Raw genomic sequence first — 111,732 nt, 5'->3', positions numbered from 1 at the left:
ACAGGGCCTGAGAAGAAGACCTTGCAAGGCTGGAGGGTGAGGGCACCAGGGGGGACATCAGAGGGAAAGAGGACCCAGGGGCCCGCCTGAGGACCTAAGGACTAGGGGTCAGCAGCTCAGGCCTGGAGCGCTATGGCTTGCCCATGCTCCCTGGGGTGTGAGGAGACAGTGGCCTGGGGCCGTGAAGCTGGGCATCTGCACCAGGACCGGCCAGGCCACCTCCTCCCTTCCTCTGACTTGGGGAGGCAAACCACTCACCATTTTCTCAACACTGTCACCAGCTGTCTTTTACATGAGTGTAAATATGACCCCAACTTGTACCATAGGTAAATATGGCCATGAAATGGCGGGGGTGGGGGGGGCGTGGATTTTATAGAACTGGTGCAGAGTGAAACCATCAGAAGAAAGGCGGAAGTCGGAAAGCACAGGTGCCCTGGTGTGCAGTGACAGGGTGGTGGGCGTGGCCACTGACCCTAGGGAGCAGGAAAGGCCTGAGGCCTAATCTGGAGAGCAAGCCCTGAGCAGGGAGAGCAGGAGTGGCGGGAAGCGCAGGAGGAAGGCAGTTGGGTCAGAGGGGACAGTGAGTGTTCTCTCTCTCTCTTTCTTTTAGAATTGTTATTGTTGTTAGATTCATTTTTAATGGACACATAATAATGGCACATGTCTATGGGGAGCAATGTGGTGCTTTGGTGCCTCTGACTGTTCAGTGCCCTGAGGCCTCAGTGCCCCATCCTGGTTAGAAGATGGACAGCAGCCCAGGTTGACCCAGCGGTGTTATTCCACCTCTGGCCGCAGTGACTGGCCACAGTGACTGGTCGCAGTGTGGCCCAGCCAGGACAATCGCAATCTGCACCCAAATGTGTCCCGAGTAGCCTGGTCTCTCCTTCCTGGTTGGTGGCTGGATTTCTTGGCCGTGGGCCCAAGATGGTCTGAGGGTGCTGCCTGATGGCCTCAGTGGGAGTCCACCTGCAGGAGTTGGCCTCCAGTACAAGCGTCGTCGTTGGGGATGGGAGGTAGCTGGGAGGTGAGTGACGGGGTTGAGGGTATGAGGGGTGCGGCTGCCTCGCCCAGAGCCCCAGGCAGGGCAGCAACAGTGCTGGGAGGGCAGCGGGGTGAGGTACCAGCCCCTTCAAGCCTTGCTAATCACAGCCCTGGGTGGGCAGCTGGACAAGAAGGTGCACAGACTGTGCAGACCTAGGGCAGCGGAGCCTCTCATGAGAAAGGGCTCACATGACATGTGGAGACCAAAGTCAGCTGTGAACTCGGCCAGCCTCCGACAGCCTCTGAGAGCCTCGACTCAGAGCCCGCTAAGATGAAGAGGTGGGCCAGGCTGGGGTGATAGAGCACAGGCCACTCCAGGAAAAGGAAAGGAAGGGAGGACCCAAGAGAGACCAGAGAGGCTGGGAAAGGCCTCCACCTCAATCTGTCCCGTTACCCCTATGAAATGCCAGTTTTTAGGTAAAAAAGTGTCCAATAGCAGTCATTTCTTATGGCCCTCCTAACATAGGCTGGGTCTTCTATGTCAGATGGGACGCCAGATCCTTCTGAGACACTAAATATCCATTACAGTTCAGCTACAGTTCATCTGGAGGACGGCCATCTTTCTTCACGACAGCTGCAGTGCCCGCTTCCTCACGCCTGCCCCCCCACACCTGCCCCCTCATGCCTGCCCCCCAACACCTGCCCCCCAACACGTCTGCCCTCTGCCCCACACCTGCCCCCCCGATGCCTGCTCCCCCATGCCTGCCCCCCAACGCCTGCCCTCCACCCCATGCCAGCCCCCCAACACCTGACCCCCACGCCTGCTCCCAACACCTGCCCCCCCACACCTGCCCCCCAACGCCTGCTCCCCAACGCCTGCCCCCCGACCTGCACCTGCCCCCCATGCCCACTCAGCACACTCTTGGGGTGAGCAGTGGTCTAGCTGTCGGGTCCCATTATCTGCTGAAATCCTGACCCCCAAGTGGGTGGTATGATGGGATGGGACCTTTGGAAGTGGTCAGGTTATGAGGACAGAGCCCTCATTAATAGGGTTAGTGTCCACAAAAATCGAGGCCAGAGAGACCCCCTGGACACCTGACCTGCCAGCACATGACCCTGGACTTCCCACTCTGGATGTCTGACAGACATGTTTTTGCTGTTTTCAGTTCACCCTGTTCTGGTACTTTGCTATCAGCCCACACAGGCCAAGGCAAGGTGCACGTCTCTAAGCCAGTCCCAACCTCATAGTGGTATTAGTCAGCTTTCTGCCTCTGTGACAAAACATCAGAGCTGGGTGTTGTGGGGAGGCCCTGGGGAGGCAAAGGTGAGAGGGTGCTGGGGTGTCTGGGGGGGAGGCACGGGTGAGAGGGAGCTGGGGTGACTATGGAGGCCTTGGGGAGGTACAGGTTTCCCCATATTCCCCTCCTGGATACCCTCTGTCAGATTGGGCAAGTTTAGTGAGTAGGAGAAGGTCATTAGACTTGCTGTTAAGACACTTCACCTCAGAGCAGAGAAAGAATTCTTGTCAAGGCCAAGACCAACTTCTTTGTTTTTATCTTTATTTGTTTATTCACTGGTTCCTTAATTTACATTTTGGTACCAGATGCTAACCCAGCTGTGCTTAACCTCCGAGCCACCTCCACGTCCCTTTCTATGTTTATTTTTTATTTTGAGACAGTGTCTCTCTGAGTTGGTTAGGGCCTCCTTAAGTAGCCAAGGCTGGCCTTGAACTTGTGGATCTTCCTGCCTCAGCCTCCCTCCTGAGTGGCTGGGATTACAAGCATGTTACCTTTTAGGCTATTCTTTTTTTTAAGTGACAGAGATCTGAAGATGTTTAGCTGACAGAGATTAAGATTGAACCAGTGGGACAGTATATGGAAGGACACCTGGAGCCGGGAGCTGAGGATGGGATTCCCATCAGATGGAGAGTGGACCGGTGGAAGGCCCCCTTGACACCTGAGACAGGAGGAAGGACACAGATCCCAGTAGAAAGTGGAGCCCCTCCGTTGGTGGGCACCATCCAGCTGGTGACATGGGTAGAAACAGAAGCCTTTACAACTTGGGCACATGTGCATTGCCAGGCACTCTTACCATTGGTCACTAAGATAGTTTCTAGTTCTTCAATATTTTAAGCAATGACAAGTTATATTTTTTAAAAAATCTAGCCTTTATTTATTTGTTGTTGGTTTGTTTTTTATGTGGTGCTGAGGATCGAACCCAGGGCCTTACCTGTCCTAGGCAGGCAGTCTACCACTGAGCCACAGCGCAGCCAAGAAAGTGATTTTTTTAATCAGCTTTTTTTCTTTAAAAAAGTTTCAAAAGCTCTGCTGACCCAGGTGAGTGCCCAACCCACCCCTGCTCCTTTCAGGTCGGGGGTCCTGGGGTAGCAGTTGTGCATCGTCTAGGGAGGGAAGCCAGGGGTGGGACCGCCTAAGGTCAGCTTGTCAGAGGAGCCTGCACAGATGCCAAGGCGGGTGACCAGGGCGTGGAGTGGCCGCTCCCAGGCACCATAGCTGAGACAGGTGACATCACAGGAAGTTTCTCGGGTGACCTGGGGCAATGATTAATTTCTATACAGGTCCACGAATCAACAATGTCACCAACAAATGTCAAAGCACCACGTTGGTAAGGTTGGTAAGTAAGCAGAATTTTTTTTTTTTCTGTGAGAAGAGCTGCCCCAAACAAACGAAGACCAAGCTGTCCCTGTGGTGGCCCCTTGCCTGTGGGGCCTTGCTCCAAGTCCCCACTGGACATCTGAACGGGGCTGAGCTGGACGTTCTTTCCCTTGGCAGATGGTAAAGGTGGACTTGCACACCAGTCACAGCAACGGGGACAACCAGGACTAATAGTGAAACAGAATGACCACAGCCCTCTACCGCAGGAAAGCCTGTGTGAATGCATCTTCCTCCCAGAGCATGGGGCACTGCACCCACCGCTCCTCTTGTGGCCAAGTGAGGTGCCACCGTGCCACAGAGGGGGGTGAGGAGTATACCCTCCTTTATTAGGTAAATAAATTTATTAGGTAAATAAATTTCAATATTATCAATAATATTGGGTCACCAAACATGAGCATTCCCTGCCAGTCAGCTGCTAAGTGACTCAGGGCAGCAGGCAGGTGACAAGGGATGGTTCCCATCTGGGCAGGGTTGAGCAGGACTGTGTGCGTGAGGTCACATCACGTTAGTCACAACGGTGCTCAGTAAAACTGACAGGTTATTTATTTCTGGAAGTTTCCATTTCACATTTTTGGGCAGAAGTGGATTGTGGTTAACTGCAGCTGCACTGAGCGAAGTCTGGCCGAAGCCTTCATGTCCGGGGTTGGGGAGGCCTGGCTCGGTGACCCCAGCCTTTGTCCTGAGGCCAGCGAGACGTGCTCACAGGGCTGCCTTCCATGGGGGGGCGGGTGTTGACCCTGTCAGAGAATAAATCTGGAAGTCAGGATGAAGTCAGGCCAACTTCACTACATAGGAGATCCGCCCAGAATGTTGTAAACCGTGCAGACACATGGACACACTTTTTCTGTTACAAACAGAAATGCGGTGGCTTGGCAGAGGAGCTGGGGCTGGAAACATGGGTCCCCAGACCCGGGAAATGTGTGGACTTCAAGAGGCAAAGTTCTGGGGTTTGAAGAATTGGAACCTTCGATAAGTTACATGTGAGGGAGGAGGGTGACCCTCAAAGACGCGCTGATGAGAACCCTGGGGCAGTGCCCAGGCTGCCTTCCCTTGCCCACAGCAGAGCAAAGGGCTGGTTCAGCACTCAGAGCTCGAGCTGCCTGGGCACACAGTTCAGGAGAGGGGGTTGGAGCTGCAGGCCGCTCCCTTGGCCAAGCAGAGCCTTACCAGGCCACCCTGGACAAGCCCTGGGTGTCCTCGAACAGGAAACTCAGGCTCCTGCTGTTCCCGGGAAGAAACATGCATGTTTTGCTCACTTTTTCCAACTCCCTAAGTGTGTGAGCCTTTATCTTATTGAAGGAGAAGTTGTCTGTGTCACTTGAAGATGAGCTGTGTGCCATGTGACCACCGCACAGTCACAGGAGGCAGCAGAGAGGAACACTGTGTTTCCTTCAAAGGTAAGACTTTTTTTGTTTTGGTACTGGGGATTGAATTCAGGGTGCTTTACCACCAAGCCCCATCCTCAACTCTCTTTTGTATTTAATTTAGAGACAGGGTCTCACTGAGTTGCTTAGGGCCTTGCCAAATTGCTGAGGCCGACTTTGAACTGGTGATCCTCTTACCTCAGCCTCCCGGGATTACAGGCGTGTACCAACATGCCTGGACAAGCAACACTTCCAATCCTCTTGTACAGACTACAAAGAGAGACCAAGAGAGTAATATGGCTTTATAATACTTTTGTAACCTCTAGGTCTGTATGTGGGCACCTGATCAAGACTGCAGTAAGGAATGTTTTGATGTTTTCTTGAATAAAATGGTCTTTGACCAAACTTTTATTGGTATTGTTTAGCTTAGAGTTTTAGTAGCTTTTATTTTCAATATTATCAATAAATGCTCATGTTTTTGATATCATTAAGGTCAGTCTACAAGTTTTGTATAAATTAAGTCTATTTCTGCTACCTTTAAAGAAATGAAACCTCATTTTGTCTTAAGCCTGTGATTAACAAAAACGTACTATATTTACCACAGGAGTTTAAAATTTTTATGAAAAGGCACCAAGGACATTTATTTCAGGAAAGATAAGCTAATCTTAACCAAAGAGCAGATGGTCAAAAAGCCATTTTAATTTTAAATGAGGTAAATAACTACAGCTGCACACGGCACCTACCGCCCATCGGCCTCATTAGACTCCCAGTTGGTAGGAATCTGTAATAAGAGTTTGGGATCTGCCTGGATAAGGTAACAAAGCAAGAAGGGATAAAAAATTAATACCTTTTGTTGGGAGGAAGAACCAATAAAATGGTAAGATAATAAGTCAGCAACAAACAACAAATCCTCAGAGAAGTATGGGATCGCCACTCAGGCGACTGGTTGGACTGCACACGGCCTACAGCTTATTGTTCATGCTCATGTATCATGAGCTGCAAATAAAGTGATCTGTGTACAGCAGTCCCTGAGACCTGGAGATCCTTTCAAGAATTCTTCCAGGGGAGAAAGATGTGCAAGGGATCTTTCATGTGGGGCTGAGGAACTGCATGGTGTCCCCACCCCAGGCCAAGTGCTGCCAAGGGCCTGTCCCTCACAGTTCTTTTTAAAACATAGAACTGAGCATTTGCGACACCCTGTAGAAATGCAACGCAGGTCGAGCACCCCTAACCTGGAAGTCCAAAGTTCCAAATGTTTCAAAACCCAAAGACTTTCGAGCACCAATATGATGCCATAAATGGGAAATTCCGCACCTGACTTGAGTGGGCTGCAATCAGAACACTGGTGCCTGGCTGGGGCTGGGCTCGGTGGCAGAGCGCTTGCCTGGCCCCTGTGAAGCATCAGGCTCCATCCTTAGCGCCATGTAAAAACCAAACACAATAAAGGCATGCTGTCCACGTACTACTGCAAATATAGCAAAATGAGGAGCAACACAGGGCACAACATACATGTCCTTCAGCATCCCCCAGGGAGGAAGTCCTCCTCGTTCCTACAGCTGCAGCAGGAAACTTCACTTCACGTGCAAAATTACTGAAGGTGTATAAAGTCACCTTCAGTGTGTGTTGATAAGGTGTGTGTGAGATATGAGTGAATCTCATGTTTAGACGTGAATCCCATCCCCAAGAAGCAAGCTCACGAAAACATTCCAAAGTCGTCCAGCATGTGCACACACCCCAAACCTAACACCCCGCGCTGCTATCTGGGTCTGCGGTGGTCCCCAAAGGCCCATGTTTAGAGGCTTGGTTCCAGCCCGTAGGTCCTTCCTAGGTGGGCTCCGGGGAGGCTTGGGTCACTGGGGGCATGCCCTTGGGGGTACTGGGCCAGCCCCTTCTTCTGTCACTTCCTGCGGTTGTGGGGTGAGCAGTCTCCTCTGCTACATGCTCCCATCGCATACCCCAGACCCAAGAACAGGCCCAAGTGACCACAGAACCTCCAGCCAAAATAAGCCTTTCTGTTGAGAGTCACAGCCGAAGGGACCCCAGCAAACTTCCTGCTGCCAGCTGATTGGCTCCTCTGCGGTGATGCTCATTGGGCTGTTTCCCTGCCCTTTCAGACCACGGAGCTGCTCATTGGGGGACTTTTTTGGCTCCGCCCACACGACCCAGCCAATCAGCCTCAAGAGCAGGAGGATGGGGGCGGGGGTGAGAGGCTTGTGGGAAGCCGGTGGTGGCAGTTGGGCTCTGAGGGAATTCCTGAAGAGCTCTGGTGGTGTGGTGTGTGTGTGTGTGTGTGTGTGTGTGTGTGTGTGTGTGTGTGTGTGTTCTAAAAATAATGTTCGTTTCTGCTTGATAAGTGGCTCGTGAATTGTGCCCAGCCAGACTGTGGCACCTTTCCTCCTTCAAGTTAACTTTCTGAGGTATTTTGTGCCACTGCTGAGCTAACACAATCTGAAACCCAAAACTCCTTTGGTCACAAGCATTTCAATAAGGGAAACCACCTGAACGTCAGAATATACAAGAAGTTTCAAAAAAAGGTGTGTGTGGCTGGGGCTGGGGATCAGCAGTAGAGCACTTGCCTAGCATGTGTGATACACTGGGTTGGAACCTCAGCACCACATAAAGCTAAATAAACAAAATAAAGGTGTTGAGTCCATCTACAACTAAAAAAAATTTTTTTAAAAAGGTGTGTGACAGTATCAGTCTGTAAATATTAACAAGCTTAATTTCTTGACTCATCTTTATTGTAAATTGTATATTATATATTAAATCAGTCACTTCTTAAATCAGTCCTTCTGGACCCCAAGAGACCATTCTGCATATCTTCCAGGGTGCATATAGCCACTTTGGAAGTTACTGTTTTGGTCATGGAATTCTACCACCACGTCACCAGCAAATGATGTCATTTGATTTCCACTGATTGATCACTCTAGCCAGCAATATCAGAATGTAGTTTTAGGTAGCCGTGGAAACCTTTGTCAAAATATGCTATGTTTGGGGTCAATAGCAGGGGGTCAGTAAGGTAAAGTGAGTTCAGGTCATATGAAGGATGCCTTCTGATCACCACTGAGTTGAACTAGCAATGCTGAGACATCTGTGGGAATCTCAAACATTTGGGAACCAAGTAACTAAGGTGTTGAAGAAGGAATCAAGGAGAGGTTGGAAAATATTCTTCACTGAATGGAAAGGAAAACACGACGTCTCAGTCTGTCTGGGGTGTCCCTGGAGCAGTGTGGAAGAGCAGGTCTACCACACGGGACACCTGTCCTAGAACCAGAACACCTTCACGCCAGTAGTTCAGCTCAAGGAGCGGGGGAAAAAAAAGATTAAGCCCAAATTGCGCAGAAGAAAGGAAGGAGATAATAAAACCCAGCGCAAAAAGGAATGAAACAAAATCAGAAAAACAGTCAAGAAAATCCGTAAACCCAAAATCGGTTTCTTTGAGAAAATTAATTAAATAGATCTCTAGCTAAAGCAATCAGGAAACAAAGGAAATAAGCTAATTAACATTACCAGTGATGTGAGCGGTGATAACGTGGCAAGTTATACAGACATTAAAAGATAATAATTCAATATTGTGTACAAGAGACTTGAAATTACAATGGAACAAGACATTCTGGGGAAACGTAGTGGTCACGCAAAATTAAGTGTACTACTTGTTTGTAGTTGCCTATGATATAGAATTACAATACATAATATGTAAAAAATGCAATAAAAAGAATCATCTATTTTCCAGAATCTGATCCAGTGTCATTTACCATGTCATCACATCTGGATTCCTGAATGTCCAAAACTGTGAAATAGTGTTTTCCACTTTAAGCCGCTGAGTTTTGGGATTATTTGTTGCGTGGCAATAGATGATTAATACAGCAGCCCTGCCACCCAACTCCTCTGGGTCCAGAGGGCTGGGTGACAGGAGAGGAAGGCCAGGCTAATACAGTGTTTCTGTTCCTGGGAGCCGATGGATCCATGCTGTGTCCCTTCTTTTCTAGGAGTTTATTGAGTCATGAGCTTTAGGCACTTGATTATAAAGAGAGAATGAGACTCTCATCACAGAAGAAAATGAGTTTGTTGAAGTACTTTTCTTTGTGTATGTGTATAAGTATACTGTGTTGAGAAATTAGCAGTTTAACCATCTTGAACCTTCACCAACAGATATTAAATGTCATTTATTTAATTACTAATCATTCATTGGCCTTATAATTAAAATTTTCATTTTCAATAGATAAATGGATATGAGTAGGGCTAATATTAATGGTAAACAATAGGTTTTCCATAACAGTCAGTGAACTGATACATTCTAATGTTTGAATTATAGAACAGAATTTTAATTCAGTACTACTATACTATTTAAATACTAGTGCTAAATTGAGAGAGGTGCAAAGAAGAGAAAATTATATAGAAACTTATAATTTGGTTATTGAGTATGATAAAACCTGTCGTTTTTCTGTTCCCCAACAAGGATGCTGTCACTTTATATTTAGTATAAATCAACCACACACACACACACACACACACACACACATGCACACTTGTGCCTGACAGTCAAAAAAAGCTGGTGATAGTTGTTAAATTAGCAACTCAGGCCAGCAAATAAAAATTACCAAAACTACAGCCATGGGAGAGTAAAATTAAGTTGAATTTTTCTCAGTGGTTAAATGCTGAATTCTAATTAAGTTGAATTTTTCTCAGTGGTTGAATGCTGTATTCTATTCACTGGAAAATATGCAAGAATTTTTTTCTCCTGATTATGAAATAGTGACTTATATATTTAATATGGAAAAATGACCAGAGAAAAAAGTGCAAGGAGTTGAAAAGTCATGTGACAAGGAAGAGTGGGAAAAAAACAAACAAAAAAACCCAAACCTATTGTGTCACAATTTCATTCAGAATCATGAATATTTCTACTTCTGAGCCTCAAGAGTAGTCATATAAAACTCTTGCCAGCAAAGTAGTAAACTTGAAATTTTAGACTATGTAAAAACAGCAAATTTTGAAAATTTCAGAGTTTTGGAAATAATTAAGAAACCATAGAAAAGAACTTGTCTGTGTCCTACAGTGTGTCCCCACACATGCGTGTCCCCATGCACGCACCCACAGATGCTTGCTCTACAGAGGTACTGCCTGTAGGTGGCTGTCTAATTGGAAGTGATTTTAACTGTTTCTCTATTATGTTTTGGAACTTGTGTTTTGAAGAAAGATCAGGCAGAAACCTACCATTTGATTCAGGAAAAGTGTTCTTAGCTCCTGTGCCCTTCGTGCTGAGAATGTGTGGCACCACTTGGTGACATGGCACAGCAATTGCAGGACTCACTCCCCTTTCATGGCCTTCTTAATCTCCAAAGCTCTGAACTTGCAAAACAAATACCCTGAGGTGCCAGCTTTGGGGTGGATGCACATTCAGAAGGTTTAACTGAACAGAGAGTATTTGGTTAAAAATCAAAATAAGTAGTGACAATTTAATCAACAAGAAAAATCCAGAGTGGGGAGGCTTTGAGTGGAGAAACATGATTTAAGTCATGTTTCTAAGCTCAGAGGAGTGGGATCAGATTTCAGCGGTGGGGAGGAAGGCATTCAGTTAGCAGAGGGCTGGGGCAGAAGCAAGCAGAGAAAATTAGGAGATCCGTTTAGATCAGGACTGAAGGCTGACCAGGAAGCAGTTTCCAGAACAATGGGGTCAGGAATAGAGGGATGGGAAGATAATTGGATCTAACAAGTCAGAGCGCAAGAGAGCCCTGGAAGTACTGTTCAGGAATAGCCTCGGAACTTCCAGTATAATTCAAGCCTAAACATGTAATGTTGTCTCAAAGTCCCAGTTTTAAAAAGAAAAAAAAAAAAAGTTCAGGCTCAATGGCCTGGGAACCAGAAAAATGGACTTTTGTCATTGTGCCACCAAAATACAGCTAGTCATCCACCCAGGATGGGTTCACTCCTGTGAATTCAACATAGAGGATGTACAGGAAGACACGTCCATAGGTACAGACAGGTACCACCTTTCCCCTTGCCATTTCCCCTAACACAGACTAACAACTGTCTACGTAGCATTGGTGTTGTAAGTCGTCCAGCGATCACCTGAAGTGTACAGAGCATCTGTGTGGGTCCCCTGCGACACCACGCCAGTGCATGCAAGGACTGGAACAGCACAGACCTCAGGGCTTGGTGTCCTGTGGGCTCCCGCAACCAACCCCCAGGATCCTGAGGGGTGGCTGCTCCCCTTGAACTCGGCTCTGCAGTGACAAGACTGCTGTGGACCCCAGCCAGAGGCTCCTCGGCAACACTGTGGGTGGTGTGCTTCTGTCTATGTCTAGGGAAAGGTGTGTCCTGGAGAGGAGGGTCAGAGAGCAAGGGGCACAGGGCGGGGCACACAGCTGCTCTGCCTTCCACGTGGCCGGGGATAGCTGCAGGCGTAGGGTCCCTGCTCCCTGCCATCATGAGTCCCCATTGGTTGCACCTCGTTAGGCAGCCGTGACAAGGAGTTGATTTGGGAAAAGGAGGTTAGATCATCCACATTTCTTGGTGTCCCAGACCCACTGTAAACAGAATTACACAGTTGAAATTATTTGAAATTTAAGATGCAAAAGTAGGTTTTACGTTCTAATCTCTTGGGGTATCTTCAACTCAAGTCAAACATGGAAGTGAAATTAAAAAGTAATTAATAGTTAAATGTTGTCATCATAAATATCAGAAAATTAAAAAAAATAACATCTAAGGAAAATCTTATTTTTTAAGGGTTAATTTACTTTTTTAAAAAATAACTTTATTTTATTTATTTATGTGGTGCTGAGGCTCAAACCCAGTGCCTCACACATGCCAGGTACATATTCCACCACTGGACTACAACCCCAGCTCTAAGGAAAGTCTTATTCTTTGCGTTTTGATTTATAGCATTTTATTCACATATCTGGGCATGGAGGTGCATGCCTGTAATCCCAGTAGCTTGGGAGGTTAAGGCAGGAGGATTGCAAGTTCAAAACCAGCCTCAGCAACTTAATCAGGTCCTAAGCAACTTAGTGAGAGCTGTATTAAAATATAAAAAGGGCTGGGGATGTGGCTCGATGGTTAGGCACCCCTGGATCATTGGGGTTCAATCCCTAGTACAAAAAAAAAAAGTCATATAGTTTAAGTGTTACTGACATAAGATTCTGTACTTTTCCTTCATAATGAAGAAAAACATTACCCTTTCCCTTTTGTTCAAATGAATAAGAAAAAGTGGCGCTTTATGACTATCATAAGGTTATTTTCTACCTACAGAGCGAGGCACCGCGGGGGCTGAGGGAGGCAGCAGGTGCATGTGGCCTGTGAATGGAACGTGAACCCTCAGTCCAGGAGGCAGAGCTGTGGGCAGCCTCCAGACAGCTCCCAGGGATCCTGCCTCCTCCTGCCCTGGCCCTCGCTCACCTGGATCGTGGCCTGGATCCAGCAACTGGCTTTTAGCAAATACAATGCCATAGGGGTGAATCGCTCTGAGATGGGCTACACGCTGGGTGCCTGCCTGGTGGGCTCATTCCAGGGAAGCCAGCTGCACTCCCTGGCCCCACAGAGGGCTGGGGGTGGCTCTGACCAGCAGCTAGAGAGCAACTGCAGCAAGTCCAACAACCTGTAAGGACACCGTCCTGCCCAAACCACGTGGGTGACCCTGGGTACTCTGCCCCCCAGAGGAGTCTCCAGGTGACCAATGGGCCCAGCAACACCTGACGATGGCCCAGCTGTGGGCTCCCAGATTCCAGGCACACGGCCACTGCAGGAGAGCATCTGTCAAGGCATTAGGCCTCAGAGCAGTTGGGGAATAATCCAGGGGAATAAATAATTCATACTGGTTCAAGTAGTTTATGGTCTAATTACGTCACACAGATAGAATCACAGCTCACACAGAGTGCTTGCTCGGCGTAGGGTGCCTTCCAAGCATTGTACCTGTACAGATGAATCTTTACAACTCCGTGAGGTAAGCACTGTAACTACTGCCATTTTGTAGATGAGGAAATTGGGTCCCAACAAGACATTAAATAACTGGCTCACCATCACACAGCTGAGTTCAAGCTCAGTTTGGTATCACAGTTGTTCTGGTTCTCTTTTTTTTTTTTTCCCCCTGGCGGTAGTAGGGATTGCACCCTGGAATTACAGGCACACACCACTGCACCTCTTGTGTCAAGTTCTGCAGTACCTCTGACCATTTTACATACCGCGATGGAAGTATGCCTGTTCATGTAAGTGGCACAGTCTGGGGATGAGAATAGCCCTGGCATACAGAGACTGGGAAGGTGTGGACACCTGAGCAGGACTGGAGGACGGGGGACGGCAGGCCAGGCAGATGAATGGCAATGTGCGTAGGTCTACGGTACAGACCGCCACTGTCCCTCTCTTTTTTATTATTTTATCATTCCTCCCTAGAGTCTGCAGTCTCTGGCTGTGGTCTTGTGCATATTCTGACCCTTAATTCTGTTGCTCAACACGCCCTCCCGGAACTCTAGTGAGTCATTACTCTTTCTAGAAAGTCATACTTTATTCTGAACCAAGGGTAATGACAGAGGTTCAGAATGAGTTGAACGAAAAAGTCACCTTATTTGTTTTAACACATGAGGTGATTTAGAGGACTAGTAAGGAAGACATTGCAAAAGCACAGTTTATTCGGTGCCTGCAGGCTGTCCGCTCAGGGTGCCTGACAACTTCAATGGAGTCTGCTGCTCTGGGGACAGTGGGGATGATCCCTCTGGAGATCCACAGCAAGTTTCTATATTTAAATGCAACTTTAGTCTCGCATCAGACACAGATATACTATTGATTATTTAACAGGAAAAACAGGGACAACAGAAAAACAGGGAAATTAAGTGTAAAAGAAATTAGTCAGAGCAACACCAAAGACAGAAAGTCTGTAGATAAAATAATTAAGACATAAAAAGAGTGGCTGCCTTTTGCCTTCATTACTACTACCCTCAGAAAGCCATTTAAAACAATTTCTTTAGGCATTTGTATATTTGCGTATAGTTGTAAGAAGTGATGCAGGGGTCTCACACACCCTCCACCGGTGTCCCAGGTGATAGCACCTTGCATAATCACAGCACGACCAGGAACAGACACTGGCACCACCCACTGAGCTTGCTCAGTGTCCTGCGCTCTCATTTGCATTTTGTTTCCATCACATGTACAAGCAAAATATGTAACAGTCCCACCCCAAGGACCCCTCATGCCACGCTCTTTTAGCCCCTTTCCTCCCACCCACCATCCCTAGTCTCTGGCAACCACCAATCCACTCTCCTTGTCTACCATTTTGTCATTTCAAGAATACTATGTAATAGGAAGCCTTAAGGCCAGCTTTTAAACTTAGCATAATGCCCTTGAGATCCGTCTATGTGGTCGTGTTCCATGGCATGGAGGTACCAGATCTGTATGACTGTCCACTCACTGAAGGACATCTGGGTTATTTTCTGTTTGGGGTTATTACAAATAAAGCTTATACAAGCATTTGTATATAAGGTTTTGTGAGAACATAAAATATCATTTCCCTGGGATAAGTGCCTAAGAATATAATCGCCAGGTTGCAGAGTAAGTACGTATTTAGTTTTGTCAAAACACCTGACGTGGGCTGGGGATGTGGCTCAAGCGGCAGCGCGCGCTCGCCTGGCATGTGTGCGGCCTAGGTTCGATCCTCAGCACCACATACAAACAAAGATGTTGTGCCCGCCGATAACTAAAAAATAAATATTAAAAAAAAAAACACCTGACGTGCTCTGTTCCAGAATGGTTGTATTATTTTTCATTCCCACCAGCAATGTACAGGTGACCCCACTTTTTCTGCAGCCTTCACAGTGTCAGTATGTCATGTGTTTAGTTTTAGTCATCCTGATAGGTGTGTAGTAATATCTCGTTGTGGTTCAGTTTGTATTTTGTTAGTAAATAATAATTATTAAGTATCTTTTCATGTGCTACCTGCTTATTCTTTTTAGTTAAATGTATGTTCTTGTCCTTTACCTTCTTTGGATTAGTTTTTTTTTTCCTTTTGCTTTGAGTTTTATGAGTTCTTTATATGTTCTAGATACAAGTTGTCAGATATATGGTTTGCAAATATATTCTCTTAGTACTTCATTTTTCCCAATTCTCTTTTCAATATCTTTTGTAGAAAAAGCTTTTAATTTAGATAATTTTGAGTTTATAAATTTTTCATTTTATAGATTGTCTTTTGGTATCAAATCCAAGAACTCTTTACTTAACTCTAAATCCTAAAAATATTCACTGATTTTTAAAAAAATCTTACATTTTATATTAAATGCTTTCTATTTAAGTCAGTGATACATTTTGAGTTAATTTTTGAAAAAAAGAGTGAGCTGCTGCTTCTTTTTCATATTGGGGATTGAACTCAGGAGCACTTTATAACTGAGCAACATCCCAGCCCTTTTTGAGACAGAGCCTCGCCAAGTTTCTGACGCTGGCCTCACGTTTGCAATCCTCCTGCCTCAGCCTCTGGAGTAGCTGGAATCATAGGCATGCAGATTGTGCCTGTGCTGTGTAGGCCCATTTCTGTAGTCTCTATTCTATCCCATTGATCTCTGTGCCTGAGTCAGTACCACACAGTCTTGGTTGCTGTAGAGGAATATTGAAACTAACATGGTTCTTCTTACTGTATTTTCTTCAGACTTGTCTTAGCTTTCAAGGGATCACATTTCTCTATACAAATTTTACAGTGAGCTTGTCTACGTTATAAAACATCTTCCTTGATACTTCCTTCTGAATTAAACCTACCATAATCAATTTGGGAGAATTGATATTTTCATTATATTGATTCTTCCAACTCAGGAACATGGTATGTTTCTCCATTTATTTACAATAAACTCCACTAGGTTATAGCATATAATTCTTTTTTATATTGCTAGGTTCAATCAACTGTTTTATATATATATATATATATATATATATATATATATATATATATATATATATATATATATTATTTATTTATTTTTAATGCCCAGGATTGGACCCAGGGCCTTGTGCCACTGAGCTATACCCTCATCATTTGTATTTTTGCAACTGAATTCATACAAAATACTGATCTGAAGTTTTCTTTTGGTGTGCTTTGTCTGGTTTTGGTTTTAGGGTAACACCAGCTTCATGCAGTGAGCTGAAAAGTATTCCTCCTCTTCTATTTTCTAGAAGAGATTGTAGAGTCTTGGTTTTAACCCTACTTTAAAGGTCTAGCAGAATTCTCTAGTGAAACCGCAGCAGCCTGGAGGTTTCTTTTCTTTTCTGAGACTTTAAAATCATGAACCCAACGTCCCCGATTTGGGCATCTGCCTTGTGTTCTGTGGCGAGTGACTGTGGTCGTTTGTGTATTTCGGCCCCCAAGGTTCATTTCACCTGTGCTGTGGCTTCATGTGTAGAGCTGCAGAGCATTCCTTTATCGTTCTTTTAATCTCGGCAGGGTCTGCAGTGCTGGCCTGAGTCATGTCTGATAGTGCTGATCTGTGTGTTCTTTTATTTTTGTCCATCTTGCTAGAGGTTTGTTAATCTTGCTTTATTAATCTTCTCTGCTGTTTTTCTGTTTTCAATTTCATTGGTCTCTTTTCATTATTTCCTTCCTTTTGCTTGCTTTGGGTGTTTCTTTTTTCTTGAGGTGAGATTTCTTTTTATTTTTTAGATTTTCTTTGTTCATTTATCCTAATTAGTTATCCCTGACAGCAGAATGCATTTTGACACATTGTACACAATGGAGCACAGCTTCTCCTCCTCTGGCTGCACACAGTGAAGAGTCACTCCAGTGTGTGATCATACATAATAGGGCAATAACGTCTGTCTCATTCTACTGCCCTTCCCATCCCCAACTCCCCTCCTCTCTCCTCACTGCCCGCACCGCCCCCACAACTCCCCACACAATCCAAAGTTCCTTCATTCTTCCTACCTCCTCCCCCACTATGGATCAGCATCCACTTATCAGAGAAAACATTCAGCCTTTGGTTTTTTGGGTTTGGCTTATTTCACTTAGCATGATATTCTCTGGCTCCATCCACTTACCTGCAAATGCCATAATTTCTTCTTTAAGGCTGAATAATATTTCATTGTGTGTATGTATCACATTTTCTTTACCCATTCACCTGTTGAAGGGTATCTAGGTTTGTTGCATAACTTAGCTATGTGAATTGAGCTGCTATAAACATTGATGTGGCTACATCACTATAATATGCTGATTTTAAGTCCTTTGGGTATATACCCAAGAGTGGAATAGCTGGGTCAAATGGTGGTTCCATTTCAAGTTTTCTGAGGAATCTCCATGCCGTTTTCCATACTGGTTGCACCAATTTACAGACCCACCATCAACAAATGTGTGTACCGCTTTCCCCACATCCCACCAACACTTACTGTTGCCTGTATTTTTGATAATTGCCATTCTGATTGGAGTGAAATGAAATCTTACAATAGTTTTGATTTACATTTCTCAAATCGCTAGAGATGATAGATATTTTTTCATGTTTGTTGATTGATTATATTTCTTCTATGAAGTGTCTGTTCAGTTCCTTAGCCCACTTATTGACTGGGTTATTTGTTTTTTTTTTTTTTTGGAGTTAAGTATTTTGAGTTGAGTGAGACTTCTTGATACATGTATTATTATTATTATTTGATACTGGGGATTGAACCCAGGGGTGCTCTACTACTGAACTACACCCCCAACCCTTTTTATCTTTTGAGACAGAGTCTTGCTCAATTGTTCAGCCTGGTCTTGAAATTTCTATCCTCCTGCCTCAGCCTCCCAAATTGCTGGGATCACAGATGTGCAGCATCACAACTGGTTTGACACATGGATTATTTAAGCGTTTTGTTGCCAACGTTTGAAGATTCTCCTGTTAAATTTCTGCCATTTATTTCTAGTTTGATTCCGTTGTGCTCAGAGGACATACTTAGTATCTAATATCAATTCTTTTAAATTTGTTGAGGTTTACGTTCCAGGAGATGATCTATCTCAGTGTATGTTCCATGAGCACCTAATGTGTGTTCTCGGACATCAATTTCCTATGTTCTTATGAGTACACTACCAGTGTGATGTCACAACATGTACAACCACAAAATGGGAAAGTGTGTTCCATGTATGTTGTCTATCAAAATATACTCGATTGTCATGTGTAACTAAGAAGAAGAAAAAAAATTAAAAAGAAAGTGCAGTTTGCTCTATAAATGTTGATTAGATCCTTTGATGATGTTGAGTTCTATTCTTAACTGATTTTCTGTGTAGTTGTTCTATCAATTGTTTTTTTTAACACTATTTTTTAATATTTATTTTTTAGTTGTAGTTGGGCACAATACCTTTATTTTATTTTTATGTGGTGCTGAGGATTGAACCCAGGGCCTTGCACGTGCTAGGTGAGCACTCTACTGTTGAGCCGCAATCCCAGCCCTCAACTGTTTTTTGTAAAACAAACTGCAAAATGGTATTTATTTACATTAAAACATGAATTACCTGTACACACACATATTTAAGAGGCACAATCTGTTTTGCACAATACTATAATGTTCAGCACACATTACACAGTTATCTGTTGATAAGTTGGTGGTTTGATGAAAACACAGTACTGAAACATTCCAGATACAAAATAAATTACTCACATACTGTAATTATAAGACATTTAGAATTTTGTTATGTACTTGAAAAAAACACCAGTCAAATAAAAAGTTTGTTTCATGAAAAACAACTTCAGATTGTTATTAATAAATGACCCTTTTCAGGATGCATTCTTATCTTTTAAATAAACTACATTGGGCGCTGGGGATGTGGCTCAAGTGGTAGCACTCGCCTAGCATGTGTGAGGCACTAGATTCGATTCTCTGCACCATATAAAAATAAAAAGAAAGATATTGTGTTCATCTAAAACTGAAAAACAAATATTAAAAAATAATTAAAATAAATAATTACATTAATGTCAAGATTATGTATATATTGAGAGCCCTACAATATGACTGAAGACAGACATTCCTTCATTTTATTTTAAAGGTATAATTATACTAGAGAATATGCTAAACTACTGCCCCAAAATTCCAACACTGCTATTCTATTTTTCAAAGAGTCAAATTATTAAAATTCCAATTTTATTGTGTGATTAGCTGCCCTGTTTTGCTCATTACTTCCTTTAAAAAAAAAGTTAACAGGTTAACAGATTGTTAAGAACAATATCAGTTATCTGAGAAATTCAAGTTTTTTAATCTTAAAATATTTTAGGTCAAAACTAATACCCTATGGAGACTGAACACTTTTCCCAAAGACTTTCCCAAAGATATTTTTCAATTCTAATCTATTAAGATTTATATAAAGTCCAAGAGAACACTTGAATATTTTCCTAATGCAGTGGTAGATTCATCTTTGGCATTTCTCAATTAGTTCTAAAATAAGAATTTCATATTTTATTTACCTATTACAAATATTTTCTGTACACAAACATATTTAAAATTTGTTTCAAAATCAATTTCACTGCTAAGAAATATTTTCCTTTTTTTTTAAAGAGAGAGAGAGAGAAAGAGAATTTTTTTTTAATATTTATTTTCTAGTTTTCGGCGGACACAACATCTTTGTTTGTATGTGGTGCTGAGGATCGAACCCGGGCCGCACGCATGCCAGGCGAGCGCGCTACTGCTTGAGCCACATCCCCAGCCTATGTTTTCCTTTTTATATCTGAAAAAATATTAACACTATTCAATGTCTTGATATTGTTGAAATATATTTGCTGGGTTCTCACCTTTAGTGATTGGAAACAACATCCTTCGAGTTCAACACCAGAAAAAGAAGATACACTATGCCTTAAAAAAAATGGTGACTAGGATATAAAATTTTTGAATATTAATATTAATGTGAAGTAGGTCTCCACTAAGGAAAGAAACACAAGTATCTTCAAATAACATGGGAATCATAGAAATTAACTGCTATTATTTACTTACTTGGTCTCTGTGGCTTTTCTTAACGGAAATAAATAAAATACAACAAGGGGCTGGGGCTGGGGCTCAGTGGTAGCGCACTTACCTGGCATGTGTGAGGCACTGGTTTCGATTCTCAGCACCACATATAAATACATAAATAAAATAAAGGTCTATCAACAACTAAAAAACATTAAAAATAAAATACAACAAAATACTCAAGTTCTACAATTGCTGATTTCTGGAAAATTTTCCCATATTGCCTTCTATGTTAGAATTATTTCCAGTATTCACAAATTTTATGATCTCATCACACCCCAATTTATGGCTAAAATAATACAAGTATAACTATTTTAAAATAATACAGAATAATAACAGGGCTTTTATAGTTTAATACATTTTTCTCATTTGAAACAAAATATGGGGAAAAAATCTCAATGAAACTGAATCAGGTTAACTTTTGTAGTTCAAATCCATGCTATGTTTTCCAGAGCTCACTGAAAATGTAAATGAAGAAATAAAACAGAAACACAATAGGTAATTAATGCTATTTTGCCGCAGTCCAGCTGGCTGGGCAAAATAACCGGGGGTGGGGGGTGGGGGGGGGGGTGGGGGGGGGGTGACGAACAACTTGTGTACATTGATACAGCAGGAGAGGGAGCCGTTTATTGTAGGACTGGAGCGATATTTATACATTCCACATAGCTTATCTTAATTAGCATAAACCAGATACATCAGTCAACCAATAAGGAATCTCCACACTTCACTTGATCTTAGCCAAAAGGCCGAGAAGCGATGGAATCTCCACACTTAATGGCTTGCTGGTGTTACTTCACAAACCACTCCCTCTGGCATTTTGCCAGGCGCCATCCAGACTTGTTTACAGACTCTAACACTATTTACTAATATCTGCAAATATCTTGGATTACAAAAATGATATAGCAATGACTTTATTGTGACATTAGCACAATTTAAGAATGCAACGAATAATTCCCTATTGTATTCTAGTCAAGCAGAATCATGGAAATCCAAGCAGAAAATGATGCACAGTAGATGAAGGGACTACAATATAAATTGGGTATTTCTCCTAGCTGATACAGAAAAGTTTGAATAAATCTGTACCTATTTTAGAAAGAAAAACTGATTCATGAAATACATTAAAATAATCTGGAAAATGCAGAATATGTGCATATGACACATAACTGGACACTGAATTTGTAAAAGTAAATTTGTATATGGCCATTATTGAATATATATGCAGCTTAATAATCCTACCTTCCAATGTAAATACCTGACATCAACACTGTCATTCAAGTATAGTTCAAATTTATAGTTACATGTGATGACCAAGTAAAGAAATTACCAGCTCCTACTAACACAATTTAGTAAGAACTGGGGAACCTTATAATTGGCACTATTTAATGTTTACAGAATATAATGTTAAGTGCATATGGTTATCTATTTCTAGAATCCAGAAAATATATCCACCTATGCTCCTCCAGTAAGAGTTTTATTTCAACTCGTGTCATTTTAGAAGTATGTACTGAAATGAGACCTCTCAAAAAAAAATGCTATGTAAAATTTTCTTGTGTCTAAATATTGCCTTCTATGTAAATCTGGGAGGTCCTTTAGATAGCGATCTTCTTTTTTGGAGGAGGTGTTCTGATCAAGGGGAAGAGCTTACCAGATAAGATCATATATTTGTATTTGATCACATATCATTCCTCCAGAATTCAACTGAATTTTGTAGATGCTTATTGGGGATGTCTCAAGCACTGACTTGGAGAGGCCACGAGCCTCCATCAATCCCTGCTTGGCCACCCCTGCCACCACGGCCAGGTCAGGGGCTACAGATGGGTTGGGACCCTTTCCCAAGAACTCCTGGTGACTTGGGATCCCAGGACTCGAGGGAGAGCCCCGACTAAAACAGCCTGTCAGCCTAGTTGCGGCCAGGTGGCCTTCTTTTAATGCTTGCTGAATGGGTGTGAGTATTTTCTGGCAGAGATCTTCGTTAAGGCCATCCAAGAGCTTCAGGGATATTTCTGTTTCAAATAAAACCTGACTTTCCACTTTTCTTTCCCAAAAGGCCAGGTCCAAACTGTCTGTTTGCCTGGCCATCTGGGTTAAGTTTGTCCTTTGGCAGTTCAGTGTCATCACTCTGTGCTCCCTTCCCCTCTTTTCCTCCACTGTTGGCAACACTGATCTCTGGGAGGATTGATGCAGTCAGATTTCACTGGACCATTCCCACAGCTTACCTTAGTCTGTGGACTTCCTCTTTCCTAGATGGAGGAAGCCATGTTTGGTACACCAGTTGACACAAGTACTGAAGCAACTGCTGATTGAAGTCCTGTCCTCCAAGTTTATGGTTTTCAGACACCGCTCAAGTTAGAAACACCCCTTCTTGTTTATTCAGTAATGACACCTCTGGAGTTCCCCAGCCCAGGTCGATAACCAAGACCAGGAAGACTTCAGCCTTCTGGAGACCACAGGCCGTCCTGCTGCTGAAGCTCATTTATTACTCGCAGATCTTCAGTCCTGCAAGGTTGGCTGCTCCAATTGTTGAATTTCTTTGTTTTAAGTCAAATCCTGTTTGTACAAAAATGACATATTAGCAACTAGCATTCCAAGATATTCTTCTGCCATTTATTTTAACACTAGTCGAGAGCTAACATATTCTGGGGAAACAGTGATGGTCTCATTACTTGTCACAGAAAACTCAACCAATTCATTTTTGTTTAAAACCTTAAATGGGTATCTGCCAATTTCAGCTTCAAGCTCTTGTAGAGTGAAAATCTTGCCTATGAATGTTTTGGCATCATTGTGTTTTGAGGATTTGAATCTGCCAACTCTCAGCTTCCATAGCCCACACACACATCACCATCAGTAAAAGACACAATGCTAGGTGTGCTGACAGGCCCACTGTCATCTGGAATCACCTTCACTTTTCCTGTGCCAGTAAAAAACACCCCAACAGAACAGTAGGTGATGCCCAGGTCAATGCCAACCACTTTAGGAGTAGGCAATGGTAAATACTGTTGTGCCAAGTAGCCAGCCAATAGGAGAGTTAAACAGCTGAGTCCTAAGATCACCATCTCTCCGGCCATTACAATCCTGCCAAAGGTCTATCAATTGTTAACAGGTGCTGAAGTCTCTTATAAAATTTTGAATTGATCGATTTCTCCTTTACATATTGTTTCAATTTCTTTGTTTTCTTTTTCTTTCACCATATTTTGTAGCTTTCCTGTGTAGAGCATATATATTTTGAATTGCTATGCTTCTTCATGGATTAATTTTTTCTTCATGATATAACCTCCATCTTGATCTCTGGTAATTTTCTTTGCTTGGAAATCTTCACTGTGTGGTAGTAATAGAGCAATTCTTGCTTTCTTTTAATTAATGTTTGCATGATATGTCTTTTTACATTCAACCTGCTCATTTCATTATATTTGCAATGAACCTCTGTAGACCTCATGTAGTTGGGTCATGATTATTGATTTACTCTTCCAATTTTGTATTTTAATTGCTATATTTGTAAAGACACCTTTACACTTTTTACAGCTGTTTTGCATGTTTCATTTGATTTTGTGTATCCAGCTGTTTCTTCCTGTCGCCCGGTGGGCTACTTTTTCAATCATCACCACTATCCATTTCTAGAAACTTTCCATCAGACTGAAAAGATTTTTTTTTCTGTTAAACAATTCCTCTCATTCCCTTATACTTGTAGTGTTTCTGTTTGTTTTGAGACAAAACTTGCTAAGTTGCTTAGGGCCTCACTAAATTGCTGAGGCTGGCTTTGAACTTGGTTCTCCTGCCTCAGCCTCTAGAGATGCTGGGATTACAGGTGTGCACCACCACACCAGGCAATAGTGTTTTTAAAGGTATCTTTTTGTATAGGTTTTTTTTTTTTTTAGTTGGTGCCATAGGTTTTATTATATGTAAATCTATCATCTACTGATGCCATCAATTTGTAAGTTCAAGATGAGTATAGAAATCGGAACTGCCCTTCCTGTTTGTAATCGTTTTATTTCCTCTACACGTATTTAGAACATCAGTGTTACAATTTTTGCTTCTACTGTCAATTTAGAAATTTAAAAATCTCAAGAGAAGGTAAGTCTATTGTGTGTGTGTGTGTATATATGTGTGCGTGTGTGTGTATATATATATATATATATATATACACACACAAAAATATGTACACACACATATACACACACACATTTTTTTTTTTGTATTGGGGATTGAACTCAGGGGCATTCAACCACTGGGCCACATCCGCAGCCCTATTTTGCATTTTATTTAGAGATAAGGGCTCAATGAATTGCTTAGCTCCTCGCTTTTGCTGAGACTGGCTTTGAACTCACGATCCTCCTGTCTCAGCCTCCCGAGCAGCTGGGATTACAGGTGCACACCACTGTGCCTGGCTTTTATTGTTTATATTATTCTTAGCTGTTTTCTTCCTTCCTGTGTTCCAAGGTTCTTTTATCTCCTCTTTCTGCCTAGAAAAGTTCTCTAACCATTTTGTGATAGGTCTGTCGGGGATGAATTCACTTAGATTTCCTTTACCTGAGAGAATTTTTTTCTCTTATCACCGAAGGTTATTTCCACTGGATTCTGGTTTGACAATTCTTTTATTACTTGAAAAAAAATGACAGATTTCTTCCTTCCTACCTCCTTCGTTTGAGGTGCTGTTAATTCAAACTGTCGTTTCACTATTAAGTAATGTATCATTTATTTCTGGTGGCTTTCAATATATTTTTTTATCTTCAGTTTTTACAAGTTTGGTGATCATGTGTTGTGGCAGAGATTTCCTTGAGATTATCCTATTTGGAATTTGTTCAGTTTCTTGAATCTGTAGGATCACATCTTTTCCTAAGGCAGGGGAAATTTTAGCTACTTCTTTACATACTTTTCCTTTATTTTGACCTATCTTATAAATCCCTATGATGCTGCTCATTCCCCACCCCGGGGAATTTCTCCCCTGTAGTTCAGACTAGGGATATTCTATTGGTCTGACTTCAGAGTCACTGATTCTGTCCTATTATGTCACTCTACTATTGAGCCTAAACAGCATGTTTCTCAGTTATTATATTCTTAAATTTCAGTATTTTATCATTTTATTTAGTTCTTCTGATAATTTCTCTTTCTTTTTAGGGACAGGGTATCACTGAGTTTCTTAGGACCTGGCTAAGTTGCTGAGGCTAGCTTTGAACTCGTGATCCTCCTGCCTCTGCGTCCGGAGCCACTGGGAGATAATTTCTATTTCTTTGCTGGATTTTCACTTTGTTTCAAGACTGTAGTACTTTTATGATGGCTATTTTTATATCATTGTTGGACCATTTCAACCTTTGATTCATCTCATAATTGACATCTGTTGATTGCCTTTCTTAAGTTTTGATATTCCTGTTATATATATAAAATTTGTGGGGTTTTTTGGTACTGGGGATTTAAACTCAGGTCCTTTACTGCTGAGCTACATGCCGTCTTTTTTATTTTTTTCTTTTGAGACAGGGTCTCACTAATATGCTGAGGATGGCCTTGAACTTGTGATCCTCCTGCCTCAGCCTTCCCAGTTGCTGGTACTACAGGCGTGCACCATTGCGCCCGGCTCTTGGATAATTTTTTAAATTGTATCCTGGACATTTTGGATAGCATATTATGAAAGTTTGGATACTATCTTCTATTTTTTTCCTAGTAAGCAGTGCCCATGGGCCAGGCTGGCACCATGTTGGTCAAGCTGTAGGACTCACTGACCTTGTTGCAAGTCGTGCAATGGAAGTTCAGTTCTGGCTTTGCTCCAGGGAAAGTGGACACCAGCTTCTGGTCAGGGGTGCCCAGTCTGCTGACAGTACCTGCTGGGCACTGGAACCCTACCTGCCTCCGCCAGGCAGAGATGACAGCTCAGCTCCATAGTCAGCCTGCCCAGCCATCCACAGGGGAACGGAGCTGCCTCCACTCCCACAGGTTGGAGGTGCGTTAAGGTCCATTCTGAGGCTGGTACCACTAGAACTGCTGGGGGATGGAGGGCATGGCCGTCTTTTGTCAGTTTGCTGTTTTATGCCACTCATCCTTCTCTACCGTTCCTCCTTTCTTTATGCACATTTGGTTGTCTGGACTTTAAAACTGTTTTAAAGTTTGGTGAGGGTTCTTGCCCAGGGTTGAAAAGCTGGAATTACAATTTTTGTGAATGTCAGGGCACTTTTTGCAACAAGGCTTCCTGCCATCAGGTCACACTGTCCCACTCCTTGGCAAGGGAACACAGGATTTTGCTGGTTTGTTTGTTTTGATGTATTCTTTCTGTGCCTGTTCATGGAGCTGGGATGGCACTTTCTGTAAGTGCCTGGTTTGGATTTGTGATGAAATAAGTAAACCTGGGGAATTTTCACTGTATCTTCTCTCACCTCTGAAATTCTAGGCAGTTCAACATGCCCCCATCTTTTAAAGTCTTTGTGTGCTTGTTTTGGGGGCATGTCCAGATTTCTTTAAGGGAGGACACGGCCCACTTTGGTGGAGCCAGAAGTCTCAAAAGGCTATTTTAAAACACTTGCTTAGTTTAGTACCTGGAGTCTTCCCCAAGTGGTTAAAAGCCATGACCCCTTTAGCAGTGCACACCCTAGACACCTCCTCTGCAGAGAGGCAACTCTGTGCATAAACAGAGTCAAACGCATACAAAGTCCAAGGAGGCTTCCCATTCCCAGCCTACCACATAAGGAGCCTGGAAGCGATCACTATTCAAACAAGTAAACACCTGAACAAATTGAAAAACATCAGCTCTTGGCAGACTCACTGGAGAAGTGAGGTCAGAGAATTAGCTGTTAGCTCCTGCAGACTGGCAGGCAGGCAGGTCATGATGCTGGAGCAGGCACCTCCCAGGAACCAGGGCTGGAGGAACCTTGAGGATCTGGGTGAATGAGTCTGAGTTAGGAGCTCTACCTGGGCCCAGTCGTGGAGGGCCCCATGTTTCAGTTGTACCTCCAGGCGCTTTACCAAGTTTTCATGGTATATATAAGAGAGAGAAACCCCTTTGTACTTCTGAAAGGGAGGACAAGTCATCATTTCAAAATGATGAGAGCACTCAGAAATTAAGAAAAAAAATTAAAAGGCTGCAAATGGAGCTGGGTGTGGTGGTCCGTGTGGAGGGTGGTGACTTGAACCATGGTTTCTGATTCCCTCATGGCTTGTTGGTATTGAGAACTTCTTGTGCAAAGGTGCAGGTCAAGATGGCCCAATTGTTATGGTGACACCTGGCTGGGGGGCTATGTGCAAAGGCGTGTAGCTGTATCAATTGGAACATTGAGCTCAGGCACCAACTCCCAGGGATAGAGAATTCTGGGCATAACAAGATAACCTCAATGTCTTGCATGTTTCGCTATGTCCTTCAGATTGCCTGCTTTTCTATAACTTTCTCACCAATAGCCTTTTGAAGATAAAGCCTATATAATCAATGTGCTGAGCCAGCTCTGGGTCAGTCTCCATCAGAGGTTGGCTATCCACCTGGCCCCAGCTCCTCTGTCTTTCCTTCATCCCCCATCATCTCTCGCTGGTTTCTGAATTAATGGCTGTGATGGCTGCAGCAGGTCCACACCTTTAATCCCAGCCACTAGAGGCTGAAGCAGAAGGATCACCAGTTTGAGGCCAGCCTATGAAAGTTACCCAGACCCTGTCTCAAAATAAAATTTAAAAAGGGCCAGGGATGTATCTCAGTGGTAGAGCACTTGCCTACCCTGTGCAAGGTCCTGAGTTCCATCCTTAGTATCACACAAGGGGCAAAAGAAAGGCTGCTTTGAGGATTGAGGTAGTCACAATTTTGGAACAGAACGCCCAGCATACTGTAAGCTCTCAGCAAATAGCAACTATTATGAGATAAATAAAGCCCCACCCACTAAAAACAAAATACAAAAAAAAAAAAAAAAATCCCTGTGTTTCTATTATGAGTAGTAATGATTCAGACCACAAGCTTTCAGAAGCAGGAGGGCACATCTGCCCATTCCTGTTTGGCTGCATAGTGCCTCACATTCTACTTAATAAGCACTGTCACCTCTGTAATTTCAGAACTGGAAGGAACTTAAAGGCCATCTATTGCAAGCTTCTCATTTTACAGATAAGGAAACTGATGCTGGGAGGGGCTGGATACATTACTTCCAGGTCACAGTGCTAGCATCTCTCTTCCTCCACCCGGTAAAACACACAAAATGGTGATAAGGAAACAGAAAAACAGAACAGGAAGACAACCAGATTCCAGAGAGATTCCAACAAATAAGGCCTGGAGCAGCAGGTCCATAGTAACCAATGCTCCTGTGGACTGGGTACCACGTATGAGGGCATTGCCCGGGTACCACCTACATGGAGTCTAGAAGTGGGTGACCTAACTGGAGGCTGCCATGTCTGAATTGTCTTTGCCTCTGGAAGTGGTGGAGGCCATGCTGGAGCTTCACTGCTGAGGACAGGCTAACTTTGAGAGGGCAGTACAGTTTGAAGGGGGGTGGGGGTGGACACAGAAGAAACGTGTTATCTTCAACACTGCCCACCAATCTCTGGAAGTGGGGCATGATCTCATTCCACCAGCAGACAGCACCAGTGTGCCCCACCCACCACACAGGACAGAAGAGCAGAAGACATTCAGATCAAGACCTTTTGCCACTGGCTATGATTTCACTCATTCTCCAGTTGGCCTTAGCAGTAACTTCCAAAAATGTCTCAGTCGGAGATTTCAGGTTTCTGAAGAAAATTGATTTTTTAAAACACTGAAAAGGACCGATATTTTCCTAACATATTTTATCAGTTACCTATATTTTTATATCAGCTGTGACTAGAAAAAAGTCAGGAAATTAGTTAAAGTCTTTGTAAACCTTGCTAATTCGTTTTCACAATTGTAATTATAAAGTCTTTCTTACCCTTATCTGAAAGTATATCTTGCAGGAAAGAACATTTTTTTAAAAATTTTTATTGTTGGTTGTTCAAAACATTACATAGTTCTTGATATATCATATTTCACACTTTGATTCAAGTGGGTTATGAACTCCCATTTTTACCCCGTATACAGATTGCAGAATCACATCAGTTACACATCCATTGATTTACATATTGCCATACTAGTGTCTGTTGTATTCTGCTGCCTTTCCTATCCTCTACTATCCCCCCTCCCCTCCCCTCCCCTCCCCTCTTCTCTCTCTACCCCCTCTACTGTCATTCATTTCTCCCCCTTGTATTATTTTTCCCTAGGAAAGAACATTTTTATATCAGTTAAAATTTTTTATAGTTTCTTAAATCTGAAAGAAATGAAAATTTGGCTATTTTTTTCACCATGCCTCTGCCTGGTTTCATATTTATAAGTACAAATCAAAGGAGTTAGGCATTTTTTTTTAATTAGAGAAATGAACGGACAACAAAAGCAACTTATAAAAATCTTTGGTAAAAATACACATATGGGTATATGTATTTGCACAGGAAAAATCTGTAAATTTCAAATGTTAAAGCTGATTTTTCCCCTCCTTGATGTTGAGATTTTATAGGATCTTTATTTCTGGTCATTTTATTTTCTAATTTTCCTACAATTAATATGCATTTTGGTCAGAAGACAAAAGATTTATTTTCCTCCTCCTTTTTCTTTTCTTGCAGGGCTGGATGGAATCCAAAGCCTTGTGTACACATGTGCTTTACCACTGAGTTACATTAAAAAAAAAAATGTTTAGCTACATGTTATAAAGAATCAAATTTAGAGTGGAGGGGAGGACCAAAGCAAAGGACAGAATAATTACAAATGAAAGACTCTCCAGGTTGGACAGGATGTGGAAGCAAGTATCCACATACTGGAGTACTGGAGTGAGTTTTTTGGTGTGTTTTATTTATTTGGTTGCATGGTACAAATAAGTTAAATTTCTAATAAAAATAAATAATAATAATAAAATAATAAAAATTAAAAATAATTTTGCAGTTGCTCTAAAAACTAAATCTGCCCCACCTTGTTTCTAAAGATCCTTCTCTAAGGATAAAGCAATTATGCACTAGGTGGGAAGGCCACTGCAAACTAAAGAGGGAACAGAAAAGTCTCTGCCTATACAAGTACTATTTTTATCTCTTTTCTGAACTAAATTTGAAGCCTAGACTACTCTAATTTGTTTATTCTCTTTCTTTTAGCAAGTACATAAGACTTTTTTCTTCTCTGTTGATTACATCACAAGACAAAAGAGAAGTCAGCCCTGATCTGGGAGCTGGTAATGTAGTTGAATAAACAAGGTACAAACAGGAAAACTAGAAATATGGGGGTGGTATGTACACATGCATCAGACTATCTCATATAGCAAACACAGGGCTGGTGACATTGGTGGGGTTGTGGTTTGGCTCAGCACAGTATCAAACCACAGAGCCATGGAAATGTCATTCTGTGCTGATTAACAAAGTGGCCATCCAGTATTGAAAATGTGGTTAGTACAATTAGGAAGTGAAATTTAACTTCAATTTTAATTTAGATAGCTTCATGTGGCTGATGCCTGTTGTACTGAACAGTGTGGTCCTAGTTCTAGAAGGTGTCAATAGTTAAATAAGGCTTGTCCTGTCACAAGAAAGGGAAGGTCTGAAAGCTGAAAATTGGTATTCCAGGAGAAAAGGCATGACTCAGCGGTACTCACTCGCGGGGTCACTGACTGCTGGTGCCTGGGGAGGACCTGTGCTGGGTTATCACACTGGGCAGACCTTGCACTTGAAGCTGTTGATAAGGAGGAGTCTTGGATTATTTCTGCTCAGCGGACAATAATAGCCCTTTCCTTGTGCCACACATTATGTTGAATGCCTTACATACATTATTTAATCATTGCAAGAACTTTTGAGGGGATGAGACGACTAGGGTGACTTGAGTTTATGGGGGAGATTCTCGGAGGAAAGGGAGGAACAAATAGACTTGCCAGAGCAGTTTGAGAGTGAAAGGACCAAGGAAGAGAAACACAGCTTGAGGAAAGTAGAGTGAAGGGACCCCTACACCTAGGGTCAAACTCTTTCAGCCTGAAAGGGGGAAGAACCTAGTACGAGACGAAGAGTGTGCAAGAGGGAAGTCCTGTTCCTTTAGGTATATGAGAACTTTCACAAAACTGATGGTAGAATTTTTTTTTTTTTTTTCAAAGAGTGGCAAGGTTGTTGGAACTGATGATTTTTTATCTCAGTGAAGCAGGAATAAGGGCCACCTGCCAAGAGAGAGGGGAGAAAACAAAATGGGACACATGGGGTGGAGAAAGATCTGCAACAGCGCCAGTCGGGCTTGTCCTAATAATAACCACCATCGTTCACCCTGTGCCTCCCACCGACCGTCACGTGCACCGCCTGATTCAGTCCAAGAATCCCGTGAACAATTCATTCAAATATTTCCAAATCATAGAAAAGGAAATTAAGGCTCAACAAGTTTACCACCTTGGTTAAAAAAAAAAAAAAAGTCACCGCGGTGACACCAGCACCGTTGTAGTAGGAAGGGGTCTGCCTTCACACTGTAGTTGAAGCCGTGCAGACAAGGCACGAAGAGGAAAGGTGGCACTGCGCAGGCAAAAGCACACCCGGCGGCGGGGGGCACGAGACGGGGGGAGGGGGGGAAGGTACGAGGGCTCCGGCAACCGGAGCTGGGAGCTAAGGAGACGTTCAGGAGTCCTCCCGCTCCAGGCACCGGCGGGTGCACGGGCTCTGAGAGCTGGGCCAGCCCGGAGGTCCCGGGAGTCCAGGACTCGGCGTGCTCGAGCTGCGTGCACCGGGGCTCGGGCCGCGCTGGCGACACCCGGGAAACGTCGGGCAAGGCCTTGCGGTCCGGCCCGCGGTCACCTGGCAGGAGCGCCTCTAGGACGCAGGCTGGGGAGGGCGGCCGAGTGCCGTGTCGCAGGCGCCCGGAAGGCCAGCAGCGGCCCTGCTCACCGTGCCGCTGACCGCCGGCCCGGGACCCCGGCCCGAGACCCCGGGCAGCCGGGCTCGGTTTTCCACCTGCGTTGCTGGTCCTTCAATCAAAACCCCGGAACGTCGGACCCTCTTCCCTCCAGAGCGCCGAGGAGACGAGAGGCACTGCGGATAGAGCAAAGCTACAGAAGCAGCCCTCTGGACGCCTGCTGTGAGGCCCGCGGGGCTTCCCCAAGACGACAGGCTGTCCGGGGCTCTCCCGTCACCCCTCCAACAGCGAGCCCGTTGGTTCGGCCCTCGACCCGGATTGGCTGGGGGCTCACGCCGCGGTCGGCGATTGGAGGACACTGGCTTCCGGCCTCTCCCACGCCCATTGGCTCGTCCCCCGGAGCGCTGGGGCCCCGCCCTTGTTTACGCAGCGCGCAGCCGCCTAGCCCTCCTCGCGCGGGCTTTGAGGCGGTACCCCTGGCGGCTGGGCCAATCGCGGCTCGCGCGCCTCCGCGCCACCCCGCACGCCCGCGTGGTACGGCCCGCGCTCCCCCGCGGCGTGGTACCGCCCTCCGCCCCTCCCCCTCAGGTCGCGGGCCTGGTGCCGCCTGGAGGACCAGGTCGGCGGCGGCTCCCGGAAAACAAAACAATCGCGGCGCCGCGGGGCTGAGCGCGGCGAGCTGGGCCGGGACGCGGCGAAGGGCTGGGCGCCATGGGGCGGGCGCGCGCGGGGCTGCCCCGGCGCCGTGGCTAGCGCGCCGCCTCCGCGCCGGGCCTCCGGGACGCGCGCGGGAGCCTCGCGGCCGGACGCCGCGGACGCCGCCCGGCATGGAGCAGTGCGTGACCGTGGAGCGCGAGCTGGAGAAGGTGCTGCTCAAGTTCTCGGGCTACGCGCAGCTGTGCGAGCGCGGCCTGGAGGAGCTCATCGACTACGCGGGCGGCCTCAAGCGCGAGATCCTGCAGAGCCACGGTAGGGCCCGCGCCCCGCGCCCGCTTCCCCGTCCGCGCTCCGCCGCGGGGCGGCCCAGTGACCTCGGGCCTCCGCCGTCCGGCCTCCCGAGGCCCCGACCTGCCTCCCGCGGCCCCCGGCCTTGTGCGGGTCGCGGCCTTCGGTTGTCCTCGGTCTCCCGAGGTCCCGGGCCGGCCTCCCTCCCGGGCTTTCTGTTGGAAGCCAGCATCGTCCCCAGCTGGTGCTCAGCACGGCCTCCTGCAACTTGGCGACTGCGGGCGGAGCCGCTTTTCTGACTCGTCGCTGGCCGGTCCCTAGCAGACCGCCGAGGCGACCCGCGTCCGCATCCCCGGAGCGGCCTCGGGGGAGCGAGGAGCGAATTGCAGCAGGAATTGCGGTCACTCGCTTTACCCGGCCCAGTCCGTACCTTTTTTCCTTCCAGAAGTCGGGTTTTCCGTAGGAGGCATTTTGCCAAGATCGCTTCGCTGTCGCCCTGCGCCCCGGGACAGCCTTGCCGAGTTGACTTGGGGAGCGTTTGTTGGGGCTTTACAGTAACGAGGAGGCCTGGCTCCTGGTCGGTGTAGCCCTGGAGATGACCCCTTCCAAGCGGCAGTGCAGGACTTTCGTCTGGGGGTTTCTCAGGAGCCCAGGCCCTTCCCCGCCTGTGGGCTCCTGCAACTTGTGAGCATAGAAGCCCCTTGTGAACTTTGAGAAAGAGCTTGGGCTGAAATGCTAACGCCGCAAGACCACCGAGGCAGAACACGGTGCTCGCCCATGGGCAAGCCGACTGGGCTCTGTCAGTGGAAGAAAGGCGGCTGCGTTGGTGTTGAACCTGGCACAGATAGGAAGTAGGGCGTGGGAGGGAAGACGGGTGCGTTTGGTTTGGGACACACGAGAGGGAGGAGAGGATTTAATGAGGATTGTCAGTGGATAGACACAGGTCTAGGGCTGCTTTTCCATGTCATTTCTAATGGGACAACAGGTGATCACTTAAGATGCCTGGAGCCACAGCCTGGGAACCTGCCCCTGGAGGGTGGAAGGCCAAGGCAGAGAGCTCAGAAATGGAAAGGGGCCAGGCTAAGGAGAAGAGAGGTTGCTTTGCTGTCATTGGCTGTTTGGGAGCCCGTGACCCTTGCAGTTTTGTGGAGTTCTTAGAACCAGCTGGATACCTGGGGGTTAAGAAGAAGTTATGGTGGTGGGGGGAAGGGAGCTCAAGGCTGCTCCTGTTCAGTCCTTGAAGCCCCTTCCCCTGGAAATCACCTCTTGTGGAAGGTTCAAAGGAAGGAGCCAGTGATGGAAAAGAATGAATGAAGGGCCCAGATTTGGAGAAGTGGAGGGGATATTTCCTCTTTCCAGATCAGATCAGCAGTGCAGGGTTAGGGTAGGCCGGATTTAAGAGGGAAAGGATGGAAAGTAAAGAACCTTCCATGAGAGAGAAGATGTTGCAGGGGGGATGTGATTATGAGATTTGTTTTAGGGAATTGAGGGCCAGTACCAGGTAAAATTACTGAGGCAGGAATTTGTTTTAGACCTCTCTACTTGGAATAAGAAGTTAATTTCAGAAATTCATTCCAGAGATAAAGATGCCTGGAGATGAAGTAAGTCTTTACATGTTTAATTTGAAGTACCTAAAATTGGACTGTCTGACATTTAAAAACTGAGCCTGCGGCTCCCGTCCTCTATGCAATTCTTCATACACTGTGAGCCTGCTTTCCTTGTGACAGTCCTTGGTCTTGTTTTCTGCCCCAGGACCACTGTTCGTCTGTACCGTCTAGTTTAGCTGTTAAGCATCAACTTTATTGTGCATGCTTGGTTTCATGACACACTGCTCTGGGTCTTTAATGACCTCTCTGGGTCTCAGCGCCCATCTGGGAACCTACCATTCTGTTCTGAAAGGTCAGGATTTGAACATCAGTTGTGTTCTTTCACTTGGCAGATTTACCAGCCATTATTTTACTCCCCAAACTTTTTTTTTTTTTGTTTCCAGGGTATACCACCTCTAGGAAAAAAGCTGGTTCTGCTTGGGCCTTTTTTTCCCCTCTGAGTAGGGATCTTTTGATCAGCTGCTGTGTCCTGGGTGCTCAGGTCACTCTGAGGCAGCCTTAGGCTTCAGTGGGCCACTTATAGTTTATCAGGGACAGAAAGAAATAATCATACTGGGGATTGAAGACTGGGACACTTTACCACTGAGCTACACCCTCTACCCTTTTAAGCAGGTTTTTTTTTTTTTTTTTTTTTTTAATGTTGAGACAGGGTTTCACTAAGTTGCCCAGACTGGCCTTGAACTCATCATCCTCCTTCCTCAGACTCCTGAGGCCCTGGAGTGATGACAGGTGTGTGTAACTACACCTGGCCGGCCTACACTTTTAAGAAGAACCAGCCTGAGAGTCTTAGCCCTTATCTCCTAGATTTCTTAATCCTCTGGAAACTGATAGCAGGGGAATGCACCTTGGGCACTGCTGACCTTGGGCACTGCCTAGGTCAGCACTCCCTGAATGTTAAGTGAGTCTAAATGTCACCATTCCCTCCTTTTGTTTTTGTTTTTGTCTTGACTTTATTTTATTTATTTTAGAGGATTAACACTTTTAAAGGTGTGGGACAACAAAGTTTCCCCCCTTCCTAGCCTTCTTATTGATGCCTGATTTCTTTTGACTTTTTAAAATTTTTCCTTAAAAAACTGCTCTGGATTGAATTGTGGAGTAAAGCCATCTGAAGTCTGAGTTTTCATTTGGGCACCCTTAGAATCATGCTCCCAAATAGATTTTTTTGTTTATCTGCATCAGAACTGCTTTCCATTTTGCTTTTTATTGAATTCTCTCCATTTTGTGAAAGTGGAGTTGTTTTCAGTAACTCAGAGCTAAATGCAGTGTATGTAATATTTATAAACTAAGATATTTTAGTTGTTTTCTGCCTCCAGTATAGTCATAAAAACATTTTGTAGGGTATTTCTGGGGAATCTGACTGTCTGTTTCTACTGGAATAGTCTAGTCCTAGGTGGTGAAGTTGTCAGGCTTTTTACACTGAGTCCCCGTCATGGTCCTGGGTGTCAACAGCACCCACTCGTGCTGGGCCCCGCTGCTGTACAGCTTGCTTTCCAGTGTGCTGGGCTCCTCCCAGGGCCTGGCCCTTGTCGGCCTGCAAGCCCGTGGTCTGGGCTCACAACCTTGTGTCAGTGTAGTTGTTCGTGGCCCTCCCCAAATGTGAAAATAAGGACAGGCAGAAAATTGAAAGAGTAAATACCCAGTAGGAGTTAGGGAGTGAAAGCTGTGCATCCTGAGAACTTCTTCGTAGAATCAGGGGGCCAGAATAGGGAGTGGGTCTTGTCACGCAGTTGAACACCTGCTGTCTTAAGCCTTGTGTTCAGCAGGGAAGAAAATGGGACAAGCAGACGTCCACAATGCAGAACGACATGGAGAGTTACTTTTAAAAACCAAGGGACAATGGGAAGTGTATGATCTTCAGCTTTGTGGCATCCAGACACCCCCTTTTAAAAAAATACCTTTATTTTATTTATTTATTTCTATGTGGTGCTGAGGATAGAACCCAGCACCTTGCATGTGCTAGGCGAGGCTCTTCTACAGCTGAGCCTCAACCCAGCCCTGACGCCCTTGAACATGTTCAGTGTCACGCGCTCCTTAATGACTCAGGATGTCCTTTTATAGGACCGAGTGGTACTGGTGTTGAGGTGTATTTCATTGTCTCTTCGACATACCTTGGGAGGCTTTTCTTTTACAAACAAACTGACTCAAAAGTGAGTTTGAATACAAGCCAGTGGGTTCCAGAGGTGTGTGGGGTGTTATTGAAAGAGGGGGGAAGCTTGGGGTGGGGGAGGGGAGGACCCTTCGTTTGTGTCTTACTTGGAAATTGGTGTATGAGTGTGTGTCCATGCAAAGAATCCTTGGAGTTTTCTACTTGGCGATTCCGTTGGCAGATGGACACAGCACTGTTTCCCATTCCTTTGGTGTTTGGTGTTGGTAGTCGCAGTCTCCAGTGCTGGCCAAGAGTGTGCAGCATATCATTTATTGTTTTTATGTTCATGTGGTAACTAGTTACTGAATGTCCTTGGCCCTGTCCTCCAGGGGCTGACAGAGACTTGAGGTTCTATAGAAATGGGCGTGAGGACACCACCTGGGGCTTCTCACAACGGGTGTGGTCTGTCCATCAGCTCTGGGTTGGTTAGGCAGGTCTTGTGGGATGAGGAAGCTGGCCTTGCCTGCCGAGGTGGGGGTAGCCTTGACTCATCCCAGGTGTCTATCAGGTCAGACCTTGTTCCTGGAACCCAGATTGGCTCCAGGCAGAGGGATGGAGGCAGAGATGCCAAGTCTTTAACCCTGCTATTAGCCATGCTTGGGACCTTTGCAAGCCAAAGCAGAGTCTTAATGCCTTGTCACAGTCCCCCAACCCATGTCTTGTCCATTCCAGTCTGGTTGTGCAGGCTTCGTGGCCAGTGATAATCAGTCTTTGAGTAATGGTTGCTTCAAACGAAAAGGGTCAGATGCTTAGGCTTTAAAGTAGAACTGTCCATGTTAGTTTGAAACAGAATACAAAAGGGAGCCCAAGTCTGAAGACACCCAACTCAGTAAGTCCTGTAGGGGGTTCTCGCTTCTTACGAGGCCTCTGGGTATGGACCACTAAAGAGCACACACTGAAATCAGAAAAGGGAGTCGTTCTCTTGTTTCTGTCTAGATAGAGGGCCCTGGTCTGCCTGGGTCCCTCCTGGAGGTGCTGGTCGGGGGCTCCTAGGGCTGGTGTAGGTGCACGTCCTTAGTAACATTTAGAATGGCCGCGGTCTTTCCCTTCTAACTGTCCATGCGTGACTGCTGTGGGTTGGCTTTTCTTCTACCTCCTATTAGTAAATCTTTGGTCCTGCTGCCCGGCTGGCTCTTCAGGACCACATGGACCAAGACCTCTGTACTGGCCAACAGCTAGCCCACTCCTTCCTGCTGATGAAGCCAGCCGGGACTCCTCAGGGGTTGCTTTCGGGGACTTGGAGGAGCCTCTGCTTCTGCAGCCCTGTCCTCTACCAGGGATGGCCAGGGCCTTGCGGACCACCGGTGGCTTCTTTGGGAAGCAGCAGGGACATTGTCCTGTTCAGTGACTCTCTACTTCGCAGATTGGGCACTGGTTGGCTTCTGTTCTCTGGGGTCCTTGTGTTTCCCTGTATCAGTAGACCAGGTGTCATGGCTCTAAGGATCTTCTCATGGAGGTGTGACCTATTGGCCATGCAGTTCACCTTGTAGAGGAGCTGAGCTGGAGGTTCTGTTGGGTTTGCAGTGTTGTGCCTGCGTGCCGCCTGCGTGCCGCCTGCGTGCCGGTGACCTGGCTCCCCATGCTCGGCACACGGACTGCTCTGCACCCCCCGCCTGCCGTGTCTCTGGGTCAGCCCATGCTGGACGCTCTCCCATAAGAAGAACCACGCTGTACGGGGCATTTATCTCGCTTACCTTAATGGCATGCTCTTGCCCCCCCCCCCCGCGTGTTTCCTACCACTGGCCGCTGTCTGTCCCACACTTGCTGCATGGCCATCCTGTGCGGTTGCCGGTTTGCGTGCAGGGCCCTGGCCACCCGTGCATGAGCCCACTGTTTTCAGTCCCCCAGCCTGAGGGAAGTGGAGCCAGATGGTGACCCCTGGCTTTCTGAGGAGGAGCCTGCCTGCTGTCTCATTTCCTTGGCGACGCCTGGTGTCTTCTCAGTTAAGCCATCCTGTGGGTGTGGAGGAGTACCTGTTTGATTTGCCTAATGATTACTGTCTTCAAGCACCTGTTCACATGCTTATTGGTCATTTATGTGTCTAATTTGGAAAAATGTCTATTCAGATCTTTTGCCCATTTTTAAATTGAATTGATGGTCACATTATGTCAGGTTGTAAGAGGTTTTTACTTTATTCTGGATATGTTAACGTGATTTGCAGGTATCTTTTCTCATTCTGTGAGTTGTCTTTTCACTTAAGTGTGAAGCACAAAGTTTTTATTTTTTGTTTATTTCTTATATACATGGCAATAGCGGAATGCATTGCATTCATAGTTAACCGTTCACAGCATGATTTTTCATAACTCTTTCTATATGTATATACACACACACACACACACACACACACATATATATACATACACAGCAGGAGTTCACAGGGTGAGGTTCATGGAGAGGCTCAGCTCGGTGCGGCCCGCTTAGGCACAGCAAAAGTGAGCAGCCGAGGCAGAGCGGCAGGTCCCTTCTGCCCTGGAGGATGCACTGAGCACCTTTTAGACACGTTTTGAGATTTTCCTGAGGTCCCAGGTCTTCCTTAGCCAAGTTGTGTGACGACAGATTGGAAGTGCCTGATACAGACTGTCCCTGATGTGCCCTGGAGCTCCAGGCTTGCGTGTCCACCTAATCCACTGGGCCCTGCGGACTTTCTAGCTGTTAGTCCTTCCATCCTCATTGCGGACAACACTGTCTTGGCTAAAGATCTTGGGGCCATCTGAGAGCCCCCGACCCTCATAGTCAGTGGGAAACCCTCTGCCAGGTGCTGCAGGTCCCTGAGTTCCACCACGCCTGCGTGTCTCACTGATCTGTTCCTGTGTCCTACACGATGACCGTTCTGGACCTTCACCTCAGCTTTTGTACTTCTCTGCCCAGAACCTTGCAGTGGATCTCCCTTTGGCTTAAAATGAAAGTCAGTCTTTTTTTCTTTTTTAACTTTTTTTTATTCTTTTTAGTCACGACAGTCATGACAGTAGAATGTTTTTGACATATCAAACATACATGGAGTATAACTTCCCATTTTTCATTGTGGTTGTACATGATGTGGAGTTAACTGGTCGTGTTTTCAAATAAGCACATAGGAAGGTGATATTCCATTCGTTCTACTGTCTTTCCTATTCTCATCCCCTCCCTTCCCTTCATGCCCTTTGTGTAATCCATTGAACTATCCCCTCCCCCACCAATGGTGTGTTAGCTTCTGCATATCAGAGACAACATTCAGCCTTTGGTTTTGGGGGATTGGCTTATTTCACTTAGCATGATATTCTCCAGTTCCACCCATATACTGGCAAATGCCATAATCTCATTCTTTATGGCTGAGTAATACTCCATTATGTATACACACCACATTTTCTTCATCCGTTCACCTGTTGACCCCATGGTTTCTCCAGCCACCTCTCTGTTTTCCTTTGCCAGACATTTACTCGAGACACTCTGGTGTCTTTGCTGTTCTTCAGCTGGTCAGGGTTTATTTCTGCCCCTTGTCCTGGGATGCTCTTCCCCAGGGTTGCCATGTGGCACATTCTTCTGCTTCTCCTAAGTCTTCACTCAGATGTCATCGTCTGAGGGGCCTGCTGTCCATTTCCCCTGTTTTTACAGTTGATTGAACTCACACCCTCCCTCTCCCACTCTGGCCCCTCCACCACATGTGTCATTTTTCGATCACTTGTGGTTTGCTTGTCGCGCTGTTTGGTAAGTTCTAGAGCATGGCTATCTGGTTATTTAGTGGGTGTGCACAGTGCATGTTTGTGAAGTGAAGAGACTCCGGGGCTCTGTGTTCTTGGACTTGTTCTTTTTCAGATTCTCGGGCCCTACCTGGTGAGTCAGAAACTTGGGGGGGGTGGGACAGCTGCTTTAACTAGGTCGCTGGGTGACTCTGATGTAAACCAAGTTCAGAACCACGGGGTAGAATGTGGGTCGAGGTCCAGAGCCAGGCCTGGTGCTCTCTGGGGACGTGAGATATGGCGGAGTGATGGTCAAGACTGGATTGGTTTGCTCTGTCTCCCTCCTCCTCCCCTTTTCCTGCCAGAGGAACCACCTGGAGGCAGGGAGCACAGGGCAAGAGGCCATGGCTTTAGTAAGCTTCAGAGACGTGTCGGGGTCCAGCGAGCCAGTGGGAGGACTTGGGGCCAGGTGTAGAGGCACCATGGCTCAGCTCCATCACAGTAGGAGGCTATCGAGCAGAACTGGCAGAGGGGCCAGGAGGGTGCCTCCGGGGTCCTCTCCCAGTGCACCCACTCAGGACATGCTGAACTCCTGCAAAGGACTCCGGGCAAGCTTAGTGCCAGGGTTCATTGAGGGAGGGTCATACATTTGTATGGAATAAAAAGCATTTAAACTAAATCATCTAAGAAATTCAGTGACAACCAAAAGGGTTATTTTATTTTATTTTTTTGTATTGGGATTGAATCCAGGGGCACTCAACCACCGAGCCATATCTCCAGCCCCCTTTTTATATTTTATTTAGAGATACAGTCTTGCTGCGTTGCTTAGGACCTTGCTGAGGTCCTTTGAACTTGCAATTCTCCTGCCTCAGCCTTCTGAGCAGCTGAGATTGTAGGCCTGCCTGACCACAGCCAGCCAAAACCAAAAGGTTTCCAGGATGCCTTGAACATTTTCACTGAGTTGAATAAGTAAATTTATTCACTTAGACATAATTTTCTAAAAAATAATACTGCCTTGGTGGTGGTGTTCAGTTTGTGCTGACGTTTACCAAAGAAGTGGTTTATTTCATATTAAAATTTTCTTATTCCCAGAGAGTGTTTTCGTGGTGTTTACTTGAAACACTAACATCTGTGAATGTGTCCCTCTGCCTGGAAGCAGATCCCGACTTCTCTTTATCTTCCTCCACCTCTGCTGTTTCGAGGGTCTCCTCGAAACCTGCCCTCTATGGGTCTGCTTTGGGGAGTAATCTGCCTTTCTTGTTTTACAGGCCAAGATGCTGAATTATCAGGGACACTGTCACTTGTTTTGACTCAGTGCTGTAAAAGAATAAAGGATACTGTTCAAAAACTGGCCTCAGACCACAAAGACATCCACAGCAGTGTTTCTCGGGTTGGAAAAGCCATCGATAAGGTATGGTACCGAGGGGCACCGGTACTCTTCAGCTTTCTCTCTTGGTACTTGCTACCGTAAGCTTTCCCAGATTGTTTTATGTGATTCCTCTGTCTTTGCTTTTGGTAACTTTGCTGAATAGGTTTTACTGTTGTTCTTACTGAAGGGCCTTGTTGCTGTTATTTTATTTATTTATTTATTTTAGCTGTAGATGGGCACAGACCTTTATTTATTTTTATGTGGTGCTGAGGATGGAACCCAGTGCCTCACATAGGCTAGGTGAGCTCTCTACACTGAGCCCCAGCCCCAGTCCCTGTTGCTGTTACTTTCAAAATGAAAATAAAATCAAAACAAACCCCCCTCCTTTTATGGCTCTGTTGTTTACCGTTTGCCTGTTGGGCAGGGCCTGGATACCAAGGCCGCCTTGTTCTGAGCTACCTTAGCCCAGGGGCCGGGAGGAGCCTCCTGTGGCCAGGGTGCCTGCTCCAGCTTCATCTGCTGTGGGTGATGAGCTGTGTCCTCAGGTCTGTCCTTCCTAGTGCTCCTGACCCTGTGTTCCTGTGGGCATGCTGGTTGCTTTTCTTTAGTGTTGCCTTTTTTTGGGGGTCCTGAGGATTAGACCCAGGGGTGCTTTACCACTGAGCTGTGTTTCAGCCCTGATTTTTTTCTGAGACGGGATTGCTAGCATTCCTGGTGCCTTGATAAGTTGTTGAGGCTGGCCTTGAATTTGCAGTCCTCCTGCCTCCCTCTCCTGGTGCTGGGGTGACAGGCGTGGCCCCCAGGCTGGCTCAGTGTTGCCTTCAGGGGACAGAGGGAGCTGGCCGCCAGCCAGCAGGACTCCTTTTGTTGGGTGGCTTTCTCTGAGGGGCGTCTTGAGTCTGCAGTCTGCACTGAGGGAGGGCTCAGAAGCTGCTGGTGTTCTCAGCACTAGACCAGTCTTCCCTGGGGTTCCCCGTCCTGATGGGGCCTCAGGAGGGTCGTCCAGGGTCACCACCTGGTTCCCATGACCGCTTCAGCACTGGGAGAGCACGACAGGTCATGGGTCCTCCTGTTCACATAGCATGTTGGGAAGATGGGGGGGCGTTCTTCTTAGCAGAGGTATGGTATCTGCTGAGCTGTAGAGTCGCCCAGTCTGTGTGTGCACCAGTGAGAACTGTGACACAGACCTGGGCACTGCGGATCTAGAGACTGGCATCCAGTTGGGGGCCAGCTGTTGGAGTGACCGCCTGCAGCAGTACTGAAAGGCTGGGTTGAGGTGTCTCAGAGCTGTTCTTTACCCGGAGGGTTGGAGGGGTACGATGGGGCTGTGCATGCCTGAGCTCAGGGACTTGCTTTGGCCATGCCTACAGAGGCATCCCTGGCCTGTCAAGAGTACTCTCACCATGGCCATTGTGCGGTAAGGGCTTGGGCTCAGCAGGTTCCAGACACATGGCTGGGTCAGTGATGGCAGTCACTGGCAAGGGCTGGGAAGGCAGTGAGTATCCTCTGCAGCCTTTTTGAGGTTGTGAGGCCTGTTTGGTAACTCCTAGGTGGTGCACACAGCTTTGGCATCAGACCTGCCTGGACTGTGGCGTTGGAATTCTTCGGTTGGTACCTGAAGTGTCTGTTGGTGTGTTAGCATAAGGCTTATGGGAATGAAAGTAAGGCATGTGAGGGTTGGTCTTAAATCATTTGTAGGTCTTAAATCATTTCCAGGGCATTAACTCCTGATGGTGTTAAGAAGCTTCAGATTTTGGTGGCTGATAGTGACCAAGGCATGCTAGTGATTCTGATGGCTCAAAGCACAGAGAAAACCCTAGGAGGTTTCTGGGGACATCTGCGTGACCACCAGGCTGGCTGCTGGACAGCAGAACCAGAAGGCGCCCTTATGGTCAGAAGAGCTGATCCTTCCAAGTAGCCAATCAGAGCTGGTGTCTGGAAAGAGGCCCCTGGTTCTGGAATCAGTGGGGATGATCTCAGGAGCCACACCTGATGTGTGTGGACTTCCAACCCCCAGGACTGGGAATGGCCAGGCAAGTGAGGCTCCAGGTGTGATTCCTGCCGCGGGTGGGGGACCTGTCCTGTCCATTGCCTAGTTCAGGTGTTGTCCTATTGAAATGATCGGAGCCTGGTTGTTCTTACCTGCTTGCGCTGGTACCTCTCTGAGCTATCTTCTGGTCTGTACAACACCCATGAGGTTGTTGGTAGGCAAAGCGTTTAGATGTGCCTGGTGACATTTAGATGTGCCTGGTGACGAGAACGGAAGTCTCTCTCTGTGCACCAGGGGACACATTTGAAGTGGTCGACTGCGTTCCCATTTTTTGAGGGGCGGGTGTTTGAGGCAGTGTTCCTGATTACATAATCTGCTCTTCCTCCTTTGAGAACTTTTTTTTTGCATGTACTTGGAAATTATAAGGACTTTTTCAAGTAGCTGTAATTCTTTTACAGTTCTTTCAGACTTGCTCCATGTTCCTCTAAATGCAACTTCTAGGTGGCCTGGGTTCTTCTCATCTATCACATATCACCTTTTTTCCTTTAATGTCTGTAGTTGCAGATGGACACAATACCTTCAGTATGTATTCTTATGCGGTGCTGAGGATGGAACCCAGTGCCTCACGGTGCCCCCGCCCCAGCCCGCCTGGAACTCTGGATTTAGCGGGTGCTCTCAGGGGCGCTGGGGGGTGGTCCAGACGCGCAAAGGGGGGTCCTGCTCCTCCTTTCAGGGCGCTCTTCCCTGTGTTCCTGATCCTGTCTGGCTTGGCTGAGGGGGAAGTTGTCTCCCTCCTGAAGCTTCTGCATACAGGGGGAATTCTGTGTAGGCCTTGTCACCAGAGACTCCCCGGGCTCTTGCTCAAGCCTGTTAGTTTGTGCAGCTGGGCAGCTGTTGTGAAGGCTGGGTGGACCCTGAATCGGTGATGAGCCGAAGCCATGTGGCCCGAGGCTGGTGGCAGACTGGTCCAGGACCTGCAGACAGGCCAGAGTGCTGTCCAGCAGCTTAGGAGGGCCCCGCCCTCTCCAGATGACAGGCGGCAGGCCGGCGCTCTCCCTGAGCAGGCTGGCCTTTGTTTCTTAAAGCATATTGATAGTAACCAGTCTAAAGTGAAAATCACTCTGTTAAACTCTGCCAGTGGCCAGGAAGTCAGGAAGTATTTCTAGATTTGAAGAGTAGGGACCTGTGACAGCTTAGAGGAGAGAAAGTGGCCCTTGAGAAGGGCTTGGAGCAGCTGTGCATGAGGTGTGCAGGAGCGTGGGGGTGTAAGGGAGGCTCAGGCTGTGGGTCACCTCCGTGCCCATACCAGCCTCCCTGCTCAGGCCGTGGGCTGGAGTGGTGGTCTTGCCTTCTCCGGACTGGCTTCCAAGGCCAGCCCCCTGCCAGAAGCTGCTGTGGTCATGTGGTCTCTGGGCTAGGGCTCTTCTCCGCCTGAGCAGGCTGCTGGGGGAAGGAACTAGGGAGTAATTTTTTGACATGCTAAATGGTAATTTTTTCCTTTAATATTTTAAGGCTTCTTGGGTATTTAAGTTCTCTAGTTCTTCTCCAAATGTAAGCAAAAAAGAAGTCTGTGGTGTTAGCCAAGACATTTTATAGGTTTTAGGTTATCATGAACCTAAAAAATTGTGGGGCTGGGGTTGTGGCTCAGCACTAGGGCACTCGCCTAGCACATGCAAGGCCCTGGGTTCAACCCTCAGCACCACATAAAAATAAACAAGTAAAGGTATTGTGTCCAACTACAACTAAAAAATAAATAAAAATTTTTTTGAAGAGTTCTGCTTTAACATGTTGACTGTTTCATATGCCCGTAGTATGAGCATTATTATAAATAAAGAATATCAGCCCTTGGATACCACGACAATACTTGTAAAAACAATATGTTGGACTGTTTTTAACTGCCTTCCCTGTTTGTAGATAATCTAGAATTCTGTCCTGTTTAGGGCACTTATTCACTGTTTTAAATTTGTCACTGGCTTTTTATTTCCTAAGAAAAGCCAATAAAAATAGTTACTGCTGCAGACTTCCAGGTATGTATTTATGTGATAAAATAATAATACTAGGGTGTCAAAATGTCTAAAATCCGCGGTTTGGTGAAAAGCTAAAGCAGTGTGTCCATGTAGGGTTTCAGGCTGGCCTGGCCGTGTGCACTTGAGTGCTTTTCGCACACACCAGGCACTGGAGAACTCTGAGGGCGCACGGGAAGGAAGGGCTCTTGGGCCGTCTAGGGTCATCTAGGGCTTGTGGAGTGTCCGACTGGGAAGGGGGGGTGTCGTTCAGAGCAGCAGTGGGGGTGACCTTCTTCAGGACTGAGAAGGGACAGAACAGCGCCTAAGCATTCACAGCTTGGCCTGATGGGGGCTGCTCCTACTAGGGGTAGGGACACCTCAGGCTGGGGGACGGCAGATGGTGGAAAGCCCAGCAGGTGTGGGTTTGATCCAACAGGAGACCAGAGGAAAAGAGAGTGAACTGTAAAAGCAGTTGAGGACTGGAAAGAAGGAGTGATCAGCGGCAGGGAGAAGGCGGCCATCACGCCCCAGGGTGGGCCGTGCTGTGCAGGGTGGACCAGGAACTGTCCTCGGGTTGGTTCTTTCCCCATAGTGCTGGTAGGCCATTTCCTCCTCAAATAGGGGAAACCAGGCTCAGGGGTGTGGAATAACATGCCAGGGGTGATGTGCTTGGGAGATGTGCTCACCCAGCTATCCCCTCTGAGCAGTGTGTTTTACTGGAGAATCAGCATGGCCGGGGCAGAGCCGCTCCTGCTGGAGGAGGGAATTAATTATCAAAAAATGCAACTCCATGGTCTGAGCAGTTCTCTGCCGCTAGGTGGAGCAGCTATCTTGTGGAGCATGTGCTGAGGGGTTGAGACTGCAGGGGCAGCCGTGTCTTACTTGAGTCTTAACCTGACCATTTAAGAACATTGTGCCAGACTTTGCTTTGTTTTAAAAATGTGAAAGGAAAAAATATAACAAAACAGAAGATGCTAGTAACAGCAGGTATTCTCAGCGTCAGCCACCTCCTGGCGGGTCTGTGGTGCTGCTGGTTTCCTTAGCAGCCTGGCAGATGAGTCTGGTCACCTAGCAACGATGCAGAACGCGTTGCCCGCCTGACGCCACTCTGGGAGCCTGCGTTTGGAGCAGAAGTGGGAGCTGTGGGCTCTCGGCTTCTTCCAATGATCTTAGCTTCAGTTTTTTTTAATATCTATTTTTTAGTTGTAGTTGGACACAATAACTATATTTATTTATATGTGGTGCTGAGGATCGAACCCAGGGCCTTGCACATGCTAGGCGAGCACTTTACTGCTGAGCCACAGTCCCAGCCTGAGACGAGGATTCTTTTGTCTGATGTGAGCAGAAGCTGTCACAGGAGCTGTCGAGGTCCCGACTTGGTTCATGCTGCCATGTAAAGCTGTCTTAGGAAGGGATTCTTCTGAAGTTGCTTTCTTTCCTGAGGAAAAAGTACTGGACATGTTTGTTGGGGGCTGATGAGGCTGAGGAATAATCGTTAAGTGAGCAGTGGAAACCTGTAGGTTGTGTTTGGGTTGAATCCGTTTAACAAATTAGCAAGGGAGCTTAGTCTCGAGGGTTCTCGTCTGGAGCACTGAGGGAAGAGTCCTGAGTTTACGGTCAGCTCTGCCCTCTTTAGAGACCCAGGCCTGTCCTGTATTCATTGATTGCCTCTTTGTGAGTAAAGCATGAGAGCACATAATAGCACACATTACCCTCTGGGCAGTAGGATCAGGAGGGCCAGAATGTGCAGTGTGTTAGTCATCAGAACAAAGGTAGTCCAACTTGCTTAGAGTATTGATGAACTGTTGTGCGGTCAACTCTTCATCAGGCAGAGTCTGATAAGCAGAAGTGAGACTCCAGCGTCTTACACAAGCCGTGTTTCCAGGTGTTATGGAACAGTTACGTATACACATGGACATCACTGCTTCAGCATCGAGGTACTTGGTAGTATTTCTGTTGTTTAGGTTTGGTATTAGGCCAAGAAAGATGTCTGTAATCAGAGAGAATAAAAATTCAGACTGACAGTAATTTTAGTGATTCTAAAAACAGGGTAGAGAGCTCTTTAGGGAGAAGAAAAATTTGCTAAATTTTGGAGAGGAGCGCTCTTCTGCATTGTGGCGATTATAAACAGTGGGCTGTTTGTGGTGGCATTGCCAGTTACTTCCTACCTGTTCTCATCTGGTCAGCCTGTATTTGAGCATTGTAATTTCACTTACACCTAAACATCTTGTCTAATTGAATTTATGTGCTTTTTTAACAAAGCAAGTTCTAGAGGCTTATTAGGGGGTAATGCCTATGACAAAGGCAACTTTCAGACCATGGTGTAGATTTGCTTCTCCTTCAGAGAGATCAGCTCGCTGTCCTTCTGTCCCACAATGCACTTGAGCAGTTCTTGCAGAACCAGGCTGCCCGCCACAGGCCGGGTTCTCCTTCCCCTGAGAGTGTCTGTCTGTCCTCTTCACTCCTGAAGGCTGCACTTGCTGGTGCAGAACTCTGGGATACTGCTCTGCTCTTCTGGAGTCTGAAAGATGTTGTCTCTCTCCTGGACTCTGGTTTCTGTGGTGGTGCAGAAGTCTGTGATCACTGGAGTCATTCGCTGCTTTCTGTAGCTGCTTGCAGGTTCTGTTGAGTTTTGCTTTTCAGTCCTTACGTTTCAGAGGTGGAATGAGAGGTGTCTGGGTAAGATTTCTGTGAACCTGTCCTCTGGAGTTCTCGGGCCTCTTCATCGGGAGGTTTGGTCTGTGCACTTGGGCTCTTCTCCAGCTCTCCTTTCCACAGCACCGTTTCTCCTCTCCTTTGGCTCAGTGATGACACGACTGTTAGCTCTTGTATTTTCCCACCAGTTGTTGAGGCTGTGTTCATTTTTTTTTTTTAAATCTTGTTTTCTGTTCCGATTGGGTGGTTTCCAATGTCCTTCACTGACATTTTGCGCTGCGATTTTGTTCTATTTGAATCTATCCAGTGAGTTTTTATTCTGTTCACTGTATCTTTAGTTCTTCCGTTTGCCTCAAGAGTGTGGCCCTTATTATTCTTAGACCATTTTTGTAATGGTCTGAAGTCCTGGTGACTCCAGCATCTCTGTCACTTTGGCGTTGGTGTCTGTTGGTCACCTCCTGCTGTATGTGTGGAGATGTTCTTGGCTCTTTGTATGTACACGGTTTCACGTTGTGCCCTGGGTGTGTCAGTCATCGTTCTTTAGTGCTCTGAAGTGGCAGCCAGGCACGGTGATGTGCCTCTGTGATTCCTACGACTCAGGAGGCTGAAGCAGGAGGATCGCAAGCTGGAGGCGGCCTGGGCAACTTAGTGAGACCCTGGCTCAAAATAAAATATAAAAAGGGCTGGGCGTGTGGCTCAGTGGTAGAGTGCACCTAGATTCAATCTCTGGTAACCAAAAAAGGAAAAATGGTGGAGAACTTTGATTTATTAGTGGTTGAGCTGGTTGGGTTCAGGCCACAAGTCCTGATGGGCGTTCTGGGTTGTAGTGTCAGTGTCAGTTTCATTTTGTGTTCACTGAGTATGTGCCTGACAGTCGCCAGTCTGCCTTAGTGTTGTTGTCAGGGTCTCCAGTGTGCTGCTCAGACCTGGGCGTGCGGCGCTGCACAGCAAGCCCTGAAGCTCCAGCTCTTGTCTCCCCGTGCCTTTGCCAGCGGGGGTGTGAATTGTTAGCAGTCCCATGAGAGTGACGGGTGTTAGAAAGAGGCCCAGGAGAGTGCCTTCTGCGGTGGTGTCTAATAAGTTAGGATTGGTACTTACTGGGAAACTTTAGAGGGGAGCGGAGACCATTTTTGGTGGGTGGGTGAATTGGTCAGGACTCATGACCCCCTTTTCTTTTCCCAGAATTTCGATTCTGACATCAGCAGTGTGGGGATCGACGGCTGCTGGCAGGCCGACAGCCAGCGGCTCCTCAATGAGGTCATGGTGGAGCACTTCTTCCGGCAGGGGATGCTGGACGTGGCCGAGGAGCTCTGCCAGGTATCAGCGTGTCTGCGGGGGAGCCCCTGGGTGGTGCTGTTTGCAGAGTGGGGGTCGAGTCTTCTGCAGGCTGTTGATAGATTTTAAAATGAGGCTGGACCTCATTTTACAGGTAAATTTTTTTTTTTTAGTGGTGCCAATCTTAGTCCTAAAACTCAGGGCCTCCATTCTTCCCCCACTCTTGCCCAGAAGGCTGGTCCCAGGCCCTGAGCCAAGGGATCAATAGAGACTGCTTTCCCTAGTCCTCTGTAGCTAGGGAGATTGTGCAGCAGAGAGGCGGCCTGGACAGAAGCATGGCTTGTTTCCTCATCTGGCCCCGCTTAAGGTTGTTTGTTTATCAAACGAATTCCAAAGTAAAGTTTACTTCGGGTGCGTGATGTTTGCCCTTTCTCTTATTAGAGGTGGGCCTTGGCTCTTGGGATGATTCACCAGTGCCCTGCCGTCCCAAGTCCCAGCAGCAGCCGCTGCCCGGGTTGAGGGCTCCTCAGGCCCCGCCCTGCCTTTCCTGCTCTCTGAGCCCCAGGAAGTGGGGACTGTTGTTGGAAGTCTGCAGATGGGGGGCCGGGGTCTGGAGATGGTTGGCCGGGGTCTGCAGATGGGGGGCCAGGGTCTGCAGATGTGGGGGGCGAGGCCTGGAGAAAGAGGGAGCTTGCCCAGGGCGGGACAGGGTCTTGGTGAGGGACTAGAAACTGTGGTAGGCCCCCATGTGTTGTCTCCCTCTGTTTAGAGAAATGAAGGGCCAACAGGACTGAGTAACTTAAAGCCAGTCTACAAACTGAACTATAATCTAAGCCTTTTCTATTTTAAACAATTCAAATAAATGATAACTCGAATCTTTCTCTGAACTTTTTGGGATTTTGTTTGTGTGTCTATAAATTTATTATAGTAAATTATATCATTGAGGATTAAGTTTATTTTCAAATAATAAAGACCCGAACAACAGTGGCTTAGAAAAACATGAAGTTTATTTTCCTTACGCAGAGTGGGAGGCAGTGAGGAGTGCACAGCATGTGCTCCGCCTTCCCTGAAGCTCCCAGGCCTCGTGACCTAGCTGCTTCTCAGTTGTCCTCAGCCCTCGAGGGTGGCAGCTACCCCTCCAGCACTGCTGTCTCACAGCCTCCTTCCTGTGAAGCCACAGGTGCCCCTTGCAGCACGGTGGGCAGAGTGACGGCCACCATTAGTCTCCACCATGGAGACACCTGTCCCAGGAGCTGTCAGCTATCTGTGATCTGGAGTGTACGCACTACGCTGCTTTCATCCTGATTCCTGCTAACAAACACTCTTTCTGTTTTTCAGGAATCTGGTCTTTCTGTAGACCCAAGTCAGAAAGAACCGTTTGTGGAGTTAAATCGGATATTAGAAGCTTTAAAAGTCAGAGTTCTGAGACCTGCCCTGGAGTGAGTTACTGAATTTGCCTTCTTTTGGATACTTTGAAAGAACTGTAAGAAAATTAAATTAGAAAGCACTTTAGACATGTTTAGATGTGTTTGTCTTACCTGGGGTAGACGTCAGAGAGATCTGTGGAGAGTTCTTTGTTTTAACCAGTGAAATACGGGGATATAGAATAGGAATGTGCTCAGCTGGTCTGAACTGTGTGAGAGGTTCCCTGGGTCCTTGGTGCTCCACCCTCTGTGGGACCCCTTCTGACGACCCCCCTTGCTCAAGCTGTGTGACAGGGTGTTTGAGCCCCCACAGGGTGCTGGACTCTGAGCCAGCCTTCTGGGGAGGTGTGTAAGTGGCTCCTGGGACAGAGTGACCGTGGAGAGTGCAGACGTTGGGTCATGGAGCTTTGTTCACAACTACTGTACCTCTTGATGCTCCTTTAAGAACTGGTCACTGACAGGAATTATCTGAGGAGGTTACGGTGCTGTTCTGGAGCAGTGCCGGCAGACTTTTCAATAAAAGGGCCCAATAACTGATGTTGTAGGTGTCGAAGGCTGAGCTTGGCTTCCTGTCACCTGCTCTTCCTTGTTTTATTTTACAGCCCTGTAATTAGAAAGTAGCCAGTGTGATGGCCCTCACCTGTAATCCCAGCAAATTGGGAGGCTGAGGCAGAAGGATCTCTAGTCTGAGGCCAGACTGGGCAACTGAGCGAGACCTTGTCTCAAAATCAAACTTAAAGAGGGCTATAGGTGTAGCTCAGTGGTAGAGTACCCCTGGGTCTGAAAATGACGCCCGCCAGTGCTGCAGGACATGGCCCGACCGGCTGGGGAGTGTGCGTAGCCTGCCTCGGGGCCCTCTAGGCCCCGCAGAGCGGGAGCTGCTCCTTCCTAAGTGGAGCATTTACTTCTACTTTGGGCTGGAGACTTTTAAAAAACAAATTCCAGTCTGACATTCAGGCCACAGTGCCGAAGTCAGTTTCCCTGTTGAGAAGACACCACTGCAGGAATGTTAGAGCGTCACTGCCAGTGACAGATGGCCCAGCTGGCTCAGGTGTCAGCGTGAGCTGACAGTGTTGTGCTACCTGGGGAGGCAGCTAATGCGTGTGACAATGCTGCTTGGAACCTGCACCAGATTCCAGAAGTGGATGTGAAAGGGCGTCGATGGGAGGGGCAAAGCAGGGCCAGGTGGATGAGCTGGCCAGAGGCAGCGCAGGGCGTGGCTGTGAGACGCAGCCTCTGCCTACTGTCCAGTCAACTGTGGCCCAGGAATTGAGGTTAAGAAGTCCCAACATGAGTCCACGGGTACAATTCTGGGGGTTGGGAGGACCGTGACCAGAAAGAGGTAAAAGTGGATCACATCATCCTTAGCTTAGGAAAAACACTTTGCTAGGAAGGGAGAAGCTTAGAAGTCCCTTTGCTTTGCAGACCCCAGTCTTACAAGTATTCAGAAGTAGCACGAAGAAGCCTTTCAGAGTAGTCTGACTTGACCAAGAGGCCAGGGGCTGGGGACGTGGCCAGTGTTGCCCGGTGGTCAGTGTGAGGCCCTGGGTTTATTCCCCAGCACTGGGGAATATGGTGTAGACCTGGTTGTGTGAGTGTTGGGTTTTGTGATGTTGTTTTTGAAATGGGTTTCTATTTAGTTTTCTAAACATTTCTTGAAGAGCAGAGGGAGGATTTAACATTCCCTTTATTCTGATTATTTGTTGGTGACATAATTTGAAAATGTATAAACAAATTCAAATAATAAATTAGGAATTACATTATCTAAATGCCTCAGCAAGTTTCAAAAAAGATTTGCATGTTTATAGCTTGAAAAGCTTGAATTACTTTTAGGAAAAATAGTCTGTAATTACTGTTAGTGAAGAAATCTTACTTAGACAAGAGCTTACCAAGGTACTACTTTCTCAAATGTAAAGGTAACATTTCACTGTAGAGAACTCGGGAGACACCAGCACAGACTGTTCAGGAACCCGTGGTCCTGGGTGGGCCCCGTGCTGGGCTGACAGTGCACATGGCTGTCAGGCCGTACCGCAGCAGTTGATGATAAAGCTGGAAATCCACTGTCCAAGGAACTACTGCTAAAGTTCCTGGTAACGAAAGCCAGGCATGGTGCTGCATGCCTGTAATCCCAGCGGCTAGGGAGGCTGAGGCAGGAGGATCAAAAGTTCAGGGCCGGTCTCAGCAACCTTGGGAGACCTTGTCTCAAATTAAATAATTAAAAAGAAGAGGGGTTGGGGGCGGGTGCAACTCTGTGGTAGACATGTACCTAGGATGTGCAGGTGTGCAGGGCCCTGGGTTCAATCCTTGACACCACAACGCGAGGTGGGGGGGGGGTGCTAGCTAAAAGTTACTTTTTCCTCCTTTAACATGGTATCATGAACATTTTCCTGTGAAAATGAGGTTATTTTCTTTTGTGAACTGCTTATTTATGGGCTTTGCCTTTTTTCTGTTGGCTTTCATTCTTATTAAAATTCGTAGTTGCTATCCAGATCCCTTGCTTGACTTTCTAACCTCCTGCATGTGTAGACCCCAATCAGAGAGAGAGGAGAGGGTGTTCATGCTTGCAGGAGTTGAGGGTGTGGAGTGAGCTTTGGCTGAGTGACCTTATGTGGATGTGGTGCTGTCCTCATCAGGGACAGACAGGAAGGAGGCCACCCCAGCCAGCACACTGGTGCTCGTGCTAGGGGCTAGTGTTCACAGAGGACGGCTGCTGGGAGGGCCAGGTTGGTGCCCAGGATCCTAGAGGTAAGTGAATAGGTACTTCCAAAATCCAGACCGTTAATGCTTAAAACCCAGTTTGACTTTGAAGCCAGAAGCTTTGTGATGTGACTCTGAGATGTGGGTCACCTGTAGGTCACTGAGAAGTGCCTGTGCAGACCTTGGGAAGGGTGGTCTGGGTGGTCCAGTGTGAGTCCTGTCCGCTGACCGTGAAGAACTTGGAACATTGATCTCTGGTGTTTTGTGGAGTTAACACAGATTTTGATTCATACTCAGTTCACATTGCATTGACTGATGAATTGGGTCAGGTGGGGAGTATTTGTCCAGCTGAAAATCAAATCAAAGAATACGATACCGGCCGCTTCTATCCTCGGGTGTGTTTGGGGAGTCAGACTGTGAACAAGCGGCTGGGGTCCTTCTCTGCGTGTGGCCGCCCTGCTGTCATGGTGGTCCCAGTGCAGGGGTTATTTAGGCTGTTTGTGCCTTGAGGTGTAGGTCGCCCCATTGGACAGCTCAGAACTGGGTACTCTTCTTTCCCTTGGTGACACCAGGTCTGCACAGGTCTCTTGGGCATGGGGAAGATCACACTATCTGTGTAGTGTTAGTTCCTAAGGTGTGGGGAGGACCCTGGGGACAAATGCCTGCCTGCTGCTGTTAGTCCCAGGGTGAGTGGCACCGTCTTTAGCTAATGAAAGTGGAAGTTCAGGAGTAAGTGGTTCCTTGGTCTGTCAGCAGGCCATCTTCACAGGGAAAGAGGATCCAGGCATGGAGGGAGGATTTCCTGGGGATCCCTGCTCAGGGCATGGTCCTGCTCACACCCAGATGTCTCTGTGATGATGTGGTCCTTGTCCTGGTGGGAAACTTGCTGTGATTATCCAGCTTAACCTCCTCCTCTGGCCTTTGGTGCGGGTGGTGCTGCCCCAGCCTTCCACCAGGGGGCAGCCAGACACGCTAGCTTTCAGGCAGCTTGGTGGCAGCTCCCCATGTTCCTGACCATCTCGACTCTGCTCTTTCCTCAGGTGGGCAGTGTCAAACCGAGAAATGCTCATAGCGCAGAACAGCTCCCTGGAGTTCAAGCTGCACCGACTGTACTTCATTAGCTTGTTGATGGGTGGAACTACAAATCAGCGAGAGGCATTGCAGTATGCTAAAAATTTTCAGCCATTTGCCCTAAATCATCAAAAAGGTGAGTCTCGAGCCAGGTGTTCTCCGTGTTTGGAACAGGTCTGTTGTCACCACTGGAGCAGAAGGGGTGGTCTCCATGAGGTCTAGTGTATGCATTTGCTAATAAACTAAAAGGATTGCAGATGAGTTACTTCTTCAAAAAAGCTTCAGCTGACTCCAGTGAGACTGAACATTCCACCATCTGTAGGGGCAACTTTGGGAGGCAGGGCAGCTGGGGATCCCTCAGCCTGGTGGGACGGGGAGCACCTGCCCACCTCACCTGGCCTCACTGCCCATGTACAGAGCCGTCGGCAGCCATTGCTCCCTGTGTGTGGCCTGGGAGTTCCGGCTGCCTGTGCCCAGGACATGTGGCGGCTCCTTCACGACGTCGAAGTCACTCTTGGGGAGTGATATTATGCCATGCCTGTGTGGGAGCAGGAGTTGGGCTGCAGGTTGGGCTCTGCGGCCAGGCCCAGCTGTGGGCCTCACGTTGTTTCAGGCGGGGTCAGCTGGGTGGCTGCCCTTGCCTCAGCCTGTTGCCCGCACCTGCAGACTGCAGCACTTTCTCATTTAGACATTCAGGTGTTAATGGGTAGCCTCGTGTACCTGAGACAAGGGATCGAGAACTCGCCATACGTGCACCTGCTTGACGCAAACCAGTGGGCCGACATCTGTGACATCTTCACACGGGACGCCTGCGCCCTCCTGGGGCTCTCTGTGGAGTCCCCTCTCAGCGTCAGGTATGGAGCTATGTGCTGCCCCCCTCAGGCAGCCCCTTCGGCTTGTCGTGTTGACTGGAGCCAAGGGGCTGAGCCATTTGACAGGGGTGTGGCTTTAGGCAGCAGTTTCCAGAATGGAGTGGGAACCTTGGGGGTCTCTTCCACTGCTGAGGTTTGCGCAGATCATGCAGAAACGGTGGTGGGTTACCTGGGGACAGTCTAGCCATGCACAGGCTGAGAGGTGCTGGCCATACTTAGTGCACTTGACCACACGTTAAGGGTGGTCCGCCTAACTCAGTCCCGACTTTGAGCGCACGTCTGCTCAGTGTTCTGGGTGGTGGACTGGGAAGGTGGCATAAAGCACTTGAGCTTCCTGCCTCCCTGTGTGCAGTTGGAGTTAGAGAACCACTGACCGCCAGGGCCAGGGCTGTGGCTCACTGTACCGCTCTTGCCTGGCACTGGGTTTGATGCCCAGCACCGCATAAAAATAACAACAACAACAGAAAAAGAATCCTTTAAAAGAAAAAAGAATCCCTGACAACCACTGTTCCTTACACTCTCCAAGTGAGTGCAGGAGGCCCGTGTGTCCAAGATAACAGCAAACAGTGTCTTTGCCATGATGTAAAGTTGAGGACTTGAAGCTGGATTAGAAAGTCTCCAATACTAGTGCCCTTGGCGTGAGGTCGCCAGCTCCCCAGCACAGAGGCTGTTGGGGTGCTGGTGGTGTTAACAAGAGTTTGGGGACATTATGTAATGGAGCGAGGCATTGGGAAGGTCGTAATTAGCATGATGTTAGGAAAATCACACACAGGTAGGAGCGTCATTCAGAGTGTGAAGGACCAGTAGATTTCAGGGCAGCAGAGTACAGAACCCTCAGGGGTCAGCTTCCAGATTCCACTTTGCAGCCACCCTGAGAAGCCTGCTGAGCTTTCATATTGTGCTTAAGAGTAGCCAGGTATCTAGAAGGCAGTCAGGTGCTGTATATTGGGACTTCCTGCAGCCGGCGGCCTCCTTCCGGGGGCAGGCTGCAGAGCGGGAGTGGGAGAGCGGAGCTCTCTGCTCAGCACACCCTCCGGCTGGAGGAGCAGGTGTTGTCGTGAGGGCGTTACTCATCATGAGGTAGGGTGAAATTGTTAAGTGAATAAGTTCCTTTCATTTGTTTTAAATTCTAATACATTAAATCATAGATGTTACCCACAAAAACCAGACCTCTTTGAGATCCTTCATATTTAAGCCTGTAAAAGCATCCTGAAACCAAAGTTGAAGGACCCGTTTTAATAACTCTTTAGCTCTCTGTTCACTTAATTCAACAGGGTTTGAGCCCCTGGTATGTGCCAGCCCCTGGGTGCAGTTTGGGCACCGTGCCACTGCCTTCCTTTCCCTGGGCTCCATGCTGGCACAGGAGACGGGTGGTGTCTCTGGCCCTGGTGCCTGTGGTGCTGTTGTCCATTGGGGTCCCCTGAGCAGGTGCTAAAGTGGGGTGTGCACAGGAAGTTGACTGGGTTGGCATGCGAGGAAGGTGTGTCAATGCCTGCGCCCCAGGAGCCTGGGCTGTGGTGGCCGCAGGAGTGTCCTAAGTTGACAGGCTTCTTCATGGGAGGAGCCTGGGCTGACTAGGGACAGCCCTGAGAAGGGACTCTCAGGTCTGAGAAGTGGTGCTTCCACCCGGAAGGAGCTCCAGGTCTAGGAGGAGCCTCGGAAGAAAAAGTGCCACTAGTGACTGTTCAGCAGAGCCTCTTTAGTCGGGTCTTGGCAAGCATGACAACTTGCTGTGACCAATAGTGTGCTGTAAAGGCTCCCAATTGGCTGAGCTTCCTCTAGGAAGCTTGCCTCGCAGCCTTTTCCAGGGAAGTGAATGATAGTGTCCTGGGCGTGTGGGAGGGGGAAAGCAGGAGAGGCCAGGGGGACCAAGTGGACGTCCCTCCCCCTTGAAGCAGGGGCTGAGATATGCGATTGGAGGGTGAGGCCCTCGGTTCCTGTCCCGATTGGCCCTCTCTGACTGGACGCTTCCCACCTTTCTTGACCCTCCCTCAGCATGGGTGCCAGTGCTGCTGCTTCTTCTCGTGGACAGAAGCTTTGTTTCTCTAGGCATTGAGAAAACGGGGGCCCTTTCAGAAAATGAGAATTTTAAAATAGTAGATGTAAGGCTTCATTTCTCCCATGTTAATGAGGTGGGGTCTGTTCTTGGACAGGGCTGGTTCTCAGTGGCTGTGGGAGACACACAGTGAGTCGGGAGGTGGGAGAAAGGCAGGTACTTTCTTATAGTGGGAGAGGCTGGGCTTGGCCCTGACAGGTGGAGGCTCTGCGTGCTGTCCAGTGGCCAGGGCCTGGGTCTCCCAGGACCAGCCCAGCACCTGCAGCTGATGCTCCCCCCCCCCCCCCCCAGCTTCTCGGCGGGCTGCGTGGCGCTGCCAGCGCTGATCAACATCAAGGCGGTGATCGAGCAGAGGCAGTGCACCGGCGTGTGGAATCAGAAGGACGAGCTCCCCGTGAGTGCCGCTTGTGGGCGCTGACTGCCCTCCTGGAGGGGCTGTGGGTTCCAGGGGTATTAAATGTCCATTTTGCCTTTCAACTGGGAAATACTGCTGTGGCCATCTGACAGTTGTTGGTTTTTTAAAAATGTCTATGGGGCTGTAGGTCAGTGGCAGAGCCCTCGACGAGCGTGTGTGAGGCCCTAGGTTTGCTCTCCAGCACTGTGGAAAATAAAGTGTAAATGAAAAATGGAGATGAGGACCACCACAGAATGACCAGCAGCATGCACACCAGGCCGTGCCTCTGTCCGGCCACCTCAGCCCCAGACCCAGCATATGCAGAGGAGGGGGTGGGCAGCTGTGGTACAGCTTCAGCATAGGCCTAGGGTGTCGCGGCTGCTTCCTCAACAGTCGCCACCAAGGCTGGCCTGAACTTGTCCTTCCTTCCCGGTGGTGTCCAGACCCTGCAGGGACCTAAAATGTGCATCGCACCTTTCTGCGGGGCCTGCTCTCCAGCCAGCCCACCAGCCTGTCGGTTGCCCAGCTGCTTAAAGGCTTGTGATTAGAAGCACCGACGCCTTCCAGTCCCTGTGCTCAGAAAGCGAGGGGGCAGGGCTGAGCCTGCTCATGCTGCAGCCTCCCAGCTAGGCCAGTGCCCACACAGCAGAGCAGCCTGGACTGGGACCAGAGGCTGCCCAGGGCTGGACAGGCACTGGAGGGGGGCCTGCGGGTCCCGTTCCGTGGGCAGCCTTGCAGGGCTCTGCAGCCTCCATCAGGGGCCTGTTGCTTTGCTCGATGCTCCGCAGCTGTTTTGGTTTCTTTTTCCAGTACCAGGCCTGGAACCCAGGGGTGCTCTACCTCGGAGCCGCATCCCCAACCCTTAACACCCTGTTTCAGGCAGTTTCTCTGGACCATTACAAAACGTGGGAAACTTGGTCTGAAGTGAGAAGTGAGCTGTGTGTAGATTGTCCTTAAAGGTCACCATTTTGCATTTTATCATCTGGCTAAGTGTGCCGGGCTTCTGGGGGCTATGCTCCTTCTCCTGATGGGTTTTCAAGAGTGTTTAGGATGGGGATGTGCTCAGAGGTGGAGCGCTGTAGACAGACTGACTCCTCAGACTGCCTGCCTGAGTCCACTACTGGAGGAGGTTCCCCCAAGAACAGGGGTCTGATGGAGTGCCTGGGAGTGCCTGCTGCTCAGTGATATGTTGATGCGTAGATGGCTTTCTGAACCGTAACTCGCTCTGGTTTCTTTCTCTTTGAGCAGATTGAAGTGGACCTTGGTAAAAAGTGCTGGTATCACTCTATATTTGCCTGTCCAATCCTTCGTCAGCAAACAACAGATAGCAATCCACCCATGAAGTTGGTCTGTGGTCACATTATATCAAGAGACGCCCTGAACAAGATGTTTAATGGTAGCAAGTAAGTGTCCAGCGTTGGATGTGACTGTGGAAGTCTCTTGGAACTTGGGATGATGAGAAGAACTAGGGTACATGAGTGGAGCTAGATTTAGGAATAGATTTTTTTCACTGTTTGGCAGAATGGGTGGGTTTTATCTTTTGTCAGTCTGTTTGGTGCATTTGTGGATTTGGCAAGTGGATTTCTAGGCACAATCCTCAATCCTGAGATTTTGGGTGGGTGGTGCGTCTCTCCAGCCCCTTTTCATGGTGGTCCGCTGCTGTGGTTGAGCGCTGTGCCCCTCTCCCTAGCCCGTTGTCTTAGAGATTTTTTATGTCCTGTTGATAGAGCCCTCTTTTGGTTAGAGCTATGTACTCCACCCTGTGGAAACAGGTGTCTGGCCAGGTTCCTCCTGGTGACTTTTTATAGAGTGTCACGGTGAGTTCCCTTCTCCATGTGTGATGTGTAAGTCCTCACAATTGGAAATGTGGATCCAATTAAAAAACAGAACCAGAAGCCAGTCTCAGGGGCCTCTTGACTGCCCGGGCAGCTGTATCTTCTTTCTTCGCATCAATTAGACCCTTGATGGTGAGGTCCTTTTTTCATGGGAGGCCCTGGCTGGAGAGCTGCTTGTGCCCGTCCCAGACTGCCCAGCAACCCCCAGGGTGGCGTCTGTGGCAGCCAGAAGCCTGCCAGCTCGTTGGTCTTGGCACAGACTGTCTGAGTCCCTGGGCCACTGCGAGGCCTGCAGACAGTTTCTGGTGAGTGTGGCTCTGGGCTTGCGGTCCACAGGTCCACACATGTGGAAGTCATGACAGGAGCCTAAAGACCTTTGGAGAAGAGAAACTGAACCACTCTGAAACCCCAGAAGCAACTTTAGAGGACTACCTTGTTTAAAACAATTTTCACCCTTTGCCATTGAAGAAGACCTTGGGGGTTAAGGTCTGGTTGACGTTGTGACCCTTCAAAGCTCAGCACTTACAGGAAGGGAGAGCGCGGTCACCCTGCAAGCCAGAGTGGGGGCATGGGTGGCTGGGTCTCCTAGGATGGTAGCGCACCTGCAGGGCGTCCGTGATCGCCCGGCATTTTCTGCAGGAGGTGGAATGAAGTGCTCATACCATTCCTGCTCCTTGACTCCGTCTTTTCTGTCTTGTTTTCAGATTAAAATGTCCATATTGCCCAATGGAACAAAGTCCAGGAGATGCCAAACAAATATTTTTCTGAAGAAATGAATTTAGTTTGCAATTTGTAAGCGAAACTGAATTGTGGGTCATTCAGAAGAGAGTGTCCGTTGAGTCGGCTGACCAAGGACTCCCGTGTCACGCAGCGAGTGCTCTGGAAACTGCCCAGCGCTGCACGCGAGGGAGCCTGCGGCCAGCCAGCGAGGGCCACCCCTGGCTTCTTGCCTCTGGTCTGCGTTTTTGATCAGCACCTACACCAGCAGTCGCATTCAGTGCAGGTTTTGTACTTCATTATATGGTGATTTTTTTACTTCTAAGCAGAAACAGAAACCACCCTCTTCGCCACACGTTTAATGTCCTCCTGCTTTACTGTGTCATTTTCTTAATAATTGTCAGCCTTGAGAATGTTTGTGAAAAAGCTTTCTTTCCTGTTATATATACATGATTAGTTGGAATTCTTCAGAGAAAGGTTGGCAGATTGAATTGTGGTTGTAAACCTATCTTTGCCTTTTTTTTTTTTTTTTTTTTTTGCTGAAGTGGAGAGCGGCTGTGACAAGAGTCCACGCTTGCCCTCCCATGTTTCCCTCTGCTCCAGCTCTGGCTGAGGAGGTGGCACACTGCCACGGGGCTCCTTTTGGCCCCAGTGGGTGCCTGTGTAAAATACCGGCATGAATTCAGCAGGCTGGTGTGAGAAGTCTTCCGCTAGAACAGAGTAGGAGGAATATTATTATTTTTTTTAAAACTTTAATTGCTAAGAGGTGCTTGTTTTAAAAATGTGTTCAATAAAATGAAATTCTGAAGTTAGAAGTGTGCTCTTGGTCTGGGTGGCCCTGTCTTTTGGAGTCTGCCCTCAGGACTGGCCGCCTGTCACCTGCTGTTCCTGGCAGCCAGCTAGCGTGGTGCTGTGTGGGCATGTGCAGGACAGCTCTGCACACCATCCCTGGAAGGGAAGCAGCCTGTTCCAGTACTGACGCGGCAGCTGCCTGCCCCTCCCTGTGGTCCTTCTCCACCTCCATCCAGCAGGTGGATTAGCATTCTGTCCGGCCTCTCCCCTGCAGGGGCAGCATCTTGTTGACTGTGACTCTGTGGTTCAGGTGGATGCAGATGTGAGACTGCTTCTCTTGTGAGGTGTTTTCATGTACAGCACTGTTAGGGAGAGCCACGTGCCAGGTCCTTCTCTGTAGAGGAACTGCATGCAGAAGACTTCCCTCATGAGAAGAGTGTCGTGTGGAGGTCACCAGGAGTTGGCCAACTTGGCTTCATCCCACGGAGCTGGACACCAACGCAGGAGTACTTACGAGAAAATACAGAAAGATGACCACAGAAGCAGAGCAGGATGTGGCGCTTTGTGTCATCAGCTGCGCATGGACTGATGAGGGAGGGAGACAGCAGATTTGGACTGGGAGCACTGGGGTCTGTCTGTGGAGGAGACTGCAGGAGAGCCTGTGTGGCCGCCCTGGGGCCCAGTTTGCGTCGATGGCCACCATGGCTGGGTAGGTCAGCCAGGAGTCACTGGTGCCCGGCCGCGTGGCCTGCAGCAGTCTCATGTCACTTGGGAAGGCTCTTCACAGCCGCTCTGCAGCAGCAGCCAGCAGCCTCTCTGGGGCGAGGAGGTGGAAGAGAGCGGGTGCTGCTGGTGTCACTGCTTGGCCAGGAGACTCTCCTGTGAGTCACGTTCTGAGGTGTCTTCTTTTGTGATGGTTTTCTCTCTAGGCCAGAAATTCACTTTATTTGCAACTTATTCTCCTCTTTCCACCTTTGACTCCTACACAGCACTTGGGCTTCACATGGGGTTTGGGTGACATGTCTCCTAGAGGCTGGTGGCAAGTTCTGGGCAGTGAGCCTCTTTACACAGTTTGCTTGGGCCACTTGTAAGGACAAAGGCCAGAGCTCTGCCTCGTCCCCTCGTAGTGCAGGGAGTCCTTGTGACAGCTTCCTGTGCAGCCCGTGAAACTGAAAAGGACATGTGTTAATGAGCATTTGACTTGACGGCTTCCCGAGGCCGGGCCTGAGTCCACCGCCTTGAGCGGGGCAAGGCCCGGTCTGCAGCTCTCTCCATCTGACAGTTCACACAAAAACTGTCTCCTGACCTTATTTAAGTGTAGACTCAAACCTCCTTGGCGACTCCGTGTGCAGGAGAGGGGCTCGGAAGAGGCCAGACCTTAACCAAAGAGGCTGCGGTACAGCACCTGTCCTGCTCCAGCAGCGCCGTCCCAGCACCTCCCCGGGCAGAGGATGCCACCCATCTCCTGCCTCCGCTGGGCGAAAGGCGGGGTGTTCACAGCCACACTGGTGGTGGAGGCGGAGAGCAGTTCCAGAATGGTTCCCAAGGTTTTCTCAGAGCTGTTTTCACTAGCCAGCAGGGAGCAGTCCTTGGACTGTTCTCAACTGGCAGAAGCCCACCAGAGAGTCAGATTGGCCAGCCGGAGCCTCTGTCCAGGACACTCTGCACAGGGCTCAGGTTGGTCTCCATCCTTTCCCCTGTGTGTGATCATCACAGATGTCATTTCTGTTTCCTGGGTGATCATGTGAGACTTCTAATACATAAATTAACGGGTATTGGTGCCTCTTTATTTTAAAATGTTGAAGAGCCACCTCATATTCATAGGTGTGTATTTGTGAATGTGTGAGCACTTAACTGAAAATAGGAAGGCTGTGAGCAGGTCTTGTCTCAGTCTCTGTGGCAGCAGACTGGACAGACCCTAGCAGCACTCCAGGTCATGTAGGCGGGGTCCTCTCTCCAGCTCGTCCCACAGGTGGCGCAGATCCAGCTCGGTGGTCTCACGCTGAGTCATCTCCACCTCCACCGTTTCACCTGGGGGTGGTAGAAACTGCAGAGGCCAAGAGCTCCTGGTCATCTACACTGGACGGGCTGCTCAGGAGAGCGCAAGTATGGCCTCTGGCCAGTCAGCTTCGTCAGCAGACTCAGGTCATCTTCAGGGAAGGTGTGGAGACCTGGTTTGGGCAGCTTCATCGCTAGGATGGGCAAGGTGAAGACAAACCAAATACCTTTCATCACTGATTGTGTGTGTGCTGCCTGTTGTGGCGTCACACGGGGCTGGGGGCATGGTGCTGGCAGCCTGGCCAGGTGGAGCTCGAGTTCCTGGCTCACGCTTCATGGACTCCGTGGGACTGTAGTTGAGTAGATACCAAAAATAGAGTGACAGATGTATTTTAATAGAAGATGAGGCAGTTAGTTTTAGGGTGAATTTTCCACTGTTGGTTTTACTTTAAGATGTAATAAGAAAAATAAAATTTTGTTTTTAAGGTGTTTTTAAGCTGCAGTTGTGAACTGTAGTGGGCACATGCTTCCTTTACTTCCAAAGAGGCAGGGCGGCCGGAGCTGGCTGGCAGCCCGGGCTCCTCCTCACTGGGTGAGGATGTGCATGGGCTTCCTGAGCAGCAGCCAGCCTCCTCCAGCACAGCCACTGGGGCCACTGGGGCCTGACCTTCTCTTTGGGACCCGGTGGGAGTGAATGTACTGGGGCCAGGAGGGGCTGGAGGTGGGTGGGAGCAAGCGGCTGTGGGCTCCATCCAGATGCTGGCGCCGGCAGGTAGGCACTGGGTATGTTTTGCTCATGACCGCGTGTGTGCGTGGGGTCCCCTCCTTTGTGCTTTCTAAATTTACACTAAAAGGATTCATCAAATCGTTTGTTCAGATGGCTCAGGATCGTATTTCTTTGCTTACCCTGTGCTCTTGGGTTCTATAGTATTTCTATAATTATGTAACGAGAATAGTGTTGCACTGTAATCTATCATATAGAGCTCTATGTATGGACGATTCTGATCTGTTTTCTAAGAGATGTATCCTGTTTGCAAAGGCACGATAAAGTTGCATCTTATAGATTATAGGCAATAAACCCAACTTAACACACACCATACTCATTCTCTGTTCATTTGATTTTGGAAAAAGTTGAGCATATCTAGTAGTTTCAGGGATTTCATTTAACTTAAAGAAAATTCTGATATATTTAATTTATAAATTTTAGACTGATATAATAAGAGTTTTGGAAAATTATAAGAAATGCTTTGTGATGTGTGTATTCCTATGTAAAACACATGGCTTCTCCTGTGTATATTTTTTAAAATTAAAGAAATGCACATTTAAAAGTGGTTTTGTGGATGGTTTTGTGGACGAGGCAGGAAGGTGTGAGACAAGAACAGCGCCGCTCAGTCAGGAAAGGTCTCTGTCACCACCTCCCTGGCTCTGCCACCAGCAGTGTGAGGGCAGGAGGTGCCTGGGCGCATCCTGGGTTCCGCAGCTGGATGCTCTGTGTCCTGGCTGCTGTGCTGGCCCTGCCCAGGCTGGTCGGAGGGCAGCAGCCCGTGGAGGAAAGAGGAGCCATTTCTGTCCTCCCTGACAGCTTAGGTGGCAGAGGCCAGGAGTTGGTTTGTGGTCCTTTTGCTCATCTTTTTAGGGACAGATGAAGTCAGGTCTGAAACTTTAAAAATATTCCTCCTGTGGGGATCGTGTGGGTCCCACCCACTCGTGCTGGGAGCCAGCGGCCCAGGTGGTGGGGAAGAGGCCAGCGGGTCCCTCTCCCCGGGCTGCTCTCAGGAGGGCTGCTGAGGTCCCCACTGGGAAGGGCACTGTTGCCCTCGGGAGGGACGTGGAAACAGGAGAGCCGGTGGCTGAGTGGGCAGCACACAGTGGGCATGACGGACAGGAGGAGCCGGCCACACCTGGGTTCCAGCACAGGTCTATAGTCTGCTCACTGCGTCCAGCGCTGCTCCAGGCAGCGGGTTTGGGTGAACTCCCGTCTTCCTCCTCCTGAGGCCAGGACTGTTAGGACTCCCATTTTCCCTGAGTTATCAAGAAATGAAATCACTTGCCAGAGAACCTGCGGGTGCTGCCCCTGGCCTCTCCCGAGTCACTGCTGCTGGGCCGCCTCTGTGGTCCTCCGACCACAGCGCTGCTGAGGGTTTCCAAGGCCGGGCGGGCTCTCCAATGCAGTGTTAAAGCCAAGAGACAAAGGACAGTTTCCTCACTGATCTTTCCCTTCCACAAAAATGATATTGTTTAAAAAATGAGTATTTGTCAAATGAGCCGTGTCAAGGCTGGGTCCTGGCCCAAGAAAGAAGTCATTTCAGGGTCCAAAAAAAGAAAGAAAACCATGTTGTAGGCATCTGTCCCGTGGATTTGTATGATCTGCTTCAAGCCTGCAACTGGCAAGTAGGATGCTGGGCCTGAGGCTGGCAGCCTGGGACCAGTGGGTGCTCTGCCTGCAGGACACAGGGTGGATGATCTGGCCACCACGGGCCCTGAGCCTAGATCCACAGCCTGCCTGGGTGTGCCTTAGGCATCGTGGCCTGCAGAGTGGCCTCCTGTTTTCTCTCTGGTCAGGTGTGGGGTATTTTTAAGTTCTAAATGGTTATTTACCATTTTACTTGAAGTAGTCCTCTTTGTTTTTTTGGAGTACCAGGGAAAGAACCTGGGGCCTCAGGCATGCTAGGCAGGTGCCCCACCACGGAGCTGCACCCCAGCCCAGCAGTGAAATCCTTTTAATAAAAGGTATTAAGAAAAAAAAAAAGCCTGGTGTGGTTGTGGTGGTGCACGCCTGTAATCCCAGTGTCTCCATCTTGGAGGCAGAGGCAGGAGGATCGCAAGTTCAAAGTCAGCCTCAGCAATTTAGCAAGGCACTAAGCAATTCAGTGAGACCCTGTCTGTAATAAGATACAAAATAGGGCTGGGATGTGGCTTTGTGGCCAAGTGCACCCAAGTTCAATCCCCAGTAGCCCCCCAGCCTCCCCAGTATCATCCCCCTGCGGGCAGCACAGGCTGAAGGCTGGACAGGTAGTGCTGCCAGGGCCAGACACGTGCTTCTACAGTTCTCACTGCAGCACAGGATCCACAGCCCCAAGTGCTTTGACCCTGGTTTTGGTCAGCCACTTCACCAGCATCTCCTGGAGGAGGTCAGCTGCCCATCATAGGTGGCTCTCCCCAAGGACTCCTAGTCAGCACAGGGCCCAGCCTCTGTTCGCAGGAGGACTCCCGCCTCGGCCTGGAGGAGTTTCTTGCTTTCTCTCCTGACAGGATAAAGGTAGTCACCAGGTGTGGTGCACCCTGCGCCACCACAGTCCCAGCTACTCCGCAAACAGGCAAGGGGATCTTTGGAGCCCAGGTGTGAGCAGCCTTGCCTGCAACGAGTGAAAGTAGGCATGCATCTCAGTGGATCCAATCCCCAGCATCCCCTTTCCCCAAACCAAGGTCGTGGAAGGCAGGCCGGAGCGGAGGGCAGGTGGGCTCCTGCCGGGATGCCCTGAGAGGCACCCTGAGGACCTGTGTGCTCATTTGACACGCATGTTAACTCAACACAAAATGGAGATTTGGTGATAGCTCTTGTGTGTTATCAAGGAAGAATAAGAGGAAGGAATGGGGTGAAGCAAGAGGTGGCTAATCCCCCCTTTGTTGGGGATGGAACCAGCTAATCCCTGTCCATGTATGTCATGGAAGCCCAGGCGGAGGTGGGTCTGGCTGGTAACGCCGCTAGGTGTGCAGAATCCCAGGAGAGCCCCTACCAGAGTGGAGAATCAGGAAAGTAAGTGTGGCGCGGCCAAAAGTGGGGAGCTGGTTAGCTGCTCAAGGCCACCATGAATGTTTATTAACCAAGGGAAGAAAGTGCATCAGTGTGAGCAGTGGACAGACCGGGTCAGTCTCCCACCTCTAGGGTTGAGCTTGATACGCAATTTGAGGGCAGCAGTTGTGCTCTGAGCCTCCTCACCGCCTTCTGTCTCATCGTCCCCTCTGCTGGCTTCGGGGAGGCCAGGGAATGTGCTGGAGCTCTCCAGGGACCTTTCAAAGTATGAGAAGTCATCAGGGATTCCAGGAGCATGTTCTATTGTGGTACCTCAAACTAGAGATTCTGCTCAACTCCAAGCCTCACCCTTGGCTGAGGAAAGGCTGGGACGGCCATTTTGCTTCCACACTGGAATTTTCTTCAGAGACGGATCCATTTCCAGTACTGCTTGCCCTTCAGCTTTGCTGTGGGCACCTGTGCTGTCTACACGGCGGTGCAAAGTGGTGTCCAGCTGCCTTGGGAGCTGCTACAGGCAGATGCTCTGGCCTCCCTGAGGCTCAGAGCCTAGCTGCATGCACCTCACAGGGCCTGAGAAATGCTCGATCCCTGAGGTCTGGGACAGGCACCCTGCAAGGCACCACATGGTGTGGGGGACAGCCCTTGTGGCAGTAGGGCTCCCTCCAGCTCAGGCCCCAGCCTTGGCCCCTGTGTCACTCTGACTGGGTTGCTCCCAGCTGGGCTCAGCCTCTGAGAAGTGGTGGGGAGAGGCTGAGACGGTGAGTACCAGTGGCCCAGCTCTGCTGCCCTGGGCTCTTGGCCCCCCACAGGAACATAACACAACTGGCCCTTGTGATGTTCCAGAGACAAAGCTTTGTGTGAAGCCAAGTGAATACATACAGAACCCATGACCCTTCCCACCCTGCCCACTACCGAAATGAGAACACACACAGGAAGGAAGACCAGGGGCCCAGAAGAGGAGGCCGTGTGGTCTAGCAGACGCAGTCTCAGGTTGGAGTCTGTAGTGGCTATTGCGTGGCCCAGCGCCATGTCAGACGGATCTCTCTGAAAGGCCCGGCTTGTCTCCTGCTCTGACGACGGGTCTGAAAGAAAGGTGGTGGCTGTCATTGTAGCAAGAGCCCTTCAGTCCAGCATCTGGCCGTGACCAGCCCCCCAGCCCTTGGCCATGTACCAAGTGCTGCTCTGGCTCCATCTGGTTTGACCCCCCCAACCATGCTGGGGTGGCACTGGGTGGGAGAGGTGGGAGAAACTGCCAAGGCGACACAGAGTCCAGCTGCGTGGAGCCTTTGTCAAGGTCCCCAGGAAGGTAGGAGGAGGCTCCTCTCTCATGCCAGCCATTGCCACCCACTGACCTGGCCCTCATCCAAGGCTCACAGGGATGAGGAGTGTCGGCCACGTAGAGTGGCCTGAGCCAGAGTGCCTGTGACAACCTAAACTTGACATCACACTACATGTTCTCTCAGTACTGGCCAGTGACTCTCGGGGTGGGGGCCATGCCTGTCGAAGCCCAGCTGCCCTGGGCCATCACTGAGATGGGAATGTGGCTGTGTGAATTCCTCAGATGTGTTTGATCTTTTGGATTAGGGTTAGGGTTAGGCAGAATTGTATTTTTTTATTCCTTTCAAAAATAAGAGTTTTCAGAAAAGAGATGAGGGATTCTCTTGGAGAAACTCCCAACTGCACTCCAAGTAATAAAAATCATTAGTTTTTAGAGCTCTGACCTTGGTATATATAATATACACATTGGAAGTTAATTACATTTCCATTAATGTGTAAGGTGCTGAATTTGGATTTCTGCAAAGAAATACCAAGGAGAATAAAATGCAAACCCAAGGTGTAAAATGTGGAATAGTTTTGCCTACTGAAAGGAACTGGTATACACAGTTGGTTAGCATTAACATTCAGTGCCCTCCAACCCCCGCCAGCCCTCAAATGTCCCAAGCTTCAATTTCCTCATCTGTAAAACGAGGGTTATAGTGAAAGATCATCATGAAACTTCACATTTAAAGAAACACACAGTTGCCTCTCATATCCACTAGGGTTGGTTCTAGGACCCCCCCGACACACACTTGGATACCAAAGCCCTCGGGTCCCTCATAGAAAAAGGCATAGTATTTGCATAGAGCCTTGCACACCCCACTGCCTGGATCACCTCTAGATTCCTCAGCGTAAATGCCAGTTAAATGTCACTCTGCACGGCTAGGAAGCAATGGCTAGAAGAACCCCTCTCTGTTTGGCACAGACACGTTTCACAATTTTTTTTTCAGTACAAGGTTGGCTGAGATGTGGAATTGGAGTGTGCAGAGGCTGGCCCTCTCAGCCCTCAGCTGAATGGTCAGCTGTGGTCATCGGAGTGTACTCCTGCCTCGGCTGTTTAGAGTGGGTTTCCTAACCTCAGGGCTGTGATCTGAGTGGAGACCCTGGTATTGGCCATCCGTGGCTGCTGTGGAGATGAGGGGGTCCCGAGCATGGCTCCCATCAGGCCTGCTTGAGCTGGAGCGAGCTGTGGGGAGAGCACCCCGGCTGCCCTGCCCTCAGGTGAAGGAGCGAAGGAGTGCAGACACTGGGCTTCTTAAAGACTTTTTTTCTGATCATTTCAAAATGATGAGAGTGGAACTGGATGGGGCTGTCACTTGACCTGCAAGAGAGCTAATCCCCGGCCTCTGACCCCCTTTCCTCCAGTCCCTGGCAGCAAATCAAGGCCCTGCTTTGACACAGGGAAATTAGGAACCAAGGTTATTTGTTTTGTTTGGAAGATAAACGATTAACTTTCCCTCAAAAAACTAGACCAGCTAAGGGGCAGGGGGCCATCTTAACAATAAAATCCAGACAGAATCATGTAGAAAAAGGAGGAGCTCAGTTATTTAAGGGGCCAGGAAGAATTGGTGGAAGCCCTCAGGTGGGTTTTGGCTCTCGATTAAACAGAGATTTACTGGAGCAGCTCTGCTCTCCCTGAGACAGACGAGCTGACTCCCTGCCCCAGGACACCACTGCCAGGACCTCTCTCTGGGACCGCATTTCACCATCTGCCATCTGGTAGCCAGGACCAGGGCTAAGAGACTCACCTGGGGCATTTGCAAACACGCCTTCGTTTCCCTAGATAAGGAAAAATAAGGGAAAGTGAGTGTCCAGCGGATCCAGACGCCCTCCTTGCTATTTGAGGTTGGTGGCTCAGGAGCCTGTCTTTCTACTCTCCTGAGCGGCTCAGCACACTGAAGCCTCTTCAGACCTGAGCGAGTGACGCTGCTCGGGACCCTAGGGGATGGGGTGGTAGGGAGGCGCCAAGGGTTCCAGGTTTCTCTCCCAGCCCTCCAGGGCACAGGGCCGGAGCGTGGGGGTCCCCTGCCGCCTGCAGTTTGCATTCAGGGCCGGCCAGGGGTCAACTGGGAGGGGAATGCCTCCCAACAACCTCCTGGAGGGCGGGAAGGGGCGGGGACACCTCTCGGCGTCCTACCTCAGGGAAGGAATGTCCCTGCCCGGTCCTGGCAGCCACTGGGAGTTCCAGAAATTCGAACCCCACCCCGGTTTCGGTGGGAGTGGGGCCGAACCCCGGCGTGGTGATTCCGGGGACTTACGGTGGTGACAGATGACGGTGATGACCAGTGACAACAGAAGGACCGCGCAGGTCCCAGCCAAGGGCGCCCAGATGTAGATGTCACAGGCGAAGTCCAGCCACCTGGTGTCCGCTGACAACACCGGAGACGCCCACGTTTAGGAAGAGGCCCGGGCCTCCCATCCCTCCTCGCCCGCCCGCCACCCCGAACTCTTCTCCCCTCCAGGACGCGGTTTCTCCACATTTGGACCGCCCAGGGGATCAGGGTCGTCCCGGGCCAGGCCTCCTTCTGCGGTCCTTTACACCTCTGGCCCACCCAGGCCCCAGCACCCGCTGGCCTCACCTGCACCACCCGTCGCGGGCCGGCAAGTCTCGGGGCGCACGGACCTGGGCAGCAGCGTGGTGGGGGGCGCCGGGGTGGGTAGTCGCGGCGCGGGCGTCGGGGAGGGCTTCGCTGCGGGAGGAGCAACGGGGTGGTTGGGGCCGACTGGGCTGTGGATGCACCGCGCCGGCGGTTTCCCTTCTCCCCAGGGGAGGGCCTCCTCTCGGTTTCCCCTGGGGCAAGGGAGAAGGGCCCTCTGGACGCGCGCTGACCAGTGGCGGCCAATGCAGTGGCCTGACGTTGGCGGCTCTGTGAGAGGGACCAGGACCCCGACGCGGGAGCGTGCGCTCCAGCAGCACCGCCAGGCTCGCCAGCAACCTGTGACTCTGGCTAACATCCGGGTTCTACCGCCAGCAAGCACAGGTGCAGGGGTTTAAGACACTTGCCCAGGAACGAGCCCAGGTCGGCGGCACCAAAGCCGCCTTCAGCCGGCGCAGCGGCCCACGCCTGTGATCCCCGCCGCTGGGAGGCTGAGGCAGGAGGATCGTGAGTTCAAAGCCAGCCTCAGCAACAGTGAGGCCCTAAGCAACTCAGTGAGATCCTGTCTTTAAATAAAATGCAAAATAGGGCTGGGGTGTGGCTCAGTGGTTGAGTGCCCTGAGTTGGAGCCTCCGTACATTAAAATAAAGAAAAAGTCACCTCTGGTCCCCACCTAGCACACCTTAGCCTCAGTTTCCCCGCCTGTGTAATGGGAACCGCATCAAAGTAGCCCCCAGAAATGCTCAGAGGTGACCCCAAGCCCCACGCCGAGAGGCGCCGCGCCCCACGCCCGGACCTGGCAGGAAGACGGGCACCAAGGGACTGAAGGATATCTCCGAATTGACCACCACCGAGCAGAAGTAGTATCCTTGGTGCTCCTCGCGGAAGCTGTTCAGGGTGAGGGTGTAGCTGTCCCTGGATTTCGTGCCGGTGAACTGTTGAGGATCCAGCTTCTCCGCCAGCTTGGTCCGGTGGGTGGAGATGTACAGGAGAAAGGTGGGCCTGGCGGCCACGCCCGGCGGCTGGTAGAGCCATGAGCAGCCCTGGGCCCCGCTGGACGTCATCACCTCGCAGCGCAGGTCCAGCCGCCGGCCGATTTCCGCGTCCACCCTCGGCGGCTGCATTCGGAACTGGATGGACCCAAGGGCGACGGCGGCGCCTGCGGTGGAAGCAGCGGGGGGCAGCAGCGGGGCTGAGCAGGTGGCCCGCGCACCTGCCCTCACCCTGCCGCACCCTGCCGGCCTCCCGTCCCGGCCCCACCGCCCCGTCCCTGTCGGCCTCGCACCACTGCCCGCCCTGGGCCCGCGCTCACCGAGCAGCAGCGCCAGTGGCAGCAGCCACGAGGTCCCCTGCGAGGCCATGGCGCGATCCCTGCGCGGTGGGCTGCGGCGCTCAGGAACCGCGGGGCGCGGACGGGGAAGTTTGCCTTTCGACCGGCCTCAGAGCCTGACTTCGCACTGGAGGATGTGATGTCACCCGAAGCCCCCACCGAGGAGATCGGCCTCCTTTTCGCGGTTGTCACCTTCCCGCCTGGCGAGGGGGCTGGGAGCTGTGATAGGGCCGGAAAAATAGCCTCGGGGAGCATCATAGGACAGCTGAAAACTGGGTTTAAGGGTGAGGACAAAGTTTGAAAACGGTCCTTGGAAAAGCCTCTTGTGCGAGTGACAGACGATAAGGGGAAATTAAAACTTTCAGGAAACAGGCGGAGCGGTCCGGGGAGGAGTGTCCACTGCACCCTCATTCGAGGCTTGTGTCTCCTTGGGGCTGAAAAGGGGAATGCCTGCTTCGTGAGAAATGGGGCAGGGGACGTTGTGGGGGAACTGCCTGGAGGCACCTAGCAGGGAAGCCTTAGGGGCACTGGGGTCCTTTGGTGACCAGGCCTCTGGACTGTTTCTCCAGCGAGGAGGGCTTACCAGGCAGCAGTCTCCACTCCAGACCCTGTGTGTGGAGGGGTCCTCTAGCCCCCCTGCTATGAAGGTCATTCCCTAAGTGGGATCTGACATTGTCACTCTGGTGGCTTCCTATGACCTGCACTGCTGGGTGCTGGCTCCTCCCAGCCCTGCCCTCCCCGCCTGGCCTGCCTTCCCATGCTCCTGCTCTGCAGCCTCACAGGATCGGGGTCCCCTAGGCTCTGCTCCTCTGGGCGTGGCCCTGTCTGCTGCTTCTGCCTGTGAAGCTCTTCTCTTGGCCCTGGGACCAGCTCCCAGGCTGTCTGATGGGACTTCACTCTGGGTGCTGGCAGGGACATTTGTGTGGCCTGGGTGAATGTGGGGAGGAGGCATTCTTCCTCCCCCCCCCTTCTCTCCCAGTTTCTTCAGGGCTTGGGGGTCTTCTCAGGGAGACCCCCACTGTGCTGCCCCTCCAGCTGCTGTTGGATTCTAGAGGCCAGCCACTGGCAGGCCATTCCACTGGCCTGCCTTGCCCTGAGTTCTGCAAGCGAGGACCGGTGCCTAGTATCTTGATGTGCCCTCTGTTCCTCATTGTCATGTCACAGCTGCCCTGAGCTGTTTGCTCCCCTGCTGGGGCCAGATTGAAGCAAACACGGGTCAGCAGGCTTTTAATTTTTAAAGTTATTGTTATTACTTATTTATTTTTTGCAGTGCTGGGACTGGAAACCAGGGCCGCATGCTACCCAAGTGCTGTACCACTTAGCTACAGCCCCAGCCCCTGGCTGGGCCTTAAAAAAAATTTTTTTTTTAATTACTTTGATTTCAGTGTCTCCCCTCCTCAAAGTATATCCAAAGTGCTTACTCTAAAATGGAGCATGTTCTATTTAGAAATGCTTTTAAAGTGTGTTTTAAGTTACAAGAGTAATATATTCTTAAGAAACTTTGTGGCTCAGCGGTAGAGCGCTCACCTCGCATGTGCAAGATCCTGGGTTGAATCCTCACCACCACATAAAAAAATAAATAAGTGAAATAAAGGTATTGTGTCCAACTACAACTAAAAATAAATATAAAAAAAAAACTTCAGACAACACAAAAATGACTACAAAGTCTCCAGAGAAAAGTACTGTTACATTTGAGTGTATCCTTTAGATGTTATCTGTGCACAAACAGATGTTTATATAGCATGTTAAATTTGCAACTTACTTTTCTTTTATATATATATATATAGATAGATAGATAGATAGTAGATGGACAAAGTACCTTTATTTATTTTCATGACGTGCTGAGGATTCAACCCAGTGCCTTCCACAGCAAGGCAATGCACTACTGCTGAGCTACAGGCCCAGCCCAGCAACTTCCTTTTCTTATTACACTAGAAGGAAAGCTTTTTGTGCCAGCAGTTATGGGTCTACCCCATTCTTGATTTCTTATTTTTTGGTAATGGGGATTGAACCCAGGCGTGCTCCACCACTGAGTTACATCCTCCATCTTTTCTTTTTTTAATTTTAAGACAGGGTCTTGCTAAATTATCCAAGCTGAACTTGAACTTCTGATCCTCCTGCTTCAGCCTCTCAAGTTGATGGGTTGACAGACCTGCACCACTGCACCTGGCCAGCCCTTTCTTTTAAGTGGGTGCACTTAAAAGTAGGTGTTCCTAATTTGATTCTCCTTTTTTTGGGGGGTAGGGTGGGGTACCTGATTGAACTCAGGGGCCCTCGACCGCTGAGCCACATCCCCAGCCCTATTTTGTATTTTATTTAGAGACAGGGTCTCACTGAGGGGCTTAGAGCCTCACTTTTGCTGAGGCTGGCTTTGAACTTTTGATCCTCCTGCCTCAGGCTTCTGAGCCACTGGGATTACAAGCGTGTGCCATGGTGCCCAGGTTTGGTTCTCCTTTTAATGGGCAGTTAGGTGGTTTGAAGTCACTATTCTGGCAAAGCTGGGGTAGATGTAGTATACCCATGTCATCAAGGACTTACACTGGGAGATGCAGCATTTTCAAAGGGAAGCTAAACCTTTGCAAGGACTTGTGCAGGTGTGTGTGTGTGTGTGTCCGTGGCTGTGCAGACACAGAGCTTTCCCTGTGGCGCACATGGATGAGAGGACAGGCCCCCATTAACAGGGCAAGCTTTGCTTTAGCTGGAAGTTCCCCCTGTGCCTGGTCGATGCTGTCATTGCAGGAGTGTCGTTTGACCCTCGTGGCTACAGGATGCAGTCATAAAGGTGGAAAAAGGGTGCTTGGAGAGGGAGAGCCTTTCCCAACTAGGAGGGACTCCAGTCAACCTCCAGATGTTTGGATCTTGGGAACCACCTCCCTACCGGGTGCTGGTTGGATTTTTGGGTGCACAGCTCCAAACAATCATTGAATTTTGGTGTCCCGGAAGTCATCTGTAGCTGGCTTGGGGCCCTCCAGCCCTGAGCGGAGGAGTGGCAGCCGTGGGGGTGGCAGCCCCTTAGTGCAGAGCACCGTGGGCTGGGGGGTGCCAAGGCAGCACTCAACCCCACCAAGGAGGCTTCTGACCCCAATGATATTTTTCACAGAGGGGGGTGGATTCCAGATGTAACCACAGCAACATCCGCTCACAGCAGACAGAGAGCAGGTGCTTGCATGGGTTGGAGATGCTTGCTTTGAGTGGGCCAGGTGTGCAGAGGGCTTGCTGGGGCCTGCCGTCTCAGCCAGGTGAGCTCCTGCAATGCTCCCTGTGGTACCCAAAAGGGTGGCGAGAAGAAATGGGAATGACCACGCTCTGCCACAGAGCCCCTTGTTTCTTAAAACACGCGGAGAGAGAAAGCAGCTAATAACCAGGAGGCACGCCTTTTGTTATTTTCGAAGTATTTGCTTTTAAAATGTGGAAATGAAACAATTTTAGTTCACCTGGATTGAAACACATCCAGATGCACAGCTGGGCAGAGGAGCCCTGGAAAAGCATCAGGGTTCTAGGGAGGGGCTGCAGGGGCGACCGGAGGTAGTGGTGAAGCGCCCTGTCTCCTCCTGCTGATTGGGGGTCATGGAGACACGGTAGTCACCCTGTCTACAGCAGGAGCGGTCACGGAAGCCCTAAAGGCGCCAGGGCCTTGCTCTTCACCAGTCCCTGATGCTGTGGATTCAAACTCACTTCTGGTTTCTTCCACCCAGGACTCCCCTGGGTCTTGGCAGTGGTCTCCCAACTGGCCAACATGGCTTCTGCTGTGGTCCCTTCTCATGAAAACCTCACACTTGCCCCTGGGTTGGCCCCCGGAGCTCTGGGTCTGCAGGAGCGCATCTGGTGGCCTGGGTGCGGCCCGGGAGGCCCTGGGTGCGGGCCCCACTGCTCTGCTCTCCTCTTCCCCTCCCCCAAATTCAGCACTGCTCCATTTCTCTTCTTCTAAGCTTTTATCTATTTATTTCCAGTAATGGGGATTGAACCCAGGGCCTCACTCATGCTAGGCAAGGGCTTCAACACTGAGCCCTTAAAAAATGTTTTTTTTTTTTTTCAACATCACTTGCCGCAGTCTGGCTGGGCACAAATGCCGCAGTCTGGCTGGGCACACAATCACGAGCCACCACACAGCTTGTAGATTCAAACAGCAACTCTTTATTCCCGAACTCACACCAGCCATCTACAATCACGTTCTGGGGAAATCCACGTTCTCTGCCCAAATCCACCCCCACTGGACTTCTTTCTCCCAAAAAATACTGTCTGAATCCTGTGAGAACTCAAGGGGAACTCAGGCAGCAGGATACGCCCTATTCCCAGCAGGAATAATCTTAAACCTGGAACGCCCTAAACCCGATTATCCTAAACCCGGAACACCCTAAACCCGAATCCGCCCTGGTCCTTGAGCAAGGTCACCTACATGCAGTGTCACTGCAAAATGTCCTATTTCCACGAGTCCTTCCACTAAGCAACATGGGGTACGCTGGCAAGGAAATTGTCATACCTACTTGGCTAATGGCTCCCAGCAATCACTGTTTTAATAATATGAAATACAAGTACAAAATATTGTACAAGTATATTTTTCATTACATGGAGATGGAATAATATATTTTTGTGTTTTTGCCAGAATCAGTATCATCCAGTACTTTCCACTGTACCAATGGCTTTCCCCAGGGATTCTTTTTACTATTCATATACAGTTTTATTATTATGAATAAAAAAGCTCACAACTTTTAAAAATCGTTGCATATATTCAAGATGCTTTGGAGAACTGTTATGAAATACAGAATCACTTTAGCTCATGAGCTTTAAAATGGGTAATATTATTTCACATCAGCCAAGATCTACCTTATATTAGCATTGCAAAGACAAAAATGTTTTTTTGACACAGGTCTCACTAAGTTTCCCAGGCTGGCCTCAAACGTGTGATCCTCCTGCCTCATCCTCCGGAGCAGCTGGGCTCACAGGCTGCGGCTCCCTGCACTCCTCAGAGGGACCTGCTCCTGTCCCATCAGGCCATTCGAGGCGCTCTCCCTCCACCCAGAGCCTTCTCTGCTGCGCATCGTGCTCCCCACTACCTGGCTCAGGCCTCTCCTTCCTGTGGCCAGCCTGGTGCCCTCCCACTCCACAGTAGTGTGGACTCCATCGTCCACTGTGTCACCTGCACCTGGGGCATCCTGGGTGGGGCACAGTGGTTTGACTCCGGCCACCCACCAGCCCTGGCCTTGAGGAGGAGGCCTGCTTCACCCTGTTCACACCGGGTGCCCAGCAGGGGCCTTGCCTACACTAGGCCTTCAAGGAATGCTTGGCGTGCAGGAGCAGAGCAAAGGCGAAGGCAGGGTACCACAGACCAAAGGAGGCAGAGTGGTCAGGAAAGGCTGTGCAGGTGTGACTGGGCTTGAGGACAAGTGACACTTAGGAGAGAGGTGGGTTAGAAGGAGGCTTTCGGTTTCTGATCAACCTTGGACCAACACCATGCTTAACACAGTCCCGCAAGGTTCTGAGTAAAAGCAGGAGGGAGGGGAGAAGGCGGCTCACTCAAAAGCAAGGCGACCTCTTGGTGGGTGGAAGACTGGGACCAGGGCTGGACTCGGGGCTGGCTTCCTGGGCTCCATTTTTGAGCCAACATTCTTGGGTTTGGCTTTCCAGAGTCCCTTCCTGGGACGCAGAGGCACTGAGGGCCTTGTCGTTTAGGCAGGAGCTCATGTGTGAGACAAAGCAGGAAGGCTCATAGGAGAAGTGACCAGATGATGAGAGGTGTGACCACTCAGTGGATTGATCCACTGACACGGGTCAACTAGGTGGAAACTGTAGGCAGGTGGGGGGTGACTGGAGGAGGTGGGTCACTGGAAGCATGCCCTTGGGCTTTATATTGTCCCTGGTGAGCAGCCCTCAGTCTGTACTCCCCGTGGCCTGGTCCTGAGGTGCTTTCCTCCACTGTGCCCTTGCGCTGTGAAGTCCTGTATTATCTCGCCCAGAGCCATGCAGTTGGGTGACCATGGATTGAACCTCTGAAACCATGACCCAAAGTAAACTTTCCCCCTTCTAAATTACTCTTGTCAGGGCTCTTGGTCACAGGGACGAAAACGCTGACTAAAACAAAATGTGACTTCTCAGCTACCAGCGTCCCAAGTGCTTCCCTTGTAGGGAAGCTGCAGACAGGCTTTCTCTGAAACGGGAGCTTGGGTCTGCATTTCTCCCGATCAAAAGGCCCGAGGTCACAGCCACTGTATGGGGCCTGCTTTGGTGGAGGGTTCTGGAAACCCCTTCATCAATAAAACAAAACAAAAATCAAGAGGAGGGAGTATAAAGAGAAGAAGAAACTTTAAAATATTTTACTTAAGACCCTGCACACACACTCCACATTCAAAGACCAGGGCTGGGACCGGGGCTGGCTGAGGCTGGCTTCCTGGGCTCCTTCCTGGGCTCAACAATTAGGATGTACATCTGCTTCCAAAGAAATACAAATTATGGAACAAAGTGAAAAGAGCTTAAAATAAAGAGAGCAAGAACATGCTGAAAACTCAGATTCAGAACAGTTGAAGAGGATAAATACTAGAGGTGGGAAATGAAAACCCTAGACTTAAACTAGGGAAGTCTTTAAATTGGACCTAGTTGAAGGGACAATTAGTGAACTGGAAGCTAGCCTTGAGGAGCTCACAGGATGCAGTGCAGAGAGACCCCCACAGTTTGCAAAGCTGCTGAAATGTGATTGGGACAGTGAAATGTTTACTGTGATCCTAGAAAAGGAGAATAAAGGGAATGTGGAGAAAGAATATTGGAAGAGACCATGACTAAAAAAGTTTCACAGGCACTGGGGATGTAGCTCCGCGGTAGAGCACGTGTGAGACACTGGGTTCGATCCTCAGCACCACATAAAAATAAATAAATAAAGATATTGGGTCCAGATACAAATAAAAAATATTTTTAAAAAATTTCACAATTGAAGACCTATGTCCCCAGGTGGAATAAACCATCAGAGTGCCAAGCAGGGACAATAAACCGTGTCCCTCTGTCTCCATACCTACAGAGTGAACTGGGAGGCACTGAGAGGAAGGACCTCCCGGGGAGCCAGGCGGATGTTTGAAATATGCTTGGGGGACCATTAGCGGGTGGCGTGGGTGGCCAGAGAGTAAGCTGGGCTGTGCTGGGGTCACCATCGTCTGGGTTCCTCCTGTGCTGGACTGACGCTGACAGACAGCGTCCTCCCCTCCCTTGGGCTGTCACAGGCTTGCTGTGGGCTCATAAGTTGGAGACACTGGTGCAGATACCGGATCTCCAGAACACAGAGGCACAAGTGTCCCAAACACCACTGAAGGGCCTGACCCGAGGGGTGGAGCCAGCAGGGCAGGGGAGGAGTCTTGGGGGGTATAATTTAAGTTGTGGAAGAACATGTCATGAAGGAGGAGGGGGGGGGCAGGAAGAGAGGAGGGAAGAGGATCTGGAACCTTCCGGGGAAGCTCACATTTAAGGAGCAGGAAGAAGACGCAGGCACAGGAGCCAGGCAGGGCCTTCAGAGTGGAGGAGATGCTGCCTGCCAGGCTGTGGGCCTGGGTCTGCCCTGGCCAGCACAGGACACCCATTCCCATGTGTTGTGGGCTGATGGTGGGGAGAGGGCAGGGAGGGCGGGGAGGGGTGGGGTTTTCCTGTCTCTCACCCTTCACTTACTGAAATGTCTCACCGTTCACTCTTTATAAAGTTGTCTTTTTTTGGTACCAGGGATTGAACCCAGGGATGTTTGACCACTGAGCCACCTCCCAGCCTTTTTTATTTTTTTGTTTTGAGATAGGGTCTCACTAAGTTGCTGAGGCTGATTTTGAGCTTGAGATCCTCCTGCCTCAGCCTCTGAGCTGCTGGGATTACAGGCTTGTGTCACTGCGCCTTGCACACATTTTTAAAAAGTTTTTAAAGCCTTTGAACACAGTAGAGAATATAAGACAGCCCTGTGCCCACTCTGCAGAACTTCAAAGTGCTAGTGTTTGTGATATTCCTTCAGAGGAACCCTGCAGATACGCACAATTGTACCCTCCCAGGCCCACCCCTTCTCCTCCATAGAAGCCAAATTTGGGCCTTAATCTATCAATTATGAGAAAAGGATGTTCACTTTCCAACTATGACTGGGTTTTTCCTCTCACTGTAATTCTGTCTTCATCCGTTGCCTTATTATTTTGAAGTTTTGTTATTAGATACATATAGGACTATCTTCTGGAGGAACTGCCCTCTGTCCCTATGAGATGTCCCTCTCTATCTCTGGGAACACTCTGCTTTAAAATCTACTTTCATCTTCATATGCAAGATTTATAAAAATCATATATACATATGCATATATAAGTATATTTAATTTTATTTTTTTTCTAACTGGGGATCAGCCCAGGGTCTCACAGGTCTCTACCACCTGCTACACCCCCCAACCCCACCCTCTCTGTATGAATACTTTTATTACATACATATGTATGTGTGCATTGAATATATGACCTTATTCTGTGTTTCAATATACAGGAATGTCATCCCATTGGATGTCCTTGAATCTGACCCCATGAACTTGATCATACAGATATATTTTACTTATCTTTTTAAATATTTATTTTATTAGTTTTAGGTGGATACAATATCTTTATTTTACATTTATGTGGTGCTGAGGATGGAACCCAGTGCCTCACGCATGTCAGGCGAGTGCTCTACCACTGAGCCCCTGCCCCAGCCCCTCATACAGATTTTATTTTAAATGCTGTGTCATAGTGTTTTCTTGTGCATAGTTCAAGGTTTAGTGGGTCTCAGATCCAGGTGCTTGTGCCCGTGGAGGAGCGTGGCCATCCTGGAGGACAGGCCTAATCTTAAGGGATGGGCCTCAGGCTTTTCAGCTGCTGTGGTGTTTTTTTTCAAGATGGATCTGCCCAAGAACAGGAGCCGGGTCAGGCTTTCTGCTGGTCATCCCTCCTGGCCTGGCCTTTCATGGCTCTTCTTCTCCCATTTTAAAACAGAAAGGTGGACCCTCCTGGGCTTTGCTGTGGTATCACACACCCCAAGGTTAAACCCCGCTGGCGCACCAATCAGAGTGATACACCTGGGAAATTGCAACTCACTGTCCAGCACTCAAGAACCGGCAGAGAGTGCCCCTCTCTTTGGCAGAGTCTCAGAGATCCTGAGGCAGAGTGCCTGGGGCAGGCTCTGGGCCTCAAAGCCCCACCACTGTCCACGGATCTCCATCTGCTCTCCACAGATCTCCACCCGCCCTCCACCCTCTCCACCCACTCTCCACCCTCTCTACCCACTCTCCACCCTCTCCACTCTCTCCACCCACTCTCCACCCACTCTCTACACTCTCTACACTCTCCACTGCTCTCCATCCTCTCCACCCTCTCCATCCTCTCCACCCACTCTCTACCCTCTCCACCCTCTCCACCCACTGTCCACCCGCTGTCCACCCTCTCCATCCTCTCCACCCACTCTCTACCCTCTCCACCCTCTCCACCCCTCTCCACCCACTTTCTACCCTCTCCACCTGCTCTCCACTCTCTCTCCACCATCTCCACCCGCAATCCACCCACTCTCCACCCTCTCCACCTCTCTCCATCTGCTCTTCACCCGCTCTCCACACTCTCCACCACTGTCCACCCTCTCCACCCTCTCTCCCCCTTTCTCCACCCTCTCAACCCCCCCTCCACCCTCTCTACCCACTCTCCACACTTTCCACCCCCCTCTCCACCCTCTCCATGCTCTCCACCCTCTCCACCCACTCTCCACACTCTCCACCTGCTCTCCACCCACTCTCCTCCCACTATCTACCCTCTCCACCCTCTCCACTGCTCTCCATCGTTCTCCACCACCATCCACCCCTCTCTACCCTCTCTATGCTCTCCACCCACTCTCCACGCGTTCTCCACCTGCTCTCCACAGCTGTCCACCGCTGTCCACCGCTCTCCACCTCAGACCTACATTTCAGAGGTGAGGCATCTTTGTGGGCTGTACAACCACACGTCCATTGGACTGTAAGAGGAGCCAAGCTTCTTTTTCAGCAGAAAGTCAGTCTGACTTGCTGATCTGTTGGACATGGAGGACTGGCTTTTCTAGTGAAGTCAGGCAGTCAAATGAGCTAAATCTTGAGCTTCAAGATTTTCATGAAAATAAAGTTTAAACCTATGATACAATAAGAGCATTTTATCCAAATGTTGTGTGTGTTGAAATTTGATTTGAAATTCAATTTAAAATATTCCTAGTTCCCCCAACAGCTGCTGAGCTCAACACTTTAGGCATTTAGGTGAAAGGACAGTATCACTGACCCCTATGTGGTAGGCTCTGGGGAAGCCCCATCCGGTAAGCATCCAGGAAACAGGACAGGAAGTGGCTCTGGAGGCGGTAATAAGCCACATGCAGGCCAGCAGTGACCAAGTTTTCGTTTTCCACAAAGCTAAACGAAGCCCCGTTGGGGCTGGAACTGACATGGAACTGTGTCCCTGAGTTCACTGAGTGCTGCCTCCAGCACCTCAGGATGTGACCTTGCCACAGGAGAGAGGGTCTCTGGAGAGGGTCCCAGGGATTCTCAGAGGAGAGGGACTCGGCTCAGACCAGCAAGGCCCTTGACATACAAGGTGGAAGAGAAGTTCAGCAGGAGGCAGACAGAGGCTTTTCCAGGAGGCGGTGCACACCAAGGGGGACTCCGGCCTTCTCAGAGTGAGCAGCCCTGCCCTGGGCTGGGGCCGTGTTTACAGAAGGGCTGTGTGGGGGGCCCAGGCTCCCGGGGAGCCAGGTGGAGCTGCCCAACTTGGAGCTTGGTGTTTCCCTCATTTTACAAGAGCTTGGGCCCAGCTTGCTGCTCAGGGTTACAACTGCGCTGTCTGCATCTCAACCGCTGTGGGCAGTTCCTTTCAGATTTGGTATTTGTCTCTCTTTATCCTAAATCCCCATCTTAACCTCCAGTAGAGGACAGGTTATCAAGTCCACAGGCGGTCACTAGGACGGGCCCTAACCCAACCTAACTGGCGTCCTTGTGGAGAGGAGGAATCTGGATGCAGACACACTGGGAGAAGCCCTCTGGAAACAGCGCAGGACTGGGCCAGGTCTCTACAGCCAGGAGTGCCAGAGGCCAGCGGCTCACCAGCACCAGAGCCTTCTCACAATCCCAGGGCAAGCTCACCCCTCACCCCCTGATCCCAACCTTCTGTCATCCAGAACTGGGGGCAATGCATTTCTGTTGTTTAAGCCACCTGACTTGGGGTACTTTGTTATAGCAGCCCAGCAAAACAGTACAGCAATTGGCAGAGCATTGGTATTGCCATTTCAAAAAATGGAACAGCTAACAGATTGGTGACTCTGTTGTAATAAAGCACATATTTCTTTATGGAAACCAGATTTCTCAGTGCTTACATCACATGACAAAAAGGGAAAATGCGTGATTCCAGATTCGGTCTCATTCTAGAATAAGTGATATTTTCCTATGGCTTCATGAACTAACTGGGCCCTATTTCATTAAGAGCTGAGGTCCCCTCCTGGAAAGCTATTTTTAAGACAAAACTTTCTTATTCTGAGGTAATCGAGGACTGATACACAGTTATAAAAAACAATAAAAGGGTACCGTGGTGCAGGCCTGTAATCCCAGTGTCTCAGGAGGTCAAGGCAGGAGGATTCCAGGTTCAAGCCAGCCTCAGCAACCTAGCAAGACTCTGTTTCAAAAAAAAAAAAAGGCTGGGATGTAAAGTGTCCCTGAGTAAAATCCCCAATACTAAAATTTTTTAAATTAAAAAAAAAAAAAGAATACAGAGAGATCTTGTACCTCTACCTTGTATCCCCCAATGATCACATCTTGCATAATCTTAATATGATATCATGAGAGGTTACCTTTTATGCCTGATGATTTTCAAGATTTATAATTTATTTTTATTTTGAATAATCATGCACTACAAATGGTTGTAATGAAGACACTAAATGTGTTTTTAACACTTAGAAATTATGGTAACAGGAAATTAAAATTTACATACTTTTTGTGCAGAGAAGTGTCATCAGAAGATCTCAAATGTATGGAGGAGGCAGGATAGAACTCATCAATTCAAGGAGGAAACAAAAGTAATAAAAAATTTGTTAAAGAAGAACTTGTTTTTATATTTTAAAAATGGGTGATGGTTGTAATAGAATTGGTATATTATTTACATGGCATTTGAAATAATTAAAAAGGATGACATAAAGGTTTGAATTTAAAAATAAATATCTACATTGGAAATTATCCTTTTTACAATGATGAAACATCTTTAATGTCAAGCTAAAAATGAGTGAAAGAGGCTGGGGCTGTAGCTCAGTGGTAGAGCCCTTGCCTAGCATGTACAAGGCCCTGGACTCAATCCCCAGTACACCCCCCCCCAAAAAAAAAATGAAATGAATTGAAAAATAAATAAAAGTGAAGAAGTGTGGAGCGCAGTGACTTAGATCTTGGTCTTTGACTCCCTCAGAGCTGCGGCTGTGCTTCACTCTGGGAACTTCCTGTGTAAAGTGCAGCATGAGATTGCCCAGGAGCTATGGTAATGCCCTACTGAGGAACTTCTGTGCAAAGGTACAGAACAACAACTGTCTTGACCTTGAGCCCAGAGGCCAGCTGCAGGAGATAGATAATTCTGAGCATAAGAAGATAACCATGGTATCTTGCAAGTGCTGCAAACTTCAAGCCTGCCTGCTCTGCAGAAACTCTGGACAATGTGCGTTTTGGGCTCAGCAGGGTAATAACAGGATGTTCCCAGCACTGCAACAGTAGAATAGCTACAAAAAATGTTTCTAGTTCTGTAACTTTTTAGTGAACAAACAACAATGTGCTCTAACTTCTTGATTGTGAGATCCTATATATAACAAAAGTGCTGAGCTAGTTCTGGGCCACTGCTCCTTCATCTGAGGTGGGTATCCCACTGGGTCCCAGATTTGTCTCTGTGTTTGTGTGTCTTTCTTAATTCCTCATTGTCCCTTGCTGGTTTTTAGGGTTTGGCTGTGCAGGTCATCACAAAGAAGTGTACCCATCTTGTAGTAATATTATTCACAACAGATAAACTGAGGGCACAGTCCAAGTGTCCATTAACAGATGAGTGGATAAGCAAGATGTGGCCTCTACACACAGTGGGACATGACTCAGCCTTAAGAGGCAGGAAACCGACAGATGCTACAAAGAAAGTAGAACAGCCTTGAGGACATTGTGCTGAGTGAAATCAGCCAGCCAGAAGACACAAGAGGTGCCCATGCAGTCAAGGTCACAGAAACAGAAAGCAGAAGGGTGGGTGGGATGGGAATGGGGAACCACACTCCACTGGTAGTTTCGGTGGTGCAAGATGGAGAGTTCTGGAGATGGAGGTAGTGCTGGTGACACAACAGAGCACATGCAAATGCCACTGAACTGTCCTCTGAAAAATGGTTCAGTGACTTTTATGTTTTGTGTAATTTACCACAATAAATTTAAAAATATGAGCAAAGGCGTACATCATCTTTTATATTTTGGGGGCTTACAGAGCAATAAGGTCCATGACAGTGCCACTGCTTAGCCATTTCTCTGCAGCTGGCCTTTAGGCTGCTTCTGATTTTTGCCATTATAACACTACCACGAGCCCCCTGTACATGTTGATTAGAGTCAAGGACAAGACTTGCCCTTGGCTGTCAACCTGGAGAAGGGGTGTTCTGAGAAGTCTGTCACCTTGGAAGGCAGGACTCATTTCAAAGAGCTTCTCTTCAGCTCCAAAGCTCTGGACATTTCCACAGTGCTGGTGGGGACATGCCCACGCCAGCTGCAGGCCCATGTGCATTCCCCTCAGGCTTTGTAGTACTGGCTTGGTCGGTCTGTTCAGCTCTGCTAACCTGGCAGATAAGCATGGGCATGTCCTGTGTGAGCCAGCATGTCCCTTGTCATGATTGAGGCTGTCTTTCTGCAGGCTTGCTGGCTCCTGGGCTGTGCTGCTCTGCCAGATGCTTGTTGTATCCTTCCCACCACCTGTTGGGGGCAACAGGATTTAAGCAACGTCCACCCTGCCCTGTCTTCCAGAACACACCTCACTTAAAACATGAATTTTGTGGATGCTTAGAGAGCCTGTTCCTTTCCAACAATTGCTAACTACCAATTTCCCCAACCAAATGGGTCTCAACTCTTTGGAGGATGTCCTGAGACCTGTCAGTTGAAGCTCACAAAAACACTGAGCCAAAAGTTCCTCCCTTTCCTTCGTTTCCTTCCCTTCCTCCCTCAGTCTTCCTTCTGTCCCTGTCTTCCTCCCTCCCTCCCTCTTCCTCTCCTTCCTTCCTCTTCTCACTCTCTCATTACTCTGCTTTGCTGGTGGAAACAGTCCGTTGTCTTTAAACAGTCTACTCACAATGGAAACTTGAAGGAGTCGGTGGAAAATTTTCTTCTTACAGAAGTAGGTTAGTTCATCTGAGTGCTGATCCAGGGTCCTTGGGGGAACCTCAACTCAACCAGAAACCTTTTCACTCCCACGTCTTACAAACCATCCCTGCTGGTGACAGGCCCACTGGGGACCCGAGCAGCTCTGGCCACCTGTGGGGCGAGCTGTGGAAGCCAGCGCGTGCAGCGATGGAAACTGCTGGGGGAGGACTGGGTTTCCTCAGCTGCCCACCGGAGTCCGAGGGCCCGGCCAAGGCTCGGTTCTGCAGCTGGGACCCCGGACGTTGATGGAACTTTCCTCCTCCGGAACGCGGGGTGTGCAGGTGGGGAGGGGTCGCGTGCAGACCTGGCGAGGGGAGCCTTAAGGGCAAGCGGGAGCAGAGCTTTCCCGCGCCCTTCCCGTGGCTGGGTCCCTTCTGCCTCCTCCCTTCCTCTTCTGCCTTCTCAGGATGGTTTGCACTTTCCCAGTTTAGCAGGAGGAGAGGAGGGAGCTGCCCTCTGGCACCTCCCACGCTAAAATCAACCTTTGCAAGGTTGCTGCGGGTGCCGGCGGCTGGGCCCTGACTGGCGTCTCCCGGTGCTCTACCGCCAGTCTCTTAAGACAGGATGGAGGACGGTGTGCCGCGTGCTGTGGCGAGGAGCTTGGGGGCCCTGGGTTGTGGGTGCCGCGGTCCTGCGTGTCCGCCGACGGCTGGCCCGTTCTTCAGGTCCTGGCGCTGAGGGGGTCTCCGCGAAGGGGACAGTTACTGTGTAACGCCGGGATTAGGGGTGCAGCTGCGCGGAGGCGAGCCAGGACCCACCCGGAGCAGGGGGTGAGATGCGGGGGGGACACACTGGCGGCCAGGGCCGCACCTGAACCAGCAGGGTGGCGGCGGCAGCGGCAGCGGAGAGGAGCCCAGGAGGGCGAGCGGCCAGCCGCCTGGAGGACCGCACGGCCTGTGGGGCGCAGCAGCCCCGCGGCAGAGGTGGGCCGGTCCCGCGGCTGGCGAGGGGCGCGGCTGTCCCTCTCCGGCCCGTCCGCCTGAGCCTCGGGGCCAGCCTTGGGGTGCGGAGCATCACCCCACCTCCGGGCAGTCCCCGGCGAATCCCTCCTTGGCGCACAGCAAGCCCCGCGCGGAGTCGCCAGCGCAGCTCCGGCTCCTGCTCCGGAAAAGCGCAGCTGCCGTGGGCGCGGACATCAGGGCCGTGGAAGGTAGGAACGGGGTTCAGGGTGCGGGGGCTGGCCAAGGGAGGGACCCTGGGGTCCCCGGCGGGGTGGGGGAAGGAGAGGAAGGATCTAAGAGTTGGAAGTAAACTCGGAAGACCGGCCTCGCCTTCTTCACCAAACGGGGAACCTGGCCTGGGCTGGTGAGCCTCCTGCTCCGGGCATCCCGGGCAAGGGCGGAGGCGCTCGCCACCCACGCGCTGGCTTAGCCCGACCCTGCAGGAGGCGACGTCGCTCTAGTTGGCAGGTTCTGGAGCGGGGAGGAGGGGACGACTCGGATTCAGTCGCTCGGGACCTCGCGTAGGGACCCAGGTGCACGTTTCTACCCGCCAGGGGCGGCCGGTACACCTACCCCTCGACCCTGCGGCCTCGCCCGCCGTCCCTTCTCACGATCCTGTTCTGTTACAGGTCACCTGTTCTGTTACAGGCCCTCAGAACCCGATTTATCTTTGGCGACCCAGATTCAGTAGTGGCGGTGGCCAGGGTGGCAGGTGGACTTTCGGCGGCGGTGGAGTGGCCTTGGCCCCCGACCTCCCCAGCAGGCTCGGCGACTACCGGGAAGCCTCCGGAGCGGCGCCTGGGTGCAAAGGGCCAGGAGGTCACAGGGTGTGACCTGAACGGTGAATAGGAGTCCTCAAATCCGAGATCTCTCTTCTTGGGGTCAGGAGAGGGGTTTTTCCAACTCTCCGCTGAGAGAGAGAGAGAGAGAGAGAGAGAGAGAGAGAGAGAGAGAGAGAGAGAGAGAGAGAGAGAGGAAAGGCCCTGGAGTGGAGATCCCGGGTTTCCGGCGCCCAGGGCCCTACCCGGGCTGACTTGGCGAGATCTGCGGGCCCCCAGCGGTGACCCCTGGGCGGCTGCGCGCAGGGTGCCCGAGACAGGTGGAGCGCTAGGCTCAGGATGTCCCCCTCGGACGGCAGCAGAGGAAGATCTGAGCTGCCGCCAGCCGTGTGCATGCCGGGCGCAGGCGGAGCTGGACGCGGGGGGGGCGGGGGGGGGCCCGGGGCTCCAGGATGGCAGGTGAGGGCCGGAAGCGCGAGCCCCCGCCGGCCCTGGAGGTGCGGGAACCAGGGGTCGCGGTCAGCGCAGGCCCTGCCCTCCGCCGCCGAGGCGCGCGTGTCCTCAGGCCGGAGCTACAAGAATCCTCCTCTCCCTGTGGTCCGCAGGAGTCCTGAGCGACCACACACAGCAGCGAACCAGGGCCCTCTCTGCCTCGGGCTTATCAATTAACATTTAGCCTAAAGTAAAGTTTTCCCTCTCTTTTTTAGCTTAAAAGTATTTTAGAGAATAAAAATATTGTAGAGAATTTAAAAAATCACTCCTAGTGTCAACATGGAATTTTAATGTTTTTATTGTATATTTTAAGAATTCTGTTTTTTTTTAAGTTTTTTTTTCAGTTGTAGTTGGACACATACCTTTATTTTATTTATTTTTATGTGGTGCTGAGGATGGAACTCGGCCTCTTCGCGTGCTACATGAGCTCTGTACCGCTGAGCCACAGTCCCAGGCCCTCCTGTTTGGTTTTGTTCTGTACTGCTTCATTATTTCCCATAATTGTCACTAAATTTCTAGCCTGCTTACTTGCTTCTTTTTCCTTTTTTTGTATGGGGATTGAACCTAGGGGCACTTAAGCACTGAGTCACATCCCAGCACATTGTTTATTTTTTATTTTGAGACAGGGTCTTGCTAAGTTGCTTGGAGCCTTGGTAAGTTACTGAGGCTGGGTTTGAACTTGTGATCCTCCTGGCTCAGCCTCCCTAGCCACTGGGATTACAGGTGTGGGTCATGCCTGGCCTCAGCCTGCTTTGAAAAATGATTAAATCATATTTCAGACAATTTCTCTATGACATGCCCTTCCTGAATCATACCTGCTAGCTGCATGACTTTGCACTGTTTCGTCCAGCTAGTTGGGCATTTAGGTGGGGTCTGCATTTTCATTTTGAAGTAGCATGTAATTTTGATTTTTTATTTCTTAGTTATGCTACAAGTTTGTAAAAGGTGTTTACAGTTTTTTTCAAGTGGACAGGTATTTACCCTTCTCTTTGTTTAAAATTTTTTTACTCTGCAGTTTGAGAATGTGATTGTATTTCTGCTTTTTGGATTTGAGTTTTGATTGATGGTTGATTTGTGTGTGTGTGTGTGTGTGTGTGTTACAGGGTATTGACCCCAGGGGTGCTCTACCACTGAACCACATCCCCAACCTTTTTATTTTTTATTTTGAGAGAGGGTCCTGCTGAGTTGCCCAGGCTGGCCTCAAACTTGCAATCCTCCTGCCTCAGTCTCTGGAATTACAGGTGAGCACCACCAAGCCCATTTGTAAATAACCTTAGGCATAGTTTTGCACAAAATTCCATAAATTTATTAACCATAACTATTATATCTTTACTTTTTGTATACTTCATCTGTCAATTGGATTTTCCGTTTCTTCTAATTTTTAAGTTTGTGCTTTCTGTATTTTAAAAGTGATATTATGAATGTAAAAATGCTGTTGAGATGATAAATAAGGAACCATACCAGCATATACATCTTTTTATGCATTCTGAATTATTTCTCTTGGTCGAGATTTTCAAAAGGAAGTGGGCTTTCAAGCCAAGTTGTCCTTTTAAGGATTTGACAAATGTGTACATGAGAATGCATATTTCACTAAACTCCACTCAGCAACAGGAATTAGACACACGTACACGTATTCTCTCTATATATACATATATGTACATACATATTTGTCAGTGTTATATTTGAGAAAGGCAAGAAATGAGATACTTTTTTTTTTTTTGGTTTACCATTTACAAATCTTTCACATACATTCTCATTTGACCCTCCCGACAACCCTGTGAGGTAGGCAGCACAGACATTCTTCTCAATTAACAGATGAGGAAAGTGAATCTAAAAGCAGTTAACTGATGTGCCCAAGGTTCTATAGTTAGCAAATAGTTTGTAATATCAGTCTTTGGCCTAAAAATTAAGTGCCCAACCTCCCCTCAAACTTGCCTTACCTACTTCACAGGGATAATGAAGATAAAATGAATTGAAAATTAGAAAAATACTTTGAGGGGAAAAACCACTATATAATTATACCCAACATTGCCCATGATATATGGCTCATTCCTCTTATTCCAGTTTGTGCATGAACCAGAATTTTATATTACTTCTATGCTCAACTAAGCAATTAAGTAAGGCAGGGTAATAGTGTGATCCTGTTTAAAATTAGATAAATTACAATCAGGGTAACTGCATTATTAAGCAAATTGAAAAACAGGCTAATGTGCAATTAGGACCCAATAAAGCACACAGCAAAGCAAGGCAACATTATCAGATAGGGCATGATTGCATAGAGGGAAAATGTGGTGTCAGAGTTAAACTGGCACACACCCAGTTATCTAAGGTGAAGTGGTGGCAAAGAAGAGTTATTTGTTCTGCATTATGTAAATAAGAGAAGATGATTCTTGGGAACCCATGCAAAAGCATCTTGTCACACAGATTTCTCCAGCTGCCTAAAGAGAATATAAACACGGTCATCTTCATTGTCGAGAATGATTCTATCTATGCTTATATCCAGACTAAACCAAGGAATACCTCCAAGCTAATCTTCCGTGGCTAAAATACAACTAGTACCATTATTCCTAATTAGACTAATAAATAGATATCTTTTAATGAATTAGATGGCTGTTTAGTTTTTTTTTTTCAGGATTCACTTTGGATTCTTCTGCTTTAAGACCCAAAGCAAGTTATTGAGTTTTTTTTTTTTTTTTGTGATTCTAAGTATATGTGTTTATAACAGTTGAAGTGTGAATTTAACATATTAAAAGAGTTTTACAGCATCTGTTTAGAAAAGATTGTATACTATACAAACTATTCAAGTCATACAAAACCATTTTGCAGTGTCTTTTCAACTGAGAAGAATTCTATTCAGCACTCTTCTCTTCCGAGGTGGTTCATACTGAACAAGCTTTGCTTTCAGTTTTTTATTTTCTTCTACAGTAGCTTCATATTTTTCTTTCATTTCTGCCCATTCTAAGCTGGGCAACTCTATTTCTGGATTTTCTAGGTAGCAGCTTAAAAAATGACAAAATCATAGAATTTGCAGGGAAATGGATGGCATTAGAGCAGATTATGCTAAGTGAAGCTAGCCAATCCCTAAAAAACAAATGCCAAATGTCTTCTTTGATATAAGGAGAGTAACTAAGAACAGAGTAGGGTCGAAGAGCATGAGAAGAAGATTAACATTAAACAGGGATGAGAGGTGGAAGGGAAAGGGAGAGAGAAGGGAAACTGCATGGAAATGGAAGGAGACCCTCAGGGTTATACAAAAGTACATACAAGAGGAAGTGAGGGGAAAGGGAAAAATAATACAAGGGGGACAAATGAATGACAGTAGAGGGGGCAGAGAGAGAAGAGGGGAGGGGAGGGGAGGGGAGGGGGGATAGTAGAGGATAGGAAAGGCAGCAGAACACAACAGACACTAGTATGGCAATTTGTAAATCAATGGATGTGTAACTGATGTGATTCTGCAAACTGTATATGGGGTAAAAATGGGAGCTCATAACCCACTTGAATCAAAGTGTGAAATATGATATATCAAGAACTATGTAATGTTTTGAACAACCAACAATAAAAAATTTAAAAAAAAAAAAAAAAAAATCCAGGGACTGGGGATGTGGCTCAAGGGGTAGCGCCCTTGCCTGGCGTGTGTGCGGCCCGGGGTTGATCCTCAGCACCACATACAAAGATGTTGTGTCTGCCGAAAACTGAAAAATAAATATCGTTCTCTCTAAAAAAAAAAAAAAAAAAAAAAAAAAGTCCAAAGCACTATTAGGTTTCTCTGGTTCTTCATCTAAGGCTACCAACACCTTGGTCAGCATGTCCAGCACCCCCAACTTCTCCAAGTACCTCTGGAACTGCTCGCACTTCCAGTCGGTGGCTTTGTAAAGGGCCTGTAGTGACAGCGGCCACTGCGTAGTTGGTGCTGTGTAGCTGGTGGCTGGCTGGCTCCGAGGAGCACTGCTCGAGAGATACTTTTTAAATGTAAGAATTTATTTTTGCAGCTGACCTCATTTTTCCCCTGTAGGTCTGACAACTAGTTGAATTTTCATTTTCAGATGTGGATTGTTAGTTCTTGTCCTTCTATGCTCATGTTTTCTTTTTGTGTGTGATTGTGTTTTCTATGTTTTAAACCAGTGAACTTAATCTTGGCAGCTCTCATGTTATAGAAATTGTGTTTCTGTTTTTCTACCACAAAACGCCTCACTGAGGAAGAAAACTCACCCCTCCAAACCTGATGTTCACCCAGCCAGCCCCTCTGCTGCTCTCCCAGGACAGGAGTCCCTTCAGCAGGACACACGGACTGCAGGTCCTATGCAGCCCCAAACTCTACAGTTTGGGGACTTAAAAAAAAAAAAACAAAACATTTTTTTTTAAGTGCATTTTGGCTGAAATATAGGAAAACTGGTGTCCAGTGAGATGACGTGGGTTCTTGGATAGAGACATTCCTATTTTGAGGTCTCTCAGAGAGGGCTGGTGAGCAAGGAGGGGGCTTGGGGCTGGGACCTTTGGCCTTTGGCCCTGTCTGCATCCAGGAGTGGTCAGGCCAGATATTTACAGGGCCCCTTCAGAGTCCCTGCTGTCCATGGGGTCAAAAGGGACTACCTCTCTCTTGTTTCTGACACAGGGAATCCATGTCCTCTCTCTTCCTGGTGAGCCTGGCTGGAGGTTTACTTATCTTTTAGCTTTATTATCTTTTCAGAGCCAACTTTTTTTTCTTTGATTTTCTCTATATTTCCTGTTTTCAGTTTCAAAGATTCTGTTCTAATTTTCAGTATTTTTTTTCCTGCTTTAGGTTTAAATTGATCTTCTTTATCCTGTTTCTCAAAGGAGAAGTTTAGATGGTTGATTTTAGGTCTTCTCTTTGTATCTTTTTTGTGTGTGTTGGCACTGGGGTGGAGGCCAGGACCTCTGGCCCGCTAGGCACGTGCTCTTCCACTGAGCTGCACCCCCAGATCTTCTTTTTTTAAAAACAAAAGCATTTAATGCTGTGAATTTCCCTCTACATATTACTTTGCTGCATCCCATAAATTTTGAAAAGTTGCTTTTCCATTTACATTGAGATCAAACTATTTGCAAGTTCTCCTGAGGCTCCTTTTTCTCCCGTGTGTGTTACTGAGAAGGATGTTGTTTGATCTTCGATCCTGTGGAGACTTTTGCAGGTGTGTGATTTCTGTTGTTAATTCTCGTGTGGCCTGAGCGCTTTGCATGATTTCTGTTCATCTAACGCTGTCGGCTGATCTCAGGGTGCAGAGTGTGGTCTCCTTAGGGGGATATTCCCTGTGAGCTTGTGAAGAACCTGTCCCCACTCCTGCTGTGTGGAGGAGACTGTCCATGAGACCGGCTGAGCCCTGGTCCGTCCAGGTCAGTCAGACTAGTACTAATTTTCTGTCTGCAGGATTGGTCGGTGACGGGAGGAGGGTGTTGACAGACCTTTCTGTAGGTATGGATCTCATTCTCCCTGCATCTCTGTCATTTCTTGCCTCCAGCGAGAGACCCTGCTGTTAGGGATGTGCCTGGTGAGGGGCCTTGTGTCCACTCTTCTCAGTGTGGCCACCAGTGTCTTTCTGCCTCCCTTTACAGCCCATCTGAGTCTTTATACTTAAAGTGGGTTTCTTGTATGGTTAGGTCTTGTTTTTTTATCCTCTGACAATCTCTTGTCTTGAGCTGTATACTTAAACTATTCACAAAGTGATTTTTTAATACACTGGTAAATATCTACTGTGTTTGTAAATAATCTCTCGGGGTCAGCCTCTCTGTGTCTTTCCCTCTTGCCTCATCCACTGAGAGAACTACTTATCAGTGTTTTCCCAGTGATGTCCTGAGTAGTCAGCCGGCATCTTGTCTAGCTGTATGTGCAGCAAACACTTCCTGCTGGGGGCAGTGGCCACGACTGTCGTCCCAGCTGCTCGGGAGGCTGAGGCAGAAGGACCACAGGTTCAAGGCCAGCCTGGGCAACTTAGTGAGACCCTGCCTCAAGATAAAAATAATTTTAAAAACGGCTGGGGCAGAGTGCTTGCCTAGCATGTGCAAGGTTGGGATCCAATCCCAGCATCACAGAAACAAAACAAAACAAGATAAATGCTTCTTCGTACCTGGGTGAGAACCCGGTGTCCAACACTGGGGCAGTACAAGTTTAAATCATGGCCCACTGGCCTGGAGGAGTGCCACGCAGCAGGTAAAAGGGCCAGTACATGTGTATGTCCAGAAATAGAACAAACCCTAACAGATATTGCTAAGTGGTTCACAGGCCAACATGCACGTTACGATTCTTTCACGTCAAGACCGTGTGTGTGCATGTGTAACACAAAGGAGAACCTCTGGCACCGTGGAAACTGGTGTGCTGATGGTGGATTTGGGAAATCGAAGAAGTATTAGTTACATTTCTTTAAGACAATAAGTGTATTCATATATTCACGAATGTGTGAATGCTTGTTTTTTAAACAAGCATTTTTAAAATGAAAGGCTTAAAATTGCGTTCCCTCAGAAGAGAACATCTGCATGGCTTAGGAACCTTCTGGAACCTTGTCATGGGCTCATCTGCTGTAGGCCCACAGGGCCATGATGTCCCCAGAAGCAGCCAGTCTCAGCGCTGTGTCCCTCCAGTCTCCCAGACTCTGGGCACAGTGATTCCAGGTGGACAGTCTTGGCCAGAAGGTGGACACTGAGGCTCACAGGACAGGAGCCTTGGCTGGCCAGGGTAGAGCTGGAGCCCCCAGAACTTTGGGGGCAGAGTAGCCGAGTGCTGGAGTACGTTGGGGGGCCTGTGGGGAGGCACGCTGGTGAGGGTGGCTGGTGTGTCCCTGGGCTGCTTGCTTAGGATTTCCAGAGGCCCATGGGCCTGGGGGCTTTCACGAGGTTGGAACAGGCTGCGATTTACAGGCAGGGCTTAAGGACACAGGGGCACTGAGAGTGTCCCCATGCGTCCCCATGGGCCTGGGGGCTTTCAGGGGGTTGGAACAGGCTGCAATTTTCAGGAAGGGCTTAAGGACCCAGGGGCATTGCCCCTTGAGGGCTCCAGGCAGCCTGCTGGTTATTTTCCAGGAATGACTGGCTTTTCTGCCAATTAGACGTTGTGTCAACTGAAACGAGCCAGGGCTGGAGCCCTCAGTGGCCTTAGGTAACAATGGGATCCAAACCCATTCGATTCATGACCTTGAAGCCCACTCTTTCTGTTTCTCCTGGAGATGAGGAGCCCACGCATGCAGAATCTCTGGTTGCAGTTATGCCCCAGGTAAGCAAGGGCATCCCACCTGAGGGAGGCGGGCCTTCCCCATGCCCTTGGGCCTCCCCCATGCCATTTGGCCTCCCCCATGCCCTTGGGCCTCCCCCATAACCTTGGGCCTCCCCCATGACCTTGGGCCTCCATTACCAAGGTTACTTGGTAATTTCAATAGTGTGCAACTAAGTCCCCTGGCACTCGGAATCAAGAATGCGTGGGCACATGGCTGCATGAGACCTCAGGAACACCCCCAAGCTTTGCAAATTTCCCCTGGCAGAGTGGGGGTGTGGGTGGCCTCTGTCAACCTTCAATGGAAGAGAAGCAGGCTCCACTGCGTGTCAGGGAGTTTGTCCCCAAGGCCTGTCCCTGCTGAGCATGGCGTGGTGGAAAGCTGTTATTTCCCTCTCCAGTCTACAGGTCCCGTGAATTCAAAGTGGCTTCCAGGTTTTCTTGGGAGGTGGCCGGGCAGGTCAGTGGGAGAGTTAGTCAGGGCTCTGTGACCATTGTCAAAATTCAGCTCTAGCTGGGTGTAGTGACGAACACCTGTAATCCCAATGACTCGGGAGGCTGAGGCAGGAGGATTGTGAGTTCAAACCCAGCCTCAGCAACTTAGCAAGGCCCTAAGCAACTCAGTGAGACCCTGTCTCTAAATAAAATACAAAAAAGGGCTGGGGATGTGGTTTAGTGGTTAAGCACCTCCAGGGTTCAATCAACTCTTATCTCAAACAATTCTCGGCAACTAAATGCAGAAAGCAAAGTTGTAAAATGTGTTTTGGGGAAAAATGATGTTTTAAAGACATGGGGTGAGGCTAAATTTCTTTGATCAAGACATAAAAGCACAAACCACAGAAGTGTGATAATATATTATTATATTAAAAAAATGAACTCCACAGTACAGGCCTAGGGGTGCAGCTCAGTAGTAGAGTGCTTGCCCAGCAGACACAAACTCCTGGGTTCCATCGCTAGTGCCACACACACAAATGTGTGTAGGACAAAAATCAGTACAAATTTAAAAGACAAGTCTCAAGTTTGAAAAAATATTTGCACAAAAACAATAAAGAATCATTATCCACCTATATACAACTTACAAATTAATAAGAAAGACAATTAACAATAAGCAAGGAACATAAGCTAGCCAATATCCAAACAAAAGACTCTAAACTTTACTTAAATTAGTGAAATGCAAATTAAAACAACTGACACTTCTTCATAGTCAGCTTAGTAAAAACTAATAAGTCCCCGACACCAAACAGAGTGAGGATATGGCCAAAGAAGAACTTGAATGCATAGTTGGTGGGAGCGCGAGTTGGTGGCACCATCTGGACAGCCTGGCCATCTCTAGGAGAAGTGGAGATTCCTGGCCCTAGCACTTCTAATTTAGTGCTCAGAGACACTTCTATGTAGGAGAATGTTCATGAAAACATGAACAGCAGAAATTGGAAACTCATGGTAACAAAAATCGGAGACGACCTAGTATCCAATAACCGAGGAATGGAAAAACTCCCTGGTGATAAGTGAAACGCCACCATGAATGAGCTGAACAGTCATCAAGTGTACCCAGCAACGTAATGTGGAATGAAACCAACAAATTTCAAAAGCACATGCACAGTTGACATTTATTAAAAAAAACATAAAGACACATGCAAAGCAAAGCTCTATATCATTGTTGTGTTGTTATTTCTAGACACATACTTACATAACCAAAAGATCACAAGTGGGAAGAGAGGGGAGCCTGATGGCAGAACCAACAAACTCCGACCAGTGGGCAGCCAGGAGGCTGGAGCCCTTGGTGAAGGAAAGGTCTGGACACCAGCATTTTGAAATAAAAGAAAGAAGCAAATTCAGTAAAATGTTAAATTTGCTACCTTGGACAAACATATTGCGTTCAGTACTTTTCTTTATGTTTGACATATTTCATGTTGTAAAACAAAAATGTCCTGTGTGGGTCAGTGGAGTGGATACCTACACGCAGAGTCCACGGTCTGAGCCCTGGAGAAGGCCCTGGAACCCCAAGGTCAGTGCGTCTCCCAGCCTGGAGTGGAGGCAGATCCAGGCTAGTTCAAGACGGCTAGTGACACTGTCCTGTAGTGACAGAGGTCCGAGCAGCATCCCCTGAGGCTGGGCTGCCGGGGCTCCGCAGTGCTGTGTCATCAGCGCCCAGGTAGGGCTAGGTGTTCTCCTTACCCCTGTTTGGCATTTGCGGCTCAGAAGGGTCTGCTCACTGGCCCAGGTCACACAGGCAGCCAGGTCTGCCAGGCGCTGCCCTACCCACCAGGCCGTCCAGTGCTCTGACCACTTCCCGCCAGCCTCCCTCTTCTCCCTCTTGCTCACCTATCTGGCCTTACCTGCTGTTGAGTTACGGATGTTCCTGAAAGGGCCAGCTAGACTTTTTTGCCCCTATCCCCAAATAACCCAGTAGCTCCAAGTTTTTGCTTGCGTTTTTTTTTTTTTTTTTTTAAATCAGGCTACACGGGCCTTCTCGGGTTTTTCTCCAAACTCACCAGGCTTGCTGCTGCTGAAGGTCTCCAGGACTGGCTGGGCCCTCTCTGAACCTGTCAGGGAGCAGGTGAGGGGTTTGGAATCAGGTCGCCTGGGACTGAATCCCAGCTCTCCAATTTATTAATGCTCAGCATGCCCTGAGCCTCTCTGATCCTGCTCCCCACCTGCTAACGGAGTCACTGCATTAGGAAAGCCAAGAGGGAGGGAACGCAGGCTCTATGCATGCAGCGCAACGTGCGGTCGGCCCACAGGGCTCCTCTGCCAGGCCCGCAGGGACAGACGGGGTCCTGGGGCAGCCTTAGAACCGTCCAGAGCTGGGGGTGGGGGCACCAGGGCCCTGGAAGGCTGAAAGCCCTGGAGGCGGTTTCGGAGCCAGTGTGGACCCCCAGTGGAACATCTCCCCCCACAGGGCAAACGCCCTCAGAACCTCTGAGAATCAGTTTCACTTTTAGCAAGATCCCGCTGAGAGGGAAAGCCCAGCAGAGCTCTACCCGGGAGCCGCGCCCTCCGCGCGCCCTCCGCGCGCCCTCCCCCTCTCGGCCCTGTTGCCGGGGCCTCTTGGAAGCGGGAGCCTCGGGCACTGCTTCCAGGGTTTGATTGGCACCTGCTGAGGCCGGCCGCCCGTGCCTCCCCACCCTCCCCAGCCACCAGGGAAGGCCGGGCAGCGCTTAAGGACCTGGGCCTGAGCAGGCCTCCTGCCGGGCCCTGGTCGCGGTGCCCTGTGGGGGCTCCCTAGGACTCTGGGCTCCTGCCGGGTCCGCAACGTGAACACCCCGCCACCCCAGCCCTATGAGTAAGGAGAGCGTGGACCAAGGGCGAGGGCCGGGGAGGTGGCCCCGTCTTCCAATGCAGAGGTACTCAACCCTGGGGAAGCACTTCCCAGTGACCCTGCCTGGGGTGGGTGACTCCGCGGTGGGTGGGAGACCACCTCTGAGAGCAGTTTGACACCAGATATTAAAGACTCTCTCACAAAAATCAACCGAAAGACCCGAAGCCCTGCAGCCACCAGGGAACACCGGGCAGTGCTTAAGGACCTGGGCCTGAGCAGAGATGTTTCGGATGCGACCCTCAAAGTACAGAACCAAGCGAAAATGGGCAAGCAGGCTAAGTGCTGCCCTTCAGCACAGGACACAAACGGGAGTGCTACAGACTGCCTGTCCTCCAGGGACTGGGACAGAGCAGGGGCAGTGAACAGCTCCCAGCCAAACCCCCACTCAGTCCCGTTAAAAATGGGCAAATGCTGCGAATCGCCAAACACAAATGGTCTTAAATACTTGAAAGTCGCTCAACATCACTCGTCACCAGGGAAATGCAGACTCGGCCCCTCTGAGATGTCACCTCACCCGGGTTAGAATGGTTGACACAGAACAGGTGGAATGACGGGGCGGGGGGGTGGGGAGCGGAAAGGGAACTCTCCCCTCTGGTGGGCGGGATGCAGTCTGCACAACTCTGACAGGGAATGGAAGCTCCTCAACCACTGATCGCAATCCCACTGCTGAGAATGTCCCCAAAGGATCTGGAATCAGTATATGAAAAAGACCCCTGCAGTGCCTGGGTTGACCCAGCACATCACAGTGACCAAGAGAGGGCCTCCACCCAGGTGCCCCCAACACCTCACTGGATGGAGGAAGTGTGGCAGAGGCACAGATCACTCAGCCACGACCAAGCCCTGTCATCTGTGGCACAGGGAAGGAAGCAGAAGGCGCTGTGTTAAGCAGAGTCAGACACAGGAAGACCAGTGCTGCAGGCGCTCTCACGTCCACGGAAGCTAGACATAGAAAAGTCCATCTCACAGAAGCAGAGAGTACAAATAAACAACCCAGCAAAGGAGAGCCTACAGAATGGTAGGAAATAGTGACAAACTACTCCAGAATATCCAGATATCCAGAATATAGAAGAAAATTGAACTCAAAATAGGAAACATATCAAACCACAAAACCATAAAACTAAGTAAAACCCCCAAATAATTCAGTTTGACAAAAGGCAAATGGACCAGGCATGGTGGTGCACCCCTGTAAGCCCAGCTCCTCGGGAGACTGAGGCAGGAGTCGGAAGTGGAAGTCCAGCCGGGATGTAGGGAGACCTTGTCTGGAGATGAAACCAGAGGGTGCAGCTGGCAGGAGAACTCCCCTCAGCGTGTCAGAGCTGGCTAGATCCCAGCATCACAAATAAATACATATATATATTTTTAACGAAGGGCACATGGTCTGAAGAATGGTTAGCAGAGGCTGGGAAGCTGAGGGGGAGAAGGGAAGGGAGAGAGGTGACTAACACGTTCAGAGTGCAGTAGGAGGAGGGATGACCTCGGATGTCCTGCAGCTCCACAGGGTCACTGTGGCTGGCAGAAATCGCTCCTTTCAAAACAGCAGCAGACAGGATGTGGAATGTCCATCACAAAGAAATGGTCCATGTTTGAGGTGTTGGATGTGATGATTACATGCGAACACATTGTACACACGTATGGCAGATCATACTGGACCTCATAAATTTGTACAATAACTATGTCAATTAAAACTAAAAGCTCTTCTGAAGCCAAGAGCCACAGTAAACTCTTCCTTAGCTGTTCTGCTCAGGTCTTTTGGTAAAGCAATGATAAGTGACTAAAACACAGGGGAAGGATGAGTTTGGTCTTTGCTATTCAAATAAGATTAGAAATAGGAGTTTCAGAGTCATTTTGAAAATTCCAATTTCATAACATAATGTGTGTGTGTGTGAAATGGAATATTATTCAGCCTTAAAAGGAAAGAAATCCTGACACATGCTACAAAATGGATAACCTTAAGGATGTTATAATAAGTAAAATAAACCAGTCACAAAAAGAAAAAAAAAACCTAAAAGCTATTTTTATTTTTTATTATTTTTTTATTGATTGTTCAAAACATTACAAAGCTCTTGACATATCATATTTCATACATTAGATTCAAGTGGGTTATGAACTCCCATTTTTACCCCAATTACAGATTGCAGAATCACATCGGTTATACATCCACATTTTTACATGATGCCATATTCGTGACTGTTGTATTCTGCTACCTTTCTTATCCTCTATTATCCCCCCTCCCCTCCCCTCCCATCTTCTCTCTCTACCCCATCTACTACAATTCATTTCTCTCCTTGTTTTTTCCCCATTCCCCTCACAACCTCTTATATGTAATTTTGTGTAACAATGAGGGTCTCCTTCCATTTCCATGCAATTTCCCTTTTCTCTCCCTTTCCCTCCCACCTCATGTCTCTGTTTAATGTTAGTCTTTTCCTCCTGCTCTTCCTCCCTGCTCTGTTCTTAGTTGCTCTCATTATATCAAAGAAGACATTTGGCATTTGTTTTTTAGGGATTGGCTAGCTTCACTTAGCATAATCTGCTCTAATGCCATCCATTTCCCTGCAAATTCCATGATTTTGTCATTTTTCAGTGCTGGGTAATACTCCATTGTGTATAAATGGCACATTTTTTTTTTATCCATTCATCTATTGAAGGGCATCTGGGTTGGTTCCACAGTCTAGCTATTGTGAATTGTGCTGCTATGAACATTGATGTGGCAGTATCCCTGTAGTATGCTCTTTTAAGGTCTTCAGGGAATAGTCCGAGAAGGGCAAGAGCTGGGTCAAATGGTGGTTCCATTCCCAGACTAAAAGCTATTTTTAAAAAGAGAAAAAGCTTTACAAGTGTTCATACTCTTACACCCAATTAATTCTCATTTGGAAACTTTCTATAGAGGGTATATCTTAGATTTGGCACAATAGGGTATGAACAGAGATGTTAAGTGTTGAGATAAATTGAGATGTTTTTAAAAAGGAATATTTAAGTAAATGGTGGGAATCCAGTCAATACAATTTTAAGCTTAAAATTATGAAGTATTATAATTATGAAAATTACATAGGAACAGGGAAAATGCTTGTGGTGTGCTTTTTAAAGACAGCTTGAGCATGATTACAGCCACATAAAAATATTTTAAAATATTGGAAGGAAATAAATACATCAAGGTGTCTTTTCCTTGCCTCCCCGCCCTCCCAGTTTCTGAATTTTTGCAATGTACCTTACTGCAGAGTACCTACTGCAGTGTACCTTACTGCAGTGTACCTTACTGCAATGTACCTACTGCAGTGTACCTTATTGCAGTGTGCCTTACTGCAATGTACCTTACTGCAGTGTACCTACTGTAGTGCACCTTATTGCAGTGTACCTTACTTCAGTGTACCTTACTACAGTGTTCCTTACTGCAGTGTACCTACTGTAGTGCACCTTATTGCAGTGTATCTTATTGCAGTGTACCTACTGCAGTATACCTTACTGCAATGACATGCTTTTTACAAGTAGAATTTAACAATAAACTTGTGTTCTCTCCTGAGAGAGGTGTTACATTGCTGCACTCTTCCAGGCTTGGCCCCAGAGCTAGACATCTCCACCAGAGGTGGCCCCAGAGCTGGACTTCACCACCAGGCGTGGTCCCAGAGCAGGACGTCTCCACCAGGTATGGCCCCAGAGCTAGAAATCTCCACCAGGCCTGGCCCCAGAGCTGGACTTCTCCACCAGAGGTGGCCCCAGAGCTGGACGTCTCCACCAGGCGTGGCCCCAGAGCTGGATGTCTCCACCAGGCCTGGCCCCAGAGTTGGACTTCTCCACCAGAGGTGGCCCCAGAGCTGGTCTTCACCACCAGGCATGGCCCCAGAGCTGGACGTCTCCACCAGAGGTGGCCCCAAAGCTGGATGTCTCCACCAGAGGTGACCCCAGAGCTGGATGTCTGCACCAGACCTGGCCCCAGAGCTGGACGTCTCCACCAGGCATAGCCCCAGAGCTGGACCTCTGTTTATAGGGCAGGGATCAAGCCATGTTGTGTCACGTCTTGCCCTTCATTGTCTGGGCCACACGGTCACATGTTGCTTCTTAATGCTGACCTTGTTTTCTCTTTCTCTTTTTATAAAGCTTTGTGAAATTTTGGCAAAACAGACACAGCAGCGGCTCAGGGGCCAGGTGCAGCCACACTGGATAACCCCCGAATCCAGACAGCTTTCTCAGCTTCCTTTTCTGAACAGAAACTCCCGAGAAGACCGACTCTCCGTCTGCCCCCACCCCTGGGAAACTCTTCTGTTTTCTGTTGAATTCGACCTTTCTGGCACTTCCTACTGGTCCCTTTGCACGACCATTTTGAAGGGCATTCTGAGGATAAGGACCAAGGCCTGGGCTTGTTTTCCCTGGGAACATGACACTCATTTGCTTGATGATGGCATCTCACTGTGCACCCTCAACAGGTGTGGGCACGCTGCCAGGCGGGGGCTCAGCACTGCTCACGAAGCAGAAGTGATAACGTGGTGGGAAGAATGGAAGAGACATGTTCTGAGTGCGGAGACAGACCACCGCGGGCCTTGTGGATGGAGCAGGAGTGAGGGTGATTCTGGAGACGCTGAGGAGGAGCCCTGGAGGGTCCAGACACTGAGGAGGGAGGGGCTTTTTCACAGAGTGTGTGCAGGGACTGTGGGCAGCCCGGGGCCCTGGGACAGCTGCCTGGGGTGCATTCTAGATACAGTGGGAACTGGAGGGCTGCCATCTGTGGCCTGAAAAAAGAGAAGAAGGCCCAGGCGTGCGCATGGTTGAGGCTGAGGGAGGCCCACCAAACGTCAAATGGGGTGCTAACTCTGCCATGCTCACCCGAGGGACACCAGGATCAGGACTTTGGAAGCCCACTTCCCAGACAAGACGGAGGCAGGGAGGGTCGCACACCCCTGGGCATGGCTCCGTCTGCAGCCCCACCCACTCTGTCCCATGTCTCTGCGCAGCTGGGCGGCAGCAGATCATTATCTTCAGATCCTAGGAGTAGAGACTCTGGGAGGAGAGGCCACCTGCTTCGTCCCCCTGTATGAGGAGTGATTGGCGGTTGAATGAGCAGATGAAGAGGAAAAGGGTCCCATGCCCCATCCTCTCACAGGTCCCTGGGCCAGGGAAGGGAGGGGGCCCCAAAGGAAGGGGGACAGGGGAGCAGGGGCCACCCTGAAGATGGAAAGGTGATTCTAATCTCTCCAGAGATGTGCTTTCTGGAGCCTCTGTCCTGAGGCCTATCCTTGACCTCATTTCCTGTAACCAAAATGTTACATCCTGCTTTCCTTTCTGTAATCGCATAAATGTTCTCTGTATCTCTCAGGAAATCTTCGTGACCACAAGTTTTTTTAAAAAAGAACATTTATTTTTTAGTTGTAGGTGGACACAATACCTTTCTTTTAATTTTATGTGGTGCTGAGGATGGAACCCAGTGCCTCACGCATGCTAGGCGAGTACTCTTCCTCTGAGCCCCAGCCCCAGCCCTGACCACAGCTTTTGAGTTCTGAATAACTCTGCTGAGTAAATGGATCCGTGCATTAGAACCTCCCGCACAGCCAACCGATTGGGTTGTTTCCCTGTTTCTAAAATGAGTGATTAATGAGACTGAATAATGTGAAACACCCTGAGAGCGGTATTTCCTGAGGGTTGCTCTTGGGCAGTCATAGGCCTGCGCTGCCTCCAGAGCTCCCGAGGCACCTCTGGGCACCCAGAGGAGGCCAGGAACAGGACAGGGATGGTGGCTGGGATCTGTGATCGAACGTGAACTTGTTCATTCTGTCCCAAGCAGCACTGGTGGGGTGGGTGCAGGGGTGCTGCAGGGTGGAGGGGCGCCCTACATAACTTCCCCACAATAAAGGTGCAGGTGCAAGTGGGACCCCAGTGGCAATTGCTCTGCCTGATGCCACCCAGCCCCCGCTCCTGAAGGCAACCACCCTCCTTGAGAGTCCCCAACCCCCCTTGGGTCATTCCCTGTGACTTCTTTGGGCTCAGGGATTCTTCTCCCAGGGCTCAGGGGTTCTTCTCCCAGGGCTCAGGGGATTCTTTTGATCCTTTTAATCTGATCCATTTGAATCTGTAACTGTCAGCAAACGCAGGCATGCAAAGGTAGAGGCTTGCGGCAGGCCTGCGGTCGCTGTGATCATGCCGGAGCCAGACAACGGCTGCCCTGGCAGGCATGCCAAGCACGTGCCAGCTGGGAAGGAGCGCACTGGGTGGACATCCGAGCTCTGGGAAAGACCTGGGCCCTGGGAGCCTAGGCCAGAGCAGCTCTGCTTCTTGTTGTCTGATGGCCATCTTTGTACACTCCTCAGAAACTGAGTTTGTTCTACTAAGCAGCATAGCAGTGAAGCAAAAGTTCTGGGGCCCCTGTGCCATCTCTTCCAGGACGAATGGTCTACAGGCCATAAAGAGGTGCCGGAACTTCCTGGAAAGGGCCATTTCCCACCCAACATTCTCCTCCTGTCCACTCCCTTCTGTTGCTATCACCTGGCTACAGCAGGCTGAGCAACATGGCATGTGTCTCCAGCCACCCCCAAGACACACCATGAAGAACAGCTGAAGACCCTTCCCTGAGGAGGGGACACAAAGCTCCACTGCTGGTGAACAGGGCTCCTACCTGAACATGTGGACCCCCGATTGTGGCTCTGGAGCAAAACTTCTAAGATGGCTCCTGGGCTCTGATGAATCTGGATCAAGCAGATCAAGATGCCCGTTTTCAGGTGGTTTTTTAGAAAGTATCATTTATCTGATATCAATGTACCCTTGCAAACAGAGGAGGAAGTGTGGTCTGGTGGGGGAGTTCTGTGCCAGCAGGGGAGGGCCCATCTTATGCTCCTAGCGCTGCTTCTGGTCAGGAGTCCATTTGGGCCACAGAAAGAAAGAGTAGGCCACACCTACCCCTCCATCATCAGCCATTGACGTCCCCCCAGTTTTGTGGCTGGTGATGGAGCTGTAAAAGCAATGCGCTCCTCCCAACGAGCAAACAGAGAACAGCTCTAAAACACTGGCGTTCTGCGTTTTGAGAATTAGTGACACGTGCAATTTTGTAAACAGGAAGCACTAATGCATAACAATGATGCTGGAAGTGACCCTGCACAAGGAGGCCACCAGCAGAACTTTGGGAAAGATGATCTAGCAAGGGCAACAGCAGAGCTTGTTGAATCACCTGAGTCCTGCTATGTGGAAAAAACCCAACCCACTATCTGAATCCTCTCTGTGAAGATGTCTTCCTGTGTCACTGTCGGGTACGGAGTATGATAATTAAAAATACCCACTTCCTTAGGAAGAAGACTGTACAGTCAGTACAAGATCATTTCTTATAAAGGTAGCTCATGGTAGGATTCTCTACTGGGATGGGAAGAGGTGGAATCACAGCAGCCCAAATAGGAACTGGCCACAGAAATGGTCACACACGGACGTTACTGTGGATTTTGTAGCAGTAAAAAGTCATCTTGGTGATTGGTGAAAACCACAGCTAGGGCTGGTGTTGTGGCTCAGTGGTAGAGCACTGGCCTCACACGTGTGAAGCCCTGGCTTCGATCCTCAGGACCACATTAAAAAGAAATAAATAAAATAAAGATATTGTGTTCAACTACAACTAAAAAGTAAATATTAAAAAAACAAAACAAAACCATGCAGCCTAATGGAAGCCATTGAGTGGACTTGTCTTGAGCAAATCTTGGAAGTTTATAGGGACTTCCTTTGAGGAAAAGAACCTTCTGGTAGAACTAGTGAAAAGTGAAATGGGTTGTTCAGAGAGGGTTTCACGCCACAGGAGATATTCCAACGTAGGGTGATGTACCTGGCAGATGTGATACAGTGTGTTCATGTGTTACTTTGGAACTGAGTTGGGGACACACTGAATTCTTCCTCCAACATGAAGATTGGGAACTCACAACTAGTGTCCGTTTGTGCCAGCTGCACAGGGTTTGGCATTTTAGTTGACTTTGCTGCAGCTTCAGCCATGACTGCACTGCAGAGAGTCTGCAGGTGACAAACTTGGGCTTTACAGAGTGGGAAGACCACGACGATCTGTGGGACCTGGGGGTGTACTGATCGGCTCTGGCCCTCATGGGCGGTGTAGGGGAGGACATCTCACCAGGTGTCACTGGGATTTGGGTCAAATCCTGTGTTGCTTCCCAGCCTGCTGACTTCAGCTTAAGCGTCAGATCCTGACTGTAAAGTGGCAAGAGTTCCTATGTGTGCAGGGAATCAATTATGGGAATGCAGTATCAAGCACACAGCAAGGGCTCAATAAATACCGGCGGTACTGGAAAGGGAGGGCAAGTGTCAATACCAGCGTGAAGGCCATCTGGTTCCTTGTGGTGAGACCGGAAGTAGAAGTGCCCGCGTGGGCATGCCATTTTCCAAGGGCAAGAGACGACCTTGCCGACGGCCCTGGCGCAGTCTAACGGAAATCCTCGCAGCACCGGGCTGAGCTCTGCAGCCCGAGGGTTGGCCAAGGGCTGTTCTGCGCATTTGAAATAGATGTGGCCTTACGACTGTAAGGGACCGGCGAAACGTCGGAGGAAGAGACCACCAAGAGACTGTCTCATGCAACAGCAAAAGGGTTTATTTGGGGACCAGCATGCTGGGGCTCAGAGCTCACTAGAGCAAAGAGAGATGGAGCCCTGGGAACAGCTTAAGCAGAGCTTATATACTTTTCTTGGAGAGGGCAGGGAGGGAAGTTCATTGACGGGTCAGGGCGAGTGGGCAGTTTGCCTGCAACCGAGTGAGGGAGTGCATTCTGCAGTTTGGCAGTTGGGGACAGCACATTCTGGGAACAAGATTAGCAAACAGTTCTCAGGATTTCAACAGTGTTTTGTTAAGCATACAGAAAAACGGAGTGACAAGTACCTATTTTATTAACCTTTCAACGACGACGTCATCTCATCGCCTAATCGTGTCTCAAAAGGAATCAAGGATCAGAAAGCGCAGGAGAAGAGATAGGGACAGTACTCACACAGTGCCACGTCCAAAGACACGTCCAGCGCCTCAGCGCCGCCCACTTCCGGATCCCTTCACCTTCTACCACATCTATTTCTGATTCCCTGACCTTCTGGGGCACCCACTTCCAGATTCCCTCTTTCTATGAGTATCCACTTCCGGATTCCCTCACTCGTAAATGGGCCTTGTTCTGGTTGCCATGGTAGCCTTCCATAATTTTTAAAGACAATAATCTTTCCTTGTCTATACATTCTGTAGACACACTCACGCATGCGCACACATTCGCGAGCATATTCATGTTCTGCGTGTTTTTTTCAAAATTGAGATTGCACCCAAAAGATCTAAAAGTGGATACAGCCACTTCAATGTTTATAGTGGCATGATTCACCATAGCTAAATTATGAAATCAACCTAGGTGAATGGATTAAAATTTGTCATTTTATATATATTATGTAAAAACGAAGTTCTACTCAGCCATAAAAAGGCATAAACCAGTGAATGGATGGAAATGGAGAACATCATGCTCTGTGAAATAAGCCAAACTCAGAAGCTCAAAGGTCAAATATTTTCTCTCATATGCAGAAGCTAGAATAAAATAAAAGAAAGGGAGGAGGAAGAATAGGATACTATAATGAACCAATCAAATATAAATTAATAAACCAGCAAAAGGAAGTCTCGTAGAGGAAGGTGAGTGGGAGAGGGGAGGGAGGATGGGAAGGAACACGGGGGATCATGTACTGAAATTGAATTCCACACATGTATGAGTTTGTTGGGATTAACCCAACTACTGTGTATAACTAGAATTTGCTAATAAAAAGATTAAAAATTACAACAACACTAAAAATTTAAGATTTCTTTGTTGTTTTATCTGGCTACAAATGTAATAATACACAGATGTAGTGATTGCACATGCATAAAAAGGTGCAAATCACTTGCAATCTCCACCCCTCCCCATCCCCTGTGATAATCAGAGTGAAGAGTTTGCCATGTACATTTTCAGCTTATTTTTTAAAATGCATGTTTCTTATACACAGATATTTTTCTAATAGTCAGCCCCTCCCAATATTAGGTTCATATAGCTTCTAGTGTTTTATATCTGCTTTGTGAATTTAAGAATACATTGTGAATATTTCCCATTTATTAAACATTCTTGTATGGCATAACTTTAATGGACTTCATGGTATATAGGTATATTCTCATTTAGTTCACTGGTGGATATCTAGAGGTTTTAAAAACTAAGTTTTGTTGTGTATGTTTGAGGTTTACAACATGTCAGGGCAATTATTGTGAGGCAAATTAATATATTTGTCATCTCACAGTTACCCCCCTCCCCCACATACACACACTTTTTTTGGTAACAAGAGCTGCTAAAATCTAATACTTTAAAAAAATTTACAACTGTACATTAGATCTCTAAACTTCCTCCTACACATTTACTATTTTGCATCTTTTGACCTGCTCTTCTCCAACTGTGACGGCTGTTCATTCTCTATCTCTTGTGTAGTGGAGCTCTCTTATATTTTACCCACATGTAAATCAGCCCATGCAATATTTTTCTTTCTATATCTGGCTTATTTCACTTAGCATAAGGTCCTCTGAGTTATCCATCCATGTTGTAGCAAATGGGAAGATCTTTTTTATGGCAGAATAATACACACACACACCACATTTTCTTTATACATTAAATAAATTAAATGTCCACTGATGGATTAATGGACATTTAAGTTGGTCCCATATCTTGGATACTGTGGATAGTGTGAAATTCTACTTTGTGAATGTGTGGAAATCTATTTTGATATATTTATACGAACATGGAATATATTGTATTCTAATTAGGTGAGTGCAGTTCTCTATGAGGTGGAGATTTCATGTATACACTCAAAGGAGAGATTGCTGGGTCATATGATGGTTATATTTTCAGTTTATTTAGGAACCTCCATACTGTTTTCCACAATGTCTGTACTAAGCTGCATTTCCACAGAGTGTATTAGGCTCCCTTTTCTGTACATCCTCACCGACAGTCATCTTTTGTCTTTTTGATAATAGTCTTCTTTATGGGTGTGAAGTGGTGTCTCATAGTGGTTTTGATTTGCATTTCCCTGATGATAAGTGATGTTGAGCACCTTTCATATACCTGTAGGCTATTTTTATATCTTCTTTCGAGAAATGTCTGTTCAGCACTTTGCTCAGGTCACTTGCTTTTTTTTTTTTTTCTTCTTGTTGCGTTTGAATTCTTTATAAATTTGTAGTATTCACCCTTTATCAGACGCATGTTTTGCAAGTATTTTCCTCCATAGGTTGCTTTTTCATTTAGCTGATTGTTATCTTGGATGTGAAGAAACATTTTAGTTTCATGTGTAAGGGTAAAAGAAATTGAAGTTAAAGTGTAAAAGTTAAAGGGTAAAAGACCGGGTATTGTAAAGTTTCTAAGCTGCAAGGTCTGAGTTAAAATGTAAAGGATTAGGTATTGTTAGGTTTCTATGCTACCTGCAAAACCTGAAATCCCTGTAGCTGTTAGGACAATACTGGAACTGCCCAGTAAATATTCCCACTGACTCCCTGGTTGTCTAATAACCTGGGACTCTGTGTAACTTGTCACATAGTCATTTAGGCCCTAAAACCAATCAGTTTGAATGTGTACCCCGCTTAGGAGTGACCAATCACCCCCGTCCGACCTGTTCCCGCCAATGAATGAACTAATCATGTTTAGGAGTTGTTGTTCAATTTTCCCACGCCTCATGATGATTTGTTCTGATGTATACAAAGCCCCCCGCCCTCCCCAAAAAGTGTACTTAAGCACTGCTTGACCTCTGCTCTGGGCTCTGGGCTGCCCTCCCTTCTTGAGCGAGCCTGCCTGGAGCCTCAGCGCGCTGAATTGGATCCTCAATAAACTCCCTCCTGCTTATTGCATGAAGCCAGTCTCTTGTAGTCTCTTCCTCCAACGCTTACCCAGACCCTTACACATGTAGTCCCATTCATTTTTTTTTTTGCTATTATAGCCTAAATTTTTGGAATCATATCTAAAACATCATTTCCAAGGCCAGTGTCAAGAAACATATCCCCTATATCTCTCATCCTGATGGGAAGGCATGAACCCACAGCCAAGAAAGCACATGTATCTGGGGTAGAATCATAATTCCAGGCAGACAGAGAGGAAAAAAATAAATTGCTTTTATGGTTTGGGGTGTTATATTTAGATCTTTTATTTATTTTGAGTTGAGTGTGTGTGTGTATGTGTGTGTGCTGTAAGATAGGGGTCCAATTTCATTTGTCTGCATGTGGAAATACAATTTTCCCAGCAATATTTATTGAAGAGAATATTCTTCCTCCATTGGGTTCTATTAGTGTCTTTGTTGAATGTTAGTTAAGCATGAGTTTATTTCTGGGATCTCTCTATTCTGTTCCATTGGTCTCTGTATCTAA

General features: G+C 48.5%; 2 protein-coding genes, 3 long non-coding RNA genes and 1 pseudogene across 7 annotated transcripts; 2 read left to right on the top strand and 4 right to left on the bottom strand.

Annotated features, from left to right (window-relative positions):
• Nucleotides 1-20,530: 20,530 nt before the first annotated feature.
• LOC114103266 (heat shock 70 kDa protein 13 pseudogene) lies at nt 20,531-23,007 on the bottom strand (annotated as a pseudogene).
• A 7,687-nt stretch (nt 23,008-30,694) lies between these two features.
• LOC114103254 (uncharacterized) lies at nt 30,695-32,015 on the bottom strand. Its single transcript, XR_003584637.2, has 2 exons — nt 31,790-32,015; nt 30,695-31,077 (listed from the first exon to the last, which is right to left on the bottom strand). It is a non-coding gene; the product is annotated as an uncharacterized lncRNA (long non-coding RNA).
• Nucleotides 32,016-32,345: 330 nt separating this feature from the next.
• Rmnd5a (required for meiotic nuclear division 5 homolog A) lies at nt 32,346-64,593 on the top strand. Its single transcript, XM_027948880.2, has 9 exons — nt 32,346-32,726; nt 41,380-41,522; nt 49,314-49,448; nt 50,745-50,845; nt 54,568-54,734; nt 55,287-55,452; nt 57,818-57,920; nt 59,169-59,323; nt 60,460-64,593. The coding sequence occupies exons 1-9, from the start codon at nt 32,585-32,587 to the stop codon at nt 60,521-60,523; spliced, it is 1,176 nt and encodes a 391-aa protein (XP_027804681.1). The 5' UTR covers nt 32,346-32,584; the 3' UTR covers nt 60,524-64,593.
• A 2,459-nt stretch (nt 64,594-67,052) lies between these two features.
• Cd8a (CD8 subunit alpha) lies at nt 67,053-72,555 on the bottom strand. 2 transcript variants are annotated; one of them, XR_003584636.2, is made up of 7 exons: nt 72,243-72,555; nt 71,727-72,089; nt 70,913-71,023; nt 70,592-70,702; nt 70,082-70,112; nt 67,365-68,098; nt 67,053-67,273 (listed from the first exon to the last, which is right to left on the bottom strand). XR_003584636.2 is itself a non-coding variant. In XM_027948881.2 (6 exons), the coding sequence occupies exons 1-6, from the start codon at nt 72,289-72,291 to the stop codon at nt 68,047-68,049; spliced, it is 717 nt and encodes a 238-aa protein (XP_027804682.1). In that variant the 5' UTR covers nt 72,292-72,555; the 3' UTR covers nt 67,053-68,046. The 2 variants fall into 2 exon arrangements, 1 of the variants encoding a protein (XP_027804682.1); XM_027948881.2 differs by having other exon boundaries at nt 67,053-68,098.
• Nucleotides 72,556-80,793: 8,238 nt separating this feature from the next.
• Nucleotides 80,794-88,771, bottom strand: LOC117794966 (uncharacterized). Of its 2 annotated transcripts, none has more exons than XR_004618839.2 (6): nt 88,600-88,771; nt 86,564-88,373; nt 84,212-86,190; nt 83,809-83,896; nt 82,121-82,373; nt 80,794-81,126 (listed from the first exon to the last, which is right to left on the bottom strand). It is a non-coding gene; the product is annotated as an uncharacterized lncRNA (long non-coding RNA). The 2 variants fall into 2 exon arrangements; XR_004618838.2 differs by lacking the exon at nt 88,600-88,771 and having other exon boundaries at nt 86,564-88,046; nt 88,149-88,239.
• Nucleotides 88,772-88,832: 61 nt separating this feature from the next.
• On the top strand, nt 88,833-97,930 carry LOC114103223 (uncharacterized). The gene is made up of 3 exons (XR_003584627.2): nt 88,833-90,087; nt 95,876-96,065; nt 97,738-97,930. It is a non-coding gene; the product is annotated as an uncharacterized lncRNA (long non-coding RNA).
• Nucleotides 97,931-111,732: the final 13,802 nt, after the last annotated feature.

This window comes from Marmota flaviventris, chromosome 14, assembly GCF_047511675.1.
Source record: "Marmota flaviventris isolate mMarFla1 chromosome 14, mMarFla1.hap1, whole genome shotgun sequence".
Lineage (NCBI taxonomy): Eukaryota > Metazoa > Chordata > Mammalia > Rodentia > Sciuridae > Marmota > Marmota flaviventris.
The sequence above is the reverse complement of the archived record's forward strand: the minus strand, read 5'-3'. Positions and strand labels throughout refer to the sequence as shown.

What these genes read in the sequence shown, in the direction of transcription:
- Rmnd5a (XM_027948880.2), top strand. Translation starts at nt 32,585, where the DNA reads ATGGAGCAGTGCGTGACCGTGGAGCGCGAGCTGGAGAAGGTGCTGCTC. An exon ending in GTTCTGAGACCTGCCCTGGA is followed by an intron (nt 50,846 to 54,567) that starts GTGAGTTACTGA and finishes CTCTTTCCTCAG; the next exon opens with GTGGGCAGTGTCAAACCGAG. An exon ending in AAGATGTTTAATGGTAGCAA is followed by an intron (nt 59,324 to 60,459) that starts GTAAGTGTCCAG and finishes TCTTGTTTTCAG; the next exon opens with ATTAAAATGTCCATATTGCC.
- Cd8a (XM_027948881.2), bottom strand. Translation starts at nt 72,291, where the DNA reads ATGGCCTCGCAGGGGACCTCGTGGCTGCTGCCACTGGCGCTGCTGCTC. An exon ending in GCCCGCGACGGGTGGTGCAG is followed by an intron (nt 70,703 to 70,912) that starts GTGAGGCCAGCG and finishes CGGTGTTGTCAG; the next exon opens with CGGACACCAGGTGGCTGGAC. An exon ending in CGTGTTTGCAAATGCCCCAG is followed by an intron (nt 68,099 to 70,081) that starts GTGAGTCTCTTA and finishes CCTTTCTTTCAG; the next exon opens with ACCCGTCGTCAGAGCAGGAG.